This window comes from Microcebus murinus, chromosome 4 (assembly GCF_040939455.1).
Source record: "Microcebus murinus isolate Inina chromosome 4, M.murinus_Inina_mat1.0, whole genome shotgun sequence".
Taxonomy (NCBI): Eukaryota; Metazoa; Chordata; class Mammalia; order Primates; family Cheirogaleidae; genus Microcebus; species Microcebus murinus.
Genome location: NC_134107.1, coordinates 45,201,562 through 45,336,569, shown reverse-complemented (window position 1 = coordinate 45,336,569; position 135,008 = coordinate 45,201,562). Strand labels below are relative to the sequence as shown.

The window sequence follows — 135,008 nt, the reverse complement described above, 5'->3', positions numbered from 1 at the left end:
TAGGAATTCATTGAGTTTCCGAACATATGGAAATGTTCTATATCTTGTTTTGAATGGTAGTAACACAGATATCTATGATTGTCAAAGCTCATCACACTGAGCACTTAATATCCATGCATTTTATTGTATGCAAATTATATCTCAATTTAAAAAAAGACTACCCAGATTTTTTTTTTTTTTTTTGAGACAGAGTCTCACTTGTTGACCAGGCTAGAGTGAGTGCCATGGCATCAGCCTAGCTCACAGCAACCTCAAACTCCTGGGCTCAAGCAATCCTTCTGTCTTCAGCCTCCTGAGTAGCTGGGACTACAGGCATGCACCACCATGCCCGGCTAATTTTCTATATATCTTAGTTGGCCAATTAATTTCTTTCTATTTATAGTAGAGACGGGGTCTTGCTCTTGCTCAGGCTGGTTTCGAACTCCTGACCTCAAGCAATCCGCCCGCCTCAGCCTCCCAGAGTGCTAGGATTACAGGCGTGAGCCACCGCACCTGGCTTTTTTTTTTTTTTTTTGAGACAGAGTCTCGCTTTGTTGCCCAAGCTAGAGTGAGTGCCATGGCGTCAGCCTAGCTCACAGCAACCTCAAACTCCTGGGCTCAAGCAATCCTATTGCCTCAGCCTCCCAAGTAGCTGGGACTACAGGCATGTGCCACCATGCCCGGCTAATTTTATATATATATATTAGTTGGCCAATTAATTTCTTTCTATTTATAGTAGAGACGGGGTCTCGCTCTTGCTCAGGGTGGTTTTGAACTCTGACCTCGAGCAATCCACCCGCCTCGGCCTCCCAGAGTGTTAAGATTACAGGCATGAGCCACTGCACCCAGCCTAAAAAAAGACTACCCAGATTTTGAAAGTTGGTAAACTGTTCTGGATTAAAGAAGACTAAAGAGACAAGACTTACAGTTACTAACTATAATACATAATCATTAGATCCTCAATCAGGAGGGAGGAAAGGCTAAAAAAGATGTTATTGCAACAATTGGGAAAATCCAAATATGGGTTATATATTAATGTATCAATGTTAAATTTTCTCAATGTGAGAATTGTATTGTGAGTCTGTAGGAGAATGTCCTTGTTCTAAAGAGATACACGTGGAAGTATTTACAGCTGAAGTGTCATGATTCATTGCAATTGACTCTCAAATTGTTCAGGAAAAAAATACATAAAGTAAATGTGGCAAAATGTCGACAACTGGTGAATCTAGGTATATGGAGATGCACTATAGTGTTTGCAACTTTTCTGTAGGCTTGAAAATTTTCAAAATAAAAAGTTGGAGGTAAAAAAGGTAAAGAGGCCAGGCACGGTGGCTCACGCCTGTAATCCTAGCACTTTGGGAGGCTGAGGCGGGAGGATTGCTTGAGCTCAGGAGTTCAAGACCAGCCTGAACAAGAAGGAGACCCTGTCTCTACTATAAATAAAAAAGAAATTAGCCAAACAACTATAAATAGAAAAAATTAGCTGGGCATGGTGACGCATGCCTGTAGTCCCAGCTACTCGGGAGGCTGAGGCAGCAGGATCACTTGAGCCCAGGAGTTTGAGGTTGCTGTGAGCTAGGCTGACGCCACGGCACTCTAGCCCAGGCAACCGAATGAGACTGTGTCTCAAAAAAAAAAAGTAAAATTAAATGTTAAAATTTTTAGTAATAAACTAATGAGAAATATGCAAGTTTAATGTAGAGAAACTCCTGGTGATTACTGAGGTCTATAACACATGACTTGAATAAACAGAGGGAATGCACTTTATTTATTGGTGGGAAGGCTCCAAATGAGGGTGGGATGGGAGTAAGAAGTAAAGTTTCTCCCCCAGGGTCAAGGTCACACATGAGGATATGGTGGACCCTTTCCCCATGAATGACTGTGTGAGTTAAGCCAGTGCTTCTCAAACTTTCGCTGGCATCAGAATTCCCTGTGGCAGTTTGTTAAAAGGCAGATTCCCTTCCCTTGAGTTTGCAGGTCTGTGTGAGGCCTGAGATTCTACATTTGTAATAAGTTACATTCCCACCAGGCGATTTTGTTGCAATTATTCCCAGACCACACTCCAAGAAATGCAGCTCTGAGAGAATCTCTCTGGAGTCTGGAGGTTCTGAGAGAAGCAGAAGGGAGCAGGTGACTCCCAAGGTACATGCATATAAAATTCCTAGTAAAATATGCAAATGACATTGTTAGCCTCTGAGAAGGGTGCTGGAGGGTCTGGTGTAAGAAACTTATTTCTACATTTTTAAAAAAAAATGTTTAATATTTTTTCACCTTAAGCATGTATTACTATTTCAATTAAAATCTAATTTTAGGGCCGGGCGCGGTGGCTCAAGCCTGTAATCCTAGCATTCTGGGAGGCCGAGGCGGGCGGATTGCTCGAGGTCAGGAGTTCGAAACCAGCCTGAGCAAGAGCAAGACCCCGTCTCTACTATAAATAGAAATAAATTAATTGGCCAAGTAATATATATATATAAAATTAGCCAGGCATGGTGGTGCATGCCTGTAGTCCCAGCTACTCGGGAGGCTGAGGCAGAAGGATTGCTTGAGCCCAGGAGTTTGAGGTTGCTGTGAGCTAGGCTGATGCCACCGCACTCACTCTAGCCTGAGCAACAAGCGAGACTCTGTCTCAAAAAAAAAAATCTAATTTTAAGAAAAAATAATATTAAAATAAGAAGAAAAAGAGATAATGAATTTAAAGAGCTTACTATTAGCACATTATGGCCTAACAAATGGTAGGTGGTCAATAGGTAAAAATTCCTTTCTTTCTTTTTTGTCCTCCACCCAAACATTTGCCATCCCTTTACCTTCCTCATTTCCTCTCCACCAGCAGTATTCCCATTCATGCATTCAATCAATAAATAGTGATGCACCAGTCTCTAATGGTATGGCTGTGCACATAAAACACAGTCCTGCCTGCATGGGGCTTACATTCTAGCACTCTCCCATCACCGCCTGGCACATTTTGATTTATTAATTCCTGCCTCCTTAGCTTTATACAGGCCATCCCTCCACAGAATCCTAAAGTACCTTCTCCTACTCCCCTCCTTCAGAATTGGACCTAAATTCTCCCTGAAACTTTCCCCATTCCCTTGATGTTCACAGGAGAGAGGCTTGGTGGAGCTTTGGACCAGGTTCCTGCTGCCCTCTGGTGGGACTCCCTGGTGGCTCAAGGGCCAGTGCTGTGGAGACCTTGTCTCTAGCGCCAGGCTCTCTTGCTTGGCATCTGCTCCCCCTTGGGTGGGCCAGGGCCAGGGGATCTGGGCACCCAGAGCATACTGGCTCCCCTGCACCCTGGGACTCAGAGCTACGATTTGTGTGACCTAAGTCTGAGCCAGAATATCCCTAAAGCCCACTGTCTTTGTGGACCAATGCTGTATGGGAGGGTAAGTAGTACTACTACCCTGGGCAGGGGGTGAGACACCAAGTGAAGTACCTGTAATAGAATTCTCTTATTCTTTCCTTTATTCCATGTTTCTATCTTATGCCAAAAGCAATTTGTACTCTTACAGAAACATCAGAAAATAGAGACATGCAAAAGAAAGATTCAAACAACTCCCATAATCCCACCTAGAGATAATTTCTACTCACACCTGGAGCAGGAATGGAGAAAAAAGCCTGGACTCTAGTCTTCACCACCTTCTCACTGTGTGACCCTGAGCAAGTCCCTTCTCGGAGTCTCAACTTACTCATACACAATATGAACACTTCATTAACATAATGTGCTGTCTGGCTTTGCTCCTCTGCGATTCTAAGTCGGCGGCCCCACATCCCTGCTGCACATGTACTGAGTACTACTCAGTACTACATCCCTGCTGCACATGTACTGAGTACTTACGTAGTACTCAGTAGTACTCAGATGCCTGGCATATGTGAGTGCTCTGGAAGTGTTACTATTATTTGTCACCTCTACTTGGACATCTTAAAAACATGTCACACTCAACACACCAAACACTGAACTCAGAATGTCCTGCCCAGCCTGCCCCTCCCTCAGAGTTCCCCGTCTCAGTGAGTGGCTGCCGTCCTTCCTTCTGCCCATGCCTGAGGCCTGGCAGGCATCCTTCATGCCTCTCTCGCACTTCCCATATAACCTAACCCCAACTTTTGGCAAATTTATTCTCTAGATATTTCTCTACTCCAACACCCTCATCCAAGCTTCAGGAACCTCTCCTTTGGAGTCTGGCCATGGCCTCCTTGCTGGTCTCCCATGACCTCTAGGCCCAGTTCCCTGTCCACACACCCTCATCCATTCTTCAACAGCTGACAGGCACCATAAAGCTGGTTTGTACTCCCCCTGATTAAACCCATTCCTGGTTCCTTGTTGCTCTAAAGAAAAGACAGTTTCTTAACAAGGCCTACACTAATAAACTTGCTCCCCCTCTGCTCCTCCTCAGCCAGCCTTGCCCCCCACACTCCCCAGCTCCCTCTGCTGCAGCCCTGCCACCCCTGCTTCCCTCAGATACGCTCCAGGGCCACTTCCTCAGGGAGGCCTTCCCTCCTCGCTTCGATGGGACTCCGCCAGCCAACCATGGCAGGCTGTCATGGCACTATACCTTCATAGCACTCGTTACCTTTCTTTGGTGATTATTTGGTGAATATCTCTCTCCCGCAAAACCCTGTAGGCTCCATGAGGGCAGGGACTATGTCTGGTTTTGCTCACTAATTTTGTATCCCAAAGCCTAAAATAATAGTTCCTGCCACATAATTCAACAAATATTTGTTGATTAGTTGGTTGGATGGATAGATGGATGGATGGGTAGCTGGGGTAGAGAGGACAGGACAAAGGCCAGGGCCACTGTTCAGTGTTTAGAGAATATTGCTGAATGAAGAAGCAGGCAGGGCCAGGCGTGGTGGTTCACGCTCGAGGTCAGGAGTTCGAAACCAGCCTGAGGGAGACCCCGTCTCTACCAAAAATAGAAAGAAATTAATTGACCAACTAAAAACATATATACAAAAAATTAGCTGGGCATGGTGGCACATGCCTGTAGTCCCAGCTACTTGGGAGGCTGAGGCAGTAGGATCGCTGAGCCCAGGAGATTGAGGTTGCTGTGAGCCAGGCTGACACCAGGGCACTCACTCTAGCCTGGGCAACAAAGCGAGACTCTGTCTCAAAAAAAAAAGAAAGAAAGAAACAGGCAAGTTGGGTGGAGCCAACCTGGGAGCCCAGAAGATGATTAAGACACACCTGATTTTCCATCCTCAGGCAGAACAAGGCCAGAGAGGAATCTGTCAGAATGTAGAAAAAGATGACTCAGTTGGGATTGGAAACACTCATCCTCACTGCCCCAGGGCCTCTCTTTTTGAGTGTTTGAGACTTGAATAGTGTCACCTGCTTCCAAACGTAGAGTGGCTTTGGTGTAGCAGGAGGGGCTTGGAGCTTGCCTGGTCCAACCTCCTTTTCCAGATAAGGGTCACCCAGGCAGTGAGAGTTGTGGAAGTATACAGCGTACATGGGTGGGGGCAGTGCAGTGGGATGGAGGCCACAGGGCGTAGGCACAGACACACCTGGGTTGAACAGCCTGGCTCTGCTGTTCACGGGCCCCTGGTCCCAGAGGCCTTCCCCTAGGGGTCCAAGGAGTATAAGTCTCATCTGAATACTATGTCTAGCTGGCTACACCCCCAATCCCCCTTCAGCTTCCTCAGTGATTCTCCTGCCATGCACTCTGGCCCTATCAATATCCCCCAGGCTGACTGTGTCTTCCCTTTCCAGCCCCCACCCAATTCCTCATCTCGCTTTGGAAGTCAGAGAACTGTCCTGGTGCAATCCTTCCACAGGGTTGAAGGTGTCTGCGGAAAATTGGAAGAAATAAGCCCGTTTCTTTTTCTTTTTCTCCTTCCCTCCCTTCCTCTCTCCTTCCCTCCCCTCCCCTCTCTCCTCTCCTCTCCTCTCTGCTTTTCTTTTCTTTTCTTCTCTCTTTCTTTCTTTCTGACAGGGTCTTACTCCGTCACCCTGGCTAGAGTGCCATGGCGTCATCATAGCTCACTGCAACCTCCAACTCCTGGACTTAAGTGATCCTCCTGCCTCAGCCTCCTGAGTAGCTGGGACTACAGGTGGATGCCACCAAGCCCAGCTACATTTTTCTACTTTTTGTGGAGGTGGAGTTTCACTCTTGTTTAGGCTGGTCTAAAACTCCTGACCTGAAGCAATCCTCCCTCCTTGGCTTCCTAAAGTGTGAAGTCCTTCTGTTTCTAATGTCTAGTGTCCAGCCTATGTGACCTCACATTGGCTATGTGACCTTGGGCAAGGGACTTTAACATCCATTTTACAAGGGGAAACTGAGGCAAAGAGAAGTTTAATAATTTCTGTAGTACTGGTTTGCTATGAGGTGCAAATGAGATTTTGCAGATAAGAGTTTGTCATCTGTAACTCCTCAATCATGAGTCAGAAGTGGTTAGTGTGTCTCAGAGGTGCTTTCCATAAATAATAACACTTCAGGTAGTATAGGGCTTTACAGTTTACAATAATCATGCCCTTTGAATCTTTGTGAATCTCATATATTAATAAGTTTATTCGTGTAGGCTCTCAAATAAAGTGCAGACTCTCTAGGAAATGTATGTGCCCCTCCAATGACAGGATTTCAGGCCCTGTGCCAAGTTAGCTGGAGAGAGACAGGGCAAGGGGGAGGCTCTGATAACCCTCAAGGGCATCTGATCAGTGTCCTTGAAGACCAGTCTTGCCCCAGTCCTTGAGCCAAAGCCATGTGGGTGGGGTGTGAGGGCCAATGCCGGTGACCCAGGTGGAGAGGATCCCAGAGCAGTAGAAAGTGTCCTTTCCCTGGACTGTAAGAGTAGATGCTGGCAGACGGGACCCCAGGGTGAGGTGGGACCTTCTCACACCTCTAGCCCACACCATGTGTCTGTCCCAAGTTCTTCCCATTAAGTATGGCATTCCAGGTTCATGGCACCCCCACGTGGGCACCAAAAAGGCAACCCAGGAGCTCCAACCTCCAGCCTGCCAGTCAGGCCTGAGTGGAGAAGGGCACAGCCCCCAAGCAGCCTCTCCCTACTCTGATGCCCCCAACTCTGCTCATCCTCAGGCACACCGACTGCCAGAACCGAAGATGACAGTCCCCTGGCAGAGATATCATGCTCTCTACTTTTCCAAGTTATTTTTTCTCTTCTAGCTCTTTCCCCTCAGAAGTCCTGTGAAGTAGGCTCCCTGTTAGACCCGCTAGACAGATGAGGAACTACTGCCCAGCAGTTAAAACCAAACTCCTCTTGAGTGGTGACTTCCTGTCCCTGGAGGAGCTCAAGCAGAAACTGAGCAGCCTCCTGAGAGTGGCGAGCCCAGCTCAAATGCAGACAGCCCGGTCCTGTGCAGCTACTCCTGTGCTCCACCCCTCATCTGCTCCCTTTCTTCATCCCTTGGCCCAGGTCCTGTTTGTGCCCACCCAGGCTCAAGAAAGCAACCTGCCGTTCCCCACCCCTGCTGGCCCTTCCTAGCAGCAGAAAGCCCTGGTCTGTGGCACCACAGTGCACAAAGCCTTCCTGCGTCTCCTACCACTGACAGCACAGTCTAGCAGCTGGTCTCTCACACTACACACACTCTCCTGCCTCCAAACCTAGCTCACTCTGTTCCCTCCTCAGAATGTGCCCTTTTCCTGAAGCACATCCCCTCCCCACTTGCCCAACTTGTCCTTCAAGATCCAGCTACATAACCATCTCCTCTGTGAAGCCTTCCCAAATTCTCTTGTGATTTTCCCTAACACCTTACTTCACCTTCTTCTGAAGCTAATTTCTTGTGAGGTTTGGATACTTAATGAATAATATGCCACGACCCCCCCCAGGATCGAGTGTGAGCCATTTTATCAGCATATCACCTGGCATATCACCTTGCCCATAGCAGGCACTCCGCGAGTGTGCTGAATGAATTAGCAATGAATCCAGACCCTAAATTGCTGTTCACTGAAGAGTGCTTGTCACAAAAGTGCTCAATAAATACTTGCTGAGTGAATGAACTGCTTTTATAATTCTAGACCTCACAGAGACTTTTTAACCATTCGGTACGAGTGTCAACTATAGTCGACAGCCACAGATGAAGGCGCACAGCGACTTTAGCCGACAGCTGTGATATGAAGGCACACAGCCCAGCATCAACTTTAGCCAACAGCCGTGATATGACTTTTCTAATTTTTCATTTATCAAAATAAAATTGTGAACATTTAAAAATAACGTGATGAAAACATATATGTATATGTTACCTATTCTGATTTACTTTACAAGTAAAGCTGCCTGTAAAGTAAAACAAGCTTTCAGTGCTTTAAAGCTTTCCTCATCACACAAGAGCAAAACGGATTCGTTGTCAATGCACAGCACAAACTGTCGTGCGGACGATGAGTGCCGGCTGTGGGCAAGGGTTCGCGGCCGGTGAGTGCCGTACCGAAGTGGTTAAATGAATTATGTTGGACATACAAAAAGATACAGCAAATATAACAAAAGCCCTGTACCTCCCACCTAGCTTATGAAATAAAACATTACAGACACAGTTGAAACTCCCCGTGTATGTGACCCTGCCCAACCCTGCTCACCTCCTCCAAGAAAGGGACCACAGTGCTGTTTTGGAGGCTTAGCTGTTACATTATACATGCCTTCAGAGCAGCAGGTGATAGTGTTAAGAAGCGGTGTGCCTACAGGTGAGGCTGAGGCATTGGAAAAAGCACTAGCTTGGAACTGAAAGACAACTCTTATCCCCAACTTGAGAGAATTTTAATTTTTACTTATAGGTAACAAAATTAGAGAGAGAAGCAATATAAAAGAGAACAGTGCCTAACAGCAATATAAAAGAGAACAGTGCTTAGACTTCTGGGGATTTTAAATTTTAATTTCTCTAATGAATATATTTTTTACACATTAGGAATTAGCTAAAATGTTAAATTTTAAGTTGATTTGTCTAGAATAATATGGATCTTTTTTATTTGCATTTCTCTCAAAAACAAAAAACAACAAAGCAACCCTGAGGAAAAGGATCATAAGCAGCATTAAGGTATAGTGATAGGAACACTAGACATACTAGTGGCCTTAGTTTGAGTCTCCAAGTTCATTACTCTTTCTGAGCCTCAATTTCCTCATCTTTAAAATGAAGGTAATTTTTTTTTAATTAATGAATTCATGTGCATGTGTTAAAAAAAATATGGAGTCAGCTTTTTGGGAAGTTGTGAAAATAACAGAAATAATAAATGCAAAAGTACTTTTAAATATAAAAAGCTGCAGGGCCAGGCATGGTGGCTCATACCTGTAATCCCAGCACTTTGGGAAGTTGAAGTGTGAGGATTGCTTGAGGCCAGGAGTTCAAGACTAACCTGGGTTACATAGCAAGACTGTCTCTACAATAATTTAAAAAGAAAAATTAGCTGGGCATGGTGGTACACACCTGTAGTATGAGCCACTCAGGAGGCTGAGGCAGGAGGACTGCTTGAGCCCAGGAGTTTGAGGCTGCAGTTAGCTATGATTAGGCCACTGCACTCCATCGTGGGCAACAGAGCAAGAAGAACCTGTCTCAGAAAATAAATAAATAAAAAGCTGCAGGTAACGGTAACGTTAGCATCACCAGCAATACCAGTTAGCATCACCAGCAATGCCAACTGCATCTCAATACGATTCAAATCGTGTAATGTATATATATATATAGCAGGGATCATAATTCAGACCCGTACAAGGATTACTACATTTAAGGAAAACCTGTAACATAAACAAACAAAAAGGAACTCAGAGAAAATGGACAATGTAGAGGCAGAAAAATATTATCATTAACATATCCAGAGATGATTAGATATTATATCCATGAAAAAACAGGTTTCTACACAAAAGAACATCCAGGGAACAAAGATAATCTCTGAGCAGTGGTGTGCTGGTGCTGGCTTGTATGGGCTCATAAAAGCCAACTTAAATTTTCAGGAATTCTGCAAGCCAATTAAACACAGGCATTATTGAAAACTCAATTACATAAACTCACAGGTAAATAAACTATATTCAAAACAAGTGTAATAAATACTCAAAACTCATCACTACCTAATTATTTCATACCATTTAACTATTCTATGTGGTCTTGAAGTCATTTATGTCCATTATATCTGTTTAGAGGGAATACTACTTAATGGTCTGCTACTTAGCATCTCTTCCCAACACCATGTTGAAACATCCCATTAGTAACCCGCAATCAGCCATGATAGGAGTTTTCCGCAGAAATAAATAAATACTACAAATCAGAGTTGTTATTTTTCCCCAGAGAGCCAGCTGTTAAACATTTACCAACAAACTGGCTCTGAGAAATTAAAAATATGAAGGTAAAATGAAAAATTAACAAGATTGGAAGATAAAGTTGAAACTTCCCAGAAAGTAGGAAAAGAGATGGACAGTTGGTGGTAAAAGATGAGAAGATTAGGTCAGTCCAGAAAATCTAATGTGCAAATATCAAGGTGTTCCAGAAAGAGAGCATACAGAATAGTGAGGAAGAAATTTTTTTTTTTTTTTTTTTGAGACAGAGTCTCGCTTTGTTGTCCAGGCTAGAGTGAGTGCCGTGGCGTCAGGCTAGCTCACAGCAACCTCAAACTCCTGGGCTCGAGCGATCCTTCTGCCTCAGCCTCCCAAGTAGCTGGGACTACAGGCATGCGCCACCATGCCCGGCTAATTTTTTATATACATATCAGTTGGCCAATTAATTTCTTTCTATTTTATAGTAGAGACGGGGTCTCGCTCTTGCTCAGGCTGGTTTTGAACTACTGACCTTGAGCAATCCGCCCGCCTCGGCCTCCCAGAGAGCTAGGATTACAGGCGTGAGCCACCACGCCCGGCCTAGGAAGAAATTTTTAATAGAATAATTCAAGAAAATTTCCCAGAATCACAAGATAATTTCGAGACTGAAATAATTTGCTGAGTACTTTGCAGAACAAATGCAAAAAGAAAAAAGCACAATATTATTGCAAATTTCAGGGCATTAAGCAACAATGAGATGATTCTAAAAGCATCAAGTCAAAACAACAAAAATCGAACAAACAAAAAAACAGGTTACAAAGGAGTGGGAATCAGAATGCCTTCTCGGCAACAGCAAGTTTGCTTGTTTTTAAAGCTAGAAACAATAAGCAGTGCTAAAAAACTTTTAGGCATATTATTTTTAACCTAAAATCTATTCCCAGTCAAATTCTCTATCAGTCAACAGTAAGAGTTGAAAAAAGACATTTTCCAAGATCTCAGAAATGTTTTTTATGACTCAAGGGATGATTGACATTTGAAAAACAAAAACAAAAAAAAATGTTTCATCCCTTATGTGTCTTCCTTTAACAGTTCCTTATTGAGTACCTCCCTACTTTGTGCCAGATACTATTCTAAGTAGTAAGGATATAGCAGTGAGCAAACAAGGTCCCTGCTCTAATGGGGTTTATTTATAATCTGAAAAGAAGAGGAAGACAATAATAATCAAAAATATAACATGTCAGGTGGTGTAGTTACTCTGAAGAAAAACAGCAGGATGGGGGGATGGGGCGCTGGTGAGAGGGTGCTTTTTTAGGCAGTGTAGCTTGGGAGGCCATCTCTGTGAGGCTACATTTGAACAGAGACCTAACTGAAGGAGCATGCCCTGCAGAGATCAGGGCCCAGGCCTTCCAGGCAGAGGACCTGACCAAGGCATGTCTAACAAGGCTAATGCGACTAGGAACGTGGTCAGGGATGAAAGCAGAGAGGTAGCTGGAAGAGGCCAGAGTGCAGAAGCCCTTTGTACTGGACATTTTCCATTTGTCTCTTTAGGTTCACTCTCCACCCGGCTCTGCTGCCTGGGAAGCTGATGTTTATGGACCACATCAACAAGCTCCCTTGACCTGAGGCTTCTGGTGAGATTTGGCCAATGGGAGCCATTGAAAGAAATCAGAGCAAGAGGAGAATCTCTACTGAGAGTCACAGCTCTGTCAGGTGGCCCTACCAACTTTTGGGTCCAGCCCCCCACCCCAACCAGGGCTGGGAATGTTTAATGCCTCATGCCTCCCAGTGGTGCTAGCTCCAGGGAACCACAGTGCAGTGTGCCTTGGGGTTTCCCTAAACCCTACTTATACCTTTGTGGAGTCCCTTTAATAAACACTCTTCAGATTCCTCAGCTTGAGTGTGCCACCCATCTGTTTCCTGCCAGGGTGCTCACTGACACTCCTTTGTATGGCAAGATAAGGTTTTTAGATTTTGCTCTGAAAGAGGTAGGAAGCCACTGGAGGCTTTTGAGCCTATAAGACACAATGTGACTTACATTTTTAAAAGATTACCCAGGATGCTAGGTATAGAAAAGACCCTGTGGGAGGAGGGGTGAGAAAAGAGAACAGTTATGTTTTCACAATAGTAAGGGCAAGAGGTGGTGACTTGACTGGGGTGGCTGTAGTAGAGCTGAAAAGTGGCGAAATTGTAGATGTATTGCAGGTAGAGCCAGGAGGACTTGGTGATCAACTGGGTATATGGTATAAAAGAAAAAAGGGAAGGAAGATTCAGGTTTTCAATCTGAGGATGAATTTTAAGTTGCCATTTACTAAAATGGAGATATCTGGGAAACAGCAGGTTTGGGCCACAAAGTGGCTGGGATAAATAAAGTTCAGGTCTTTATTAGAGATCCAAGCAGGGATGTGGAATAGACAAGTTGCACATCTAAGTCTGGAGTTCACAGAAAGTCTGCACTGGAGGTATGTACCGTGTTTCCCCGAAAATAAGACAGGGTCTTATATTTATTTTTCCTCAAGAAGACACTCTAGGGATTTTCAGGGGATGTGTCATTTTTTTAAAGTACAGTACAACAATCTACATTTATTCAAATATAGTTAAGTCGTCTTCTTCTGGAACATCATCATAACTGTCCAAACCCCAAATTCCATCCTGAATTTCTTACGACTCTATTTCCTTTAGAACCACTGGCCCCAATCTCTCATGTCGAGCAATAGAGCTTTCATGGGGCAGATGAGAAGGGCTGCTAGTCTTCTTTACCACTCCACGACGAAATGCATGGGTTGTGCAACTACGCTGCATAGCTACGCCCATCCCTAGGTCTTATTTTCGGAGTAGGGCTTATATTGCGAAAATGCTTAGAAATTCTGCTAGGGCTTATTTTATGGGTAGGTCTTATTTTCGGGGTAGATGAAGTTAGCTACCAGTGGGTATAAACAGAAGTGAGATCCAAGTATTGAGCCCTTCTTAGGGAACTACTAGAGGATGTTTCACCAAAAGGGAGTAAACAAAGGAGAAAGACATGCAATGAGGAAAGAGGAAAAATCTTAAACTGGAGGCAGAAAGAAACCCTGCAGAGATGGTGAATGGAGCCCAGAACTACAGGTCTCAAGAGTAACCTGTTTAAAATGGAGCTGGAGGATGAAGCATCTTGGGAGGGATATCACCAAGAAAAAACAAAAAATGTGAAATCATTTGAACATATTGAGAGTTAAACTGTGGCTCAAAGTTTGGGGATAAATTTGAAATAGGAATACAGAACACCACGCAGATGGAAAAACAAGGTAACTACTAAGATTTTATGTAAATGTTTACACAAATGTAAATATAGAATTATATCAACATATTGTATATAGAAGTCATAGAAATATAAGTATAGAATACTGATTTAACCATAAACTATTACATAATTAAGATGCCAGAGGAAGTGGTATAAAAAACTAAAAACCAAGACATTGTGGTACAACAGTGTTTTGTTTTTTTTGTTGTTGTTGAGACAGTCTCGCTTTGTTGCCCAGGCTAGAGTGAGTGGCATCAGCCTAGCTCACAGCAACCTCAAACTCCTGGACTCAAGCAATCCTGCTGCCTCAGCCTCCCAAGTAGCTGGGACTACAGGCATGCACCACCATGCCTGGCTAATTTTTTCTATATATATTAGTTGGTCAGTTAATTTCTTTCTATTTATAGTAGAGACAGGTCTCGCTCTTGCTCAGGCTGGTTTCGAACTCTGACCTTGAGCAATCCGCCGGCCTCGGCCTCCCAGAGTGCTAGGATTATAGGCATGAGCCACCATGCCTGGCAGGTAGTGTTTTTAGAGCAATTCCACTTTTAGGTATATACCCAAAAGAACTGAAAACAGGTTCTCAAAGAAGTACATGTACACAAAAGTTCATAGCAGCAGTATTCAAGATAGCTAAAAGGTGGAAACCACCCAAATATCAACTAATGAATGCACAAATTGTGGCATGCACACGCATGGAGTATTATTCAACCATAAAAAGGAATGAAGTACTGATACGTGTTAGTGTTAATGAACCACAAAAGCACTATGCTTAAGTGAAAGAAGCCAGACACAAAAGGTCATGTTATATGATACTATGGATATATGAAATATTAGTATCATATTCTGGATATATGTATCAATATAGTATCATATTCTGGATATATGAATATATCCATATTCTGGATATATGAAATATCCAGAATAGGAAAATCCATAAAAACAGAAAGCCAATTAGTGGTTGCTAAGGTCTGAGGGGAGGGAAAAATGGGGTAACTGCTTATTGAGTATGGGGTTTTTACTTTGGGGTGTGGAATTATTTGCAACTAGATAGAGGTGGTGGTTACACAGTATTATGAATGAACTAAATGCCACTGCATCATTCACTTTAAAATGGAGAATTGTTTTTGGGTTTTTTTGAGACACAGTCTTACTCTGTCACCCTGGCTAGAGTGCAGTGGTGTCATCATACCTCACCACAGCCTCAAACTCTTGGGCTTAAGCTATCCTCCTGCCTCAGGCTCCAGAGTAGCTGGAACTATAGATAGGCACCACCATGCCAAGCTAAGTTTTCTATTTTTTTGTAGAGACATGGTTTCACTCTTGCTCAGGCTGGTCTCAAACTCCTGACCTCCAACAATCCTCCTGCCTCAGCCTCTCAGTGCGCTAGGATTACAAGCATAAGCTACCACACCTGGCCCAAATTACTCATTTTCTTAAAAAGATATTAATGCATTGAAACACAAAGTACTCTACCTATTAATTTTTGGTCCAAAGCCTTAGAGCTAATACTTCAAATTTGTCTAGCTGCTTATGGTTTGCATTTTACTTGTTCACTCTTAGATGTCTGCTTTATTATATAGCAAGTTTATTTCTTGGCTTCTGAAATTTAACCACTTTAAAGACATGAACACAAAAACACAAAGGATTAACCATTTACATCTGATGCTAGTAAGAATTGGGTAACATACTGAAATGGACCCTTTCTGTAGCTGTTCCCCTTGTGAGCCTATTAGCTTCATACCCAGCATGGGGCACATATGCTGGGTAGGTGAATATATGAAGCATCCTGGAGAACGCAGCAAGTGACCTGGGTATCTGTACCCTCAGAGCCCAGTATCCTTTGGACTGTGATTTCAAACAATTCTGACTACTGCCTAGGGTAAATATGAAATAAAAAGCTTATTAAATATACTAATTATTCAAGTGATAAACTCATAAAAAAGGTGGTACATACAAATGGCCTGCAACACTGATACAAACCCCCAAATAACCTGTAAATAAGCACCAGCCAGAATATAGCTTAGCATTTACTGCTCTTACAACCATGAACCACTCCCTCCTGTTGTCTGAGACTTGCCATGTTCAAACAGGAACACAGAACACCTACATACCCCACTAAGTTAAGAATTAAATACTCTGACAACACCTGGATGTGTTTTAACCCATACATTTTAACCCATCTACAAGTGTTGTAAGGCTCAGGGAACTGAGCCCATCTTTAACAGTTCTTCCTGAACCTCTGTGCTCCAGATGAAACTCTGCTTGCTTACTGTTCCCTGAATTCCTTCCTCCTCATCTTTAAGTCTCACAAGCAAGACCCAATAAACCTCCATAAGAAAGATCCTCCTCCTACCAGTGACACTTTTATGTATTATTTCTAATGCTACACTGTGGCTAACATGTCACAGATCTCAGTATTAATATCAAACGTATTAAAAATACTTAGAAACATTTTTGCCATGATATAAAAACAAAGTCATTACTTCCTAGTCTTTTCCCGTTCTCCCCGTACATATAGCAATCACCTGTGAGATTATAAACTGCTCAGATAGTTTAAGGAGCTAGTGAAGGGATGCTGTAGATGGACACCATCTTACCGCTCCCTGTGGAATCCCAGAATTACAATAACTGAGCTAAAACACTTCCCCATCATAGAAGACCAACACATATTATTACTGATACCTACTAGTTTTTAACAGGAAAAGAAATACAAGATTTGCTTTTAGTTAAACAATGATTTTATTGCTTGAGTTCAGAGACAAATTTATGCAACCAGGGCAGAGGCTGTGGATGACTCACTGAAAAGGAAAAAGGGGGAGAGAAAATCAGGATTAATACTGGTCCTCCATATCCATTCACAGAATCTCCCCGTTAATAGAGTTATTTGCAAAAAGCCAAAATAAACCCCAACTATAATAAAATACACCCAACTACTGAGTTTCTGAAACAGCTCATTGTGCTCAAGCATAATGAAGATGCTCACTCAGACATCCAAGGAAGAACTGGCCAACACAAGGAAAGACCTTTCTGGTGGAAACTGCGAATGTTTGGAATCAATCATCACAGTGAGCAATTCATGGAAAAATTAAAAGAACACAAACACCTGGAAGCAGAGGTGTGAAATCAAACTACCCACTATCTAAAGAGGGGTCAAAAGGGCTTGTTCATGGTCTAAACCAGGGGTCTGCAAACTACGGCCCAATGCTTGTCTAAAAAAGTTTCAATAGAGCACAGACATATCCATTTGATTATGCAGTCTGTGGCTGCTTGCCCACTAGTATGGCAGAAAGAGAGAGTAGTTAACCATATGTCCCACAAGGCATGAAATGATCAGGCCTTTTATTATATTTGCCACCTGATATTTACTATCTGGCTGACTCCTATTCTTGTTAAGAAAAAAGGTTATACTTACTACTTCCAATTGGGAGGAAGAACTCGCTTGGTCTTGTAATATCGAGCCAATCGATGAATTCGGCTCTCTATCAGAATCAGGCGGAATTTAGCATCCTTATCCTAAAAATAAACCAACACAATTCAAGACCATCACCCAAATGGCCTAATATTTTATCAGACATTAATTTAACAAAGGAATGTAGAGCTACCATGCACTTTTTCTGATGAAAAGTTATCCAACACCCTGTAATAAAATCAAAGACTAGGGTTCATGTGGCCAGATTAAGTCCTTAAGGGAATTCAGGCTTCCGGGGTAAGACTTTACAGGAATGATTTGCAAAACTCTGCAAAAAAAAAAAAAAACAAAAACAAAAACAAAAAACCCCATATCCCGACATTTTCACTCAACTGAATATACTGTATTTAGGGGCACTAAAGATTTAAAAAAAAATCTCTTCTGGTAGAATTTTTATTTCAAAGCAGCTACAGTTGCTAGTTTGTGCCCTAAAACCACCTTAGACAATTCAAATTAGATGCATTATTACATTTCACTGAAATAAGTTAGTAAAAGCAGTTATTTCTGTTTAGTAGTAGGTTTTATTTATTCTCCTACCTTTCTATTCCTCTCAAGATGCTTTCGAACAGCAACCGCTTTCTTAATTAAATGATAGAGATCCTCAGGAAGATCAGGAGCAAGTCCTTTAGACTTAAGGATTCTCAAGATTTTGTTTCCTGTTACAAAACGTACTTGTGCAACGCCATGTGAGTCCCTCAGGATCACACCTGAAAAGGGAATCATATATTGTAACTTCCAACACCAAAACCAAACCAGAGCCTGTGATGTCAAGGCTCAGCACAGGCCACTTTCCAAGTTTCCTATCTGTGACATGAGGTCTCCTTTTATGCATCACAGAAACCAATAGGAGAATGCATGAAAGCTCACTCAGACATCCAAGGAAGGTTTTACCCAACACTAAGGAAAACCCTTCTGGTGGAAACTGCGAATGTTGGAAAACCATCATCACAGTGAGCTTGCCGGAATACAGATGACCAAAGGAAGCAATGAGATTTCTGTATGTCTATTTGTTCTGTAACTAAAACCAGCTGCTACTAATTCTTCAAAAAAAATTAAAAAATCACACCATTTCTTTTAAACCTCAACTTAATTCTGACTACTTGACAGTCTGTTATGCATTTTCTTTTTGAATTATGTCGCACCACCACTAGACTGTAAGACCCAGGAGGGGAGATATTTTGTCCTTTTTTTTAGACTAGCGTATTCTCAGGGCCTAGACTGCGTTCAAAACAAGCAGGCAAACATTTGCTGAATGAAGCCACTTGGACAGTATCAGACACAGCTGAGATTCAAACACATCTAAATGTGAGTAAGCGTGGCAAGCACTCTGAGTAGCCAATTCCAACTCTTCCACTTAGCTGTGTAATTTGGGGCCAGTATTTAACTGCAATGTGCCTCAGTTCCTCAACTGTAAAATGGGGGTAATTACCAGTATTTATTTCCAAGTATTGCTCGCAGAATTCAACGAGGTCAGTACACGTAAAGTGCTTAGAAGCATGCACCTAAGGATGCCTAGCCCATAGTAAATGCTCACTAAGTTTTGGCATTTGCTAAATAACAACTTCAAAGTTCAACAAATAAAACTTAGACCTCAGTCATCAACAGTACAGCCAGAAAATATGGACAAACAATTTTCAAGGCAGGTATAAGACACATTTAATCCCAGGGCTTTTCCTACAAGTCACACGAGGGCCGGCGGAAGAAGCTACGTTAGACACAAACACTCACCGATTTGTGAGGGAGTAAGGCCCTTCTTGGCCAGTTTATAAATCTGCTCCTTCACGTCGTCAGACGTCAACTTCAGCCACTGTTTATGAAACAGAAAGTAGCCATAGGATGAAAAACCAGTGATAGCGCCAAGCACAGCCGCCCCCTCTACCCGCAAAGTCGCGCTCCGCATACACAGGTCCCCCACCCCAGCGCCGCTTCCCCCGAGCGACAAAGGCCACCCTTCTCCCCAGTCCCCGCCACTACTTACAGTTGGGACGCTACGGCGATAGGGCAAAGCCGACTGGGACAGGCCCTTCCTGAGGACAAAAGCAATCTCCGTGTCAGGCGGCGGCTCGTGCTACAGCAGCCCAGAACACCGCCCCGGCCCGCTGCCCACACTCCCTCCCTTCCCCTATCCCGCAGCCCAGCCCCGCAATCCGGCTCGGTGCCCACGCTCACCCGGGAGCATGCATGCGACCCATGATGGCGGCAGTCTGGCAGCAAAAAGAGAGCGAGGTTAGGAGCGCCGCAGGAAGCCACCCAGCACGCAGGAAGTGACCTCACACGTCCCATCGCCTCGAAGGCGGGAGGCGGAGCCACGCTGCGCAGCCACCGGCGTCCACGTGACTATATATCCCGAAATGCACTTCACGGTCGCACTAGACGCCTCTGTGGGCCGGAAGCGCATCCCGGCATGCTCCGGTCTTTGGTCAGTCTCTTGGCCGGAGCGGGAAATTGAGGCTGACGCTGGCTTCCGATCACAGTTCCCTGCTGTGGCCATCTCTAGAAAGAGAAGTGCTGCCAGCGCCGAGATCGTAAAGGTTCGAGTCCTGGGCCCGCAGCCATGGAGTCACTAGAGCTGCAGGGATCAGCCATACGCAGTGTTCGTTCGTTCGCCAGAGCCAGGCTTTGTCTTGGCACTAGATCCCTCAAAGTCTGCCCCTGCCTGTAGCACATTCACAGGTACAATAAGTACCCTGTGATAAATACTACACGGAAGTAGTGGTAGCAGCCACCGCCCAGCCCGCGCTTCCATTTTTTTTTTTTTTTAATCTCTAATCCAAACCTACTCTGCCGGGGAAGAGTTCACCGACGGTAACAAACCGGCTTGAGGATTTGAACCAGACCTTGGCGGACTCAGCCCGGGTACGCTGTTTGCCCTGCGCGGGGTTGTGGCGCGCGCGGCTCGCGTTGGAGGGGTGCTGGCCAAAGCCTTACCGAGCCGCATACCCAAGTAAGAGAGTTGGCCAGCAGAGAAGAGTGTAGGGAACAAGATTGCAAAGGCCAGGAGAGTGAGGGAGAAAATGAGGCACCTCAAATTCCTGAGAAAAGGGAACCACCAAGGAGGAAGGTCTTTTAAGACTGATCCAGTACTGACACAGGGCGCCAAAGGATAGGCGAATGAAGCAAAAGTAAGCATGGCTATGGGAGAGGGGAATGTCAGTGAAATTCACTGCGACAAGTTTAATGTAACTGGTGAGAAGTTGAAAGAACGCTAGATAGTAAAACGTCCAGGCCCACTGTTTTAACCTATCACTATTTGATGAATAACTTTCCAAAACATTAGGAATTTCAATCAAATTGGGTACTCTATTTGGGTAATCTGGTTTTTTCCTAGCAAAGATGCATTCTCATCATTAGCCAAATTTACATTTTTTAGCCTAGCTATGGAACAGGTATCTTAAACTTCACATGACTCCAAATCCCGATCCCTGCCCTGGAGTTACCGCTCTAGACCCTTTTATTTCAGTTAAACATGACCCCATTTGCTAGACCTAGGAGTCTCCATTTTTCTTCTATCTCGTTTCATTTAGAGTCATCTTAGTACTACAAAAGTGTATCATGAATATATTACCCTCCCCCATTTCCACTGTTATCTTCAATCCTAGCCACCATCCTCTCATCTGGGCAGCTCAGTGCTGTCCCCACTGTTTGTGCTTTCACTCATGTTCCCACTCTAAACAACCCATTCCCCACCTAGCAGTTAGAGAGTGATCTTTTAAAAACGTAGATTCATTTATTACTCCCCTGCTTTCTCAATGCATTTAAAATAAAACCCAGGCCCCGGGTGCCATGGCTCACGCCTGTAATCCCAGCACTTTGGGATCCTGAGGTGGGATGATTGCTTGAGACCAGGAGTTTCAGAGCAGCCTGGGCAAGAGCGAGACCCCATCTCTACAAAAAATTTAAAAATTAGCTGGCTATGGTGGCAGGTGCCTGTAGTCCCAGCTACTTGGGAGGCCTAGGCAGGAGAATCGCTTGAGCCTGGGAGTTTGAGGCTGCAGTGAGCTATGATGACACCATTGCAATCGAACCCAGGTGACAAACCAAGACTGTCTCAAAAAAAAAAAAAGCTGGTGTGGTGGCACCCACCTGGGTGACACAGCTAGACCCTGTCTTAAAAAAATAAGTAAAACTCAAACCCCTGGCCTGGCCTCTTGTCTTGCCACTTACCCTCAACCACCGTTTCTAAACATTCTAGTCACACTCCTTTCTGACCCTACAAAGTGTTCCTTTCCTGCTTTGAGCCTTTCCTCTTGTCACTGCCTGATGTGCTCTTTCCCAAGAGGTTTTCTCAGGTCTGGCTTTCAGATCCTGGCTTCCATATCATCTCAGGGTGGTCTTCCCTAAAGAGGGCAGTATAAAGTAGCTCTGTTGCTTCCCAACAAAGTATCTTATTCATGGCATTTAAATGTCTGACATCATCCTTTCTAGTTGCTTATCTGCCTCCAGTAAAATTTGAACTCTGAGGTACATTTATTGCCTTTACTTCCAACACTCAAAACAGTGCCTGGCAGGAAGTTAAGCACTCAAAAATTAGTTGAAAGAATGAACCTAAAAATCATTTTCTCCCTTTGTAGATGTCTAGATTATAGACTTTATTTCAGGAAGCAGGAAATAGTGGGAATAGTTAAGATTTGGCAATTTAGGCCTAGATTACAGTACAAGTCCTTAAGCATTGATTGCTAAGATGATTTGTCCTTAGCCCTCTGACAGCATCAGAGTTATGTCTTGTAGTGGAATGATGGAGAAAAGTCTATATCACCAACACTAGTGCTGGACTGTTTTGGGAATTCCACTCTGTCTTAATAAAAAAGTTGTTAAAAAGACCATACATCTTTTCTAATAAGCATATAGGAATGTTGGCTCCAATACTTACTTATGGAATAGGAATTATAACTATTAGTTATAGCAGTTTTTTTTGGGGGGGCGTGTTTTGTTGTACTCATGTTTAAGCCTTCCACTAGTTTTTAATTTATTATATTTAGCAATGTTTGTATATTCAGTAATATCAATGAGAAAATACAACGTAGGTGTGTGTTGCTTTTTTGAGAGCTTCTTTTGTAAGATGGAAACTTCTGATTTAAAGAAAAAAAGAAAATAATTCTGTCTAGAAAATAGTTACTGTTAACGCAATTAGTAGAGGCAGAGGTTCAGTGATCAAATAATTTTAAAAAATTGGTTTCAGCCTGGCATGATGGCTCACGCCTGTAATCCTAGCACTCTGGGAGGCTGAGGAAGGTGGATTGCTCAAGGTCAGGAGTTTGAAACAAGCCTGAGCAAGAGACCCCCGCCTCTACTATAAATAGAAAGAAATCAATTGGCCAACTTATATATATAGAAAAAATTAGCTGGGCATGGTGGCACATGCCTGTAGTCCCAGCTACTCGGGAGGCTGAGGCAGGATTGCTTGAGCCCAGGAGTTTGAGGTTGCTGTGAGCTAGGCTGACGCTAGGGCACTCAGTCTAGCCTGGGCAACAAAGTGAGACTCCGTCTCAAAAAAAAAAAAAAACAACAAAAAAAACAAATGGACTTTCTGTTCTTGAGTTGTAAAAGTTCTTTATATGGATATTAGACCTTTATCAGGTGCACTGTTTACAAATACTTTTTCTCATTCTGCAGGCTTTTTACTTTCTTGATAGTGTCCTTTGATTCACAAACGTTTTTAGTTTGGAAGTCCAGTTGATCAATTTTTTGTTGTTGCTTGTGTTTTTGGTGTCTAAGAATCCATCACCAAATCCAAGGTCAAAAAGATACATTCCCATGTTTTAAGAGTTTTATAGTTTTAGATATTATGTTTAGATCTTTAATTCATTTTGAGTTAATTTTTGTATATGGTATGAGGTAAGAGTTCTACACCTCATTCTTTTGCATGTGGTTATCCAGTTGTCCCAGCACCATGTATTGAAAAAAAATCTTTCCTCATTGAATGGTTTTGGTTTTGTGTGTCTTTCCTGATTCATTCTTCAAACAAAAATGGCCAAATAGTGGTTCTTGAAATGACAAATCCAACAAACAAAATTAAACAGGGAAATATATTGGAGAGAGGTCAAAAGACATATAAGAGACTGGGAAGGTCTATCATACATTTAACCAGAGTTCCAAAAGGAAATGTGGCAGATATAATGTTTAAAAAGATAATGGCTACCAAATATTCAGAAATGACACAAGTTACTGATCCACAGACTTAAGAATCTTAAACAAGATAAATAAAAATATATCAATATCTGGGACCATCTTAGTTAATATGAGGTTAGCCCTATGCTAATAACTGAAGCTGTGTGATGGATTCATTCATGGAGTTCATTATACTTTTGTCTACTTTTGTATATGCTTAAAATTTGCAGAATAAAGTTTTTCAAAAGATTAAGGATGAAATAAAGACTTTTTTCCCCAACAAACTGTGTTACCTACAAAACTGGCTTAATTGTTTGAGTTACTGTTCTTTCATGGTCTCTGGGCCGTTTTACATGTTATCCTAGGGTTAGAAAAATCACAGCCTCTCTCCAGTGTCATTCCAGGATGAAGGTATTGTATTAGAAGAATCTACATTTCGCAGTTCTATAGATAACGTTTGTAACATGGCTGTTGCTGTACTACTTAATATTTTAAGTAAACTACCAAAGGCCAAGGACCATACTTACAGAAACATTTCACTTCTAAGAAATGGTGATGGGGCTATAGCAAAGTAGTAGCAAACCAAACCTTTGAAGAACTACACTCAGAACCCTGACTCTCTGGACATTTTTAGAGGCAATTAACAAGCTAGTTCTGAAATTCATGATTATTGAACCATAATAAACTCCTAGGTGAGATGCAAAAAATAGCAACAGTGAACTCATATCAAAGTTTAGAACCAAAACTGTTAGTATGTGAAAAAGGAAAAAAAAGATAGCAGAGTTCCTTTATTCCAGAAATATTTTAATACAATCGTAGTACAGTTATAAAGTCACATTCAATCCACTGAATATATTCAAGGTATTAATAAAAATATTATACATCTTTATTCACTACCTTAATATAATTAAAGTATTTTGGTTCTTATAGCTGAGACTAATTCCCATATTCATTCATATTTGCACTGCTAGTCAAACAACATGTAAGTAAATCTATTATCATAGTGGGGCTTCAGTCCTTTTTCAACTTAAGTCTAAGTATCAAAAGTGAATTTTTTTCTTAAATGCCACAATACTTGAATCCTACAAAGAACAATCAACCAATTTAAGGCAAGATATTGAAACTTTTATACAACTATAATTTAAAAAAAGGAATACTTTATCAAAGATCATACATGCCTTAACATTTAGATACCTACAGATTTATATAAAGGCAGTTATAAAAATATCAGTGCAAGTTCTACATTGGGTTCATCAGTAGAGAAAATAATAGGTTCTTGGAGTGAACCATTATCTTCAAATCCCAAAACACTGGCAAGAAGAAAGAATTCTTCTGGTGCAGGACTTAACATGTAGCATAATTAATTTTAGTCAATAAAGACAGGTATAAAATATTGTGATTATACATAAAAATTAGTGTCGTGGCCAGTTTGTTTAAACTTTTGTTTTTCAGATTTACCGTAATGTAAGCTTTAAAAAAAAGCTTGAAAATCCAACTAATTTAAAATTGATTGAAAGTGTAGTAGTGCAAAGAGTCCTCTTTTTTTTTTTTTTTTTTTTGGTATGGGCTGAAGATTAGCGTTTCACAAAGAAACAACTTCTATTAAACTATATGTAAAATATATGTGTGTTTTAATGACCAAAGAAGGCACAAAATGAGTTAAATTAAGAGAAAACATTACCACTTGCTCTGAACTCTTAACTGTACAGTATTAATCATAATATACACTTTTAGATATGAATCCAGATTTCTTATTAAAAAGTGACATCACATATTCTAGCTCTATTATTTGTGCTAAAAGACACTGCTGTAACAGACTGCAAAAAGGCAGTACCTGTTGAGTCCAATTGACAATGACCTTTCTTTTACCAAGACAGTACTTTTTTTTTTTTTTTTACAGTGGCTAAGTGATAACTCATGGAATGGAATTAGGTCTCAAAAGCTTAAGTGAAAATTTCTAGTGCATTTGCAAAGCTACTTACACACTTTAAGGAAATGTTAACTGTATGAGGAAAAAGCAAATGGTGGTGCTTTGATTTGCATTTTAATTAACTTATTAAATAGACAACACATTTTAACATTAAAAAAAGACATATATCATACTCATAGGTTTAACTACAAATGGACCATTAGTGTTAGGCACCAAAAATTTCAAGTTTTTTTTCTCCAATCTGTTCCACTGATATATTCTCATCAACTCTTCTATTTCTGCTCTGCAGGTATCACCATTTACATTAAACATTTGCACCATTCTTAAAAATTCTATTCTAGGCAACTGAATTGAGATTATCCTTTCTCTCTTGGTACTCTTCATTGCCTATTTTGTCAGTTTTCTCACAGCAATCAGTTTGCTACAATCTCTATTACCTTTTAAAAAGTATCTGAATTTCGGCTGGGCGCGGTGGCTCACGCCTGTAATCCTAGCTCTTGGGAGGCCGAGGCGGGCGGATTGCTCAAGGTCAGGAGTTCGAAACCAGCCTGAGCAAGAGCAAGACCCCGTCTCTACTATAAATAGAAAGAAATTAATTGGCCAACTGATATATATATACATAAAAAATTAGCCGGGCATGGTGGTGCATGCCTGTAGTCCCAGCTACTTGGGAGGCTGAGGCAGGAGGATCGCTCGAGCCCAGGAGTTTGAGGTTGCTGTGAGCTAGGCTGACGCCACGGCATTCACTCTAGCCTGGACAAAAAAGCGAGACTCTGTCTCAAAAAAACAAAAAAAAACAAAAACAAAAGTATCTGAATTTCTATTCTAAGCATGAGAGTTCCTATTTCATTCATATATGTATGTTTTTAACCCAAATGAAACAAACATGTCTACAGTTAATAAAAATTACACTCAATGGTTACTGTAGAATAATTCTAATCCTATCTCTTATGATTCTGAATCCCATTATATTAAGGAAAATGATTCTTTCATGGTAATGTAGAATGTTTACAAATAATGTAAGTAAGACAGTTTACAAGGCAAATTTCCATAAAGGTCTACATTAAAATTCAGTCTGAATCCTAAAATTCTTGTCCTGGGCCTCTTGTGAATAGTCTGCCTTACTCAGGAATGGGCACATGGGTGAATAATTTTCATTTGTTAATGAGAGAGTGGAGTATAGACATAGAGAGGTGAAATGACCAAAGTTCACTTCACAACCCTGGGAATAAACATAGGGTTATAATGGAATGATGGAATTTAGTGTATAACTACATTGATGAATCTTGTTTAGGTACTGGGCAACAAGAACTTAAATCAAATGGCTTGATTTTTTTAAATAACTAAGTCACACATCAGAAGTAAAGAAAATGATCCTTTTGTGGGGAAAAATTCTGGTATATGTACATAATTTCTTGTTTAGTAAGTTGAAAGTAAATGAAAACTACTTACTAATCATTTATCAAATCAGGAAAAAAATCAGAAATGAAGTGCCAGGGAAGCATAAAAAGTTAAGGCACCATTATTTACAACTTCAGTGATTGGCACTTATTCTGACAAAGGCTTTAAAGACATGAATAAAAAGCAATATTATTTCTTCCCTACTTCTATAAACTAGTTAGTAGTTCTTAACATAGCTATCTACTATTTGTGCTTTGCTTATCAGCCCTGTGAATAGCAGCTGCATTTTATGGTAACATCCTGCATCTTTCTTTTACTTTGGTGTTTGTGAACATACACAGTGGTAAAGACTGTAAAAGGTACATAAGGAAAACAATTATGCTGTGTTAATATAGGAAATGATGCAAAATAGGTGGCCGAACTGATATAGTACTATCTCTAAGTCTTTTTCAGGACTTAATATATATTAAGTTTAGGGTTTGTAGTATTCAGTATAATGACTTTAACAGCAATGGCTTTCAAAAATTCATAAAGGTTAGTTATGTGACTCTTGGTCCAACAGATGTGTAGAAATGCAGCAAGTACATTAACTTTATAATTTCTGTCCAAGTATAAAAATACTATACAAAGTTCATAAGTGTGTATGAGTGCACAGGCGCACACATGTTTGTAACTGTTCTTGCTTCTGAAGCTCAGAAATTCACTGGTTTACAAGTAAGTTGCAGCAGTCAGCTGATACCACTTAACAGTCTCTTTGCTCAAGTTGAAATCCTTCAAAGGCAGGGTTATTCCACCCAAGAAAAAGTTCTCCCGCAGAGATTCTGCACTGAGTACACTTAGTTGAAGTTCTCTTTGTCTTAGAGTTTCTTTGCTATATCCACTGTACACAAGCTACAGCAAAAAAAAAAAGGAACAATAAATTACAAGTTAAATTTTGTTTAGGGGTGGGAAGCGTGAGGGATAAAAACTTAACCTATGGGTACAATGAACACTCTTCTGGTGATGGGCACGCTAAAAGCCCTGACTTCAGCAGAGTGTTCGTGTAATAAAACAATTTGTACTCCCTTAATATTTTGAAATAAAAAAAATTGTTTGGTTTCTTGGAATATTTTAAGTGAAAACATGCGAAGATCAGCCAAAGAGTGACTACACTGAATGACACTGATTATGACACATCTGGTGGGGTCTGTCTGAATACTTTAGAAGCACATTTTGTATTTCAGGAGTCTTAGGTTGTACTATCATGCCTGTGAATGACTGACATAGAGTTGTACAAAGCAGGACCAATCACTGGCTAAAAAAGAAAAACCAGAAACATGGTTTTTCTGAGATGGAGGTGATGGGGAAGGGAAAAGAAATTTCATGGCAATATACCTTAAGATGATTTAATAGCTAGGAAAGAGAATGGAAGGAAGGAAACTGGTAGATAGTATAACTATAATTACTTTACAAAAAAGGAATTAAAATTTCCCTTTGTTGTCTTTTTTTGTTGGATTTTATATACCATGGAATGATAACTTCTGATTATTCATAATTTAATATGAATTCACCAACAAAAATGCAGTTTGCAACAAATCTGGAATGTTGCAGAGCTATTCTGTTTCAAATTCTCATCACATTTAACACTTAGAATTATTATTTTTCCAGAAAGCCTCACCATAAGTTATGAGAACCACCTCCTTAATCTAGTCCTCCTCACTGTTGGCTAAAATAACTAAAAACAAAACAAAACCAAAAACAAACAAAAACTGATCATATTTCATTTCCTTCACAGCACAATACAACTAGGGGGGAAAAAAGCCAATATACTACTTTTTCAGACTAATAACAAATAGGTCTTTACCAGGAATTGTATATGCTTTTTAAAAGGTGGATGGATCTTCTATAGGTTTTAACAAATTCCTAACATTGATGGAAATTCAGAATTATTTGCTTCCAATCTCTAATCAGACATTTTTATGTGGATATAATATTAACATACACAAATGTGTTTACCCTAAAGAAATAATTGAATAAGGGGAAGGAGGAGACTTTAACAGGTTTTAATAGGTTAGTAAGTTTATGAGTTAATTATGAGTATCTCAGGAAAGTCATAGTTATGTTCCACAATGTTCAGCTGATGCTCTGGTTATTGCTTTCAATTTTGGGCCTCTATTTTAAGAGGGTTACTGACAGAGTAAAACATATTGGAAGGAGAATGATTTTGAAGCTATGTCCTATCAAATGAAGGTAAAGGTACTGAAAATGTTTTAAAAGAATAAACAGGAAGGACATTTGAATTTCAGTTATCTGAGGGGCTGCCACATAGAAGGAAGAAAAGAGTAGTTCTGTGTGGCTCCAAGAGGTACAATTAAGACTCCACAGGTGACTACAGATAGTCAAGATTTCAGCTTCAGTATAATAAAGAATCTAAGAGTTGGAGCTGCCCAGACAAACTGGATGGCCTGAAAGAATTAAGTGCAGACTGGACAACCACTTTTTGAGAATATTATAGAGGGAGGTTCATGCATTGGAGGGGTAGTTGAATTATGGCTTCCAAGTTCTGACTGACAGCTCTGTTCTATACCATTTTGTTAAATACCATTAGACTGTTATTTACTTTTTATAACAAATAGTTCAGCAATTAATACCCAAAAGCTTTAAATTTAAAATGTTTTAAAATTTAAAGTCTCAAAACAACAAACCAAGGAAATTTCTAGAAACGATTCTAACTTACCATTTCATTGAATGTTGGATTCCTAGTTTTTCGTGAAATTTTGGTTTTACGTTTGGATGTTTTGTGGGTATCTGGAAGTAGGTATGTTTTGACATACGGATTTGGGTCAGCTCCATCTTCAGTAACCTATAAAGAAAAGCAGTCCCTTAACAGGAATGCCTTCTACCAAGGTAGGGGTTTCCTCTACAATCATTATTTGTAATCACTCACAAGATCTTTGATGTGCATCACCATGATGAAAAGAGTACCATTTCGGTAAGAAACAGATAATTTCACTGCTCCTCCTATTTGACCTGGAGTAGGACTGAAGGGACCTGCATCTGAAAATACAGATATTTTCATCTTTATTTTATCCTGCTTACAGGTGCTCAAGCTGCAACAAAAGAATCCTGCTTTACTTCCAAGACCATCATATGTGGTAGGAGCAGAGAGTAGGAGAAAGAGGAGTAAAGAACCAGGTAGGCCACTGATTTATACTTCTTTTTTGGTAATCACACTCTATTAGAAAAGTTATTTTTATTCAGAAATAGACTGGCTTAGAAAGAATACCCTCTTCTCATTCTCACCGACTACAGCCAAAATGTCCACTGTCATTCTACCATTCATTGAAAAGCTATGGACATGCAGGTCATAAGTTACCAATAAAGAAAAAAAAAAACTCACCTGCAGTCCTAGCTATTCCTTCAGCTTTCTCATCACGAAGTAAAGGGTGGAAAAAAGTACAAACAAGATCACACTAAACATTGAAAAGAAAAAAGATTCATTAGCTTAAATATGAAGTAGCACAAAAGATATAGTAAGTTAATGCTTCTCATTTAGGAAGGTTACCTCTGCTACATCCGTTGAAGCACTCATCAAACTCTGTAAATAACTGTTTAGCTCAATTTTCCTTTTGGCTGCTACATCTTTTATATGTGTTCTTCCTAGAACCATCCTATTAGGAAAGCTACAAAACAAACACAAAAGCAAGTGGGATTTAAATAATCAAGTACAATATTTACTTAGAAATATACTTTTTTGTTTTATTTTATTTTATATTATTTATTTATTTATTTTTTGAGACAGAGTCTTACTTTGTTGCCCAGGCTAGAGTGAGTGCCATGACATCAGCCTAGCTCACAGCAAGCTCAAACTCCTGGGCTCAAGCAATCCTACTCCCTTAGCCTCCCAAGTAGCTGGGACTACAGGCATGTGCCACCATGCCTGGCTAATTTTTTCTATATATATTAGTTAGCCAATTAATTTCTTTCTATTTATAGTAGAAACGGGGTCTTGCTCTTGCTCAGGCTGGTTTTGAACTCCAGACCTCGAGCAATCCACCTTCCTCAGCCTCTCAGAGTGCTAGGATTACAGGCGTGAGCCACCGCACCTGGCCTTGAAATATACTTTTTTAATATAGAGTCTTAATTCATTATAATTTTTTGTGATTTCTCTTCAAAGTACTGGAGATGAAATAATTCAATTACCTACCCATCATCCTTTTATGAGCCTTGTAGAAAACATGCATGTTTTGCTAACTTGCTTTATTTATTATTTATTTTCTACTATTTCTTCTCAAATTTAACCATTCCCCAAAATTTTATGCAAATCTGATCTCTAAAAGAATCACTACTCGATCAGTCATAGCTATCATAGACACCAGTAAAACCCACAATTAATAATAAAGGGCCTAGCCGGGTGAGGTGGCTCACGCCTGTATCCTAGCACTCTGGGAGGCCGAGGCAGGCAGATTGCTCGAGGTCAGGAATTCAAAACCAGCCTGAGCAAGAGCGAGACCCCGTCTCTACTATAAATAGAAAGAAATTAATTGGCCAACTAATATATATAGAAAAAAAATTAGCCGGGCATGGTGGCGCATGCCTGTAGTCCCAGCTATTTGGGGGGCTGAGGAAGGAGGACTGCTTGAGGCCAGGAGTTTGAGGTTGCTGTGAGCTAGGCTGATGCCACGGCACTCACTCTAATCTGGGCAACAAAGCGAGACTCTGTCTCAAAAAATAAAAAAAAATAAATAAAGGGCCTAAGGCCTAAGTAAGGTACTGAAAAAAGCATAATCTAAATTCCACTTATTTTGGTGGCAGTGGAAAGACAACACTACACATGGAAACAAACTCTAATACCCACTTCACTTCCTTCTTACTTTGAAATCCAGTCTGAAAAGAATATGAATAACTTGTTACAGAAAATCTACTGGTCATTAAGCTACACTGAAACTGAGGGGGTTTTGGTCTGAAGCTGGCTCTTGGTATTGCTTTGCTGCAATTGCCATTTGCCATGTTGATCATTCTCTTCCTTTTGGAAAGTAATAGGGAAAGAACATAGTGTGAGTGGTTCCCATTTATGTAAAAAATAAACAAAAAACTCAAGGGTTCCCAAAGGGTATCAGATATAAAAAACTAAGCACTAAGATTTTAATTAACAGTCTTGATGTTTGCCTCAGTTTATTATCAGAGGAGTTCAGTGAGGCCCATAGAAGATTACTTTTGTATTGATTTAGAATCTGACTTTTTTTTTTTAAGACAGTCTTACTCTGTTGCGTGGGCCAGAGGGCAGTGGTGTCACCAAAGCTCACTGAAACCTCAAATTTCTGGGCTCAGGGGATCCTCCTGCCTCAGTCTCCCAGACAGCTGGAACTACAGGTGCACACCACTACACCTGGCTAATTTTTCTATTAACATTTTTTGTAGAAATGGAGTTCACTATGTTGCTTAGTCTAAAAGAATCTGACTTTTTATTTTATTTATTTATTTTTTTGAGACAGAGTCTCACTTTGTTGCCCAGGCTAGAGTGAGTGCCATGGCGTCAGCCTAGCTCACAGCAACCTCAAACTCCTGGGCTCAAGCAATCCTGCTGCCTCAGCCTCCCAAGTATCCAGGACTACAGGCATGTGCCACCATGCCCGGCTAATTTTTTCTAAATATATTAGTTGGCCAATTGATTTCTTTCTATTTATAGTAGAGACGGGGTCTTGCTCTTGCTCAGGTTGGTTTCGAACTCCGCCCACCTTGGCCCCCCAGAGTGCTAGGATTACAGGCGTGAGCCATCGCGCCTGGCCTGAATCTGACTTTTTAAACCAAGATTCCAAATTATTATCTGGTGTTGCTTACTACGGTAGAGACAGCAAAGTTGAAGCTTCAACTAAAATTAGAATTCTAGAAAGTCTTGTATTTTAAGATAGTAATCATTTATTCATTCAACAAAAACTTACAGCTCCTTGTCTCTATCTAGTTTGGTATTAGACCCTGGTGATACAAAGGAAAATAAGCCAGACATGGTCTGGTATCTTACTAAGCGAAAACACAAAGCTTTTCACCTTCATTTGCTAGCAAATTGTTTCCTACAAAAAAGGATTAACATACAAGGATGGACGTACCCTGGTAACTTCCAAAGTGGAAAAATAATACTGAGCTTATTGTGAAGTTCCTGAAACTCGTCAAATGTCCGGAAGACAAATGATGGTTCGAGCTGTCCTTCCCTCAAAATTCGGACTACATAAATCTGAAAAGAAATCACACCACAAACAATAAAATCTTCTTTCCAGACAGAAAAGAAATTTAAAGTTTGATCATTATATGTAATCCAAGTGCTTTTAACTGGTTAAGAACATATATGTCACCAATAGGAAACAGCAAATATAAAACTCATTGTATTTATAGCACAATTTAACTACATTCTAAAAGGGATCACAACCATTGTAAGATAAACAAACTAGAACTTGAAAGCAAAAGCCATTTTATTTCCAGGATTGAATAAATGTACTTTCCAAATCTAAAAATTTAGTACAATTCCAATGAAAATATAACTTCATTTAAGAAAGTCAATAGGAAAAAAGGCAAAAAAGCTTATGGGGGGGGGAGAGGAAAACTTGTTTTGCTGGATATTTAAACTATTATAAAGTTGTAGCACTTTAAAGAATATAATACTGGTACAAAAAGAGCCAGATATCTCTATAGAAGACCAGAAATATATTCAGGGATATTTATATAAATTTTGTATATTTAAAGGTGGCATTATTAATCATTGAGGAAAGAATGGACTACTCAATAAAATGTTAGGATAAAATAATAAACATACAAAAGATATTAAAATTAATAAAATAGGTGAAAATTAAAATAATAGTGAAATACCTTTCTAAAAATCTATGAATTTGTCAAAAAATTTAAAAACTGACAGCGCTAGAAAGTATTATCCAACAAAAATATTAGCATGAGAGTAAAAAATAACAGCAAGGAAGATGATATTATTATAGTCTGTCTCTACGGGGAAAAAGCACACTGAAGATCCTATTTTTGTTCAAAAACAAACTGCATGTTATAATATATTAAAGAGTAAAATAGGAACTTGTACTTTTTACTTTGTATACTTCTGTATTGGTTGAATTTGTTACAATGAGCAAGCTTTCCTTTGATATTAAGAAAAAATAAGGAGAAGATAAGGAATGAGAAAAGCAGAATAGCATCACCGTTTTAGCCTTGTCTCTGAAAGGAAGAATATTGTTTGGTCCTCATAGCTTTGAGGCAAATTTAGCAAGAAATAAATACCCCCCAAAATTAGAGATGCTTCAAGTACATTTGCTTTTTGTTGGACCATCCAAGGAAGAAACAAACATGAATAGAGCAAATGCTCAGAACTTTAGCAGAGTCAACAAAAGAAGTAGAAAGGGCAATAGTAATGCATGAAGTATTGTCTACAAATATTGAAACCAAACTTACATAATGTTTATCTGGGTTGTATTTCTTATGATATGTGAAAACAGAGACTTCCTTGATTCGACCGTCTTGTCTAAAGGAGTATGTTTTGGGTGAAAATGAAAGGATGGGGTCATCATTAGAAGGAAGACCAGAAAAACGAAGTTGAGCAAGGTTGTGAATGAAGAAGTTAAACTTTGTGGCAATGCTTCCCAAACTTGACTCAATCAGCCTACAAAATAATCAGAAAACTTATTAATAGTAAATGTTCACAAGAACACACAGCAAATTCTTTCAACATAATAAAAGATGAAAAACACTTTCATTCCTTTTAAAACATTAAGCAGATTCTCACTTTGCCAAGAATTCCCTTTGTTCTATAAGCCAAACACTTTAAATACAACTCACCCCAACAAAAAAATTCAGCCTAAAAAAGAAATGATGCTTGGTTTCCTTGAGCCCTGTAGGGTACAAGACTAATTAAAGAGCTATTAAGGATAGGAGATAATTGGCATAATGCTAAAAAGATGACTTCATTATTCTATTATATTCCCCTATAATAAAGGGGGAAAGTGACAACTAAATAGGTGTGAAAGAAAGCATTCAAGGTAATCCAAATTTTAGAACATTCTCTTCTCTCAAATAGTAGAATTTGGTGTCAGACTCCTTCAGGTAATCATAATTTCAATCAGTTGGGAAAAAAAGTTTTGATACGATGGGAAGTTTGGAAGGTAGGCCTAGACAGAATTTTAGGCAAGCAGAGCAAATAAGTCTCAAGAACAGGGTTAAGGAAGCCAAAAAGATGAAGGAGATTCATAAAGAGATGTGAGAGAAGCTCAAACACAGGGTTTTGTCTCGCTATGGACTGAAAGTTTGTGTTCCCTCAAATTCATATGTTGAAGCCCCCATCCCCAGTGTGACTGTGTTTGGAGACAGGGCCTTTAAGGAGGTAATTAATAAGGTTAAATGAGGTCATAAATAGTAGAGCCCTGATCCAACAGAGGTGTCCTATAAGAAGAGATGAGGCAGCCTACTCTTTCTATGTGAGGACACAGCGAGAGGGCAGCCATCTGTAATCTAGTAAGGGAGCCCTTGCCAGGAACCTAATTGGTTGGCACCCTGATGTTGGACTTCCAAGCCTGCAAAACTGCGAGAAAATAAATTTCTGTTGGTTAAGCCACCCAGTCTATACTATTTTGTTGTGGAAGTCCAAGCAAGCAGGAGCCAATGAATCTTTTAAAAAACAAAACGAAAGAAAACCCATCAATACCTAAATTGTCAGGATTAGTTTGGAAGGCTATACAAAAGTCAGCTTCCTTCAATTCATTTCAGCCCAGACTCTTGAGACTAGGGAAGTCCAGTCCAGTGTTTTATACCTCTTCTCCACTGAGAGGAAGAAGGCAAGAGAAAAAGGAGAGAAAAGAAAATGAGCTCATGTGTCCCTCCCTGCTGTGGTATTATGATGATGTGGCAGCAGTAGTTAGTGACCAACTTGATCACCAGACCTTTAGAGCATATTTGCTAGGAAGATGTTTTTAAAACAATAACAAAGTCAAATGCCAGTCATTGGTACATGTGTTTCAAGTACTATGTCATAACAATTTACTGCTGCAGTGACCCAGAGTTTGCTGTTTTAAGCACTTAGGGTGTCCATGAAAACTGTCATGGCAAAATCCTGAAAAACAGATCAGTATATATAGCATTTTAGACAGAAACCTTAAAGAAATACATGGCACTATAGAAAACATGTTTGTCAGAAACAGTTCACAAAGAGTTTTTATCACTGAAATCATATATGAAATAAACCTTGAGAGCATATATCTTCTGGGAAATAAATGTATTTTTTAAAGTATTATTGCAAATCCTCTAAATTTTTTCAGTAAATAAACTTTTGACAACCTACTATTTGCTAATATTGTGAATGATAATTTTTTCCTGTAAATCAGAATTTTGATATATAGAATTTGATATATAGAATAAATGAAGGTAAAACAGATCAAAGCCAAATAGTATGTGGCTTCTCCAATGTACTTAAATTATGCCTTACCTAGTAAAGAAAATGGTAGCTTCTGCATCTGTAGTTTGGGGTTGAAGTGCATCTCTAACATACTTCAAATCTTGAATACTTGTAAGTTCTGGTAACCCTGAAGGAATCATCTGTAGAAGAAAAGAAAAAGCGTTGTGGGTTATATTGTTATATTTTTTAAAAATGTTTTCCCACAGGCTGGTTAAGTAATTAGAAATAAAGCAAACAAAAAACCAATCAAAGTTTTGAGGAGTTTACCTAAGTGATTACCTTACAAATGAGAAAATCAAGGCCAAGGAAGCCGAGTGACTTGTTGGAAGTCACAAAGCCAGTTATGGAATAAAAGTGGTATAATCCAGACCTCCTTTTGTCTAGGCCTCCATTTTCATTACCACATCAATTTCAGTCACAATAATCATACTGAATTTTTCTGTTTTTGTTTTTTTAACTTTATACTTAAATATATAATAATATACATCCAGAAAATGACAGAAACCTTAAGTGTACAGTTTAAATAATATTCGCAATCTGAACACACCCAGATTAAGACATTTGCATTCCAAAGGCCCTTCTTGAGCTTCTCCCCACCCCCAGGGCTACTCCCCACCCCCAGAGTAGCCACTCTACTGGCTTATTTTTTGTATTTTATATAAATAGAGTCAGACAATAAGTACTTCTGCATCTAGTTTATTTCACAGAGCAGTAATTTAAAAATATTACAGTAATAATTTGTTACCTGACATTTGTGACTATAGTAGAAATTTTATTCCAAAATCACAAAAAAATCCTTTTTTAGGTATTAAAATACAAATGCATTAATATAAAATGAATTAAATGCTTATAAAGAACAGTTACCAGTGAAAGGAGGTTAAGAAAGAGGTTTGTTTGCTTTCTTATCAAGTTGTAGGCCTGACAGCAGAGGTCCACAAACAACTGGAAACGAATGGTGGGCTTTTCACCCCCATTAATGACATATGCCATATCGGAGGTCAGCACAAAAGGAGCCCGATCCCTATTTACAATGAAAGTACACACAAAGTATTATTTACAGAAGATATCCAAATAGTGCTATTACTATTACATGGTTATTAAACTAAGCTATCTGAGCTGTAGCAATTTCTGAGGAAACTTGGTATCAGTTTTGAATTTCCATAATTCTTTAAAATTCACATTTTCAAGAAAGCTATCTTATCATAATCTCATTATTTAGATAGACTTTATATATAAAATTTTCTCCAAGGTGATATTTATAAATTCACACACCCAAAGAGAGATCAATAGTAGTTAACAAACATACAAAGAGAAAAACTCATTGCCATTATACAAATTGAACCATTACTGATAGTTACTGCTAACTAGATAGAATAAAATATACCTTAATTTGTTTCAACAAAGTATACACACACACACAGATACATGTGTGTGCGTGCACGTGCACAGGGACACACACACACACTCTCGTCTACTATGTGGTAAAGTCATCTCTTCAGGCCTTTTTTATCTCCAGTTTTGCTTAAAGGGAGCCACAAGACAACGCATAGCAAGAAAAAGGCAAGATTTGGGACATTAACTTCTCAAACAAGAAGTACCCTTTTCCCCTAGCAATAGCAATAATAACATTAGTACCTTTTAAAGCTACCAAACATCTGTGCATGCCCCAAAAACTTTCCAAAGTCAATGTGAAACATGTGTCCTGTGCTTCGAAGCATGATATTGTCATTGTGTCGATCACAGATGCCTAAAACATAGGTGGCTACACAGCATCCAGCACAAGAATAGATAAAATTCTCTGAAGCCTATTAGAAAGATATAAAATAATTTTGGGTAAAAATTACTTTTAAAGGAGTTAGGGTTTACAAAGATTAATGTAATTCATCACTCTTTAAAAACCCTATTGTAATCCACTCTCTCAATAACATACAAATTAGGATATAGTAACAAAAGCCAGCATTTTCATATTTCAAAAACAAAAATGCCTATCTAAAGGTGGTAGTGTCCCTTTTCTAGTTTTTGTCTTATAAAAGGGAGGGATCCCTACCAGTCCCTACTTAGGCTACATGCTGGCTTTGAACAGCATTTAAGAATTATGTTTGTGCGAATAAGATGTGCAAAGTTTGGGGGATGGACACACTTGAAGCTCTTACTCGAGGGGGGAGGAGGGCATGGGCAATATATGTAACCTTAACACTTGTACCCCAATAATATGCTAAAATAAAATAAATAAAAAAAAAAAGAATTATGTTTGTGGAACCCTGCTCCTCACAGACTCTGCTGCTTACCACAAGTGACAACATTGGGGGAAAAAATTCATCTAGAAAGAATATTTTTGGGTTTTTTTTCCTCTGCTTATAGGAAGTACATGTGTAAAAAAACTCAGCTCATATCTTAAAACATCCAATAATATAATTAATGTATTTCATTTCCTATTTGGTGACTCCCTATGTGTCAACTACAAGTTTATCAAGGCTAGAGATCTTCTTTCACTTTCACAAGGTCTCTAGGGCACGCCACAGAAAGTATGCAGTGCCAGGTTATAATTCTAGTAGTCTGGTTCCACATGGCAGAGTGAAGTCATCTGGCTCTTTTATTTTTGGTTGCACCACCTAGTTTATAGTTCACAGCAACATCCTTCCTCAATGAGTACCTCTACCTTGATTCTATGACTATGTCCTGCCTATCCTGGGGATTAACAAAATTACTAACATAATATTATACAGAAGGATACAGCAAGATGTATACAATGAGTATTTTTATGTAAAACATGTATATTTTATTCTCAATATAATACTGTATTTCTGAACGGTAAAGTCATATGGTTCTACTTGTCCATGTGGTTAATTTTATCCCATAATTCCCCCAGAAATCATTACCAATGATATCCAGCAAATGTTTACACAAACCAGGTACTTTCTCTTTCTCTCTCTCTATATATAGTAACTCATTTAAAATCTCATAACAAATCAATGACTTAGGTACTATTATTATCACCATTTTATAGAAGAGAGAAACTGACACATAGAGAAGTTATTTGCCTAAGATCACATAACTGTTAAGTGGCAGAGCCAGGACTGAAACCCAGGCAGTGTGACCCCACTACATTATACTCCCTCTTACTTATTAAATCACATTAAAAACCAAATGCATAAAAGGTACTTAATGTATGCTACTTGACAATTATTTTGTCAAAGGAGTCACTAGGAATCACAAAAAGGCTAACATTATTAAAATAAGTATTGGCTTCTGCTGCACTGCTTTCCCTAAACCACAAAGAAGAAAAGGGAGTGATCTCAGAGTTTAAAAGACCCACAAAGGACAAAATTCCCCTACTTTACCTTTGTAGGTCAACAGATAGCATTTGTATATCTATAAAGGTGATACATTAATAATGCATAAACTAGGAAGCTAAATGACATTAAAACAGGAGTCTAAGTATATACGATTCGAAGTATTCTCTTTTTTTTGGAGACAGAGTCTCGCTCTGTTGCCTGGGCTACAGTGCCGTGGCGTCAGCCTAGTTCACAGCAACCGCAAACTCCTGGGCTTAAGCAGTCCTTCTGTCTCAGCTTCCCGAGTAGCTGGGACTACAGGCATGTGCCACCATGCCCAGCTAATTTTTCCTATATAGTTTTAGTTGCCCAGCGAATTCCTTTCTATTTTTAGTAGAGACGGGGTCTTGCTCTTGTTCAGGCTGGTCTCAAACTCCTGACCTCGAGTAATCCTCCCACCTCGGCCTCCCAGAGTGCTAGGATTACAGGCATGAGCTACCATGCCTGGTCCCATTCAAAGGCTTCTTGGGTCTTCCTTAAACCAAGTGAGGATTGTTGGAGGCCTTATGTCCTAAGAAATTGCCCTTCCCTCATATGTAATTCAAAATAATATGAAAACAAAAAACTGATGTTTCCAATAATAATAAAGAGCTATATCAATGATAGTTTTCTCTATGCAGTGCTTTATATGTATTAACTCATTTAATTCTCACAAAAACTGTATAACTTATTTTTACAACCATCATCTCTACTATAATACTATAATATGTACTGTATTTTATAGCAGAATTCAATAAGGCATAAAGAGGTTAAATAATTTGCCTAAGGCCCTGTCACTGGTCAGTGCCTTGGGCCTGAATTCAAACCCAGAGAGTCTGGCCCAAAATTTACCCTCTTAACTATCACATGATGTAACCACTCTTACTCATTTCCATAACTTTTTCCAAGATCTTTAGGAAATATAATATTCTGGGTTATAAAAATACTTCTGTTTTTCTGGCCTCTAAGTATGTGTTAGGAATGTTTTTTGGATAATTTAACATTGGTTTCACTCAGATGCCTGGCATCAAACACATTCTATTTTACATTTTTTTTCCTACATTTAGAGAAAGATGCTGTTTTCTTGACTTAGACTAAATGGCTATTTAGTCACCAGAGCTAGAAAATGAAAGCACTTAAAACCTTTGTAATACATTTTTGACAAAATACTTAGAATAAGGAGACATGCTAATCACCTTTTCATATTCTTCTTCAGAGGGATTGTACTTCCTCAGCCACTCTGCAAGTGGTTTATCTTTAAAGGATCCTGTTACACCATATTCCACTTGGATTTTCCTGAGGGTATCTGAAGCAGGAACTAACTCCACCATGCCTTTAATGACAAAATATTAAGCTATGTGAAAATGTCTACCAAAAGCAAGCCTTTGAAAAATTTATAGTTTCAATCTTTGACATAAGACACCAGCTGGAAACTGTCACTTTCAAAGAAATCAAGTCTGGCAGGCTATGCTAGAAAATGTGAGCAATCAAAATTATTTTTTATTTTTAAAAGTACTGACAGGTGGCCTTACTAACAACCTATCTAACAGAGGAAAATAAACTATCAAACAGAAAGAGAAATAAACTCACGACACATAATGCTCCACCGAAGAGAAAGCTTACAACCTCCCCTTGGTTTTAATTAAACACCTGTGGCCTAACTCATTACCTCTAAAACTTCATTTTCTCAGCCTTGAAGCGCCCTAAGCAGACAGTAGGGGTGTGAGCTACCCACTCCAACTCTCTGCCTCAGTACCTGCCAAAAACCAGATTCAGAGGACTCAGATAAGCCAGAAAGAGCACCTACAACAGCTTTGCTGCCACTTCTGTTATCAGTCTGCTGAAGCAGAGAAAAAAGGAGCCATTTTTACCCTCTAAAACTCCAAACAACTTTTCCTTAGGGCCCAAGCACTACCCCTCTACCTTTTCTTCAGTGCCATGGACTCACTCTCACTCTCACTCTCTCTTTATCTCTGGAAAATAAACAAACGTTTACTTCTATATATCTTAATCACTGTGTAAGAAACCTTTCTCCAACCTGCCAAGAACACCTAGTAAGTTGCTACCCTAACAAGTACCCAACATGTAAATGTTGATTTTGACTATTTGAGACTCTATAGTCTGTACACCTATGTGCTAATCCCCATAACAATTTTAATTACAAACTAGATGACACTGACCTAGCTGGCAAAGTTATTTAAAAGATACAAACTGTCCCATTTCAGCATAAAAAAACTTTCTCTAATCATGTATTTGGGCAAGATAGGGATGTTTCAGAGTATATTAAGGCTTTTCAAAGGGGAGAACAGATAAAGATTGACCTTGTGATATACTTAAGTCTCAAGTATGTGTTTTGTCTTCCTAACTGGAATGTAAATGACTAGCTGGTCAAATTGTTTTTTGTTTTCTCTATAACTCCTTTAAAAAAAGTAATAAACATATAAATTATATGATAGTTACACAAAAGAAAGCAATGAGATAGGTTTCTATGTGCTTAGATGAAAAGATCTCAAAAATATTGTTATTTAAAGACAAAATCCAGATAAAGAACTGTACCTTTTGTGTTTAAAAAGAAAGACTATTATGCACATTGGAATATATAGAAAATATTCTCAGAAGGCTATGTAATTGGTTATATTGTAGGAGTAGGATGCCTAGGATTGAGGATGGAGGTGTGAGAGAAAACTAAGATTTACCTCTCTATTTATTCTATAATATGCTATCTGGATGTTTTACTATGTGCATATATTATTTATATAATTTAAAATTATATATTTTAAAAATGAAGGAGATGCATTAGTGTCAAAATAAAAGATATGGAAACAGAGATCTGCCTCTCAAAGGACTGGGATGAAATAAAGTTGACTACGGCCTACAGGGCACCCCATAAAAAGTATGCAATACCAGGTTTTAACATATTTGGCTCTTTTATTTTTGCTTGCACCACCTAATTTATAGTTCACGGGGACATCCGTCCACAATGAGTATCTCCATCTTGATTTTGTGACTATGTCTAATCACCATTGTACCAAACAGTGGACCAAAAGTTCATAGGATATACAAAGTACTACGATCTAGATAAGAGACAGTCCGAGCCCTGAGGAAACTTAAGAAGGGAGAGATTACTATAGGCTGAGATGTCTGTGAAAAACTTCACAGAGGATGTGGCAGTGATTTCTTCATGTGAAAAATGGGATATTCATGTGAAAAACATGTGAGATTAACACAATTGAATAGCTTAGCACAGGGCAAAGAACATAGTAAGCACTCAACCATTAGTTAGAAACAACATTAAAACATGGAGAATTTGATTGAGCCTGCAAAGTTACAGAGTTCCAAAAGGAGAAAGAGGAAGTTCAACTCTATGAATGAAGTATAGTAACAAAAAAACTAATCTATTGAGATGACAGGCTCCCATTGAGAAGTCTTCCTTGATAAAACAACTTCCATTTTTCAAGATCTATATGGAAAAACAACCAGCAAGAATTCATAAATTAACCCAATTTCCTTTTTTGACAAGATAAATAAAGTTTACACATCCAAACTTGAGCAATGAAAAGTTATAAGGCTCTCAGGCTGATCTGATGGAGAAAATGGAGAAATGTGGAGTGGCTGATAATACAATGAAGATAAGTAAGTAAAATACTGTACTTGATTTAGCAATTGCCTGAAGGGAGGTCTCTAGTGGCATGCCACAGGGTTGACCTTTGGCCCTTTCTTGGTAAACATGTTTCCCAATGACTTTAGCAGAAGCTACAGAATATACATTTTTCAAATCTGTTTATGACACAAACTAAGACGTTCAATGACAGATAACAAAAGTCAGATTTTAAAAAGAATTCAAGAAGCTGAATAGTAGTAGATTCAATATTAAAAAGTTAATAAAGTCCTTTACCAAGTCTTCTAAGATACAACATGCACAGGTATAGAATGGCCAAGGCATAGAAAGAGCTAGTATGATGATGGTGATTTACTGGTTTTATTTGTGAATAAGCTTCACATGTGTGACACTTTGCCCACCCTTTTGTATTATACAAAATCCAGGTGCCATTCTTAAGGCAATGAATTACTGGAACCATTTACAAGGAGAACAATCAGGTGATAAAGTAATTTAAAGTCACCTTTGATAAATGGCTGGGGAATTTGGAATCGAGAATCTGAGGCCACAATATTCGTCATCTTGAAGAGGGATTTAACTTAGTTATATGATAATCTATAAACAGAACTGGAAGGAATGGGTAACAGACACCAGGAAGCAGGCCCCTTATTCACCTGAATACTAGAAAGAATTCTACCTTTCAGAGGTATCAGAGCTATCCAGCATAGAATGGACTACTTTGAAATGTAGCAAATTCCCTTCACTACAGGCAGTTAAGCATAAATTGAATGGCAAATATTGGAAGGATGATTAAATAAGATAATCTTTTAGGTGACTTCCTAGTGGCTATGATTAGAATCTGGAAAGCATTTCACATTTTCACCAACCATAGATGATCTTTCCCTTTTTAAAAACTCCACAGATCACCTTTGTAATTCTCTTAGAGCTTTTAGCTTATTAACACACTAATTACTTTTATATATCTTTAATTGCTCCTTTCTAAAATATAAGCACTGTATTTTCTTAGCATTTTACAGATGGTAGATAAAATACAACCATTTATTGAATAATATGATGGTTGCCATTTAGAGCACATAATATGTATCAGATACTCGGTTGTTTTACATTCATTATTTCAAAAATATATATAACAAATAATAAGAAATCTTCTCTTAGTTAAAAAGAAAAAAAAACTTTGTAACCACTGTTTTATTATACAGAAATGAAATCAAAGTTATGGCCTTATTTTTAAGTTCAAAAGCTAAAGACCATAAGTTCCTCATTGGGTTAATTAATGGAGACAAAGCATTTATTTGGACTATGCACTGAGTTGTTTTTGTAAAGAGATTTAATCAATGAAGTAACACTAGATTAAAATAAGAAACAACTGAGATCACAGTATATCTATCTGCATGAGAACTCTTAAGGCAGGTACATTCTAAGCTATGTTCACTTAAAACAATAAGACACCAAGACACAACCAACAGACTTACCTCTATCTCTGCCAGTTGAGAGACATTTGAAAATTACCATCCTCAGATCTAGTCCTTCTTTAAGCCAGATCTTATCCATAATCTTTATCATCTGTAAAGCTAACATATCTTGCCTAAGATCTTCACCAACCTTGAAATTGAGAAAATAAAATGAAACTTGTACCTCTCCAAAATACTTAATAGATTATACACTATAAAAGCTGGGGATGGGGCATGGGGAGGAATGTAAAGAGTGACAAATAGGATGAATACAGAACTGCTGCAAATTGCCTTTTTATTCTCTTGCAGCATTCTAGAGAGTTACTTAACCTCTTTATGTCTCAGTTTCCTGAATTGCCTACTTTAAAAGGTTGAGTTTTATATCTTAATTACATTCAATTTTTTAGAAGGGCAATATGGGGGATCTTTGTGATAATCAAATGTTATATAACTTGACTATATCAATGCCAATATCCTGATTGTGATAACAATGCACAATTGGGTAAAAGGGTATACAGGATCTCTCCGTATAGTTTCTTACAACTGCCTATGAGTCTATAAATATCTCAAAATAAAAAGTTTACTTAAATATTCACCTTCCCAAAATAAATTAATTCTAACTGGAACTCCAGCTAGTTTTCATTTTCCTTTTTAAATCAGATAAAATAATTTAAAAATACATAATGATGAATATACTTTTCAGACTAGCCAAGAAAATTATGAAAAAGAATAATGGGAACTTGCCTAAACAAATATAAAAACTCTCTGTAATCAAAACAGATGCTTTCACCCATGGATTTCCAAAAAAAGAAAGAACAGATGGAGCTCTTTTAGGAAAAGGCACCTACATTAATAAAATGAAATAGGGCCCAAAACTAGATCTGAGTATATGGAAAGTTGCCATATTTATTAAACTTACACACACACACACACACACACACACCCCACACACATGAGCCTTCACTTAGCCAATTCACTGAATTTTCTCAAATTCTCCATTCTTTCTTTAAAATATACAAATTATGATCACAACACAAAGAATTATGATAGGTAGGCTGGGCGCGGTGGCTCACGCCTGTAATCCTAGCACTCTGGGAGGCCAAGGAGGGCGGACTGCTCGAGGTCAAGAGTTCAAAACCAGCCTGAGCCAACAGTGAGACCCCGTCTCTACTCTAAATAGAAATTAACTGGCCAACTAATATATGTATAGAAAAAATTAGCCGGGCATGGTGGTGCATGCCTGTAGTCTCAGCTGCTTGGGAAGCTGAGGCAGAAGGATCGCTTGAGCCCAGGAGTTTTAGGTTGCTGTGAGCTAGGCTGATGCCACGGCACTCACTCTAGCCTGGGCAACAAAGCAAGACTCTGTCTCAAAAAAAAAAAAAAAAAGAATTATGATAGATAATAGATTACTCTGTAGTACTCCAGTCCTGCTGCTCCCCACAGGCAAGTTACATGTTTCCAAAGACCAGGGCCACTGCTTATGGTTTTGCAGTTTTGCACTACATAACTCTAGGGGATGCCACTGACATCACAGCCTGCATGAAAGGCACTATTTGGAGTTACTGATATGCTCAGTAAGCATAACCATATGCAGCAGCTCTAGCCCAGAGATGCAATTGTTCCCAAATCTGTGGGGAACAATTTATATCACTGATAATTTTTCAACTTAAAAATTAAACAAAATTACCTTTGTAATTTTAGAAAAGGAATTTGATAGAAGAATTTTTAAATTGCCATTAAAAAAAAAGTAATCTTATTTTGCTCACCTTAAACATAACATTAATTTCTTCTCCCATAGGGTCAGCATTCACCATGGTGACTTTTAGGGGCACAGCATTAGAACTAAAGAAGGAACATGACTGCAAATACAACATGTTAAGCATTAGAAAGATAACACTGAAATAAAAATGGGTTTAGAATTTTTTTTGTTCTAGGCATTTTCTGTTTTGTGTGTTCCTTTGAATTATGGTAAATGAAATAACACAAGAGAACTGCTTTTTAGATTATTTGGCAGATGATAGGTACATAAAAATAATTTTTGAAACTTTAATGTAGCATATATGAATAAAAGTATCATCTCTCTAAGCAGAGAAACAAAAACTTAACTGGAGACAAAAACTTTTGAAGTTTGAGCTTTATAAGTGTCTTAATCCCTCAACAGAATACAAAGACTTGTGATACTCTCTTATCTGTCCTCTAAATCTGCAGTCTCCAACCTCCAGGCCATGGACCAGCTCGGTGGTCTGTTAGGGAGGGCTGCAGAGCTCTGTCCCTGCCATCCCCCATCACAGTGTCTAAAAAATTATCTACTGTGAAACTTAGGAAGGGGGGGGGAGGGGGGGGAGGGTACACAGCAGGAGGTGAGCAGAGGAGGGCTGAGAGTGAGCTCTGCCTCCACCCATGAAACCCATGGAAAAACTGTTTCGTGAAACTGGTTCCTGGTGCCAAAAAGGTTGGGGACTGCTGCTACAAATCACTATGATCTTGAATGAGATCTCTATTTTTTCTATTTAAGTACTATCATAATCAATCAGCCATAAAATCAAATACTGACAAAAACTTTAACAATTTCATCAGCAAAGATCAAATCTTATTTTAAAATGAAACTGACTAAAAGATAATTTAAGACAGTGAGAACAATTTAAGAGAAAAATTAAAAACCCAAGGTAGTAAAAATTTTACATCTTTTCTTTTAGGAATTGTGATTAGGTAAAAATATGCTGAGATAAATATAGATCTTAATCACAAACAGATATCCATACATACGTACTTAAGACCAATCTATGAAGGTTTTATCCTCATTTGCCTTAAACATACCTGCCTATTCTCTGTCCTATGTATTATTTTGAAATGTAATATAACTTATAAGTATTGTATGTGTCACCTTAATATTTAATTCTTTTGCCACTAGACTTGGCTTGAGAGGGAGACGGCATTTATTTCTCAGAAAAAAAGACTGGACTCGTTCCATACTCCTTTGGAGGACAACCTATAGAAAGAGATTGATACTGTAAGTACATAATAAAAATGAAGATCTATTTTAAGATGACAAATTATGCTGTGGACACAATTTATAAAATGCCCAACTGTCACATCCTCAAAAAAAGTTGCTAAAGAGAGTTAATTTTTACTGTAAAATAAAATTAGAATGGGCAAAGGTTATAAAGATGGAGGGGGGAGTAAATACATATGGCCAACTAATGTACATGAAAACATTACGGGCTCACTAATAGCCAAAGAAATAGAAAGTAAACAAAATGAGATATAATTTTAGATCTACCAGATGAAAAATAAAGACAACATCCAGCAGTGGGAAATAATTTTATAATCTGTTGGTGGGGAGAGAGGTATATATAGGCGTAGCTTTTTTCCCCCTTAATGTAAAGAAGTTTATTCTGACCCCAATTTGAGGACCATGTCCTGCATCCTGCAGTCCACTGAGCAAGTGGACTCGCTACAGTTGTAGCATAGCTGCAATCTAACATTAGGTATTATAACTAAAAATGTATGTAGCTCTCAACTGAGCTATTTCATTGTTGGAATACCCTATAAAGAAATACTAACAAAGAAGCAAAAATTTACACACTAAAGTTCACTGAAGTACTGTGTGGGAAAGGGAAAATGTATAGACAACTTAAACAGAGGTAATGGTTTATCACTCATGCTACAGGCCAGGTGTGGTGGCTGACGCCTATAAACCTAGCACTTTGGGAGGCCGAGGTGGAAGGATCGCTTGAGGCCAGGAGTTCAAGACCAGCCTGAGCAACAGAAAGACCCTGTCTCCACGAAAAATAAAAAAAGAAAATTAGCCGGGAGTGGTGGCAGACACCTGTAGTCCCAGCTAATCGGGAGGCTGAGGCAGGAAGATCACCTGAGCCTAGAAGTTTGAGGTTGCAGTGAGCTGTGATTTGCACCACTGCACTTTAACCCAGGCAACAGAATAAGACTCGGTCTCAAAAAAACCCCCCAAAAACCAAAAAAAAAAACCCAAAAAAAACAAAAAACCCACAAAGAGGACCACATAATTTATGCTATATTTTGTAATATTATGTATCTATTAAGAAATGAAGTACAATTATATGTACCAACATGAATTCTCTAAGATGAAGTAAAAAAGCAATGACATTTTAAAATTCTTTGTGTAAAGAAAGTATAATTGCTCAAAAAAAAAAAAAAAAAAACATTCTGTTTCTGGATACTCTCAAAAAAAAAAAAAAAAGAAAGTATAATTGTTAAAGAAATTAAAGACAATCTAAGTAACTGAAGACATTAAGTGTTCATAAACTAGAAGACTTAATATTATTAAAATTATAATATTACCCAAATTAATCTACAGCTTCAACACCATTCTTATCAAAATTCCAACTGCTTTTTTGCAGAAATGAACACACTGCTCCCAAAATTCATATGGACTTACAAGGGACCCCTATTGAATAGCCAAAAAAAACCGTGAAAAAGAACAAAGTTGAAACACTTATGTTTCCTTATTTTAAAACTTACTGCAAAACTATGGTAATCAAAACAGTATGGGCCAGGCAAGGTGGCTCACGCCTGTAATCCTAGCACTCTGGGAGGCTGAGGCGGGTGGATTATTTGAGCTCAGGAGTTCAAGACCAGCCTGAGCAGGAGTGAGATCCCGTCTCTACTAAAATTAGAAAGAAATTAATTGGACAGCTAAAAATATATAGAAAAAATTAGCCGGGGCTGGGCGCGGTGGCTCACACCTGTAATCCTAGCACTCTGGGAGGCCGAGGCGGGCGGATTGCTCAAGGTCAGGAGTTCAAAACCAGCCTGAGTGAGACCCCATCTCTACCATAAAAATAGAAAGAAATTAATTGGCCAACTAATATATATAATATAAAAAAATCAGCTGGGCATGGTGGCTCGTGCCTGTAGTCCCAGCTACTCGGGAGGCTGAGGCAGGAGGATCGCTTGAGCCCAGGAATCTGAGGTTGCTGTGAGCTAGGCTGACGCCACGGCACTCACTCTAGCCTAGGCAAGAAAGCGAGACTCTGTCTCAAAAAAAAAAAAAAAAATTAGCCGGGCATGGTGGCACATGCCCCAGCTACTCGGGCAGGCTGAGGCAGAAGGATTGTTGGAGCCCAGGAGTTGGAGGTTGCTGTGAGCTAGCTGACACCATGGCACTCTAGCCCAGGCAACAGAATGAGACTGTCTCAAAAAATAAAAAAATAAAATAAAATAAAAATAAAAATGGGCAAAGGACTCTGAATAGACATTTCTCCAAAGAAGATATACAAATGGCCAAGAAACACATAAAATTTGTTCAACATCATTAGGGCAATGAAAATCAAAACCACAATAAGATACCACTTCATACCCATTAAAATAGCTATAATCAAAAAACCAGAAAATAAATGCTGGTGAGGATGTGGAGAAACAGGAACCCTTATATATTGCTGGTGGTAATATAAAATGGTATAGTTGCTGCAGACACTAGAGTCTGATGGTTCCTTAAGAAGTTAAGCACAGAATTACCACATGATCCAGCAACTCCGTTCCTAGGTAAAGTAAAAACAAGTATTCAAACAAAAATTTGTATGTGGTAGTCATACCAGCATTATTCATAAATGGAAACAACCCAAATGTCCATCAACTAATGAATGAACAAAATGTGGTATTCAGCCATAAAAAGGTATGAAGTACTTAAACATGCAAGAACATGGATGAACTCTGAAAACGTTATGCTAAGGGAAAGAAACTAGACACAAAAGGCCACATATTATATGATTCCATTTCTATGTAGTGCACAGAATAGGCAAAACTATATTGACAGAAAGCAGATTATTGATTGCCAGGGGCGGGGAGGAGGGAAAAATGGAGAGTGAGTGGTTAAATGGGTACATGCTTTCTTTTTTGGTAAGATAAAAATATTCTAGAATTAGATAGGGGCAGGGATTGTATAACACTGTGAATGTACTAAAAGCCACTGAATTATACACTTTTAAATGTTAAAATGGTGAATTTTATGTAATGTGAATTCTACCTCAACAAGAACAATGTGTGTATTATGTGTGCATAATGCAATTCAGTTTCTGCTAAAAATTTTTTCAAAAGCTCTAAAAATCTGCACATGTTAAGTGTATGTCTAAGGTCATATAGAATGACCAGGAAGGATATATGGCAAACTATGAATAATAATTACCTACAGGGAAAAACTGGAAAAGTAAACTGAAAATGATAAAGACTTCATTCTTATTCTATAAACTACTTTATTATCTGGATTTTTTTTTAAATAGCATTTACTCATACTTTCATTACTTTTTTAATTACAAAAATTTTAAGAAAAATTAGTGAAAAAGAAATTCGAGAAAATTTTGATCAGAAAGGAGTTAATAAGCATGCAAATTAAAAAGCATCAATCTTCTCAGTGAGTTTGTGAAATATTTTCCTATATATTTTAAATAACTTCTGTATTTATGCATCCTAAATAGCATAGTACAGTGTAGTAAGAGTTCTATTGGGAGTATACTGATAGAGTAACAACTTACTGTGTCAGCACCACAAAGATCCCTTAATATCAAAACATTAATGTTTCCTTTTATGGATACATACCTGTCTGGCTGATCCACTAGCCTGCCTTACTTTTTCTGCTACTCCTCCTAAAAGCTGTACGAGTTTCGTCTGCTTTAAAAGTTCTTCTCTGAGTCCTTTTCCTCCTACTGAGAGGAGAGCACCCAAAACATGTTCATACCGGGTACCAAACTGTGCATCATGCAGGGCATCCTTAAGAAGCCTAATACAGCAAAATATTTACGTCAGCCACTTCTGAGAACTTGATGGAACTCCCTCAAAAATTAATTTAACAAGTTCAATTTTTGATATGCAAGAATTTATTTTAAGCTATCTAAAAAATGTATCCATTATTATAGAGCTATATAACATGCCACATATTTTGCAATAGAAGGTTTCGTTATTTTGGTTTTATTTCTGAGGACATAAAACTTTAGCTTCTTTAAAATAATGCCTTCAACAAAACATCTGGTATCCACAGTAAATAGTACTGGCATACCATTTAGACTTACAGAGTATGCCATCTGTAGAAATTCTAGGAATGGAAATAAGAATTGGAAATAAAATTTAAATCTTACCAATATAAATTGTGTGCTATCTGGACATTTCCCAATGCTCTGGACAGAAGGAAGCGCACTAATGAACTATTCAAGTAAATTTCATATTTCAAAGCCTATGTGTAAAAGAAAATAAGAATTACTAGTGGTAACACCTATACTGAATTGTTCAGATAAAAATATCAAAAGAGAAACTATACAAAGTATTACTCTTATTGATGAAGAGGATACTTATAAAAATGAAACAGATGAATTAATTTAGGCCAAATTAATGAAACCAAGCACAAAAGTATAGACTTAGGGATAGCATTCACTAGCTATCAAGGAAAAGATTAAGTCTGGTTTGTTCTGAGACTCTAAAAACGTCTGAGAACTGAAAATCCAGGTACCTGTATACAATATTCAAGTGGGGTAGATGATAACAGTGGGAAAAAATTCACACAAAATCCACATGCAATACCCCTCAATGTTCCCACACTACCAAATTACTTTTAATCAAAACAGAAGAGGGTTCCTCCAGCAAGTTCCCCTCAAAACAGTGGGGAAAGTGAAAAGAAAAGATGACCTAGTGAAAAACTCACCTGCACGAACTGTGGAAGAAGATCTGTTAGCTCATCATCAGTAATGGCCTCGATCCAGGTCACAGCTAGAGATCTCACTTCCTGATCAGCAAATCTAGAAGGAAGTGGATTTCTTTCTAATGAAGCTGTATTTCTTGAAAACACAATCTCAATCTGTTCCTGACAAAGAATACTTAAATAGCTCTTTATTCAAAACAATGTGTTTCTTCATTTTTAGGAAGAAAATCTTACTGTGATATATAGATTCAATTTTGGGATTATTTAGAAATCTTAAGTTTATAAAAATTAATTTTGGTCCATATCATAAAAATACAATAAAATTTTCAAAATATACAACATAACCTTTTCTTTGGATTAGTTTTAAATGGCATGAAATGCTTTTTGGATAACCCCAACACAAAGAATATGTTGGTATAAATATATATTTATATGTTTATATTGGATTGACTTGCTTTCAAGTTAAAGAAAGGGAAATACTCCTGCACCATAATACCTTACTGGAAAAACTGACAATAAAACAGAGCAAATAGATACATTTGACTTACTTTGAATCAAGAAGTTCCAATGCCGTTAGTGGGTACAATGGAGGCCACTGGTGAAGCAATGAGTAAGTTTTGGCAAGATTAACCCATTTCCAGTTTGGGGCACTTGCTAGTATTTTAGGAAGACAATTTGGGTATTTGAAGCAATAATAACGTTTCTCCCACAAAAAAGCTTTATCTTCTTTGGAAAGTCTGCATATGTAATAGAATTAAATTACTTCTCAATGACATCAAAATGACATTTTATCTCAATAATTAAAAAAACAAAGAAGAAATATATTCATTTTAGGTAAGCCACTTCTTGGTAGAATCACTAATACTAATTTGGAACAGAAAAATGCAAAATATAGCAAACATCACTAATTTACCCTAATTTGGGGACAAAAAAACCAATTCTGGTTTGATAAAAGAGCCTTAGTTAGGAAAATGAAGGATAATTCAGTGTAAGAGAAATTTACTGAACTCTAACCAGATGCCAGGCACTAGAAATTAGAGTTGAAAAAGCAGATCTTATCCTAAGAGACAGCAAGGATTTTTATCCACTTCACACAAGTAAAATCAAATGCCATACAAAAAACAAATACAACTATAAAATTTTAGAAGATGATTATATATTTTGATTTAGGAATACTCAAAATGAAAAGGACTCATTTTGAAGATTCTAATTCTATTAGTTTTAAGCTTAATAACAAATGTTTATTTGAATGAAACATTTCATTATTTTACTGTCTATATATGCATTTATATATATAATAAATGCACCAAGGCCAAACTCAATGGCTCACACCTATAACTCCAGCAACTTTGGTAGGCCAAGGCAGATCGCTTGAGACCAGGAGTTCAAGACCAGCCTGGGCAACATAGCAAGACCCTGTCTCTACAAAAAATTTAAAAATTAGCCAGGCATGGTAGTACATACCCATAGTCCCAAGTACTACTCAGGAAGCTCAGGCAGGAGGATCACCTGAGCCCAGGAATTTGAGGTTGCAGTAAGCTATGATAGTGATACTGTACTCTAGCCTGGGCAACAGTACAAGACTCTGTCTCTTTAAAAAAAAAAAAAGGGCAATGAAATGTATTCATGTCATGTGATATACTAAAAAAAAAATTCGAATACTGCAAAAGGTGCACAGTGAAGTCTTTCTCTTTCCAATTCTTCTCCCCAGAAGCAACCGCCTAAGCTTGTGTACTCTTTCCAGAGATGGTCTATTCATACAGGATACATGTGGGTGTATGCAGATCCCTATTTAGTTTAGGATAATAAACTAAATATACTATTCTCCTCATTTTCTTCATTTAACATATCTTACATATTAGTGCATATAGGTATAACTTCATTCTTTCTTTATTTATTTGAGACAGAGTCTCACTCTGTTGCCCAGACTAGAGTGCCCTGGCATCAGCCTAGCTCACAGCAACCTCAAACTCTTGGGCTCAAGCAATCCTTCTGCCTCAGCCTCCCAAGTAGCTGGGACTACAGGCACACACCACCATGCCCAGCTAATTTTTTTAAATATATATATTTTAGTTGGCCAATTAATTTGTTTCTATTTATTGTAGAGATGGGGTCTCGCTCTTGCTCAGGCTGGTTTCAAACTCCTGACCTTGAGTGATCCTCCTGCCTCGGCCTCCCAGAGTGCTAGGATTATAGGCGTGAGCCACCGCACCTGGCCTGGTTGCATAATTCTTCATTGGATGAATGTACCATAAATGTCCTGGTAACAGACATTTCCATTTCATTTTTCAGTAATCCAAATAAATACTTCAACAAATATTCCTGTCAACATAAGAAAATATAAAAGGGTTTTTGCTATTATATATTATTGGAAGGGCCATTGGTGGGTCACAGAATATACTCATTGCATCCTTTATAGGACTGCCTGTTCATACTTTGTCTCCTTTACTCCTGAATAGTTGATCTTAATCTTATTAATATGAAAATGTTCTTTATAGATTAAAAATAATAATTTATTGATATTTATTCCAAATATAGTTCTTAGTCTGTTGTGTGCCTTTTGATCAAGTAAAAAGTTTGACCTATACAATTTTCTAAACTTTTATGCAATCATTTAGTCTTTTATACAATTAAATAAGTTAAATAGAAAACTTTCCACACGAAGAATGCTGATAAATCATGAACCAAATCAGGGCATTTAACATGAATCTTTAACTTGAGCTTCCCATGGTAGGAGATACCCAGGCAAAAGAGAATAAACAGCATACCCAAGTGATGAATCTCTGTGAAGAATATCAAGAAGTTTCCCCTTTATATCATTCTCCAGTGTTTCTAAGTTGTGTTGCTGTATAATGCTTCTGTCAAATTGAGGAGTTGTATAAATAATATCAAATGTAGGAGAAGGAAAATCAACCTTAAAAATTTAATAGAAGTTGATCAAATTATTTGCCACATTAACTTCTTTAAGAAAACTGATTTTTCTAAGCAATTAGGGTGGAATTTAGATTGAATATTAAAGTAGTGCTTTTTGTCTTTTTGTTGAAGTTGATTACCGTTGCTGGTAATTCTAAATAGCACTTAAGTATTTTGGGGGATGGGTACAGTGCATGATTTATTGTTTCTCAGAAATATTAATATTTAAATATAAGATAGATCCTGAGATTAAAACAAGGTCAATGAGGTTTCTTCAAGAATACCACAAATCATGGTATACACACACACTCTTTATAAAGAAATTTAAATTTAAACCTCTCCACATGTCAAGAAATACCATTACCTGCAGCACTATTCTTTCCATGACGTATCCTTTTTTGGGGACTATTCCAGGAATAGAATTTGTAGGTGATGAAGTCCAAAGATACAGAAGTTTAGTTCCACATGTTAAAAACCTTCATGAATGTACAAAGAATACTTTGATTTTCATTTTACAAACTCAAAATTTATAATAGTAATGAATTTGAAATGTTAGTCTTCCATACATTACATAAAAATAATACCTTTAAGAACACATCAGAAGGAGTCACTCCCAAATTGTAATGAGATTTTAGGTAAATGTATCTGAAGTGTGGGATGGAAACAAAGAGGGAGAGTGAAAGAATGTATCTTGAGAGGAATGGTGGTGAGGACAGAACATAAGAAGGGTAAAGATTCAGAAAACAACTTCTATAAATAGGAAGGTGAAGGACAGTCTTTGAAGAGTTTCTACAAAGAAATACATCTCAAGGGGGTGAGAACTGCTTTCTGACTTTTACCATCAGAACCCAAACACATGACAAGAAAACTGCTACTTATTTCATGGCAAAGCACAAGAGATGAGAAGTTATATCTGTGCCCTCAACCAGGAGTTAGCGAGCCTTTTCTGTAAAGGGGCACAGGAAGTATTTTTGGCTTTGTGGGGCAGCGTGTGTTGCAGAGATTAAACTCTGCTATTACAGGGCAAAGCATCCATGAATAATACATAAATGAATATATGTGCTACATTCTAACAAACTATATTTATAAAAACAGGTAGTAGGCTCAAGTATTCTAAACCTTGCCCTAAACTATGAATGAAAACATTTATTCTAGGACAAACTAGGATGGAAAGCAATGGAAAAAAAAAAAAGAAAACATTTATTCTGAGATATTGATATATCTTTACACAGAAGAAATTTCTAAGAAATAAGATATAAAAAAGCAGGAAACTATATACTTTGTCCAATCCTTGTTTATTTTATTCAAACACCAAATATCCTTTCCAAAACTAGACTTCAGCTTTATTTTTATTATTTATTTATTTATCATTTTATTTTGAGCCAAGAGTCCCCCCCCCGACCCCCCCCCAAGAGTGCAGTGGAATCACTGTAGTTCACTGCAACCTCAAACTCCTGAGCGCAAGCAATCCTCTTGCCTCAGTCTCCCAGAGTGCTAGGATTACAGATGTGAGTCATCAAGCCTGGTTTGAATTTTTTCAATCTTAATATTTGTTTTATCTTTTTTTGTTCTTTTTCTGAGACAGAGTCTCGTTCTGTCACCTTGACTAGAGTGCAGTGGCATCATCATAGCTCACGGTAGCCTCAAACTCTTGAGTTTAAGTGATCCTCCTGCCTCAGCCTCCCTAGTAGCTGGGACTACAGGTGTGTGCCACCACACCCGTCTAATTTTTCTATATTTTGTAGAGATGGGGTCTCACTCTTGCTCAGGCTGGTCTCGAACTCCTGACCTCAACTGATCTGCCCGCCTTGGCCTTCCAGAGTGCTAGGATTACAGGTGTGAGCCACCATGCTCAGCCTTAATTGTTTTATCTTAGGTTAAATAGATGCATTATTAAATCATTTCCCAGTCAGGCGCAGTGGCTCATGCTTGTAATCCTAGCACTCTGGGAGGCCAAGGCAGGAGGATCGTTTGAGCTCAGGAGTTCAAGACCAGCCTGAGCAAGAGAGAGACCCCGTCTCTACCAAAAGTAGAAAAAAATTAGCCAGGCATGGTGGCTGTAGTCCCTTGCCTGTAGTCCCAGCTGCTCGGGAGGCTGAGACAAAAGGATCGCTTGACCCCAGGAGTTTGAGGTTGCTGTAAGCTAGGCTGATGCCATGGCATTCTAGCCAGGGCAACACAGTGAGACTCTATCTTAATCAAAAGAAGAAAGAATGGGGCCGGGCGCAGTGGCTCACGCCTGTAATCCTAGCTCTCTGGGAGGCCGAGGCGGGCGGATTGCTCAAGGTCAGGAGTTCAAAACCAGCCTGAGCAAGAGCGAGACCCCGTCTCTACTATAAATAGAAAGAAATTAATTGGCCAACTGATATGTATATAAAAAATTAGCCGGGCATGGTGGCGCATGCCTGTAGTCCCAGCTACTCGGGAGGCTGAGGCAGAAGGATCGCTCAAGCCCAGGAGTGTGAGGTTGCTGTGAGCTAGGCTGATGCCACGGCACTCACTCTAGCCTGGACAACAAAGCGAGACTCTGTCTCAAAAAAAAAAATAAAAAAAAAAAAAAAAAGAAAGAAAGAAATGAAAAAAAAAATCATTTCTCAAACTGTCCCCTGGAACACAGTGTTTCAAAAGATATATTCTAGAACAACAAAAGAGTGTCATATTGTCAAATAAGTTCAAGAATGTCAATATAGGATAACAGTTAAGAACACAGACCCTGTAGCCAGACTACCTGGTTCAAATCCCAATTCTACCACTTATTAGCTAAGTGCCCTGAAGAAAGTCACTTAACCTCTATACTTTAATTTCTTCCTCTATAAAAAGGAATAACACCATCTACTTCACAAGGCAGTTGTGAGGAATACAGGATATGTGTACAGTACTCAGACTAATACCTCCTATATAGTAAGTGCTACCTGTGTTTGTTATTACAGTAAATATGTCATAAATATAGATAGGCTTCTTGACTATAGAACTTTAGAGTTGCTTTAATATGCTAATGTGCATTATCTATCACCAGAATGTTCCCATGTGCTGAATGTAACGTATCCCAAACTTCTTCAATTTTTTTTCCCACTTTAGGAAGAACTTTGATCATCTCATGAAACCTCTTATTACTTAGAACATAACTAAAATACTCAGCTGAAAGGCTAGATAGATCTCACCATCCCATTAGCTATTTTAATTGACAGAGGTCAAAAGGAATTCCTGTATCCTCAAGGATAAGGGAAAGAATCCCTCAATAGGTTACTGAACATATATGGGACCTTTGGAGATTAAAGACCAGGGGCTTGTGGTAGTAAGGGATAGATTAGTAAGGGAAAGAGAATTAAGAAAGGGAATAATGTGCAGCTGTAGATTCTCTGAACTGGAGAAAAGAAAGGGATGAGAAGAGCAAAAATGAAGTTCTTTTATTAATATCAAGGGAATTTACAAGACAATGAATTATGAGAATACTACTGTACTTTATAAAAATGGCAGTTAAAGAGTCATTGGCAGGCTGGGCGTGGTGGCTCATGCCTGTGATCCTAGCACTCTGGGAGGCCGAGGCTGGAGGATCACTCAAGGTTAGGAGTTAGAAACCAGCCTGAGCAAGAGCGAGACTCCGTCTCTACTATAAATAGAAAGAAATTAATTGGTCAACTAAAAATATATAGAAAAAATTAGCCAGGCATGGTGGCACATACCTGTAGTCCCAGCTACTCGGGAGGTTGAGGCAGGAGGATCACTTGAACCCAGGAGTTTGCGGTTGCTGTGAGCTAGGCTAATGCCAGGGCACTCTAGCCCGGGCAACAGAGCAAGACTCAGTCTCAAAAAAATATATTAAAAAATAGAGTCATTGGCAAACATCCTCTGCATACCCATTCAGGTATGTTCAGACTTAAAGCACAATAACTTTGTTTGATTTCTTCTTATCTGTGTCTCTGAACTGGCCTTTTATCACATTGGAAAAACTGAGGCAGCTCATTTGCTCATATGTGCCATTGTCTCTCCCCCGAGCCCCTTGTCTTTCAGCCAATTCTGAAGCGCAGATGTGTCCACAGTAACTCACCATCATAATTCAGTAATACTTACTGTTTAAAGTCAAAAAGAGGTAAAGAAACTTTGCCCAAAGCTTCTGGTCCCTTTCTCTGCTTATTAGAATCAGGGGAACTTCCACTGCTCTGATTTAAAATTCCAAAAAGAGTAAGGTGAAGAAGTGATTCTAATGGTAATTGTGATATCTGGATGGGAAAAATAATTCTATGGAGGGAAAAATGTATTAATAGAAAGAGCAAGTTAGATTGAATATGAAGTTTAACCCTTAAATGAGACTGACAATTTTAGATATTTTATTTGATTTATCAAGTAATCTTTAATCCCAAGTAAACTTCGTAAATTGGGCTAATTTGTACTGTTAAAAATCGTAAATAAACAAATTTTATTAACAATCTAAACTTTCAAAATATAACATTTCTTTCTTTAAAAACCTGTAAGCACCTTTACTTAAGACTTATACCATCAATTTCCAGGCAAAATAATTTTAGTCAATGAATTTTTTTCTTGAAAAAACTAGATTAATGTTTATGAGCATTTCTGTTTGGAGATGTAAGTGTGCACATATATACACAAACAGACATATATGTTTACCAGTGCATTTTTTTTCAATGTCTGAAAGAATTAAAACATGAGGTTGATGGTGGTCACTCTTGAGATACTAAATGTTGAAAACAGGGTGACCTTTTTACCCCATATGCATTTTTGTGCTATTTGATTGCTTTCACACATATTATTTTGCAATTTAAGAAATAAGAAAGAAAAATAGGAAACCATTTAATAAATGTGGAACAAATACCAAAAGTTCAACTGCCTATCTGCCTAAATAATGAGAATTCCCTGAGTTTAAAAATAGTATTTTAAAATTATTAGTATAAAATATCTACCACATAGATTTAAGATAATTTTTTTTTTGTTATCTAGTAATCAAGGGCCAGGATTGTTATATAGTATTACAGAATAAATACTAAAGTAAGCAATTTATAAAACACCATCTTTTTAGAATTTTATGTAAATTTATATTTTAACTTGATAATGTCTAAAAAGAATAGTATGTTTTTGCAATTTAGTGATACAAAGAGTATTTCAGGTTTTTAAAAGAGAATTTCAGTCTGTTCTATAGAACAGACTCTATAGGTAAACTCTATAGATTCTATATCTAGAAGAGGCCTTAAGACATCAGTAAGAAGTTAATGAATTTCAATGAAAACAGTAATAAAAATTAAAGCTTGGATGTATACACTGAAAACAGAACAGGGCACACTGAAAGAATAAAAAGCCAGAAATTGCACTTACAGTTCATCCCATTTAATAAGATAGAAGAAATTCTTGTAAGTGCCAACCTTCTTTGATTGAATAGGTTTAAAAAGATCCTTTCCATTGTGAGATAGGGAGCATAACAAGTAGTATTTTTCATAGCTGAGGAAAAAAATAGTTAAATTTGATTTCTATCTTGATAATACAAATTAGCTAACTAATACAAATACATTAGCAATTCTTCCCTCAAAGTGACTAATCTCTGAAATATGGTAACTATTCATTGAAATTTTTAGAAATCCATCTCAAATTTAACCATTGCAAATTCTATGAAAATAGAGAAGAGGTATAGCAAAGGGTGTACACAGGAGAACATATGTCCCTATGTACCAGTTTCAAGTGATGCCATAATGATACCAGCTAGAGAATTTATTTAAATTTTGTGTTCAGTTAGTTACTGTAAATGACACTGAATAATGTATTTAACCATTTCTAGGTAAATTCTAGGAAGAAAGAGGACAAATAATACATTCTCTCAGTGTCATTTTCCTTTGCTAAGCTACTAAAATAGAACATATTAATAGTGTATGGACTTGACTTGCATTGAGCCAATCTTCCTAGTCTATTGGGCAGCTTCCATCCAAGGGGACACATACTATTGTATTCTCTATTAGACAGCAGTGACTTAGCCAATAATACAGAGGCAGTTAGATACAGTCAGGTAATCTTGTAAGGCAGGAATCTTAGGTTCAATAAAACTGTATTCTACTCATATTCTTACTGCTAGGCTTATATGGTAACCATTTTGTTCATATGTACAATCTATTTATTATTCTAGATATATTTCAATTCAAATTTCATTGGTTCACAAAATACCCCTAAGCTAACTGATTACTTTTCTCAACTTCATCCCACTTGCTCTCATTTACTTCAGCACTTTATTAACTTTCTTTCCATCTTAATTATCACTGTTTTCTGTATTATCTTCCACTGGGTATTTGTTCTTCACATTAGTGTCCCTAAATTTATTTTCGAGTGTGTTGTGTGTATGTATGTATATGGAGGATGTGGAGGGTATTATCCCTGTAAATATTTTTAAAAAGGAAATATCTTCAGACAACAGAACTGCCCATTTAAATGCAAGTTCTAGGAAGGCAGAGGTTGTTGCTCCCTTATAATTCCCAGTACTAAAAACATCGCCCATATATGGTGCTCAGTAAATATTTACTGAAATGAGTTAAAATATCACTTTCAAGTCATTATGTTATTTTTTAACCTTAAAGCTCAATGTAAGTGGAATTTATTTTTGGTACATCTTCCATAGGCTTTACTTCATAGCATTAAGCTATTATGAAATGACTTTCACGAAAAGTATCATTTCAGACTTTTCAGTTCATATTAGTCATTTTCAAATAAATTAAAATTGGCAAAAATTTGCTATAATGTCTTTATGGCATTGACAAAATCAAAAAGTGAAAGCCTGTTTTAAAATTTCAATAGAAGATATATGTAGACCTCAAAGCTTAGTAATCTGTAAATTTAAACTACTAAAGGGAAAAAAATGTCTTGAAATCCAGCCCCACTACACTGTTTCAAATTACTCTGTTTCTACGGAAAGGCAGAAAGACCAGCAGTCTTAAATTGACTTACTAATTAACTTTTGCTCTGGTAAGTTTCAACATATATTTTCCTGTCCTTTTTGCATGTAAGAGTTATATTTTTTACTATAATAGCTTCAAACATCTCTGTAATTTTTATGAAAACCACAAAAGTATCTGCTGATTTTTGTATCATCATTTAAAATGCTAAAATAACAATGGATGCTGACGTTTTACAAGATTAGAATAGCTTCTAGATAAAGCTGTGCATATTTTCTTTTAAACAGTTACTTACTTTGATACCCAGTTACTTGAAATTCCATGTGCAGCAAAAATAGTAAACTGGAGCTGTTCTGTTGTAGTCCATGCTTCTTTGATGTTCCTGTTACTTTGGGCACAGTCTGCAGGACTCCTACCAGAATTTGCATGAAGTCTGAGAAGATCATAAATTGCTGCAGTTAATTGGTCCATGCTTACTTGAACAGGATTTTCAGGATTCAGTGAGCCTAGATTTAAGTAAAATGTTAATATAATTCTCTGAAAAAGTAATGATAATTGCTCTAATTCAAAGAATTTAAACACATACCCTGAGCTGAACTCTTGCTAGTGTCTCCTCCTCCAGACAATGAAGTCACCTGCATACACACATGTATATTAGATAGAAAACTGCCCATGACATAATGTTTACCTTTATCTTCAATACATTTAATTAAATGCTATGTCAAAGAAACCCTTCCCGAGGGAAACCTCCCAAGTGTCTGTAGAACTAACAATACAATAAAGAATGCAAAAAGAAAGAGAAAAACCCAAAATAAATAGATGATTTTTAGTATCAAAAAAATCAGGCTGGGCACAGAGGCTCACGCCTGTGATCCTTGCACTCTGGGAGGCTGAGGCTGAAGGATCACTCAAGGTCAGGAGTTAGAAACTAGCCTGAGCAAGAGCAAGACCCCGTCTCTATTAAAAATAGAAAGAAATTAATAGGTCAAGTAAAAATATATAGAAAAAATTAGCCAGGCATGGTGGCGCATGCCTGTAGTCCCAGCTACTCGGGAGGCTGAGGCAGGAGGATCGCTTGAGCCCAGGAGTTTGAGGTTGCTGTGAGCTAGCCTGATGCCACGGCACTCTAGCCCAGGCAACAGAACGAGACTCTGTCTCAAAAAAAAAGAAGAAAATCATAGTAAGTGAAAATTACAACAAAATATCAGAAACACAACAGTCTGCCTTGTTAAACTGATTAAATAATTAATAGTAATTTGAAGCCTAGAAGTGATAAGTACACTATTATAGTATTTTATTTTCCGTTGGTCGCTGTATAATAGTATAACAATATCCTTAAAGAAAAAAACCTAGAACTCTATTACCATTTGATGACTCAAAAAGATTTTATAATTATTTAAATTAAGCTCTCCTCCCACCTACTCTCTGCTCCTCTATCCAGCAAATGGGTACAATAAATCAAAGCCTCAGACATTATTAGACCATGGTAGTTAATCACCTCCAAGTGATTTCATATTTTTTTAAAGTTGCACAAAATAATAAAGTAGAAATAAAGAAACCCAAATCTCCACATACCATCTGAATAGGATCTCTTTGAGAATGAATGGACTGAGTTATCTCTTAGATATCAAGGGACACAACATCAACATAACTTTTCCATTTTTTAAATTTATGGTGGTTGTTGAGGTACCTTTTCTTTCATCCTTCTAATCAAAGATATAAACACCCCTATGAACAGAATTAATTAAATCCCCGTGGAAATACCAAAAGGGATAGCTTTTATTAAAAGCAACAGTATGACATAAAGAGAAGGCTCCTAACCTTGCTGCTTCTGAGACAGTAAGTCACTACTTCTGAGGCCTCTTGGTCTTTTCAACAGGGAGTGGGTATGATCCAAAGCAGAATTTCTGCCCACTGGCAACCAGACATTTCTATGCAGAGGGCGAAGTGATAGCTACTACTTTCCAGGTGCTCCAAGCTTAGTATCTACCTTTAAACCCCCAACCAACTAATTTATGACAGAGGTCCTCCTCTACACACAAAAGGTTCACCTAATTCAATGTCATCTCTCATAAAACAGCCTATCTCCTTACCAAGGAATCCCCACCTAACCAAATAAGATACTGAATCAACTCAAAAGTAAAAGCCAAAGTTAAAACGATAATATTTTGTCCAGCAGAAGGCAAAAACCTCCCAGTTTAAGTGATGGATGATAACTCAAGTACATATTGTGACGAAATACTACTTACTAAAAATACTCACATCAGCAGTTTTACTCCTTGGAAGATTAACGGCTCTCTTTAGCTTCTTTACTGATTCTGTAATGGCAAGAGTCTCTACACCATCTAAAGCACTACAGATTTTTCTTACAGCTTTAATTACTTGATCTACTGCTCGGTGCTGGTTCTTTAAAAATAAAAAGTAAAATAAGCATAAGTAAGTGAAATTTAAAGGACCAATTTCAGAGATGAAGTAAAAAACTAAATATTTAATAAATAACAGATATTCTCTACTCTTTTGTGATGAAAAAGAAAAAAAGATAGCTTTTCAATTATATAGTTTATTCCGAAGTAGGAAAAAGCAGGGCTTAATTTTCACTTCGTCTGACACAATTATGCAAATGCCATTAATTTCTTATTAGAACCAGAAGTATAAGCAATAAATTAGTAGCAAATTACTAAAACTAGAACTATATTTTAATTCCCATTTGTGAATAATTTCCACATTGAAAATAATCCTTCCCTCCCTCCTGCAAAATTTGGTATCAAAAACCAAGTTCTTCAGAAGTTGGTCACATATTAGTAACACTGGGAAACATTAGCTTTTAAGCATCATTTACATCTATACTACCATTACTTTATAAGTTTTATCTGATCAAAAAACTTCTTTGAGGCCGGGCGCTGTGGCTCACGCCTGTAATCCTAGCTCTTGGGAGGCCGAGGCGGGCGGATTGCTCAAGGTCAGGAGTTCAAAACCAGCCTGAGCAAGAGCAAGACCCCGTCTCTACTATAAATAGAAAGAAATTAATTGGCCAACTGATATATATATATATAAAAAAAATTAGCCGGGCATGGTGGCACATGCCTGTAGTCCCAGCTACCCGGGAGGCTGAGGCAGAAGGATCACTCGAGCCCAGGAGTTTGAGGTTGCTGTGAGCTAGGCTGACGCCACGGCACTCACTCTAGCCTGGGCAACAAAGCGAGACTCTGTCTCAAAACAAAAACAAACAAAAAAAAAAACAAAAAAAAACTTCTTTGAGGACAATTCTTCTGTATCATGCTATCACACTTGATTTCATCATGATCCAAAAGTGTACAAGTACTAATATATTGTAAAATCACTTACATGATGAGAAGAATTTAAAAATCCTTCTCTACTCTTAATGAGAAGTACATATCTCATTATGAAATATTCATTAATTCATAAAACATTTATGCCAAACTTTTATGCCAAGTACTGTTAGAATGGACTGAAACTCAGTACTATACCATCCCTTAAAAATTTAAATTTTTTCCACCCTTGAGGCTTGGCTAGCATATACTGAATATTCCCTTCACCTTCAAGCTTAAATGAAACCACCTAATTTTCTAAAACACCCAATTACTCTAAAGTCCTCAGGGTGTGAAGGTCTGTTTTCTGGCACCCCATTTTTGCTTACTCAACCTATATTCTGCTTCCTTTTACTCCACTTTCATGCAAGAACCTTTCCAGTTTTGATGCTCAGGCCATTCTCCTATACCATTCTATATCATTCTTTATGTGCCAATTATCAATTCATTATCAGTTTCAAAATCTACTCTTCTTTTACTTTACTTTGTAATACTAGTGCTAGACCCTATAAACAATTCTCTTTGCCAGCTGGCACAATGTTAAGTTTTGTCAATAGAATACACAGAAGAGACATTCGCATGCAAGAACATTAGGAAGATACTTCCCATCTGGATTCCAGTCCTCTATTTTTTAAAATTCAGGGTTAAAGCTCAATGTTCATAGACCAGTTCTACTTGCACCCTCAGGCTATGCTCTTTGTATCTGACAGCTCTAAATAAAGTCCTCTATCAAGTTTCTTTGCGATAGGCAACATGTGTGTTCCTGTGGGAGAGGCTAAATTTTGGTCTGGGGTTGGGGTAGAGGTCTTAGCATAAGTTCTTAGAGTTTCTTCACTGTCCATTTTTCCTCAGCCTAGAGGTGACAACTGCTTTTCTACATTTGCGATTTCTAGAACCCTTAAAGTGGGGTTGGCAAATTTTTTCTTTAAAAGGCCAGTTAGTAAATATTTTAGGCTTTGTGGGCCATACAGCCTTTGTTACAATTCAACTCTGCCATTAAGATGTGAAAACACAGAAAATACATAAGCAAATGACCATGGCTGTGATCCGATAAAACTTTATTTGCAAAAACAGGGAGCAGATGAGATTCAGTGTTTGAGCCAGAGTATACAGACTCCTGTCTTATGAGTCCTCTTTCACTCCTTTGAAAAGTTAACCATCTTTTACTAATTAACAATTCTTTAAATTTCCCTGTTCAAATATCTAGTATAGTTTCTGTCTCTTGACTGGCCCACACTGATATGCCTTCCTACTCACATGTGGTCATTTCCCTCATTTTTGCTCTGGATATTTATCTGAGTTTCTACCCTATGTCCTGTAATAAAAAGCTTCACTTCCATAAATGTTCATGTGGAAAATTCACAATATCTTCAACCCCAAAACTGTACCCTATCAGTACCTTAACGACAGCATCATACCCTGATCACAAGCTCCTTTGCTTCTAGCCCTCATACCCTCATTCTGATCAAACTCTCTCCTCTGCTTCTTCTACCAGACAGCCAAGTATTTCTAAGAAAATCTCACAACCACACAGATTGAACGGTACCCAATTTTAGCAGGAACCTCCATGCTACTCAGCATTTCTTTCATCTGTCCTTGGTCAGCTCTCCTTCCCCTTTCCCATAGAATATTAAACCAAACCATCATTCCTTGCCTCAAATCCCCTACTGCTACCCTAACTTCATTTTAGCAAGATGAATTAACATCTCATCTCCAGAAATTAAAGGCCAAAAGCAATCAAAACTTCTCCAACTTCCTAACTGGGTATAGTGGCTCACGCCGATAGTCCCAACTACTTAGGAGGCTAAGGAGAATGAATTGAGCCCAGGAATTTGAGGCCAGCCTGGGCAACATAAGCAGACCCTATCTCTTAAAGATAAAAATAAACAAAAATACTTTTGCAACTTCCTGACCTCCCCCTAAAATCTATCCAAGAGAAATTAAAACATATATCCACACACAGACTTATATGTTAATGTGTTTATAGTGGCATTATTAATGACAACCAAAAACTACAAATTTAAGCCCAAATGTTCATCATTTGGTAACTGGAGAAACAAAATGTGGTATAACCATACAATGGAATGGTACTCAGCATAAGAAGCTACAGATTTAACATTCATACTACAACATGGATGGACCTCTAAAATGGTATGGTGTGAGAAAGAAACCAGGTGTAAAAAACTATATAGTGTATGATTCTGCTTACATGAAATGACCAGAGAGGCAAATCTATAAGACAGGAACCAGATCAGAAGTTATTTGGGGATTAGAGTGGGAATTGACTGCAAATTAGTATAAGTAAACTTTTGGGACTGATGAAAATGTTCTAAAACTGGATTGTAGTGAAAATTGTATAACTATGCATTTACTAAAAAATCACTGAATTGTATATGTACAATGGGCAAATTTTATGATGCATAAATTATACCTCAATAAAACTATAAAAAGTAAAGGAGGGGTACATATGATACAGAGTTAGTATTTTACATATGATGGTTAGTGAAGAGCCCTCTGATGACATTTGTGTGCAAGACCTTAATAAAGTGAAATGGTGAGCCATGTAAATACCTGGGGGAAGAGCATTAGAGGGAACAAGCATAAGGGTCCCCAATGAGAAGTATATCTGGCAGAAAACCAACCAGAAAAAAAGAAACAGAAATGATAAGAAGCCAGATCAGAAAGGTAGTGGGTCAGACTGTGAAGCTACAATCAGGGCTTTGAATTTTACTAAGGCAGTAAACTGGATTTTCAGCAAGAGTGGAATGATCTAACTTTTAAAAAAGAGTTTATAAAGTTTATTTAACTTTTCAAAGAACCATCTTTTGGTTTAGATTTTCTCTTATGTCACATTTGCTGTCTGCTCTTATTTTCATTTTTAAATAAAACCTTTTCTTTAGAAATTATTTTAGATTTACAGAAAGTTGCAAAAATCATAGAGTTCCCATAACACATTAAAGAAAACTAAGTTAAGTAACATCTTACATAACCATTTGTCAAAATTAAGACATTAATACTCGTACATTGCTATTAAGTAAACTTTAGAATTTATTCAGATTTCGCCAGTTTTTCCACTAACAACTTTTTTCTCTTCCAGGATATAATCCAGGATACCACACTGTACTTAGTAATTTACCCTTTTTTTTTTTTTTTTTTTTTTTTTTGAGACAGAGTCTCGCTTTGTTGCCCAGGCTAGAGTGAGTGTCGTGGCGTCAGCCTAGCTCACAGCAACCTCAAACTCCTGGGCTCAAGCAATCCTCCTGCCTCAGCCTCCCGAGTAACTGGGACTACAGGCATACACCACCATGCCCGGCTAATTTTATATATATATTAGTTGGCCAATTAATTTCTTTCTATTTAGAGTAGAGACAGGGTCTCGCTCTTGCTCAGGCTGGTTTCGAACTCCTGACCTCAAGCAATCCGCCCGTCTCGGCCTCCCAGAGTGCTAGGATTACAGGCGTTAGCCACCGCGCCCCGGCCAGTAATTTATCTTTAAAAGATCATTTTGGTTGACTGTGGAAGATAGACTGTAGAAGGACAAGGGTAGAAGCTGGGAGACTAGTAAGGAACTACTGCAACCAACCAGGGTGTAGCTTTGGTAGCAATGAAAAGTGGTCACATTCTGAATGTATTCTCAAGGTAGAGCTGACAGGAATTAGACTGAATGTGGGATGTGAAAGATATTTTTCTTGAGAAGGATGACTCTACGGTTTCAGCCTGAGCAAATGAAGAAGGGAATGGCCATTTATTAAGAAGGAGGAATAACAGAGGCAGCTGTGCATGTGTGAAGGCAGAGGGCATATGGGATATATCTGTGTACCTTCCTCTCACTTTTGCTCTGAGCCTAAAACTGTTCTTGAAAAATAAAGTCTTTACACTTCTTTGCCTTTTTGTTCTATCCAGGCCTCCAGCTGATTGGATGGTGCCTGCTCACATGAACAGATCTTTCCCGCTCAGTCCACCCATTCACATGCCAATGTCCTCTCAAAACACTCTCCCAGACATACCCCAAAATAATGCTTTACCAGCTCTCTAGGTACAGTAGTCCCCACACCCCCATCCTCAGTTTCCCTTTTGGCAGTTTCAGTTACTCCAGGTCAACTTTGTCTGAAAATATTACATGGAAAATTCCAGAAATAAACAATTCATGGCTTCTAAATGAAGAAAAAAAAAAGAAAAGAAAAAGAAAGTCTTTAAAAAGGGGGGGGGGGAACTGATGAATTGAATAGATATGAACAGTAACATAAAAAATTCAGTTTTGTACATCTTAAATTTTAGATATTAATTAGGCATTCACATAAAGATGTCAAGTAGTAGATATATGAGTCTGGAGTTGAGAGAAAAGGTCAAGGATAGGCATATCAATTTTAGAGTCATCAGCATAGGGGTGTAGCAAGATCACCTATGATGTAAATACAGAGAGAAGAGGTCCTAGAATTGAGCCCTGGGGGTGTTCTAATGTTTAGCAGTGAGGAAGATAAGGAGATCATAAGGAAGAAGCCACAGGTGAGAGTGAGATATTGTAGCCAGTAGAAGTAGGGAAACCAAGAAGGTGATATCCCAGAGGCCAGACAAGTATTTCAAGAAGGACGAAATGATCAACTATATCAAAGAAAAGTAAAGACTAAAAACTGATGACTGGATTCAGGATCACAGAAGTCCTTGATGACCTTAGTAAGTGAAGCTTCAGGAACGCACTAAGAATAAGACTGACTGGAGTTGGTTCATAAAAGAATGTGAAGAGAGGAAATGGAAGCAGCAAAAGCTTAACTTTCAAGAGTTTTGCTGCAAGGAGAACAGAGAAGTGGGGTGGTGCTACAGATGGATGTGAATTTTTTATTTTATTTTAAGATGGGTAACTCTTTTCTTCTCTACCACAATAATTTTCCTGGTGATCTCATCTAGTCTTATAGCTGCAAAATACTGTTTATATTCTGATGATTCCCAAGTTTATTATCTCTAGCCTGGATATCCAACACAAAATTCCAGATTTATATCAACTGCCTACTACTCAGTATCTCTATTGAGATGAATAATAGCCATCTCAAACAAAACATCCAAAGTGAGTTCCTAATCTTTCCTCCAAACCTATTATTCTTCTCACAGTTTTCCATATGTCACTAGAAGGTAACTCCAAACTTTCAGTTGCTCAGGTAGAAAATCTTAGGAGTTACCCTAAATTCTCTCTTCTCATGTTCCAAATCTAATCTATGGGTAAATCTTCCTGGCATTAATTTCAAAATATATCACAGCATTCAAACCCTTCTCACTACTTCTACTATAGTCACCCTGGTCCAGAACATCATCCTCTCTTCATGGCTAGCAAAACATCTTCCTAATGGATTTGTTTCCACTCTTGCCCATACCCCCTTTATTACAGCTCCAAAGGCCTAGCACACCTTGTATGTTCCAGGCACACTCCCCCTCCTTAGGCCACTGTACTTAGTGTTCTGTCTCCCTGGAACACTCATGCCTCAGATGGCCAGACAGCTTCACCCTTTCCTTCCTCTTCCAGGTCTTTGTTCAAGTTCATTTCTTCTCAGTGAGGCCTTCTCTGACTACCCTATTTGAAGTTACAATAATATTCTCCTTCTATATTTTTCTCTACAGCCCTTACCATCTGATATAACACACATTTTGCTAGTTTATTTTATTGTCTGTGTCCTCCAACTAGAATGTAAATTATAAGGGAAGGGAGTATAGTTTCTTTTGTTCACTGCCATATTCTCAGCACCTACAACACTGCTTGACAATGAGGAGATACTCAGTAAATATTTTTTGAATGAATGAATACATTAATATGCTGGTGAGAATGTACTAGCTAGAAATCTGGAAATCATCCTACACTCACACTATTCCTTCTTTATTACTCATATCCAATCAGCTACCAAAATCTTATCAATTTTATCTCCTAAATATTGTCAGTTCCCTCCTTTGTACCTTCACCATGCTGATCATCTTTCAGCTGTACTACTGTGGAAAACCTTTCTAAGTAGTCTCCACGAAACCAATCCCAGCCTTAAATCTAACTTCCAAAGTATGGCCAGAGTGACTTCAGAGTGCAGGACTAAACAGGTCACTCACCCTACTCTAATAAAAACACTGTAAGTGGCTAAAGCAAGGGTCAGCCAACTTTTTCTGTACAGAGCCAAACAGTAAATAGTTTAGGCTTTGTAGGATGTACTATCTCTGTTCCAACTACTCAACTCTAGTGTTAGAACACAAATGAAAATAACAATAGACTATAAACAAATGGGTGTGGTTGTATTAAAAAATTTTTTTAGCACTCTGGGAGGCTAAGGCCAGAGGATCGCTCAAGGTCAGGAGTTTGAGGCCAGCCTGAGCAAGAGCAAGGCCCTGTTGTTACTAAAAATAGAAGGAAATTAATCAGACAACAAAAAATATGTAGAAAAAATTAACCGGGCCTGGTGGCGCATGCCTGTAATCCCACCTACTCAGGAGGCTGAGGTAGGAGGATCGCTTGAGCCCAGGAGTTTGAGGTTGCCGTGAGCTAGGCTGATGCCACAGCACTCTAGCTGGGGCAACAGAGTGAGACTCTGTCTCAAAAACAAAATTATTTACAAAAACAGAAAGTGGTCCCTGACCTAGAAGATAAAGTAAAATTCCTTAACTTGGATTATAAAGTGGCAACTTATGTCTGGCTATCTTCAATGTTATCTCCCAATCCTAATTTCACATTTTATACTGTATTACAGAACTGCTTATACTTCCACATAAGTAGCGTACCTATTTATGCCCTTCCCAACTTTCTTCTGGCTAATTCAAACTGTTTAAGACTTTGCTCAGGTAATATTCCTTTTAAGAGGCCTTCCTCACACCCTCAAATTAGGTAAGGTGCCCTTCCTTGATCTGCCTAAGAATTCAACACATACAATTATACTATACATTTACTTTACTATATTGAAATTTTGTTTAAATATCCTACCACTAGTTTATGAGTTCCTGATGGGTGGGGACTAGATCATTCATTTTCATTTAGCCTTTAGTAAGCATTTCATTTAAGCCTCCAGCATTTAGCCTTTAGTAAGCATCCAATAAATGCTCTTTGAATTGAACTGAAGGTTCCTCTTAGTAATAAAGTTGAAGTGAAAGTAAACATGTTGAATCAAGCATTATCGAGAATTTTTGTTAATAAGTTGGGTCAGAAAATAAGACATCAAACATCAAAATCAAGAAAATAGCTTTTCCTAATTTTTTTAAGAGATAGGGTCATGCTATGTCACCCAGGCTGGAATGCAGTGGTGTGATCATAGCTCACTGCAACTTCAAACTCCTGGGCTCAAGTGATCCTCCTATCTCGGCCTCCCAAGTGGCTAGGACTACAGGCATGTGCCACCACACCCAGTTAAGTTTTTAATTTTTTTTGTAGAGACAGGGTCTTGCTATGTTGCCAGGCTAGCCTCGAAACTCCTGACCTCAAGTGATCCTCCCACTTCAGCCTCCCAAAGTGCTGGGATTATAGGCATACCACCTTGCCTGGCCTAAAAACTACAGTTTTAAAAGTCCTAAAATATTTAGCCCAATGCTAACACTAGCATTGGAAACAAGAATCTTTAAATCGTGTCAAAATGTGAATTAAGACTTACTTCAGAATTTTATAGATTTGCACTTTACTCTTTAGATCCTTTTATTACTTTTCATTCATTTCCTAAAATGCCTAAAGTCTTAAAAAAAAAAAGACTTACTTCAATTTGAAGAGCCAGCTCCACTTGGTTATGATAAGAATCTAAGAGCTCTTCAACAGGGTGTCTGAAAGAAAGAAAAGTTACTGTGGCTGAAGGGCACTATATACAAAAATGATTGTTTTAACCACCAAAAGAAATGTATTCACATCCAAAAACAAAGTTTGAAAACCTGTAATTAGTGCTTTAGATGCTATACCTTGTTATGACTTCTTTATAAGGTTTTTCTATTTGATGCAGGTGTTTGTTCAAATCCACAGGTGTTGAATCATCTTCTGCCTAAACAAACACATGTACACAAATGTTTACCAAAAAAAAAAAAAATCAAATCCACTCCTTGGTCTTTCTATTGTCAAATTAAATATGGTTAAGTGTATGAACTGAAGAAAAAATACTATCAGAATTAAATATTTATAATTGACTCAATTATAAAAGAGACTCAATACTCTGAAAAAACTTGTTTTTTAAATGGAAAATATAAATGCTTTTAAGTCTAGTTTCTGATATATATATAACTCTTAAAGCAAAAACTACTTCTGTCTATACAGAGAGAATGAGAGATAAAAATACTTTTAAAGATGGCTGACAGCCAAATGAAGGTGGGATGGAGATTAGATGGGGAAGACATCACTTCAATTTCTGTATTATTTTTTCTAATGATAATCAAATTTCCTCCCACTCCCCTCCAACTCCAAATAAACAAAGTCTCTTCTATCATAAGTCCACATTATGTAAATGTAGTTAAAAACATCACTTGTCAAGAAACTGAAAAGTTACTAATGACTGCCAAAATGTATTGAATTTTGTGAAACAGTTTCCATCCAAATGAAATAAATTCTACTTAACATAGAAGGAAAATCTAAGAAAACAAAACAAAGAAAAAAGAAAGTAGAAATGACTGGTATTTTTCCATCTAAAATTCTACCAAATGAAGAGTAATTCTCTTTAGAGATTAAAACTTCACTTATAAACTCACCAAGGGTTTATACAGTAATACGATGGCTAAATTTCCTGCATTGTATTTTCTTTAATCTCAAAAAAAAGTACTGAACTTTTTGTTTTTTAAAAGCATCCAACTGCTGAAGTACTGGACTTTTAAAATAAGGAATTAGTTTTCATTTTATGAGAAATTATTTATTTTTCTCAGTTTGGTACAAAGGTCAGTATGTACCTTTTTTTTCCCCAACCCATATTTAGGTTTCAAAATCTTTCCTTAATCCTCATTTTCCTTGACTGACCCTGATGTTTTCACTTGTATGTAAAACTATTATAAATCAAACTTTTAATTCCTCCACTTTAATTTTCAAATATGCCTCTGCCTCTGAGGAGTATGCTATCTAAACCTCCATGAATGAAAATCTCCGGAATCTGCTTGAAAAGAACTTCTGTTGACAATGATTTCATCACCCCATTCCAACCCAGAATTCTTGAAAAACGTACAAATTGAAAAGTGGTTAATTAGCAAAATTATGGAGATTCAACCAAAAGCAAATCAATTATAAAATACACACTTACTGTTCGGGCCAGATTTTGGCACATAGCACTGAAGGTCAAGAGTTGCAGTCTAATCTCTGTGTCCCATTTTCTACAGTTTTGAATATGTTCATGACTTCCAAGGCAATGGTTACTGTTAAAATATATTAATTATTCACTATACTACTCAAATTAGAAATTATAGAGGTGAGAGTAAAATATAAATTACATATCAATCAGAAAATATAAATTACATATCAATCAAAAACAGATGAAATTACATATCAATATGAAATTACATATCAATCAGTAAAATATAGAGATCACTTTTTATCCAACTGTGAGCATTTAAACAGAGGAATTATTCTTTATGAGAAGAGTCAAAGTGAAGAAGATGAAGACAAAGATGAAGCAGGGAAATAAGAAAAATAGGGACAGGGCATTTCTAATAGTCTAGAAGAATAAAATCTATAAAACAATTAGCCTAAATGCTAGTTATAACAAATTACCTGGTTAAGAAAAAGATTCACATAATTATTATTTTAGGCAACTAAAAATAAATTATAGCTGACTACTGTCCATAAAGTAACAGTGCATGATACAAAAGGAAAATGGAGTCTACACTAATGTGACTATTGACTCTTTACAAAAAGCAAAAAACATTATATTCACTTATTAATCAATTGCCTGCAATTCCTCCTGATTAAGACTATAAACTTCATAAGAGAATGCCAGGTCTTACTTTTTATCTCTGAAATCTCACCACTGTCTTATTTTATTTATTTATTTTTTTTGAGACAGAGTCTCGCTTTGTTGCCCAGGCTAGAGTGCCGTGGCGTCAGCCTAGCCCACAGCAACCTCAAACTCCTGGGCTCAAGCAATCCGCCTGCCTCAGTCTCCTGAGTAGCTGGGACTACAGGCATGCGCCACCATGCCTGGCTAATTTTTTCTATATATATTAGTTGGCAAATTAATTTCTTTCTATTTATAGTAGAGATGGGGTCTCGCTCTTGCTCAGGCTGGTTTCAAATTCCTGACCTCGAGCAATCTGCCCGCCTCGGCCTCCCAGAGTGTTAGGATTACAGCGTGAGCCACCTCGCCCAGCTTTATTTTATTTTATTTTAATATCTTTGAGACAGAGTCTCACTCTGTTGCCCCGGCTAGAGTGCCGTGGCATCAACCTAGCTCACAGCAACCTCAAACTCCTGGGCTCAAGCAAGCCTCCTGCCTAAGCCTCCTGAGTAGCTGGGAATATAGGCATGCGCCACCATGCCCGGCTATTTTTTTTATACATTTTTTTTTAGTTGACCAACTAATTTCTTTCTATTTTTTTTTATTAGCAACGGGGTCTCGCTCTTGCTCAGGCTGTTCTCGAACTCCTGAGCTCAAACGATCCGCCCACCCTCAGCCTCCCAGAATGCTAGGATTACAGGCATGAGCCACCATGTCCCACCCTCACCACTCTCTTAGATATGACATCTTAGACATAGTATATCTCAATACAAGTTTACTGATCCAACGAATCAACTCAAATAGGACCCAGTGTATTTTTTATGGTAAATTTAACTTGAAAATTTTCTAATTAAAATGAAATTTCCAAAGATACTGTTCAGTAGTTAAATGAACTTACTTCTGTAGCACTTCCTCTTGACCACAAACTTTCAGAACATAGCTGCCAACATCTACTTGATTCAAGTCATCATGTACCCAGCAAAGGGCTTGCATTATAATGATTTCTACAGTAGAACTCACTGTAAAAGAGTTAGTCGTCATTCTCATTTTGTTTATGTACCTCTAAGTATATACTTATACAAGACTGTACTACATATAATCTAAGATAGCACTGTACAATAGAAATATAATATAAGTCACATATGTAGGCCAAATATATAATTAAAACTATTCTAATAGCCACACTGAAAAAAGTAAAAGGAAAGAGGTCAACTAATTTTAATAATATGTTTTATTTAAGCTAATACAGTTGTTACCCCCATCTGTGAGTTCTGCATCCGTGGATTCAATCAACCTCAGATGGAAAATATTTGAAAAGAAAAAAATTGTATCTGTACTGAACATGTAGACTTTTTTCCTTGTCATCAGCCCCTAAAGAATATGGTACAGCAACTATTTACATAGCATTTACACTGTATTAGATATTATAAGTAATCTAGAGATGATTTAAAGTATACGGGATTTATTTGCAAATACTATGCCTGTTATATCAGGGATTTGAGCATCCTGGATTTTTGGTATCCAAGGGAGGTCCTGGAACTAGTCCCCCACAGATGACATTTAGCAGTATCTAGCAACCAATGATTTAAAATAAATTATAAGAAAAAGAATCACTATTTTAAATGCTTGACATTTGCCCAGCAATTTTCAAATGAAGACTAAAAATAAAGCAAGTAGCAGTATTGTTCTATTAGCATTCTTGGCAAAAGATGGATACTAAGATTACAACACGTTAAAAACTAAAGCTTTTAAAGTAACCTATTTCTAACTTACAGCTTCTATGTTTAATATTTAAAAGAGAGTGATTACATTAAAACCACACAAAAATTGGTGTCTTGACAGAAAAATGTTAGCCAACTAATATAATAACCTCTAATATAACAGCTACATTTCTGAATAGTCAAATCTAAGTTGACATTTATACTTTGAACACCCAAACCACTGCTACCATAATTTGGTTACATTTCCTAATAGAGGTATACATTATAAATGTGCACATTTATGATAACCAAACATTTGAAATATTTCAAGATTAATCAAATTAAATGTAGTAAGTAAAAGTTTGATACAAATTAAGACATTTGCTATCAATGCTTATTCATGGTTATTTTAATCAAAGTGCCTATTAAACTTTTGAACCTTAGTATTAATTCTTACTGCATACCTAGATTTAAATGATTCCCAAAGCCAAAATTTAAGGTATGTTTAAAAAGAATAACTTTTCCTTTAGAAACTAAAAGAATGATTGTTACAGTTGGCTAACATTTTTCTGTTTCAGATTTATATTTTTTCATATGGCCTTCAAAAGTACAAAGCTAGAAAGAATGTATCCAAATATTGGACATATTCCTAGTCATAACCTTATTAAGAAAAAAATGGCATAATTCTTAGGCCAAAGTACTGTGGAAATATAGGATCTTATTCCACCATTGGCATCCGGTTAAAATAATACACATTATGAAGTGTGATAAACTCTGAAAAAAAATAAAAGTAGTTTTAAAAACTATAACAGGCTGGGCATGGTGAATTACACCTGTAATCCCAGCACTTTGGGAGATGGAGGCAGGAGGATTTCTTGATGCAAGGAGTTTGAGACCAGTCCAGGCAACATAGCAAGACCCTGTGTCTCTACAAAAAATTTTAAAAATTAGCCAGGCATGGCAGCCAATGCCTGTAGTTCGAGTTATTCGGGAGACTGAGCCAGAAGGATCACTTGAGCCCAGAAGTTTGAGGTTGCAGTGAGCTATGATGGTACCATTGCACTCCAGCCTGGGTGACAGTGTGAGACCCTGACTATTAATCAATCAATAAATAAAACTATTTACAAAAAATTTCCTACATCCTTTGGGGATGTGTCTCTAGAGAAGATATCCACACTAAGTTTGGAAGGGAAAATAAAATCCAAAGGAGAATTTTTTTTTTTGAGACAGAGTTTTACTTCGTGCTCCAGCTACAGTGCAGTGGTGTCATCATGGCTCACTACAACTTCAAACTCCTGGGCTAAAGCAATCCTCCTGCCTCAGCCTCCCGAATAGCTAGGAATAGAGGTGTGTACCACTACACCTAGCTAATTTCTTAATTTTTTTGTAGAAAGACGGTCTCACTCAGGCTGATCTGGAATTCCTGACCTCAAGTAGTCCTCCCACCTTGGCATCCCTAAGTGCTAGGATTACAGGCACGAGCCACCATGCCCAGTCAGAGAATTATCTTCTTAGAAGAACTTAATATGATATTTGGAATTTCAATTTTACCCAAACCATTTATAAACAAACATTCTTCTTTCCATAAAAGGGAAAAAAATTAAAAAGATTATAATTAGCTCTTCTATCTAATGCTTGTGGGTTGTACCCAAAGCCACTGATTAACAAGTTACCCAGCACTTCTCAGAGAAATATGTAATTATAAAGATAACCTGTTCCCCACTAGTCCTAACCAGAAAACTATCCATATGAATGCCCAAAGGACACCTAATGATAACAAAGTTGGTTTATTAAAAGAATGATAATATTGACATTTTAAACATTTTCCCAACCAACAGGCCTACAAACTTACCATCACATGTAAAAGTAACTGGTAGTTGAAATCCTTCAATTTCAATGGAGACTTTCACACTAGCATTTTCTCCACATATGTTTCTTTGCACTGTAACTGGACTTAACAAATAGCCTCGATTTGTGCAGTGATTGGTATATGGAAATTTGGTCTTTAATCTGTTCACAAGAAAGAAGAAATTAAATTCTTTTTTAAAAAGCTGCATTTAAGAGCTCTGGACAAGACTTTACATGTTTACAGCCACTCAATTCTGTGTCTTTGTCCAACTCTAAAGCAGCTTGTGAGAACTGCAATGAATGAACCCCTGTCAAAATTCCAAATACCAGTATTAGCCTTTTAAATAAAAGGAATTCAAAGAAAAGGAAGAGATTACTACTGCCAGGATATCTTTGGTAACACTATCAACATTATTCGAGCACACATTGGATAAATGGTATTAAATGAGGTTCTCTGCTTCATTCTTTTGCCACACAGTACAGTTAAACAAAATGGTACATTTTAAATGAATTACTGACAATGTAAGCAATGTAGCCCTAAAACTGTAATGTCCAGAGAGATAAAAAGTTTGTCGTCTTTAAAAAAAAAATCTTTTTTCCCTAAGGACCTTTGTCCTACAAAGGTTTTTGGTTGCTAGACAATGAAAAAAGAACACAGACAAGGAGTTTTTACGTGCTTTACAGTGCCTTTATTCCCTCAGAATGATTTCTAAATTCTAAAACTTAGGGAATTAGAAGGCTTGCAGGCAAAGGTATTCATTGGAACAATATAGTTTAAATTTAAATACATGAACATGGTGTATGGCTTATCTCCAGACAGCACTGCTGTTATTAGAAGACAAAGGGAAATTTGATGACTTCTTTATACTTGTGGGCTTCCTTTAACTTACTTTTTTCTGGAGGTTGGAAGACTGGTGACAGTCTTTCTATCTGCTTTTTTTTTTTTTTTTTTTTGAGACAGAGTCTCGCTTTGTTGCCCAGGCTAGAGTGAGTGCCGTGGCGTCAGCCTAGCTCACAGCAACCTCAAACTCCTGGGCTCAAGGGATCCTCCTGCCTCAGCCTCCCAAGTAGCTGGGACTACAGGCATGTGCCACCATGCCCGGCTAATTTTTTGTATATATTAGTTGGCCAATTAATTTCTTTCTATTTATAGTAGAGACGGGGTCTCGCTCTTGCTCAGGCTGGTTTCGAACTCCTGACCTCGAGCAATCCGCCCACCTCGGCCTCCCAGAGAGCTAGGATTACAGGCGTGAGCCACCGCGCCCGGCCTCTATCTGCTTTTCACAGGGCTATGAATGGAATGAGTGTTGGAAGTATTATCTGTTTCCTTTGATGGAGATTAAAATAGTCAAGTCATAGAAATAGAATAAAATAGTTTGAGTTGACAGGAAGAAAGTTCTGGAGAGGCAGTACATGTAATGGTTATTGTACTGCCACTAGTGCCAGATTACCTTAGTTTGAATCCTGATTTTACCACTTATTAGCTGTGTGACCTTAGGTAAGTTATTGAGTCTCCTTGTTTCAGTTTCTTCTTCTATAAAATACTACTACTTACCTCATAGAGTTGTGAGAATTATGTAAGTTTATAAAGTGCTTAAGAACCATGCCTAGTACATGATTAAGCACCACAAACTTCTTGTCAAATGAATGAATAAATCTGGTTTCAGCACTTTCATCTTATGTGACACAATGAATCCAATATTAAAAAGAAGAATTGTAATAAAAGAAAGTAATATAATAATCTTAAATGGATACTGGAACTGTACCTTTAAATGTATACACCTTATCTTTAGACATTTAATTGCTGCCAAGCTTACCACTCTGCAACACAATGGCAAGACCTTCAGGGAACCTAGCCTAAGATTCTCATTATTTCTCATATGCTTGGCATTCTCTAGTTTTCTACAGCTTATAAAATAGATGCTGCTATGATTTGGATGTATGTTCCCCTGCAAACTGCATACTGAAATTTGATCCCCAACGTTAGAGGTGGAGCCTATTGGGAGGTGTTTGGGTCATGGGAGCAGATCCCTGATGAATGGCTTGGTGCCATCCTACTGGTAATGAGGGAATTCTCTATTAGTTCTCATAAAAGCTGGTGGTTATAATCCTAGCACTCTGGGAGGCCGAGGCGGGCGGATCGCTCAAGGTCAGGAGTTCGAAACCAGCCTGAGCAAGACCCCGTCTCTACCAAAAATAGAAAGAAATTAATTGACCAACTAAAAATATATATACAAAAAATTAGCCGGGCATGGTGGCGCATGCCTGTAGTCCCAGCTACTTGGGAGGCTGAGGCAGTAGGATCGCTGAGCCCAGGAGATTGAGGTTGCTGTGAGCCAGGCTGACGCCACGGCACTCACTCTAGCCTGGGCAACAAAGCGAGACTCTGTCTCAAAAAAAAAAAAAAAGATGGTGGTTAAAAAGAACCATGACACCTCCCCAACCTCATTCTCTTGCTTCCTCTCTCACCATGTGATTTCTGTACATGTCCTTTTCCTTCCACCATGCATGCAAGCAGCCTGAGGCTTTCACTAGATGCCTGATCTTTTAGCCAGCAATATCATGAACCAAATGGATCTTCCTTTTTTATAAATTACCCAGTCTCAGGTATTCCTTTATAGAAATATAAGCAGAATAAGACAGATGCTCATATTAAATAATGAAATTAACTAATATATGACATGGCAGAGAATTTTGTCTATACCTAAGCAAGCTGTCAATTGTCAGAAATCCTTAAGGATAATAAAAGTCAGAAGTTCCTGATGATGGCTCAGAAAACAAGAATTTATTAGACAAAAATTCCAGTGATAAGTTTCATTTAATGAATTAACTTTGGGGTGAAAGGAGGGCTTCTTCATTTCCCTTTCTTAGAATCAGTCGTTTCTTTTACACAACAATGTGAATCCAGTTAATGAAACTGAACTTATACCCTTAAAAACAGTTAACCACATACAATGCTTTTAAAATGAGTCCTTTCTGTATTTGCTTGATACCATGGAAGATACCAGGTTCAGAAACTACACCAATGCCTTTGTTTTTCTGTAAAGCTGATGATTGCTCCTGTTCTCATGGTTCATTTACTTTATAAAAATCACAAAAACATACCAAAACACCTAAAATGTAATAGATTCCTTACAGCTGGGTGGTTTTTTTGTTTTAAATTATTTGTAACTAAACATTCAAACATACAAAACCAAATTATTAAAATAACTGCTGAGTAAATTATTCATTTTAAATATAATAGACCAGATAAAGTGTTATTATGGACACTCTAAGCCATATATTGTAGCTTGATGTTCTTAAGTAACTATGTATAAAGAGTATTTTTTTAACTCCAATTTTTATTTTCTCTAAAATTTCCATTTCCCTATCACCCAAAGAAAAGGCTTTGTTTGTTTAATGGTGCTCTACAGTTCAGGAAATTTAGTATCTCTATGCATAAACTAAAATCCTTTATAGTTTATTTTCCTACTGTGTGCTCAATCAAGCTAAAACTCGGTACAGCTAGCAAAATCATGCAAAATCAGAAGGACAGGAAAAAGGATAAAAATGAGGGTTTACAAAGCTTTTAACTAGGCCGGGCACAGAAGGTCATGCCTGTAATCCTAGCACTCTGAGAGGCTGAGGCAGGAGGATCGCCTGAGCCTTTGAGGTTGCTGTGAGCTAGGCTGACGCCACGGCACTCTAGCCCGGGCAAGAGAGTGAGACTCTGTCTCACACACACACACACACACACACACACACACACACACACACACACACAAAGGTTTTAACTTAATTAACAATTTAACACTACTTTATAAGAAAGTATAGTCAGCATTGTTTAGAATAAAATTAACTAAATGTAGAGATGAAGTCCTTGACAACATACAGGAAGTCCTTGGAGTCAAGATACTATTATAGGATATGAGTATTAGATCTAAGCTATATATAAAGAAACAAGACTAGAAAGCTATTCAGAAAGACAGGTATGGAGTGTGGTTTCTCATCTTATCCTAAAGGACCACAAATGAAGTGGCAATAACTTCTACTAGTATTTAACTGGTATTACATAAGAAATTTCTCTGGACCTATAACTAGTAGAGATAGTGAGATCTGTCAATTATGATAAGTGTGAAAAAAAAGAAAACAAGAGGCCGGGTGCAGTGGCCCACAGCTGTAATCCTAGCACTCTGGGAGGCTGAGGTGGGCGGATTGCTCAAGGTCAGGAGTTTGAAACAAGCCTGAGCAAGAGTGAGACCCCGTCTCTACTATAAATAGAAATTAATTGGCCAAATAACATTTATAGAAAAAATTAGCCAAGCATGGTGGTGCATGCCTGTAGTCCCAGCTACTCGGGAGGCTGAGGCAGAAGGACTGCTTGAGCCTAGGAGTTTGAGGTTGCTGTGAGCTAGGCTGCCGCTAGGGTACTCACTCTAGCCTGGGCAACAAAGCGAGACTCTGTCTCAAAAAAAAAAAAAAGAGAAAACAACAAATAAAAACCAAAAAATGAAGTAATAATGAAAAATATCCCGAATCAATGTATTACAGAACCTTAAAGTGAAAGAGATTCTTGAGATCACTGGTCTAACTCTTTAATTTCACAGATAAACGATACTAAAAACCAAGGCCTAGCTAGAATCGGCACTAAGTTCTAAGTCTATTATACAGTAATCTTAACTCTAAACAAATATCATTCTGACAGCATGACATTAATTTCACAGCTGAATTTAAATGATTAAATAAATAATTTTAGGAGATTTCAAAAAGTAAGGAAATGCCTAATTTTTTGTTCCATATGTCTTTTTGTTTAAATTTTATAATTTTATTTCAGAGTATTATAGGGGTACAAACATTTTGGTTACATAAATTGCTTTTGTACAGCTTGAGTCAAAGTGTGTGTAACCACTGTACCCATTAGGTGTGAATTTACTCATCCCCTCCTCTACTCTCCCATCTGCTTGATCTCCGATGGGTGTTATTTCCATATGTACACATAAGTGTTGTTCAATTAATTCCAATTTAATGGTGAATACATGTGGTATTTGTTTTCCATTCTTCTGAAAGAACTGGCTAAGTAACAGTATAAATACTTGTTTTAAAAATCCACTGCTGGCCAGGCACGGTGGCTCATGCCTGTAATCCTAGCACTCTGGGAGGCTGAGGTGGGCAGATAGTTGGAGGTCAAAAGTTCGAAACCAGCCTGAGCAAGAGTGAGACCCCATCTCTACTAAAAATAGAAAGAAATTAATTGGCCAACTAATATATATAGAAAATATTAGCTGGGCATGGTGCCGTGTGCCGGTAGCCCCAGCTACTCGGCAGGCTAAGGCAGCAGGATTGCTTGAGCCCAGGAGTTTAAGGTTGCTATGAGCTAGGCTGACGCCATGGCACTCACTTTTAGCCTGGGCAACAAAGTGAGACTCTGTCTCAAAAAACAAAACCAAAAATCCACTGCAAAAATGAGCATCCTGGAAAAAACAAAGCCACTAATTTTTCCAAAAGATATCTCCTGACCCCAATCTCCATGTCCACAAGGGAATAAGAGAAGTTCCCAGAACATGGCTCCAAAAATACCTCCACTTCTTACTGCTCTGATACATATTTGTTGCAATGACAGTCTACTAATGAAAATAAAATTACAAAAAGAACTCGTTCTCTCTTTAGTCCATTGGGATTTCATATTACATAAGCCTGTGTGTGTGTGTGTGTGTGTGTGTGTGTGTGTGTGTGTGTGTGTGTGTGTGTAAATAACCATTTTCATTTAGTGGCAGGGTTTGTGTAAATAATGTTAGATTCAAATGGGGAAAAAAAAGGCAGACCACGGCAAACCTAATTTTTCAACCTGCAGCAGTTAGTCAACACAGCCTAACAGAAAATATACAAGGCTTCTTTGGGAAAAAAGTAAAATAACTAAACAAATACATAACAGATTATTTCCAAACCATTAAGGTAATATTATTTCCAAATCATTAACCCCCCCTCAACACACATACACAATGGTATAATGGCCTAAAGGCATAGATAATTTGCAATACATTTAATTTGCATATTAAGTCACCTAATGTCCCTTCTATTTTAAATGTCTCCTGAAAAACATATGCTACAAAATTCAGTTAAGGAAAAACTTTGGCCAAAAACAAAATGGCTCTCCTGATATTTTTCCCCTTAAGGTATTCTGAAGAAAAGAAATGCTGGTTAAAAAGTAACATAAAGGAAGACAGAGTTTTAATATAACATTACCAATGATCCAGAAAATCTAGTTAAATATTAGTAAGTACCATAACATTACAGTGGTGCATATAATCAAAAATGATCTGGGAACGCCAAATCCTATTATGCTCAAAGCGTACTACACTGAAGAAAATGCTAGATTTGGAATAAATCTCCCAGTGGTGATCTACTTTCCCTTCTTTAGATAACAGATCTCATCCTCTTGGCCACAATGTTTGTTGTTCCACTCTGCTTCTGTGAGAGTTTTCTATCTGGCTGGCTAAGAGGACTCCTTTTCCTTTCTGCTAATGAGACCATTAGAATATGAAGTCAAAGTTACAGTGGCTTAATTTTCTGTCTTCTAAAGCCCCATCTACAACATAAGACAATGAAGCTAACATGCATGAAGGGAAAGCAGGGGAAGAAAAGTGAGGAAGGAGGAGGAAAAGAAAAGGAATGAGAAAGGAGTGTAGAAGGGAGGAGTGTGAATTCCTGGATCTTGCTGTTACTGAACTCTTCTGATTCATCCTTCCTCTTTCTGCTATATAGGTTTCTGAACCAGTAAATGACCCTTCTTGATTTAATTTCAATATGGGTTTCTAGCATTTATAACAGAAGTCCTGACGTATACAGTGACACAATGGAAAGAAAACACTTTTAACCAGAGGCAAAGGAAACCTGGCTCTGTTGCTGACTAGTCAAGCAAACTTTGTTATTTCTCTGAGTCTCAGTTTCTTCATCTATAATGAATATTAGACACATTTAAAATTGAGAAAATATTTAAGAAATGCATTTTTCTAATCTTCAGAAAATATATTTACTCTTCTAATCTTATCTGTTATATCACCTTTTAAATAACTAGGACAGTAATTTGAATGCTTGAAAATTTATGTCAAAATTAAGTCTCTCTAAAACAAAAGTAGGCACTTTCTGAGTGTACCAAAACTTACATGTAAGCCATAATTTCAACGGTTAATATAGTGTCAGAAGTCTGCAGTCTGACCTCAATTATTTCCTGTAAATATTCAGAACCCTAGCAGGTAAGGATTGTTCAATTGTAGTTTGTGTTAATGTACCCATTAACTATTTGACTTAAAATTTTAGCCACAAGAAAATAATTAAAATTTTTAAAATTTTAGAACTATTAGCACAAAACTCATTTTCCAAGTAAATTTTTTAAATGAGCATTTAACTTAAAGAATCTGTAATTTATAAAGAAAAATGCCTTACTTTGTAATGGACTGACAAAAAGCTGCCACCTCCTCGTTCTGTACATCGATTTCTTGTAGAAGAGAACTTACAGTTGGCAAACTACTGGTCCCATTTGGGTCTTTCTGTAATTAAAAAAGTGTTTTTATTTTACAAGTGAATATTTTATACAATATTTTTAAAGAATCTTTCACTTTTAAAAGCACAACACAGACACATTTTAATGAAAATATGTACATAGCTATGGAGGTAAATAAATCATATCAATAACAAAGTTTTAAATTATGGATTTCTATCTTTGTAAAAGTAATACCAACTAAACCTTATTTTAAGTTCACTGGTTTTACTTGCTCAAAAGTAGAAACAAGCTATATTAGTCAGTAAGAATGTAATGCTAACGACCTTTCCATTCAAAATATTTCTGAAATGAACGCTTCAGAAAGTTAGCAGCTAAATGAAATTAAAGGACTATCTTCTGTGTTAAGAAAATGAAGAGATAAGCACATTTGGGACTCCTCTAATAAACCAGGAATTCTACCTATTCAACTTAAGGCCCCAAATTCCAAGAAAGTAGCTGGTAAGAGAATGAGTTTTAGGAGTGAGTGGGCATTTTCTATGATGATAAACTCACACAAACATACTGACAGTCCCTCAAAAGCTAAATTTATGTCTGGTCAAAATTTGTTTGCAACATTTAAGGAGGTCAATTCCCTCCAAGCACAGTCAGCCAAACAGCAGAGTCCATTTAGAGGTGTTTTGACATACTGTGTAAAAATACCTGATTTGGCACAAATTTCAAATGTAAATTTCCTTTAAAATTAAAATTGGGGCTGGGCTCAGTGGTTCACACCTGTAATCCCAGCACTTGGGAGGCCAAGGCAAGAAGATTGGTTGAGGCCAGGAATTCAAGGTTGCAGTGAGCCATGATTGTGCCATCACACTCCAACCTGGTCAACATAGTGAGACCCTGTCTCTGCAAAAACTTAAAAAATTAGCCAGGCGTGGTGACGTGGGCCTGTAGTCCCTGTTACTTGGGAGGATGACACAGGAAGATTGCTTGAGCCCAGGAATTCAAGGTTACAATGAGCTATAATTGTGCCATTGTACTCCAGCCTGGGCAAAAGAACAAGACCCTGTCTATAAAATAAGAAATAAAAAAAAATTCAGGGCCAGGCAAAGTAGTACATGCCTGTGATTCCAGCACTTTAGGAAGCTAAGGCAGGAGGATCTCTTGAGCTCAGATGTTAGAGGCTAGACTGGCAACACAGCGAGACCCCTTTTATTAAAAAAAAAAAAAAAAAAGGAGAGAGAGAGAGATTTAAAAAAAAATTTTAAAAGGTCAATCAACTCTGTAACCAAATCCCTAACTAAAACAAATAACAAGTCCTTGTACAAAGTACATGCACAGTTAAATGTCCACTTGCATTTGCACCTAGCATTATGTCTTCAATCCTTTGAAACCTAAAACTCTGGGGATCTTGCTTCCTCATTTGATACATGAGTTCTTCAGGGAACTTGCTTCCAGTCAAGACCAATCACTAGGACATTAAAAGTACAACACAGAATACAGATTTCTTCACCAAACAAACAGAAAAAGTTCTTAATTCAAAGGGAAATGTCTTCATAGTTACTGTCTGCACTTGCTGTTTCACCACACAACTTAATACTGAGGTATGTGGAACTGTTCTTGAAACCACTCATTTTCACTAAAAAAGGACACTTCTATGGGATTTTTCAGAGATTTTCTTAACATCTTCTTGTATTGCTAAAAGCCTTCTCTTAAATTGTAATAAAGTTTGCTCCTGTTTCCTTCAAAACGTTAATAAGCAGGCAAAGATTGTTTGCCTGCATATGCTACTTCCCCATTATACTGACATCAATCCCATAGTTACCAATCACATATCAATTAATTTGTGTTACAGAACAAGCACTGTAGCAAATAGACTATAATACTCTAAAGAATGGGATTTGATATTTCCTAGCAAATCCTCTAATTTTACACTCCAAGTCTGCCACAATATAATCCAACTTTATTTCCCAGAACTTCTGAAAAGATTTCTATGTTCCAATGTGTTTGAATCATATCCTGTTCCTGTAAAACACAAATCAAGCTATCCTGCCTCTGAAGCTTTCTCTTTGCCTGAAATGTCTTCCTCTTAACTTGCCCTCACAACACATGCCAAAAATCTATTTTAAGGCCCAACTGAATGCCACTTCACCTGCCCTTTATGATTACTCAGTATGAAACAATTCTGCCCCCCTAGCACTTCTAAGTGTTTAGTCTGAACCAAAAATGATATCATTAGATACTGCTTTATATTTGTCCTAATGTGTAAGCTCTTTGAGTACAAGAACAGAATTTTGTTGAATTCTGTACTTTTGTAGAACTTTGCTTCCAGTTTAGACGGTACTCAATCATTAGTTCCATTTGTTGAATCTTTTGCTCCTTCTAAAAACAAGTTAAAATTCACATACATATAATCAATGAATGTGCCACAGAAATCTCATAAAATTTAAAGAATATAAGACACTATGAAGTTCCTTCAACAACTTTCTAAAATGAGTAGCAGTAATTTTCATTAGTATTTGATTCTGTAAAATAAACTTTTCTATTTATTATTATTTAAAAAATATCTAGCAATTACTCAGCATTTACTATCTATCAGGGTCTACTAGAAGAAATTTACAGGCATTCATTCATTTATATATTTATTTATCAAAAAGCTCTATTAGAGTGTGGTGGCTTACGCCTGTAATCCTAGCACTCTGGGAGGCTGAGGAGGGAGGATCACTCAAGGTCAGGAGTCAGAAATCAGCCTGAGCAAGAGCAAGACCCCATCTCTACTAAAAATAGAAAGAAATTAATTGGCCAACTAAAAAATATGTATAGAAAAAATCAGCTGGGCATGGTGGCACATGCCTGTAGTCCCAGCTACTTGGGAGGCTGAGGCGGAAGGATTGCTTGAGCCCAGGAGTTTGAGGTTGCTGTGAGCTAGGCTGATGCCACTCTAGCCCTGGCAATAGAGTAAGACTGTTTCAAAAAATAAAAAAAAAAAGCTCTACTAGGTAGGTATTATTATTATTCCCATCTTACAAATGAAAAAATATGAGGCACAAAGAAGTTAATTAACACACATAAAGTCATATAGCTAATAAAGGCAGATTTGAATTTCAACCCAGGCAGCCCAGCTTTCTTGTCTCATGATTAATCACTATGCCAATCTCTCTTTCAAAAAAGTCTCTTTAAAAAACCTTAAAAACAACACTGTGATCTTTGTGAGAGTAATGTTGTAGAAAACCTGAAGTACTGCTTGATCCAACAATTGTCTTTCCATGATGAACTCTATTCTTGTTTTACTGATTTTAAAAACAGATTCTGAATCTTCTCAGTGGCATTTTTTTTTTTTTTTTTTAAATAAAGTCTCACTCTGTTGCCTGGGCTAGAGTGCCATCCGCATCAGCCTAGCTCACTGCAACCTCAAACTCCTGGGATCAAGCAATCCTTTTGCCTTAGCCTCCCAAGTAGCTGGGACTCTAGGCATGCGCCGCCATGCCCAGCTAATTTTTTTCTCTCTATATTTTTAGCTAGTCAATCAATTTCTTTCTATTTTTAGCAGAGACTGGGTCTCCTCTTGCTCAGGCTGGTTTCTAACTCCTGACCTTGAGCAATCCTCTCTCCTCTGCCTCCTAGAGTGCTAGGATTACAGGCAGGCATGAGCCATCGCACCAGCCCTCAGTGGCATTTTTAGATTTTTTTTAAATAAAAAAAAAGTTGTATTTTTTGCAGTACCCCTCATGAACTTGGTCTTTCTTTTCAAGCAGGTTATGAGTTTGAATTAACAGTGACAGAAACAGATTATGATAACTAATTCTCTCATCATACATTAAGGTAAAAATAGAAGTTGAAAAGTTATCTCAAAGGGTAAATAACAGCTAGGCTGCTACAGTATTTCACCTCTTACATGAACATTTCTGCATTTTTTCCATCTACTCTTTCTGGAACAAACAAACAATATATACATATATATTTTTTACATCTATTCCCTTAACTCATAGTCCCATCCCACCAGCAAACTCCACACAAACAATCTAAGCATCAAATCATCTCTTTTCTCTTTTCATCTTTTTTCCATTGATCTTGCATATTTTTCTTATGTAGCCCTCAAGGCTTTCTAATTTGTACTATATTTATATATATTCACATCTTGTCTCCTCCTTCTAGCCCAAAAGTTCTTTAACGGTGATGTCTGCAAATAATGTTTGCAATACTCATATTGTATATCCTCACACATTTTTTAATGAATGAAAGAGACATGATAATCGGTAAGAAAAAATTGCTAATGGCATTAGCTAACATATGGAACAAAGAAAGAAGAAATTTGTAGGGGAAGATACAAAGTTCTTTAATAAATATGTTGTGTTTGGAAATCCATGTAGATGTTCAGGTCAACATCTAGAAATGTTCTCTTCCAGAAACATTCTATTCCAAAGCTAGGTACATGGATTTAGGGACCATTCATTAATTTCTGTAATTTTTTACGGGGAAATCTTTCTCTCGGCTAATTGCTGTCAGCACCCATTAGGATCACTAAAAGAGCAACATCTCAGCCAAGGGAATCTCAGGCCAAGCTCCATCAATAGGAGATAGTCTCTTTGGGAGGCTGAGAGATACATAAGGGACTGTCCCTGTGGGGCACAGAACATCTCTCTATACCTATCTAACTATATCTATATTTATATACAAAATTGCTCTATCCAATTATGAAGCTGATAAGCTCTAAGATTTGCAGTTGACAAGTAACAGACACAGGAGAGCCAATGATATAGTTCCAGTCCAAGTTGGCAGGCTGAAAACCCAGAAGACCTGATGCTTCAGTTTAAGTCCAAAGGCAGAGGGGGGGAAAAATCAAGGCCAGGCGCGGTGGCTCACACCTGTAATCCTAGCACTCTGGGGGGCCCGAGGCCGGCAGATGGCTCAAGGTCAGGAGTTCGAAACCAGCCTGAGTAAGAGCGAGACCCCGTCTCTACTATAAATAGAAAGAAATTAATTGGCCAACTAATATATATAGAAAAAATTAGCTGGGCATGGTGGTGCATGCCTGTAGTCCCAGCTACTTGGGAGGCTGAGGCAGGAGGATCGCTTGAGCCCAGGAGTTTGAGGTTGCTGTGAGCTAGGCTGACGCCATGGCACTCTCTCTAGCCTGGGCAACAAAGCGAGACTGTCTCAAAAAAAAAAAAAAAAAAAAAAAAAATCAATCTTCCATCTTGAAGGCAGTCAGGCAGGAGGAGTTGCCCCTTACTCTTAAGAGAGTCGGTCAGTCTTCAGACCTTCAATTAACTAGATGAGGCCCACCCACATTAGGCAGACAACCTGCTTTAGCCAGTCTACCAATTCAAATATTTATTTTACCCAGAAACACCCTCATAGACATACCCAGAATAATGGTTGACCAACTGTTTGGGCACCCCATAGCGTAGTCAAGTTGACACCTAATTAACTATCACAGCATCTCAACCATAGAGAGCCAAGGAGTCACATCACTGCAAGAGTCTAGATCAGTAGCTTTCAATCTGAGTACCTTGGAGCCTCGAAAATAAAGCACTGACCAAGGGAGAACAGTAAAAGTTATTACAGACAACCAAGAAGAAAACCTTTGGGAAAATGCTTATGTCTAAAGGCTACACAAAGGAAAAGGAGTCAAGGATCACAGGAGGAAAAGTAGGTAGTAGATTTACACAAGGCAATAGAAGTTTCAAGAAAAGAACATAGTCAATTTTTGAAAACTAAGCAAAAGGACTGGACAGTGAATATGGTCACTGGGATGGCAATTAGTAGTAGTATTACCAGAAAAAGAAGTTTTTGCAATATGATGGGAACAAGAGGAGGATGGCAAGAGACTGGAAAGGCAGTGAGTACAAATTCTTTTTTAAGGACTAATAACTTTGGGGAAGATAGGAACAAACAGGAACAAGAGAAGATGTAAAAGAATCAACGTTTTGGAAAAGGGAAAAAATATCTCTTCCCTCCAAACCAGAAAGAAGAGGGAAATGTGAGGGGGACAAGTTTACACAACAGTTGGCCTTAACCTCAATTAAAAAAAATGGTAAGAGAGGTCACAAAAATATATCAGTACATACTGTAAAGGAAAATAAAAATCTCAGGTCCACCCCCTCAACTCTTCATACAGAAGGTAAGGTCAACCCTAGAGTCAAGTCATGCAATACTTTCTTCCAAATGAAGTTACTGCCATTATGCTTTAGCCAGATATCCAAGGGAAGATAAAAAGGCTCAGGCTTCCTCAAGGACTGTCCCCATGTATCATTCATAAGGAAATTCTTTGCTGGCCTCCTGTAAACAAGGACATTCAATTGTAACTTTAGGTATGCAAGCCAAGTCTAGCTCCTAAAACTAAAGTCTGTTCAATTCCACACTAATAATGCTGATTACAGGTTTATCTTCCCAGGTGAGGAACAGAGACAAGCACAACCATTCTTCCACCTACCCAGGGATACCTACACAATTGATTCTTCCTTTACTCCCTTTTTCTCTTCAGACATTCACCTTATCTTATATAAAATGTAGATTTCCTGAGCGTACCAAAGTCTCAGAAGAATGCAACCATTTGCCTCAACACCAACCCCTCTCCCCCTTTCTTTCTGTATGCCCTCTCCCCTTAAGTACTGAATTCCCAAATCCCTCTTTGCAGAGCACAGGTCACAGATGCTCTATGGTTTGTGCTTTTCCCAGATGAGTCCTCAAACTTTCGCTTAATAAACCTCCACTGATTGAGATCTTCGCCTCACTTATTTTGGGTTGTCTACAGAAGTTTAAGGTGCATGCCATATTACCAAGAAATTAGATGGAACACAGCACTAAGTTTCCAATAAAGATACTTTAAGCATAAAATATATCAGTTACTATTCAGAACAAAGTTGGTTACACCTTTATTTGAATTTTTTTTATTACAAATAGACTTAAATGAGCTATTCAAATACTCAGCCAATGAAAATGTTTTAATTTTTCCTCTTCTTTAAAATTAATGAAAGACATTTTGCCAGTGGGAATATAAATGTTTACTGCTAATACAATTAACTTTTAGAAAGAGTTAATATCCACGGAACTTTGCAAAACCACTTATATGAAAATAATTTGATCCATTACTAAAATATTTGAAATCTGCTAAAAGTAGCTAAAATCACAGCTATTAACTAAAAGTTTGAGTTAAACTTAAATTGCCAGAAGACACAGTTTTAAGTACTGTGCCTCTTCCTGGTTTTGGTCACAAAAAATTTGAACTAAAGTATTTAGGTTATTATTAACAAAACAAAAGACACTAGAAGGAAACAGGAAGTAAGTTTGCTGAGTGAGAAGAAAAATACTATAGTTGAGTTTTTACCACAAAGCACAAAATTCTTACAGGAAATGAACACTTAAGTACGTGAAGTAATTATAAAGGGCATTGCAATTATTCCCTTCCCAACAGAAATACAAGCTTCAGGGAAAAAACTATGTAAATACACAGGGATGAATGGTGTATGAAAAATTAAAAATTAAAAGCTCCGTGCCAATGAATTGTGCCACAGACTTCCAAAGTTAGCCTATTACTAACATTCTGTTTCCCCCTCTAGTTTTTTCTATACCAAAACAAACTTTACCTTTGTGCTCACAAACAAAATGATGAAATCTTAACATTATTAAAGGGCTTAGAATTTTAGAATACAAAAATCCTTTCTGTAGTATTTTTAACAGGTGCACTGTAAACTTTATAAGTTACTTTGTAGATATTTAACCATAACACCTGCCTCCTTGAATTTTCTTCCCCATTGGTTCTTGTTCTACTTTTTGGGACACTAGATTTTAAAATTAAGCTACTAAATTGAATTTGTCAATTCATAGAAAAAAATATAAACAAATAGGATTTGCTTGAATTTAAGCTTTTTTTTTTTGAGACAGAGTCTCCCTCTGTTGCCCAGCTACAGTGCCATGGCGTCAACCTAGCTCACCGCAACCTCAAACTCCTGGGCTCAAGCAACCCTTCTCCCTCAGCCTCCCGAGTAGCTGGTACTACAGGCATGTGCCACCACGCCTGGCTAATTTTTTCTATATATTTTTAGTTGGCCAATTAATTTCTTTCTATTTTTAGTAGAGACGGGGTCTTGCTCTTGCTCAGGCTGGTTTCGAACTCCTGACGTTGAGCAATCCGATCCTCCCGCCTCGGCCTCCCAGAGTGCTAGGATTATAGGCGTGAGCCACTGTGCCGGCCAATTTTAAGCTTTTTTAATACAATCTATTTTAATTTTAGCACTTGCTGCCACTTGTTTCTATTAAAATCTAGCACAAACTGCTACCTAAGGTAGCACAGATACACTTAATACGTTTAGTATATTAAAAAAAAAAAGGTCAAGAATGGAAAAACAAGCACCACATGTACTCACCAGCAAATTGGTATTAACGGATCAACACCTAAGTGGACATATAGGAGTAACATTTATCAGGTGTCAGGAGGATGGGAGGGGGAAGGAGAGGATGAGTATATACAACCACAACGAGTAAGATGTGCAACGTTTGGGGGATGGACAAGCCTGAAGCTCTTACTCGAGGGGGGAGGGGGAATGGGTAATATATGTAACCTTAACACTTGTACCCCCATAAATACGCAAAAAAAAAAAAAAGCATCCCATTCTTCTGAAAAAAAATTAGATCATTATCTTTTAGGTATTCTCCCTAAATTGATTTAAAAACCTACGTCCAAAACACAAAACCTGAAAAAGCCCACCAAAGTCCATTTCCTCTTTTACATGGCAACTTGCCGTATTAAAAATATTATTTCTGAAAGGGATCTCAGATGTCATCTAGTCTAACCAAATTTATTTCATGGATGAAGAAACTCAGATTCAGAGAGGGACTTTATCTTCCTTCTGCAGGCAAAATACTTCCAATTTTTTCAAGATTTCCTTAAATGGCATAACTTCTAGATCCAGAATACCATAATCTCTTTTCAAGTCACATGCTGGTTTACTCAAGGCCCTCTTAAAATGTGAGGCTCGAACATAATTATTAGTTGGGGTTTTAATAGAGCAGATTATTATCATGGAATGATAATCAATACCTCCTCAGTCATGCTGCAATTAAACTCCTTTAAGATGGCAGGTAGTCTGAGCTACATCAATTCAGATAGTGTGATGTTAGTAAAGTCGATGTATTAATAGCTATGATCTCTAACTGATCAGCTGAACAAGTCATGTGATCTTTGCTTACCTGGTTTTGACTAAAATCCCTCATAACCCATTTGCTTATATCTCTCATAACCCATTTTAAATCTAGGAATATGTTCCTACTAAAACTAATCCTGCCCAGCAGCCTAGTTAATTAATTCCTACAGTCTGAGCAACAATCATGTGACCTGATTACCTAGATCTCCCAAGGTGACTTTCTTCCTATCTCTAGGAAATTATCCTCCTTAATCCTGCAAGGCACTTTTTGAAAGCACCCCAATAAGGAAATTATCAAGATGGTACTGTGACAAATATTACAAAGGAGCAGGAAAAGATGTATACTATCAAGATATAAACTTCCAAGATGGTACTATGACCAATATGAAAAAGGAGGAGAAAAAGACGTATACAGGGAGACATTCATGGGTGTCACAGCCCTGCCCCCAAAGGAGAGCGTGAAGAACACATGTTGAACTATAAGTGACCAGTCTACACTAAAGAGGGCCAGCAGGAAAAGGAAGGTGAGTTTTGCAATAAAAACATTAGCAACCTATGCTATGGGTTTTGAGCTGAAAAGAAACTGTTCCCAGGGTACTCTATTTTTACACTTTGCTATTTTGTCCTGTCATTCTCCCAATTTCATAGGTTCCAGAGAATTGAAGAAACTTTTTTAAGTTTGTGAAGCTACTACTTGACCCATGTTTGACTATCTCCTATCACAGGAAATTTATTACATCCAAAACAGCACATTCTATCACTGGAGTTTATAAAAATGGCAGTGGGGGAACTATTAGAGTCAAATGCATTTGAATATCAGAGCTTTGCTTCTTATAAATAGTTCTGTAGCCCTCTCCTTGACCTCTAATTTGTTATTATGGAAATTTTCAAACATACACAAAAGTAGAATAACATAATGAACACCCGTGTATCCATCACCAGCTTCAACGATTAGCAATACGTGGCTAATCTTGTTTCATCTATAAACCCCCCAAAACTTTACCATCGCACTCAATTTTATTAAAGCTATTACTAATTTATTACATTTCATTTGTAAATTCTTCAGTATACATCTCTAAATATAAGAGCTCATTTAACTAACTGCAATACTGTTGCAATACCAAAATAGTAACAGTAAGTCCTTCACTTCTTTACATCTTAGTTTCCTCAACTGTAAAATAGAGTTGGGTCACTCTGGCTTCATAGGATTTTTGTGAACTCTCTATTGTCTCAAAAAGAGTTCAGTTTTAATATGTATAACAGATAAAAACATGGAAGCTCTTAGGCTGTGTCCCAGTCTTGGTTTTTGGATAGCAAATAATTCGTCTACCCAGAAACCTCAAGCTACAGTTGGGGAGAGATTTCTCTAGCAGAATATTTACCCAAATGTGACTCTAGCAGTTACATGGACCCTACAGGATGGGAAGATCAGGGGGATTAGTGCTCTCTTGGGTTTTGTTTTTTTGATTATAAATTGAGGTAAAAGTCTCAGAACATAAAATTCACTGCTTCAACTATTTTAAAAATGTGCAATTCATGGCCGGGCGTGGTGGCTCACACCTGTAATCCCAGCACTCTGGGAGGCTGAGACAGGCAGATTGCTCAAGGTCAGGAGTTTGAAACTAGCCTGAGCAAGAGCGAGACCCCGTCTCTACTATAAATAGAAATAAATTAATTGGCCGACTAATATATATAGAAAAAATTAGCCGGGCATGGTGGCGCATGCCTGTAGTTCCAGCTACTCAGGAGGCCGAGGCAGCAGGATTGGTTGAGCCCAGGAGTTTGAGGTTGCTGTGAGCTAGGCTGATGCCATGGCACTCACTCTAGCCTGGGCAACAAAGTGAGACTCTGTCTCAAAAAAAAAAAAGTGCAATTCAGTGGCTTTCAGTACATGCACAGCGTTGTACAACCATGACCACTATCTAATTTCAAAACATTTCATCACTCCAAAAAGAAACCCTGTATCCATTAAGCACTCATTCCCCACTCCACTCCAGCCCCTTACAAAAACTAATCTGCTTTCTTTTTCTATGGATTTGCCTCTTCTGGACATTTCATATAAATGGAATCATATAATTCACAGTCTTTTGTGTCTGGTTTCTTTCACTTTGCATAATGTTTTTAAGATTCATCCATGTTCTCAAAAAAAAAATAAAGATTCATCCATGCTGTAGCAGTATCAGGACTTTATTCCATTTTGTGGGTAAACAGTATTCCATTGTATGGATGTACCATATTTTGTTTATCCATTCCTCAGTTGATGGACATTTAAGTTGTTTCCCCTTTTGGCTATTATGAATAAATCCAACAATCCAATTTTAACACATTGACTGACACACTAGAAAAAAAATTTTTTTCACCGGGGCCACAGAGTTTTATTATGAAAATAAAATAAAAACTTCAAAGACAAAATGATCCTTCCTAATTTAATGAAAAATTTGTTGATTTTTATTGTTTTCTGTGCATGAGTTATATGCAACTTGAAAAATAGTTCTCACGGCTCCTAAGGTGAAGAGATGTCTAAGTTACATATGCTTCACTAGGCCCTGGACTCAAAACTAGCATGAGTTAAATACAACTCACATGGCAGTTATGTGTTAAAAAATGCGCACAGGATTTAAGCAGACATTTCTCAAAAAATGATAAATGGCCAAAAAGCATATGAAAAAATACTCAATATCATTTAGTTATCAGGGAAATCTAAATCAAAACCATAATAAGATACTACTTCACATCCATTAGGATGTCTATAATTTTTTAAAAAGTGAAAAATAACAAGTGTTGAAGAGGGTTTGGAGAAACTAGAACTTTTCATACATCACTGGTAGGAATGTAAAATGGTGCAACCATTATGAACAACAGTTTGTTGGTTCCTCAAAATGCTAAATCATAGAATTACCACATGACCCAACAATTCTACTCCTAAGTATACTTTCTTTTGGGGAAAGAGGGGTGATTCTTGGCTTAAAGTTCTCCCTTTTCCTTTCAAATACTTTAGAGAATGATTATTGTAGTTTTGTTTTAAAAAAAAACAACACCATTTAGCACATGGAATATTAAAAGAAAATCTTAGATTATATTTATGATTCCAATTTAAAATGTATACTTGTGATTTTAAATTGAAAGTTATTGAGATCATTTCAGTAAGTTTGTAAATAATGCCAGAAAGTTTAAGAGAATTTAATAAAATATGTGTATATATATATATTTTTTGTTGTTGTTGCCCAGGTTAGAGTGAGTGCCGTGGCATCAGCCTAGATCACAGCAACCTCAATCTCCTGGGCTCGAGCGATCCTACTGCCTCAGCCTCCCAAGTAGCTGGGACTACAGGCATGCACCACCATACCCGGTTAATTTTTTCTATATATATTAGTTGGCCAATTAATTTATTTCTATTTATAGTAGAGACGGGGTCTTGCTCTTGCTCAGGCTGGTTTCGAACTCCTGACCTCGAGCAATCCACCCGCCTCGGCTTCCCAGAGTGCTAGGATTACAGGCATGAGCCACCACGCCTGGCCTAAAATATATTTCTTAGTGTGAGTTGCAGTCAAAATACATTTAGGAAGCACTGCACTAGTTAAGATTTTTGTGGATTCTAATTATGTCATCCAAAACATCCTCATCTTTTTTTTTTAACAAACCTTAACATCTGCTTCTTTCTCCCTAGACATCCAAAATGGCTTTTTAAAGTCAACAATTCAACATAAATCCAGCCAAATCATGCAAAATTCACTTCTCCTTCCTTAAATGCTAATTAGATCCCAATGCCACAATAGCAGTTAGGTACTGATTTAATTAGCTGAACAATATAATTCACAATAAGGTGAGAATGAGGCTTAAATATTCCCCAAATCCACAGATATTATAAGAGCAAAACACAAATCTGCAGTGATAGACTATGTTTGGAAAAGTGTAAAACCCTGCTGCCTCTCTTCTGAGGGAAGACATCCTGCTCCACCTACTCTACCCCTTAACTAATTTTTCCAGATAGACAGTAACACTACATGATCTCAGTAATTACACCATATCAGCTATTGTTTCATTCTTCACCTTTATCAATATGGGTGTTTAAGAAGAATCCTTTAAATGGCTTTTCTCTCTCTCTGGGTTATGTTATTTTTTCATTTGTTCATTCATCCATTATTTTAAAAACAACAAAACAAAATGCATGAGAATTTCTATAATGGAGTTAAAAACCAAATTCCTTGTTTGCCTTGAAAAAAATAAAAGATAAGGAAGAGAAAGGGATCATATATAATGAAGAGACAAATAAAAAATATCTTAAATGCTTCTCAGTGACAGCTAGATCCTTGATTAAGGCATTTTGTTTATAATCCTAGAAAAATATTAACAGCAAGCAATTTTTCAATTGGCCTAATCACATTTAATCCTTTGCCATACAATCTAAGAATCAAAGCACACAAGAGCAAAGAAAAAAAGATTCAAATTAAAAATATTTCTTTTCCTAACAAATTATACATACAAATATGAACTCTGTGTTATACTACTAAGTTTGAGAAGTTAAAAAGAAAAGACTATACCTGAGATATTTGGCCCTGGACTTTTGTAAGCTGAGTTGTTGGAATATTTAAAGACTGGCTTCTTGTTACAGTTGCCCCAGAAAGGGATTTTCCATTCACCTTTCTTTCAAGGTGAAAACTTGCTAGTGATCTCTCTTCAAGAAGAACAGCATCCCAAGGATCTTCTACTAGCAAACTTGGAACATTTTTTTCTTCTTCGTGGTCTAATACTTCCACATTGTCCACCTTAGGCTTACTTAGTGGATCCAAGTCTAACCAGTCAAATTTACTGATATCCTCAGAGTTTGAAGATACTTGTAGATTGCTGGCTGTAGCTTTTGAATTTGTTATCTCCAAATCAGTCCTTGCTCTCCCATTTTTTAAAAATTCTGATGTACTAGCTATTTTGTCAAATAGTTTTGCCATGTCAGGACTGACTATTGGCCGATAGATAGGTAAGCTTCCTTGTGGATGAAAGGGTGTGGTGGGTGTCAAGGGATATGAAAAATATGAAGACTGTCCTGGAAGACTTAAATATATAGGTTCTGTAGATGGAAAAGTAGGCATTCTTGGATTGAAGCCATTCTGGAATGCAGCCTGTTTAGTGTAAGTTGAAGGATAAACGGAAGGCAAAGTATAAGTGGAAGGCCCAGATAATCCAGGTGGCCACTGTCCTCTCTGAATAGTAGGTCTCAGATAGAGCTGTGCTGAAAAGGAAGGGCTCAGAACAGGAGTAACTGGCAATACAGGTGTTCTTTTAGTCTCAAAATTGTCATCCAGTAATAGTTTCTCAAGTTCAGCTTGGGTAAGCTTTTCTACATCAATATCTACTGCCCTTTTTTGGGAATCTGATTCAGGAAACACCATGAGATCATAATCCTGTTTGTTATAAACTTGTGCTTTTTGTCTGGTGCTGCTTGACAACTCAAAGCCTCTCTGATTGTCAGTCACTTGTCTACCCTTTTGCAGTTTTGCTAATGCCTCTGCTTCCATCTGTAATGCTTCTTCTTTGTCCACATCTTTTGTTCTTGTTGGTTCCAGATGTGAAGATGAACATTGCTTAAATCCGTTGTTGCTGGATATCTGAGCCATGTCCACTAAAAAGACCAAACCTTTCCCTAATCTATTTTTCTTGTAGTTTCCAAAATAGCAAGACCTATACATAAAAATAAACATAACACCCAATTAGATTTTCTAAACACAAATATATTTGTTTGCAACCTATCCCATATGATTTTGAAATTGAAGCAACTTACAAAAATACACTATCAAATACATAAAACAGTTGGGTGACATCTGGGCAAAAGAACACTTAATACCTTATACACTGCTAGGTTAAGCAAGATGTTTAGACATATATGACTTTACCCCACTTCCTGACCTAACAGAAAAACTGGCACAGTAAATAAGAAGCTTTCATTCCAGCTGTCATAATGACTGTCATTAACCAGTGGCACTTCTTGGCATGAAATTGACTTAAGTGCTAGTCACTTATATGCAAGAGTTCATATACAGTTTACTGTTACACAAAAAGCTAGTTAAAATGGCTTTGGATCTTTTGATGTTGGTTAAATTGCTCAAAAACACTCAATATCTACTCAAAATAAGGAACTATTTTATCAAAATAATGTGATCAACTAATTAAAGGTTTACACTCTTCTAGAAATGTTGAAAATGTATAATACAACATAGATTCAAAAAATAAGACAAAGTGTTAAGGCTTAAGAAGCTGTAATATTTTGCTCAAAGGTTAAAGTTGGCTGAATTTCTCACAGGTTTTTTTTTTTTTTTTTTTTGAGACAGAGTCTTGCTTTGTTGTCCCGGCTAGAGTGAGTGCCGTGGCATCAGCCTAGCTCACAGCAACCTCAAACTCCTGGGCTCAAGCAATCCTCCTGCCTCAGCCTCCCGAGTAGCTGGGACTACAGGCATGCACCACCATGCCCAGCTAATTTTTTCTATATATATTAGTTGGTCAATTAATTTCTTTCTATTTATAGTAGAGACGGGGTCTCACTTTTGCTCAGGCTGGTTTCGAACTCCTGACCTTGAGCAATCCGCCTGCCTCAGCCTCCCAGAGTGCTAGGATTACAGGCGTGAGCTACCGCGCCTGACCTCTCACGTAGTTTTGATTACATTATTCTTTTCAGATCAGAATTCTAAAAGTTTAAGGGAGGCACATCTCACATATGAGCAGGAAAACCAATCATCATGTTTATGAACTATAAAAGGATTTAATTATCTACTCTGTTTATCTGCAGTTAAATCAACAATTATAATATGAAAACTTCTTTTCAAAATCTTTAAATAAAAAAATAAAAATGTATTTATGAAAAAACTAGAAGGTAGTTTATTTTTAAACCTTCTCATAGATCAGTTTGTAAAAATTTATACTCCTCTATTTAAGAAAAATGTTTAATTCAGACCAAGATTAACCTGTGAAGCTGGTCACATTTCCAGCAGGCACATTTCCTGCTTCTAATCAATATGACAGAAAAGTTAAGTAGTACATTCTGGAGGCACACCACCTTGGTTTAACAAGCTGTATGACCTTAGACAAATGAAAACTTTTCTATGAACCTTACTTTCCTAACTTTTAAAATGAGAAAATATCAACCTCCTAAATTTCTAAATTACTATACAAATTAAACGAATTAGTGCTTATCAGCTGGGTGGGGTGGCTCACACCTGTAATCCTACCACTCTAGGAGGCCAAGGAAGGAGGATCACTTGAGGTCAGGAGTTCAAGACCCGCCTGAGCAATAGTGAGACCCCAGTCTCTACCAAAAACAGAAAAAATTAGCCAGGAGTGGTGGCACATGCCTGTAGTCCCTCTCTTAAGCCCAGGAGTTTAAGGATGCAGTGAGCTATTATGATGCCACACACTCTACCCACGGTAAAAAAAAACTAAAAAAAAAAAGAGCCTTCAGCATAAGCATTAAATAAAAAGTATTGATTACTTATCTAATCTGGTTTGTGATACACCTCAATACCTACAAAGCAAGAAAGCCCATGGTCTTTTTTTGTGGCAAATACAGTGTTTGTCTACAGTATATGCTTAATAAATGCTTGATGAAAGGAGGCAGGGAAAAATCCAAAGTAAATTAAAATTAATATAACACAAATGAAGATCCTAAGTGTTGAGGTAATACTAAAGGAAAAAATGATTAGTGAGGAGAATATGAAGAAAGAGGTATTCAAGGAATGTCCTTGGAATATTCTTGGAGTATTATGTTGTAATTTTTTCATACAACTATAGTTTAATTTCTGAGGCATTTCACTGAAAAGCTATTCCAAATTTTTCTCTTCTATGGTAGACTGCAAAACATAGGCACAATGTACACTTAAAATATGTACACTTGGGAAGGGGTAGGAGAGGATGGGCAAAAACCTACCTAATGAGTACAATCTGAGTGGCAGACACACTTTTAACCCTGACTCAAGCATTACAAAAACGATCCTTATAACCAAAAACATGGATACTCCCATAATACTTTGAAATAAAAAATAAAATAAATTTTAAAGAAGCAAAAAATATATACACTTCATTGTATGTAAACTTTATATCAAAAGAAAAAAATATTGAACTCCTACTAAATACGCACAAAGTACTTACAGAAAAGTACTAACATCTATAATTTACTTTGAAACGCATCCAAAAAATAAGATGAATTGATAAATGGCAGGATGATGGATGGATAAATATGTGATTAGGCAAGTATAGAAAAATGTTAAGGCCAGATGCATTGCCTCACATCTGTAATCCCAACACTTTGAGAGGCCAAGGTGGGAGAATCGCTTGAGGCCAGGAGTTTGAGACCAGCCTGGGCAACACAGGGAGACCCCATCTCTACAAAAAAATTGAAAAATGAGCCAGGTATAGTGGCACATGCCTGTAGTCCCAGCTACTCAGAAGGCAGAGGATGGAGGTTTGCTTGAGCCTAGGAGTTTGAGGTTGTAGTGAACTATGACTGGGCCACTGTACTCCAGCCTGGTTGACAAAGTGAGACACTCTCTCTAAAAAAAAAAAAAAAAAGTTAGTAATAGAATCTAGGTGGTAGGTATATGGGTAGTCACTCTGAAATCCTTTCAACCTGGTTGTCATGACTGAAAATTTTCACAAAAAAAATGTTGGACAGTGGAGAATGCACACAAATTCCTCCCATTCCAGTATACACTTCCCCACTTTGCAATGTGATTTTTTTGCTTCTCCCATAAAGAGGTGGGGTCTATTTCTCTACTCTCTTGATCTGAGCAGGTCTTGTGACTTGCTTTGATCAATAGAATGGAAAGAAGTGACAATGTGGGAGTGGAGTTCCAACAGTAGTTCACATGAGGCCTTTATTGCCTCAGCTCTTCTCTTGAAACCTGGCCGCTGCCACATTACTGTTCACTGAGGTAAGAGAGAACCAGAGAGAGACGCACTGCCAACAGCCAGCACCAGCCACCAGACATTTGAGTGAAGCTACCATGTTTGACCATCTATCCACACTTCAGGTGACCACAGCTACATGAGTGACCCAAGACCACAGATGAGCTTAAGCCAAATAGCTAACCCATAGAGAATCATTTTGGAATGGTTTGTAAGATAGCAATAGATAACTGACAAACCTTTTCTTCTTACTTTTAAAAGACAAAAGGAAAGCCATTTAACTATTTAAAGACAAACTTCTCTGTTTAATTTCTACCACCATACCTTCCTTTCATGTCCTCAGAGAATGAGCAGTTCTTTCCCTTCTAAGACTACATCCTCCATATATATCCTTAACCCCCTTGAATTTCCCTCAGCTTTTTTATTAAGGTTTACCTCCTTTGAATTGTTAATTTCTGCTTTACTAGCTTAGTCTCCTCTGCCATAAAAATACTTATATTCAGGGGGGGAAAAATCTTAACATTCCCCTTTAGACTCCAGTAGCTACCATTTTAACTTTCTTCTTTCATTGCCAAACTCCTCAAATGAGTGACCAGTAAAGTCCTTTCTTTTACAAGTTCTGCCTTGGAAAAGCTCTACTTGCTCTTCAGGGCCCAATTCAAATACTATCTCCACTCAGAAGCTTTTCCTAAGCAGCTTTTATCAGAATTCATCTTTTTAAATCAATCAAAGATTTTTATGACAGCTTTTTCTTTTTGTCGACTTTTTGCTATTTGCCCACTCAACATCTTTGCTTCTGACAGTAGAACCTATAGCTTCCTTTTTGGATACTGCTTCTCTCCTTCTTATCTCCTATAGTTAAAACAGAACTTGACCATCTCTCTGCCCTACACCTCACCTCCAACCACTCCAAAGGGTCCAAACCTGGCCCTTCAGAGTTAACCCCAGGACTTCTGCTGAAACTGTTTGAAAAGGAAGCTTTTTGTTGAAGTTGCCAAGCTGATGCAAAGTGGGAGATGCTGCCTAAAAATGAATCCAAGCCAGAAGAAAGCAGAGCTAAAATAAAATGTAGCTAGATTCTCAATAATATTACATTAAGCATCTGGATACAACCATGCCCAAGGCAAATATTTTCATTTACATAAGCCAATAGATTCCCCTTTTTGCTTAAGCCAGTTTAAAATGAGTTTCTGTCACAACCAAACACATCCTGATTAACACAGAATCTGTGAACCTGTGTTTCTACCCAAAAGAATAAAATCAGCTTCTTAAGTGCAAAGACCTACTTATTCATTTCTTTTGTTCCTCACAACATTTAAAAGCATCTATTGTCCAAACTGCAAGGGGTTTCGGTCTAAGTCCAGTTTCTCATCACATAAAAATCCAATTATTGAGATGAGGATTGCCTCATCTCATGGAAGAAAGGAATTTTTAATACAGATATCAGGGGAAAGGTAGAAACTGCCTCAACTCCCTCTCTCTAAGGGATATCACGTGCTTTGGTGTAGGCCGTTGCTGTATCTCACAAGGGGCTATATGAATTGGGGTCAGTTGTAGGGGACAGTGAATCTTGGCATTAGGCAATCTGCCCTGGTGCCTTCAGAATCTCAATTCCTTTGTCTTGTAGAAAATTCCAACATTTCCGGCCAGGTATGGTGATTCATGTCTATAATCCCAGCACTTTGGGAGGCCAGAGAATCGCTTGAGGCCAGGAGTCCATGATTTCCAGGAACCAACTCAAAGGGCCAAACAGTTAAGGGAAAGGATTATAAAAAACACATGGGGGTTCACGGAGGTGGTTACACACCCTGCTTAACAAAAATGGAACTTAATTTACTGAACATGGGTTTCAACAAGAAAGAATAAGGGCTATCGGACAGTCTTAAAGAAAGCAGGTCAGTGGCACAATATACAGCATACAGCAGGAGAAATAAATGTAATCCCCTTTCACTGAATACCATAATACACTATTTTTTCACAAAATCAGATGGATTAAAACAAAATGCATTTTACAAAGAGATAAAGGCACTTAACCATAATTCATCTTCCAATGCCAATTTGTTATCTAAGAGTTCTCCTGGTTACCATATTTGGTAACGAACAATACAACATTTGCCCTGAAAGGGTGATATGGATTTTTAAAAGAAGTTTTTGATACTTTATTCATTGGAGAACACACTTTGTCTAAATATTTCAAATGAATGTTAACTCTCATTTACTAACAGAGATAAAATTAATAGTTTGAAATACATTTTAATAGTGTGGGTTTTTTTGTCACATCACTGATTTATTTGCTTGCTCTGTTTCTAATACCAACATCCAAAGTAGTATAATGCAAAAGTAAATTCAACTCTAAGTAGTAATAAATGAGTTGTCTGCTAGCAACTAAGTTATCATATTTTCATTTTCTAAGAGGTTATCATGCATGTATACTCAATGGTAATAACAGGATTTAACAGATTGCCCAAAAGTAACCCTGTGCTTCAGCTATTTTTCTGAGGCTGCTGCACTGACATGCTCCATTAATTTTTTTAAAATAAAACTTCATTTCATGACAAACATTTGGCAGGAAATCACTTCCTACATGCTAATTCGAAATGAAAACTTCAACGCTAATGTTCCCCTAATGCAAGCAGGAAAAAAAAATATAACTAGTATTTGAATGAGAACTGTATACTATCTGCCAAAATTTTCCCAACATAAAGTAACTCAGTGAAGATCACATGGCAACAGCTACTTTAAAATTCTTCAAAAGAGGGCAATTAAACTATTCAGTTAAACTTTTGGATACTATTTGCATACTCAAAAACAGAAGAATTATTTTAAAAGCTCTTGGCTTCTTCTATAGTAGACATTCATTTACAATTTACATTTAAATCTCAGAAAAAAAAAAATAAGTCAGTCCTGCTACCCATCTAAATGCTTTCTAATCTTGAAAATTCAAGACACCTAAGAAAATGGAGAAACAATTATTTGAATTCATCAATACAGATATGCCTCCTCTAAAATGAAAATGAACCTCAAAGAAAAATAATGGTACCTCCATGGAACTGAGTACTATATCACCATTAAAAATAAAATTCTGAAGACTATAGTAGCCATGGAACATGTTTGCCAAAACTGTAGCAAATACAGATACTATATGCTAAACATTGCTTCAGGTAATGTATTAACTAATTTAATCCACACAAATTTTATAAAGTAGCTACCATTATTATTCCTAGTTTACAAATGAAGAAATTTAAGCACACAAGTTATGTAATCTGCCCATCCACATAGCAGCTAGCAAGTGGTAGAATCACGATTCAAATCTAGAGAGTGCTAATTCACCACAATATATTTTTATGTTATTTAGAATCAATGTCTAAATTAATTGATCCATTATAAATAACTTTCTTCCTCAATAGTAAAGTTATTTCTTTCTACATTAATAAATGTTACTGTCTCTTTTAATTCTTTTTTTTTTTTTTTTTTTTTTTTTGAGACATTGAGTCTCACACTGTTGCCCAGGCTAGAGTGAGTACCATAGCGTCAGCCTAGCTCACAGCAACCTCAAACTCCTGGGCTCAAGCAATCCTGCTGCCTCAGCCTTGAGTAGCTGGGACTACAGGCATGCGCCACCATGCCCAGCTAATTTTTTCTATATATATTAGTTGGCCAATTAATTTCTTTCTATTTATAGTAGAGACAGGGTCTCACTCTTGCTCAGGCTGGTTTCGAACTCTTGACCTTGAGCAATCCTCCCGCTTCGGCCTCCCAGAGTGCTAGGATTACAGGCGTGAGACATTGAGTCTCACTTTGTTGCCCAGGCTAGAGTGAGTGCCATAGCATCAGCCTAGCTCACAGCAACCTCAAACTCCTGGGCTCAAGCAATCCTGCTGCCTCAGCCTTGAGTAGCTGGGCCTTAGCCTTGCCTGGCCTCTTTTAATTCTATCATGAGGTAGTTAATACTGCTATTTAGTTATAACATGTACCAAATCAGTTAATTTATCACCACCAGATGACTAGCAAATTTGTAATTTCACTGAGGGCAAGAATTCTTCACTTTATACATCTACTTGAAATTGCTTGACAAAAAAAAAAAAAAAAGAATTCTTCACTTTATTCATCCTCTACTCTCAAACTTCTAATGCAGTTGTTGAATGAATGCATCAATGACTAGAGAACATTAGACACCATTTCCTTTTATCAACGAGAAGCTCAAATTCTGAAACAAAAAAAGCCAGCTAAAAGAGCTCACTGATTAATAATTCAACCTTTACTGAAAAATCACATGGTTGAGTTTAAAATAAACAAGTGAGGGGGGGGAGGAGGTTGAAAACTAGGAGGGAGATAACAATGGAAAACTAAAAATAGGAGGTGCTTCATCTGTGTTAAAAGGAAAAACCTCAATAGATGAGAACATAATATTCTCCTATCTTTACTGATTCATGTAGGGGAAAAAAAACTCATGAAACAAAAGAAACCTAGTATTGTGGTATCAGTAACTATACAAATTTGTCACAGAGATGAAATGGAAGAATGTCTAAGTATTGGGTAGGATTCGGTTAGAACAATACATCTAATAGAAATAGAATGCACATCCCATGTAATTTAAAATTTCCTACAGCTGCATTAATGAAAAGAAACAGATAAAAATTAACAACATATTTAATTTAATTTAATATATCCATTCCCCATCTTCAGACTATCCTCAACACAGGAGCCAGAGTGATCTTGAAAAAAACCTTTATTTTATTACTCCTTTGCTCACAACTTTGAATAGCTCCTATCTCATTCAGAGAAAAGGTAAAATTGTTACAATAGTCCACCAAGCACTCTAAAATTTGCCCTCATTACTCCTCTCCTATAATTTCCCTCTGTTCCTATCACAATGGCCTCCTTGTTCCTGAAGGACATTATGCTCCCAACTCAAGGCCTTTGCTCTTCTATTCCCTCTGACTGGACTGCTCTTCCCCTGAATAGCTTACTCTCTTGCCTCCTTCAAATCTTCATTGAAAAGGTGATATTTGAGAAAAGTCCTCTCTGGTGATCTAATTAAAAATGCAACTTTCTCCAACTCCACTACCAATTACTTATTTTTCTCCTTAGCATTTTGGTATGCCAGCCAGTATACTATATATTTACATATTTATTGTATTGTCTGTATTTCTCCTCTAGACTAAATTTCATGAAGCGAAGATTTATCTGTTTGATTCATTGCTGTATCCCAGCACTCTAATCCTGGAACAAGAAAGCTTTCATTCAAATATTTGTTAAACAAATATATGAAATTAAATTTAATATGGACCAGATTAGGAAGCAATTCTTCACTGTAAGGTTCTTTCAATATTCTATTAGATATTTAAGAGTACACAAAAATATCACATTCAAAATGAATATTTTAACGTAGGAGATATAATAAATAGATTTTTAATCCACTTTTGTTGTATTTATTTTCATTTAAAGTATTTGGAAGCCATCTTAAACATGCCAAATAATAAGCTAACAATTTATTTATCTGAGGGAAGAAAATCATGTGTATGCATTCTCAGAAGTGTTCTTCAGAGCCCCATAGTTCTTTACAGTCAGACCAAAACACATTACTATTTTGAAGTACTTGTAAGAAATATAGTACAGTCTAGGTGGGGGATTAGAAATACTGGCCTTGGGCTCAAAGAGCAATCTAACTAAAGATAAATCTTTAGGGATTATCTATGTACACAGCTGAACACCTAAAGTCATGGAAGTAGTTGAGATTGCCCTGGGAGAATGGGTAAAGATAAAAAAGAGACAAGAAGGAAATCAAGAGAGTCACTAATATTTAAGCAGGAAACAGAAGGTCTGAGGGAAATATAACAGGTATAAGGGCTATAATCAGAGAAATACAGGGAATAGAGTGCCTAAGAAGGAAATCGTCAAACATTGTCAGAAACTACAGAGAGATGACATAGGATGAGGACTGCAAAAACATGTTAGATCTAAGAGCTCATAAGTGATTTTTTTTTTTTTTTTGAGACAGAGTCTCGCTTTGTTGCCCAGGCTAGAGTGAGTGCCGTGGCGTCAGCCTAGCTCACAGCAACCTCAAACTCCTGGGCTTGAGTGATCCTTCTGCCTCAGCCTCCCGGGTAGCTGGGACTACAGGCATGCGCCACCATGCCCGGCTAATTTTTTATATATATATCAGTTGGCCAATTAATTTCTTTCTATTTATAGTAGAGACGGGGTCTCGCTCTTGCTCAGGCTGGTTTTGAACTCCTGACCTTGAGCAATCCGCCCGCCTCGGCCTCCCAAGAGCTAGGATTACAGGCGTGAGCCACAGCGCCCGGCCTCATAAGTGATTTTTAAATAGTTTTATTGTGATATAATGCAATTACAAAATTCACCTTTTTAAAAGTACACAATTCAGTTGATTTTAGTATATTCAAAATTCGAAATTTCAGAGTACTTTCGCCACCCCCAAAAGAAACCTGTACCCATTAGCAGTCACTCCTTATTTCCCCTCCCCTTCATTAGTGATTTTTAAAGAAGTGTGGAAAACTAAAGAAAAATAAGGAACAAAAAGTAACAAGGGCATATTATTCTTTCAATTCTTTAATAGTAAAGGGAACTAGGAGAGAGAGGTAAATAGGAGGAGGCAATATCAGAAATAGCTGTTTAAAATCGGAAAGGCCTTCCATGAGGGGCAGACTGAAGGGAAGGATTCAGGGGAAAAGATTGAGAGGCACAGATAGAAGACACATACAAGCTCAGATACTAGATATAGTCCAATAGGATACAATCAGAAGTACAGATACAATCAGAAGCACTTGGAAAGAAAGAGACACCTTAGGAGATTGAGGAAAGTAAGGAACTACAAAGTCAATAACTATTAATAAAACTGGAGGACTAGGGAAAGTCAATGGAAGGAAGCAGACTTATTTTTCACTATCTAAATTTTGGTACAGTTTTAAAGTTTTCATCATTTGCATGCTTTACTATTTCAAAATAAAGATGATAAAGATGTAATAGAGGGATTTTTGCTTATTAGGATATACAATGTGGCAAGAGACTGTCACATACACCCCAACAACAAAAAACAAGCTAGATAAGCTAAAAAAAAAAATAGTTTTAAGACATATCAAGAGCAAAGGACACTAAAAACCCTAATGAATTAAATTCCAGAAACCAATAAGCCCTTCATAGGAGAGAGAAGCCCACCACTACTCTAACTCTAGGTACAGCAGCAGCAGGAGGAAATGTATTCCAGAGAGAAGAAACAAGCCAGACATTTAACAAAAAAAATATTTTTTTTTTTTTGGAGACAGAATCTTACTCTGTTGCTAGGGCTAGAGTGCCGTGGCATCAGCCTAGCTCACAGCAACCTCAAACTCCTGGGCTCAAGCAATCCTTCTGCCGCAGCCTCCCAAATACTGGGACTACAGGCATGTGCCACCATGCCCAGCTAATTTCTTTCTATTTTTAGTAGAGGCGGGATCTCGTTCTTGCTGAGGCTGGTCTCAAACTCCTGACCTTGAGCAATCCTCCTGCCTCGGCCTCCCACAGTGCTAGGATTACAGGTGCGAGCCACCACGCCTGGCCCTAACAAAAATGTTAATGCCACATGTATACTAGCATGATGGATTAAAATTCTCAAGAGTGGTGGAGCTGAGTGTTCTTAAGTGCTGAAATAAGAATTATAAGGAAGCCGGGCGCGGTGGCTCACGCCTGTAATCCTAGCTCTCTGGGAGGCTGAGGCGGGCGGATTGCTCAAGGTCAGGAGTTCGAAACCAGCCTGACCAAGAGGGAGACCCTGTCTCTACTATAAACAGAAAGAAATTAATTGGCCAACTAATATATATAGAAAAAATTAGCCGGGCATGGTGGTGCATGCCTGTAGTCCCAGCTACTTGGGAGGCTGAGGCAGCAGAATCGCTTGAGCCCAGGAGTTTGAGGTTGCTGTGAGCTAGGCTGACGCCACGGCACTCACTCTAGCCTGGGTAACAAAGTGAGACTCTGTTTCAAAAAAAAAAAAAAAAAAAAAAAAAAAGAATTATAAGGAGACCCAGGCTTGGGACAAGTCTGTACCTATCCACCAACTCTCCCAGAAGTAGATGGAGACAGGTCAGAAGAACTGAAAGTATATGGGCCTCCCCGAAGTACAAGGCTATCATCCTCCAAAGGAGGGCTGGCAGGTGAGCAAAGAAGAAATTCATCTGAGGCACTCCAAGCTTTCAGCTACCAAAGGCTGTGGATGAGGCAGGAGAACTGAGAAAAAGCTCTCCAAGGCATTCCAGACATTCATAGAATGTAAAACAGCTGGCCTCTAGCAGCAAGGGTAAGGGCAGCAAGGCAGAGATCTCCTGAGACACAGAAAGGCAGGAAGCGGGCTTAAAGAACAAAGATAACCTTCCAGCAACCTAAAAAACTGGCAGCCAGGCTGGCAAAACGGATCTCTGGCATCATGTCAGTGCTCAGGTCCCAAATCTTTCTGAAGACGAAGTCATAATTCTATACCGAAGTATTTGAACCCAGTGGTAAAAATAAACTAAAACTACAACGTTCTTCCCAGACACAAGTATAAAAAAAAATAAATAAATAAAAAAATAAAACTATAACGAAGTACAGACTCATCTCACTTAGAAATCAGATTTACTCAATTTAGTAGTCTGACAGAATAAAGGAAATTTTGGAGGTAAATATGAAGTAAATAAATAAACTTAGAGTTTTACTGTTGTTTTATACAAGTTGTCTGGCATACAATCAAATATTATGAGACACACAAAGAAGAAATGTCATCAATGGTCAAGGAAATGGTCAAACAGATTCAGAGATGGCCTAAATGTTGAAATTATTAAACAGTAATTTTAAAATAATTACGATAAAAATACTAAATGATCTAGAAATGGTGGACAACATATAAGAAGAGGTAGAGAATTTCAGCAGAGTGATGAAAACTGTAAAAAAGAATCAAAAAGAAATACTATAAAAGATATACCACAACTGAAGAATTAATTAGATGGACTTAACAGGAGAAGAGATGACTTGCAAGCCTGAAGGCAGATCAATAGAAAAGACAGAATGCGACAGAAGACATATTTGAAGAGGAAATGGCAAGAACTTTCCACAAGTGAAGAAAGATACCAACCAAACAAATCTAAGAAGCTCAGTGAAGCTCAAGCAGGACAAAAATATAGCAGAAAAAGAACCTAATAAGGTTAAGAGTAATGTGAATTAAATGACTACCTGAAATAAATGGCTTTGGTTCTTATTAATATTTGTGGAGTTAGGGTCCAATCAATCAGTGATCTAGAGCAGTTGTCCCCAACCCTCAGGCCATGGACCAGTACTGCCCCAGGGCCGGTTAGGAACCAGGCCACACAGCAGGAGAGGAGCCAGAAAGCTTTCATCTGTATTTATAGCTGCTCCACATCACCAACATTCCCCTCCCCCACCTGTCACCCCCAGGTCCCTGGAAAAACTGTCTTCCACGAAACTGGTCCTTGCTGCCAAAAAGGCTGGGGACCATTGATCTACAGAGTCTATTCCTAAAGAAACCAGAGACATTAAGTTTGGATTTTACAGTCTGTGTAGTAAAGAATTTTGCCTTGCCCAAAGAGAGGTCTTGCCTTTGTTTTCCACTTCTAGGGGATAATCTACATCACAACTGATAGAAGTGTCTTTAAGTTGGGGCCGACCAGCCAGAAAGACCAACCATATGATTTAGGGGAGACTTTGAGTCACCCAGTATCAGTCTGAATCCAACCTAGAGGCTGAGTTCAACTATGTGGGGAATCCGTCAATCATGCCTATGTCATGAAGCCCCAGTTAAAAAATCAGGACACTGAAACTCAGGTGAACTTCCCTGGCTGGCAATACTCCATGCATGTTGTCATACACTGATACTAGAAGAGTAATATATCCTGACTCCATGGGGAAAGAACACCAGAAGCTCCATGTTTGAAACTCTCCCAGACTTGCTTCATTCTATGCACTCCTTTCCTTGATTTTAATCTGTATCTTTTCCCTGTAACAAACTGTAACCCTGAATATAATAGCTCTCAGTGAGTTCTATGCATACTTTTAGCAAGTTATCAAACCTCTGGGAGTCCCTTGCCTCCAAACTTGCAGCTGGTGTCAGAGTTGACACCAGCTGTCAACGGTGGTCTTATGGAAGACTGTGCCCTCAAACTGAGCAGATCTCCACAAAAGTTTTAGGTTTAGTTAATGATGAAAGCTAACCAAAAATTCAGGCTTAACAGAAACGTATGGGTCCATCTATTTGGTTAACCACATATTTACAGATGATACTCTTGCTCTTCAGGGAATACTGCTGTATAGTAAAGCTATATTCTCTAGGCTAGATCCAACCTCATGGATCACTCTATATCAGAACAATCAAACTTTATTTAAAAAGCTGGATAAGCTACACTACTATACTCATCTCCATCTCATATTTTATACAACCCTCTTAGCATATAACAAAATAATTGCTTCTAGTCTGTCCACTACAAAGAACCCCCACAAACAACTGCCATTGAAAGAAAAAGTTATTAAACTATTTACAGCAAATATACTGTTTGACTGAACATTCAGCCAACTATTATCTAATAACAGTTTTAACAGTTCTTTGCTATGGTTTGAATGTCTCCTCTAAAATCATGTTGAAATTTAATTACCACTGTGATGATATTAAGAGGTGGAACCTGGCCAGGCCCAATGGCTCACACCTGTAATCCTAGCACTTTGGGAGGCTGACATGGGAGGATGGCTTAAGGCCAGGAGTTTGAAATTAGCCTAAGCAACACAGCAAGACCTGTCTCCACAAAAAACAGAAAAATTAGCCAGGCAAGGTGGTGTGTACCTGTAGTCCCAGCTACTGGGGAGGCTGGGGCAGGAGGATTGTTTGAGCCCAAAAGTTTGAGGTTGCAGTGAGCTATGATGATGCCACTGCCTCAAAAAAAGAGGTGGAATCTTTAAGAGGTGATTAGGTCATGAAGGCTTTGCCCTCATGAACAGATTAAGGCCAGTATCAGTGAGAGTGGGTTATTGCCAGAATGCGCTCCTGATAAAACGATGAGTTTGGTCTTCTCCTGTGCTTGCTTGTGCCACATTACGACACAGCAAGAAGGCCCTAACCAGATGCCAAGCAGATGTCAGTATGACACTCTCGGACTTCCCAATCTCCAGAACTGTAAGGGAAATAAATATCTTTTCTCTATAAATCACTCAGTCTGTGGTATTCATTATAGCAGCAGAAAATGAATTAAGACATTCTTCCAAAAAAAAAAACTAATCCTGAAATAAGTTTTTTCCCCTGGAGTTAGAAACTGACATTCCCTAAAGATTATTCCCTTACAAATCAGCTTTGTTATTCAATCAAGTTCTATATTTGAAAAACATTCTTAAATCTAAGATGTTAATAGAAATTCAATTTTTAAATTCCTAAATATAGGTATCATGGACTAACAAATGACAAGGACTTCAAGTTAGAAGAAAAGGAGAACTGAGTTCTTGCCCTAGCTCTATTATTAATTAGCTATTCAACTTGGATTAAGCACTTTACCTTTGTGGACATCAATTTCTCAAGTAAATAAGGTGGTTAGACAGTGGATAATAAGATTCATTCCAACTCCTAGATTTTTATAATATTAAATTTGAGTTATTTAATCCTCTTTTCCCAACTCAGATATATTAAATATACAGTTATATTTTTAGGTTAAGGGTGTGATACAATGAAACTTCATTTGAACCTAACATAATTTTACTCTGTGGATCTTTAGTGAAATGTTTTTTGATAAAATTTAAAAACAAGTTAAATCACTAAGCTCGACTATCAAAAATTTTAAATCTCTCAAAAAAATCTTAAAATCTCCATCTATTAAACTTAATATACCTGTGAGGGGTGCTATACTCAATTATTAAGTATAATAGGAAGCCAAACATGGAATTCAAGCAGACTCATTCATGTGATTTGATTTACATTGCTCAAAGACCCCTACTGCTCTGTGGAAAATAGATACAGGAACATAAAAATGGAAACTGAGAAACTAATTAACACATAAATAGTCTAGAAGAGAACCAATAATGATTTGGACTAGGGTGATAATAGTTTAAGAAGTGGTTTGATTCAAGCAAGTAAACAGGCTGGTTTCCGTAATGTAGTGGTTATGTTCGCCTCACACAAGCAAGTAAACAAAATGATAAGCTGAAACAGGAAATGAAATGGGGGGGGACCCCCAGTAATGTGAGAATGATTTAGTTGAGAGGATACTATTTTTAATGGGGCCATGAGGGAAAAGAAGAAATTGGAGCCACAACCTGGACATAAGAATGAGCCACAGGAAAAGCTTAAGAGGAGAGTCTTCCAAAGCTTCTTCACAAGTTTAAAGATGGGTGAGCCTAGCCTGGCTCCCACTCCATTCTTTAACCTCCATATCACTCTATTCTTATGATTATGCATTGCACAAATATCACAAGCATATTCATAAAGGGCTTAATTCTCCTATTTTATAAAAAAGCAATGGCTACACTTTAGTCTAATAAGCACCAGCAGTCATTACCCCACCTTCAGCCTTTAAGAGGCACATGTATGTGTTGAGAGGACAAGGATAGGGGGCAGATACAGTCAAAGCAAGAGGTTCCTATTGAAAGACATTTGCTGACCAAGCAGTTTTCAATCTAATTCAGAATCTGAACAGTACTACAGCTTTATGGAGATAATTACTGAACTTTGGACTACATTTATTACTCATTCATTTGACATGAATCATTAAATAAACTTTGACATTATCCCAATTCCAACATGACAAATAATAGTAAAGCTTTTGTGCTAAATGTTATGGGATATGCTTGCATTTCCAACACAGCTTAAGGTAGAGAAAAAATAAAACTGAGCTGCAACGGAGAAACTCCAAATAGGGAATAATAATAAACGATGAAAAAATGACATGAATACTTTTGGAATTGTCCCCCAAACTCTATCAATTTCTATAGCTAAAAAAATCTTGTTTTCACATGACATCAACATGTGCAATTTTTAGTTTTGTAATACAAAAACAGTGATAACAGGAGAAAAGAATCATGTAGTAGGCTGGGCACAGAGGCTCATGCCTGTAATCCTAGCACTCTGGGAGGCTGAGGTGGGAGGATTCTTGAGGCCAGGAGTTCAAGACTACCCTGAGCAAGAGCAAGACCCCCATCTCTACAAAATATAGAAAAATTAGCCAGGCACAGTGGCACACACCTGTAGTCCCAGGTACTCTCAAGGCTGAGCCCAGGAGTTTGAGGCTGCAGTGAGCTATGATGATGGCACTGCACTCTAGCCTGGGCAACAGAGCAAGACTTTGTCTCAAAAAAAAAAAAAAAAAAAAATCATGAAGTAACAAGACCACAGGTCAAATAGACCTCCCTGTTATTAACTGTGTGATTTTACGCAAGTTACTTAATCTCCCTTTATCTATTAAGCAAGTTACTTAATCTCCCTCTATCTATCTATCTATTTATTTATTTATTTTTGAGACAGTCTCACTTTGTTGCCCAGGCTAGAGTGAGTGCCATGGTATCAGCCTAGCTCACAGCAACCTCAATCTCCTGGGCTCAAGCAATCCTCCTGCCTCAGCCTCCCGAATAGCTGGGACTACAGGCATGCGCCACCATGCCCAGCTAATTTTTTTCTACATATATTAGTTGGCCAATTGATTTCTTTCTATTTATAGTAGAGACTGGTTCTCACTCTTGCTCAGGCTGGTTTCGAATTCCTGACCTCTAGCAATCCGCCCGCCTCGGCTTCCCAGAGTGTTAGGATTACAGGTGTGAGGCACCACGCCTGGCCTCCCTTTACCTTTAGTTTTTAGTTTTCTCATTTGTAAAACACAGATAATATACTGATTTCAGGTTTAAAAAATTATATTATGTATATAAAATGCTTAGTATATAATAGGCATTAAAATACATTAAATACATTAAAAAAATACACATATCTGTCCAATTATTAAAATAAGCATTCCTACCATTAGGTGGGTACAGTGGCTCATGCCTGTAGTCACAGCTACTCAAGAAGCTGAGGCAGGAGGTTTACTTCAAACTTGGAGTTTGAGGCTGTAGTGTGCTATGCTTGGAAGGGCAAGCTGGTGAATAACCCCTGCACTCCAGCCTGGACAACACAGTAAGAACCCATTTAAAAAAAAAAAAAGCATCTTATTGCCAATAAGCACATGAAAAGATGCTCAACATCATTAGTTAACCTAATAGAATGACTATAACTAGAAAAAAGAAAATAACAAGTGGTGCCAAAAATGTAGAAAAATTGGAGCCCTCATACTTTACTGATAGAAGAATATAAAATTGAATAGCCACTTTGAAAAACACTTGGTGTTTTCTCAAAAAATTTTAAACACAGTGCTCGCTTCGGCAGCACATATACTAAAATTGGAACGATACAGAGAAGATTAGCATGGCCCCTGCGCAAGGATGACACGCAAATTCGTGAAGCGTTCCATATTTTTACAAAAAATAAAAAAAATAAAAAATAAAAAATTTTAAACACAGAATTACCATGACCCAGCAATTTCACTCCTAGACATATACCCAAAAGAACTAAAAACAGGGAATCAAATACTTATACATTAATGCTCATAGCATTATTTACAATAGCCAAAAGGTGGAAACATGCCAAGTGTCCATCAATGAATGAGTATACAAAATGTGTTGTGTCTGTGTGTGTGTGTATATATATAATGGAATATTATTCAGTCATAAACAGTAATGATACATGCTACAACATGGATTAACCTTGAAAACATTATGCTAAGTGAAATAAGCCAGTCACAAAAGGACAAATAATATATGATTCCACCTACAGGAAATACCTAAACAGGTAAATTCACAAAGATGGAAAATAGATTAATAGTTAACAGGGGCTGGGAGGAAAGGGCAATCAATAGTTACTGCTTAACAGGTAGAGAGTTTCTATTTGGGGTGGCACAAAATTGTGAAAATAGGCCAGGTGTGGTGGCTCACACCTGTAATCCTAGCACTCAGGGAGGCTAAGGCAGGAGGATCTCTTGAGGTCAAAAGTTTGAGACCAGCCTCAGCAAGAAAGATCCTATCTCTACTAAAAGTAGAAAGAAATTAGCTGGGCAAATAAAATAGAAAAAAAAAAAACAAAAAACAAAGAGCTGAGCATGGTGGCACATGCCTGTAGTTCCAGCTACAGGGGAGACTGAGGCAGGAGGATCGCTTGAGCCCAGGAGTTCAAGGTTGCTGTGAGCTAGGCTGATTCCACAGCACTCTAGCCCGGGCAACAGAGCGAGACTCTGTCTCAAAAAATAAACAAACAAACAAATACATAAATATGTAAACTATTTTAAAAAATTGTTAAAATAGACAGTGGTGATGGTTACACAAAGTGACTGTAATTAATGCCACTGAATTGTACACTTAAAAATGGATAAAATGGACAAATTTTGTTATATATAATTTACCACAATAATAGTCATTAGAAAGTAATTACCTTGACAGAAACCTTCATCTAGTTTCCCATCTTCAAAAAACTTAATTCTAGAATTCTTGCATGTTTGACAATTAATAAAAAATAGTTTACATACTTAAAAAAATAGGGGAAACCAGATCCAGGGTTTATGATAATTCTTTGTACTATATTCACAATTTTTCTGTAAATCTAAAACTTCACAAATTTTCTGTGTATTTTCTAAAAAAATAGTTTATTAAAAAAGAGACATCTTTCTGAATCTCAAAACATTATGCTAAGTGAAAGCCAGGCTCAAAAGGTTATAAACTATTTGATGCCAATTTATATGATATTCTGGGAAAGGCAAAACTATAGGGACAAAAAACACATCAGTTATTGCCAGGGACTAGAGGGTGGGCAGAAAGGATTTACTACAAAACGGACTTAAGGAAAACTTTTTGGAGTAATGAAAATATTCTATATCTTAACTGTGGTGGTGGCAATTACACAACTGTCACTGTTTTTAATAATTCACAGAACTGTACACCTAAAACATATGAATTTTATTACATGTAAATTATACCTCAACAAGTATGACTTTTTTTTAATTTTAGTGTATTATGGGGGTACACGTGTTAAGGTTACATATATTCCCATGCCCCCTCCCCCGAGTAAGAGCTTCAAGCGTGTCCATCCCCCAAACGATGCACATCTTACTCGTTGTGGTTGTATATACCCGTCCCTTCCTCCCCCCTCCAACCCTCCTGACACCCAATAAATGTTACTCCTATATGCCCACTTAGGTGTTGATCCGTAAGTATGACTTAAAAAAAAAAAGAATCCTTAACGATTATAGTATCATGTCATGCATTTCAATACACACAGAATTGTACTCTGATAAATGTCATTATGAGATCTAGGCTATTCCATATTCCCTGGAGCCATAAAGTACCTTTTCTCATCAAAACAGTTATAAATTATATTATGAAAACATAAAAAGTGACTTAGGATAATCTGTGTAGTTAGTTATGGCTACTCACAGCATAATGATTTTAGTTATGGAAATAATTAGGTCTCCTTCAGAAGTTATCTTGGGGGGAAAATACATGTTCACATAATTCCCAAAACTATAAATATGTTTGGGGGCAATATATATAAAATATGTATGAAGTCACGTTAAAATGTAAATAAAACATTTGAAAAAAGTGTTTTTCTGTTTCTTTGACATTCTCAAAACTGTCTCTCTCTCTCCCATCAATATCCATGTTCTTTTTCCACCTCACCAAAAAGTAAGTACCTTCACTGATTTTCCTCTCCTCCCACCCCTTTTATCTTGAAAGAGGATTTTGTCTTTGCTTTTTCCTCTCATTCCACAGTAGATCTTTAATATTTAATTTCTTCCTGCTTCTACTGGTATGTTCTGAAGGTAAACTGTAAATTTCTATTTTAAAAAATACTTTTTTAAATGGCCTCTTACAATTAGGATTTCCCATACTGTATATTTTTAAAATTTATTTCCTTTTTTTAACACTGCCCATTCCTTTCTCTTCTCATAGTCAAATTCTTTATCAAGTCCCTGTTCATTTCACAACAGGAACAAGAATTACACTGCTGCTCATTTATGGTCACCAACCTCTCCTTCAGCTCTCTTAATCTTCCGTGTCTACATTACTCAAGCTACAGTGAATTCATATCACTAACATAAGACTTCCTGAATCATCCAAATAATATAAAAGTTCTTACCACTAGCCTATAAATTCTTTACTGGCAGATGTCTATTTATTCTAATCTTTTACTTTTCTATCCTGTCCCCATCATTTCAAGTAAGCCTTGTAAATTCTTACTGAAGCCTATACTTTATGTTCCCTTAGCTAAGTTTTCCCCCAAGTTTTTCCCTGTGTATTGAAATATTATTGTCCTTGACACCTCATCACCTTCTTCTTCCTTTAGTAAGTTTAAGGTCTAAACTGTTTAATCAAAAATAAAAATCTTGCCTAATTAACTTTATCTATTTTCAGTGTAACTATATTATCCCTTACATCTTTTCTTTCCCATTAACAATTTTTAAAAATAACTAAAGTACTTTTTGCTATATGGATTGTAGCTGGTCTCTCCTAGTTGGACTATAATATTCTTAAAGGCAGGAAGTATCTATTCTTTAATACATACTCCAAAAATCTGGTATTTAGTACATATCTAAGCACTCAAATACCATATGAAGAGATGCAATGAAAAGAACACTGGGCCTACCATTATAAGACTTGGGTTCAAGCAATGCTTCTACCTCATGGTAAACAAGTCACAGCTGGGTGTGGTGGCTCACACCTATAATCCCAGTACTTTGGGGGGCTAAAGCAGGAGGATCACTTGAGGCCTGGAGTTCGAGACCAGCCTGGGCAACACAGTAAGACTTCTCCCCCCATTTCTAAAAAAAAAAAAAAAAAAAAAAAAAAAATGTTTTTTTCATTAGCTGGACATGTTGGTACACACATATAGTCCTAGCTACTCAGGAGGCTGAGGCAGGACCATCATTTAAGCCCATGAGTTCAAAGTTACAGTGAGCTAAGATCATGCCACAGCATTCCAGCCTGGACATCTTTAGGCCTCATGAAAATGAGAATACTTGCTATATTTGCTTCATAGGCAATAAGGTCTTGGAAGAAAAAAAAGCACTAGCTAAGCTATAATAATCAATACAAATATAAGGATATTTACTTTATTATTGTTAGTCATAGTGATTAAAACAGAATCTTGTCTAAAATAAGCCCCTAGTTTTAACTAAACTCAATACACAGCAAATTAATCAACACTGTAATAATTTAACTGTTGCACTCTAAGACTAACAGAAAGCTTTATGTTTAACAGTAAGGATGTTAATTATATGGTGTCTTAATGTATTCTCAAGGTTAAAAGATAAATACTTGCTGCTAAGCCAATAATAACTGCCTTCAAATCTATTAAAAGTGTTTAAAAATCCTATTTGTGTTTGTACCCAAATAGCTAAATCTAAAATTTTAATAAATCCAAAAAGTAATTTAAAATTGTATAAATTTCCTTTTAACCACTTCATATGTCTATGTGTACTCTCTCACTGTTTTGAATACATCATGTTAGAAATAGATGGCAAAGAAAAGGAAGAATACAAAGTGTACCATCAATGTACAAAATAAAGATATCAAAAATGTGACTCAACCACAGAGGCAGGGAAAATAAACAAGTTTCTTCTATTCTCAGCCATAATCCTATGAACAACCTGTAGGGTACCTACTGTAATATTTACAAGCATGAACATAGTTCTCATGAAAAAAACACCATAGGAGTACCATCAAAATGATTAAAAATTGTAAATTACCATTAATACACTTCTCACAGGAGTTGCTTTTCCTTTTTAAGCAGGTACCCAAGATAGAATAGCAGAATTTTCATACTCTAGATCTACACTGTTAAATATGGTAATTACTAGCTACATGGAGCTACTGAGCGCTTGAAATATGGCTGTTCTGAATTGAGATGTGTTGCGTGTATACACCAGATTTCAAAGACTTAGGGGAAAAAAATAACGTAAAATTTTACATATGTGACTCCCATTTGTGACTCACATATTTCTACAAGACAGCACTGCTTTAGATGTAGTCAAATCCCAAATAAGAAAATGAATATGAGAGGTATTAAGCAGCTTGTTATTTCAATGCTTGTAGAAGCAGAGCAGGGCCTAGAATCTGATCACTTTTATCCATCCCGCCCTCATTAATAGAAGGAATTCACCCTTCAAAACTCAATTTGGGCATCATCTTCCTTATTTGACTCACTCGTTCCCTCTTCATCTTCCAGCCCACATCCTTTTTGACACTTTGGATCTACTACTGTTATAATTTGTACGTTTGTCTTCCAGATGAACTATAGCAGAGATCCCCAATCTTTTTGGCACCCAGCGCTAGCATCACCACCTCAGTTCCAGCTCAGATCATCAGGCATTAGATTCTCATAAGAAGTGAACAACCTAGATCCCTCACATAGGCAGTTTACAGTTAGGTTCAGGGGCTCCTATGAGAATCTAATGCAACTGCTCATCTGACAAGAGGCAGAGCTTATGCGGTATGCCAGTAATGGAGAGCAGGTGTAAATACAGATGAAGCTTCAGTCTGCTGCTCACCTCCTGCTGTGCAGCAGGGTTCCAACAGGCCACAAGGCCACAGACCAGTACTGGCCCAGGGGACCAGAGGACTATAGAACTCCTTGGAGTCAAGCACTGTCTAATTCATTTTTCTATCCCTGGAACCTTTGCAGTGCTAGGCACCCTTGCAGGCCCTCTGGAACTCTAATATCTTTCAGATGGTTAATTTTTAGCCCTACTCAGGTATTCATATCAAATCACCTACAATGTGAATGCACTGCACTAAAACATTCACCTTTAACATTTACCTACCTTAAGGTCTTTTTGGAATATGGTACATTAATAAAATGGATAATTTATATTGTCAAAGCAAGACAAGTTACAAAGCATTTTTAAGAAGTGTTCTTTCAGCAGCATGCTTTCAAAAGAAGAAAAAAAGAAAAAAAAAGAAAAAGAAAAAGTGTTCTACACTACTGCTGCTCTGAAAGTCTGGTATGATGCTCTGATAAGAGTTCTGAGCTCTTGGGAAATTCAACGCTCTTTAGGCATAAATTCACTTACTGAATGTGCTTACTAAGTGCAAAACTTTGTGCTGGATTAAAGAAAGATTCCTGGACATGGGAATTGATGCATCAATCTTCAATTAATTGAAAATTTTAGAACTATTAATAGTAGGAGAAACAAAAAGAATCATATAATTAGTATACAGCTACTTACAGAAAGTTATAGTTTCTAAAATTCCTCAATGTAAGCACGCCAATTCCCATCAAAAGAACATCATATGAGTACAATCAAAATGATTAGAGATTGTAAATTACCATGAACACATTTCACATAGCAGTTGCTTTTCCTTTTTAAGCAGAACCCAAGATAAAATAGTGGAATTTTCATATTCTAGATCTTATATTCCATTAATATAAAACAGAAAAAATTGTAAAACCAGTGGATGAAAACATGAAAAGATATTGTATGCAAGGAAAACTACGAGCAACACACATATAAAACACAGACACTCTGCTTTATAATCTATTAATATAACCAGAATTTAAGGAATTTGTGGAAGAAGCTCTACATATACTTTGTATCTACACAAAATCACTTTTGAACTAAATTTAACAAATAAAAAAACTCTCCTCATTCAGTTTTAATGCTTTTCAACACTCAAACACTGTCTGAATATTAAACAAGCAGTTATTTCAAAAGTTTGTATAACTCAACTAAGGTCCTTCAGTCTAATTTGTTGGTGAATAACAGCACCAACCCCCATTATGGCAGAGCTGCTGCTAAAGGAGTATTTTGTGAGGACCTGACCCATAAGCCAAGGAGGCAAAGGTACAGTGTCTCTTCTGGAATCAGTATTTCTGGATCTCTGTGCAACCCTCCCCCTTTATACTATGTCTTCAACACATCTCTAAAACTAGCTTTCCTTTTCTTGCATCTCTTCTGCTCTGTGGCTGTTGATGCTACAATATATTAAACAGTTTTCCCAGCCAGAGCTTTTCTGTCTGACACGCACCTGGAAACATATTAGGATACTCTTTAATAAGCATCATGTTCAAAAAGGAAGGCCTCTTTCGTTTCACTCAATTCAAACATCCACTGTTTAAAATAAAAATATAATTATAACCTCAATTTCTATCAGGCCAATATAGGGAAAAGAACCACGTCAGGTGCTCTCTTTCACGTTATCTCCAGACTTTCCTCCTTCCTCGTTTTCCTCCTCAATTCCTGCTCCTCTCCCCCACCCTCGAAAACAATTCCACAGCCGGAGAATCTCGTTTTTAAAGCCAATTTAGTGAGGAAAATAAGTATGGGCTTTTTTTCTTCAATTATTTATTGTTCCTCCATCACTGAGTCAGAGTTAAGCAAATATTTTTAACCTGATCACCCTCCCAGAAAGATGATACGCTAAATACAAACTCAAATAATACTGTCTCCCCAAAGCAAGTGGATTCGCGGCAAAAAGGCAACCGGGTGGGGGTGGGGTTGGCAAGGAGAAGAAAAAAGATCTTTAGCCCCTAAAGCCAGAGATGGGCCAGGAGGCGAAAGGGGCCGTAACTGAAAAATGCAACACACACACTAGGCAGAACAATTTGACAAGAGAATAGGACCGGCCATTGAGGCTCCAGCCCTGTCCCGAGGGACAAGGGGGTGGCCTATCCTTCCCTTTGGGACAAAACTTACTCCCAGGAGCACCCCTGCCCCGGACAAAAAGGGCCTGGTGGGAGCGCGGGCTGCGCTCACCTTCCGCAGGGCAGCTGGCAATGGCCTGGGTGGAAGCAAGGCCCGCAGGGAGGTGAGTCCGGCTGGGCAACGCCAAGAGTACGGGGTGGAGGGTCAGAGGCAGGCACCCGGGGGGCTGGGGGCCGCGGCAAAGGACCCTTCCATCTTGGGATCCCTGAGGCCCCTCTCCGCCCTCGCAGAGCGGGGTCCCGATACCGTCCCCAGTCACACCGACCACTCCTCACCTCACGCTGCCTGAGCCTCCGCCTCCACCACAACCTGAGACGCTGCAGCCGCCACAGTCCGAGCCATTTTCCCCTCAGCTGGCTCAGCCGCCGCGGATAGCTTCGGCCGACTCCACAGCCAGCCAAGCACGCACGTCACTTCCGGCCGGGGAAGCACCGCCTTCCGCGCCCAGGCTTCTTGTGGATTGGCTACTGCGTCGGCCTACCTGAGCTGGTGGGCGGGGCAGGGGCGCGTCCAGTGGGACTAGAGCTGGAGCGCTGTGGAACAGGGTCTGGCTCCCACCCCCGAAGTGCCGGACGTCCTTTTATGCAGCCCCAGACCTCAGACCTGGGGAGGAAGCCCTCCGGACACCCTAGCCGGCCACCTCTCCGGCCCGGCGTCTGAAGCCCCGCCAACTGGCAAGAGCACCGAATACTCCATTGTTCCCGTACCCTCTCCCGGGACTCCGCTCCCGCGTCCATCTGAGCTGTGGTTCCCAGATTTGTAGTCTTGGCCCCAAGCGTCAGTGAGATTAATTTGTGACTGGAACACTGAAAGAAACAGACAAGACAAAATCGTTCACTCTAGCATTTGCCGAGTCGTCACGGTGGATCAGGTGCTGTAGAGTGTGTAATTAGTAGCCTGTCACGTGGGTTGTGTAAAATGCTTGGTAGAGTGCATGGAAAGCGCTCTCAGGTCAGTGTCTCATTTAATCCTCACCACAACAGCCAGGTAAGGAAGTTAGCTCCATAATAACTCACAGCCAGACGGCTCTTTCTACATTACAAAATATCTTAACATAGAATCTCCATAATTATAACACCGTCTTCAGGAGAATTGAATGAGATTATGCTTGTAAAGCGTTTAGCCCTCAAGTGTTAGATTTAAAAATTACATAACCGCGTGAAGCAGTTAGGAAAATTATCTCCATATACAAATGGTAACGCTGGGGCACAAAGATGTCATGGGCAGAGGCATGATTCCTGGCGTTTTACAACAAATTGTGCCTTAAACAATAAGAGAAAGGTGTCCACACCTTCCACAGGCTCATAGTCTAATGTCTGTAGCCTGATTTAGGCTGCAATTCTCAGTTTAAGAAATATATATATAATATAGATGTATACATACACACATAAAATGAAAAGGCTCTAAGAAGTAGAAACTTAACCTCCAGCAAATAACGGGAAAGATATCAGTCTGATTTGTTTTCCTTTTTTGAGGTGGGGGGCCTAGGGGCAGAGGAAGAATGTGGAGTGGATGAAGCCCTCTAATCACTGTAATAAACATGCCTATGGTTCCCCGGAGAGGGGAAGATTAGACGGAGTTTCTTTTCTTTGGGAAGTCTAGAAGCAAATATGTGATTATTCCTTATGGCTGTGGCTACCAGCTTTCCACCATTCCCCACCCCCTCCAGGCACATGCACTTCCAGGCAAGCTTTACACACCCTAGAAGAATGTCCCTTAGAAATCCACTTAGTTCCACAGCATTGTTCTGCTTTATCTTCTGATCAAAGGAGGAATTTCTAGAATTGGCAGTCCTTTCCCAAGATTAAAAGGGGTGGGGAAAGCGATTTATCTCAGGGTTGTTTCCTAGCTTCTGCTCCAGAACTGAGTGTGCCTTCAGGAAAGAAGGAAGAGGCCTTGAGAGAGAACACTGAGTCTTTAGGGAAGATGAACTGTTTGACTTTTTTGTATCTTTCTTATTTTTTTTAAATGAGAAATATTTTCCCTGGGTTCTGGGAGCAGAGGGCCCAGGTCCTTGATTCCTTGTTGTAGTTCTGACTTCATTATTTTATCATGGCTTTTGAATGTCTGATTCTTGATAGGTTCTAATCAACCAGAAGGGTCCCAATAAGGTAAAGAGGAAGAAAAAAGAGTTTCATGGTTTTCCAGATTCCAAAAAAAAGCAGCATTCACAAATTGCCAAGTATCAAGAACCTGAAGAGGTAGGCCTCCCTTAGTATATCTTACCTGCTTGTGAAGATGCATGTGTAAAAGCCATAGGAACACAGACTTCTGGGAGACAGTTCAAACTGCTGCTGCTGTCATTGGGGAACCAACTAGAACATAGCTAGCAGCCATTTCTACTCTTTCCTTTCTTCCACTGGCTTCAATTTTAAGACTTAAAGGTAGAGAAAAGGATTGAGGAAGAGGCATTACATCTTTAAGTGTTCTAGTCCTAACTTACCACAGAGAACTTCACAGGACCACATGAGAAATGGGAAACCTTTTTTTTTTTTTTTACCGCCAGTAATAGTGGCTGACATTTATTGAGCATCTGCTAAAGCCAGGCCCTGTTCTTAGTGTTTTATGAGCATTATCTCATGAATTTCTCCAACAACCTTATAAAAAGATACTACTATTATATCCTCATTTTATAGCTGAGGAATTTGAGGAATAGAGAGGAGAGTAACATACCCAAAGTCACACAGCTACTAAATAGTAGAGCTGGGATCCAAATCTGGATCTGACTGCACAGTCCATGCTCTTTTAACCTCACACTGCCTCCAATAGACCAAGGAGATTTTAACAGCTACAAAACACTATTACTAAGTTGCTATATTCCTCTTTCCCAATGCTGTTTTCCCACCCCAATAGGACTCTGCTCAGTACTATACCACACAATTTAAAAGTTGTGGTCTCTAACCCTAAAGCAGATAACGCTATCATAATGAAATGACACTCAGAGCATTAAATGTGTAAATGATGAAAGGCTGTAAAGGTTGTAGGAGAAATAAGAAATGTTTGCCTTCTAATTTATTTGGGGAAAAAACTATATTGAGCCCCTACTTTCTATATATGTCAGGCACTGTGCTCTGTGCTAAGGATACAGTGATGAACAAGACAAGGCATCTCTGCCCTCATAGAGCTTAGAGTCCAGTAGGGGAGACAAACATTAAATACCTCATTGAACAATCATTTAATCTCAATTGTGATAAGCAGTATGAAGGAAAACTACAGTGTTCTTTGATGTAGAACGGAGGGCAAGAAGGCCTTCCTTGAAAAAGTGAGATCTAAAGGATGAATATAAATTGAGTAAGGATGGGGGAAAAGCATACCAGTCAGAGGGAACAGGGTGTGCAAAGACACTGGGGGAGGAAGGAGCATGATTCAGCTGAGGAACTGAAAGACCAGCATTGTCATCATACCAGGAACAAGGGGGAAGTAACTTCAGAGGCCACGGTGAGGAGAACAGATCATGCTAGGCCTGGGAGGCTGCATTAAGAATTTAGGTCTTTATTCTGAGAATGAGGAGAAGCATTTTCAGCTCTCAAATGATCAGAGTTGAATTTTAAAAAGATTTCACAGGTCTGGTGGGAGAATGGATTAGAGAGGGGCTAGAGAGGATTTGGACATTCCAGTTTGGAGGTTATTGCTACTGTGTAGGGAAACAATGATGGTGGCTTGAACTTTGGGTAAGACATAATAAATATAAAGCTGCCTGAACCGTGGTTCCTGTCCTTGGAGATAGTCAAGTCTGGAAGAGAGATTTAGAAACAAGAATACTGTAGTGTGCTACAAGCATTACTAGAGATATGTCCAGATAACTTTGGGGGCTTGGGGAAAGACAGAGGGAAGGTGGCAGGTGAATCAGTTATCTATTGCTGTATATCAAATTACTCCAAAATTTAGCAGCTTAAAGTAACAAACATTTACTACCTCACAGTTTCTGTGGGTCAGGAATGCAGGCATGGCTTAGGTGAGTGTTCCTGCTTCAAGGTATCTCATGAGATTACAGTCAAGCTGTCAGCTGCCAATCTCCTTTGAAATCTTGAATGAGGGAGATCCACTTCCAAGTTCACTTATGTAGTTATTAGAATGCCTTGATCGCTCCCAAGCCCTCTTCGCAGGGCTGCTTCACAATATGGCAGCTGGCTTCCCCCAACATGAATGACCAAGAAAGAGAGCAAGAAACAAGAATGTGTAAGAGAAAGCACCCCTGGTCAGAAGCCACAGTCTTTTTGTAACCTAATCTCAGAAATGATATCCTATCACTCTGTTCTTTAGAAGTGAGTAAATCGAATCCACATTCAAGGGAAGGGGAGTACAAAGTTGAGGAATACATAACGGTATGAACACCAGGGGATCACTGGAGCTCATGCTAGTGGCTGCCTACCACAGAAGGTTCCACAGAGGAGGTAGCACTTGAAGTAGTTGTATCAGAGTGTTCCAGAAGCTTCTTAAGAGGAAAGGCATTCCAGGCAAAGCAAAGGGCATGTGGAAAGACATAGAGGCATAAAAGAACTTAATGTGTTTGGGGGTCTGCTGTTGGCCATTCCATGACCGGGTGAGAGGGGCTTACAGAATATCATTGATTCAGTTGAGGACACTTTGAAAGTTTTGTCATTGGTTGAAAGATGATAAATTTACTTCTTTGAATTCTACCAATATACTTGTACCTTTGTGGAAAATATATACGTATAACATACATACGAGAATATCCATTGAATGGCTGGGTGTGGTGGCTCACACCTGTAATCCTAACACTCTGGGAGGCTGAGGCAGGAGGATCACTTGAGCTCAGGAGTTCACAACATGCCCGAACAAGAGCAAGACCCCTCTCTATTCAAAAATATAAGAAAAGAAAAAGAAAAAAAAAGAATATTCGTTGAAGCATCATTATAGTAGTTTGCCAGGACTGCCATAACAAAGTACCACAAGCTGGGTGGCTTAAACAACAAATTTATTGTCTCAAAGTTCTCGAGGCTAGAAGTTTGAGATCGAGGTGCCAGCAGGGATGGATCCTCTTGAAGAGCCAACTTCTGACAGCTGAGAGGGAAATGTTGGTTCCAGGCTTCCTTCCTTGGCATGTAGATGGCCATATTCTCCTTGTGTCTTGATATCATTTTCCCTCCTTAAGTGTCCCTGTCCACATTTCCTCGTTTTATAAGGAAACCAGTTATATTGAGTTAGGCCCCGTGCTAATGATGTCATTTTATCTGCATTACTGCTGTAAAGACCTTGGGGGGCACACTTTAATCCATAAGCATCATATGGTAGAAAAAATGTGAAAACAACCTAAATGTTCATCAATAGAGAATGGATTAAGTAGGTTTTAATATGTCATAAAATGGAATACTATGCAGCTGTTAAGATGTACTAATGAAGAAAAATTCCTAATATAGAATAATCTCCAATATATTTTGTTAAAGGAGAAAGCTTAGTTGACAAATAACCTGTGGCATGCCAGTATTTATGTTTTAAAAAATGGAATATTCAGAATCCATAAGAACATGTTTAAAAAAAAATGGAATGGGCCGGGCGCGGTGGCTCACGCCTGTAATCCTAGCACTCTGGGAGGCCGAGGCGGGCGGATTGCTCGAGTGTTGGGAGTTCGAAACCATCCTGAGCGAGACCCAGTCTCTACTAAAAATAGAAAGAAATTAATTGACCAACTAAAAATATATATACAAAAAACTAGCCGGGCATGGTGGCACATGCCTGTAGTCCTAGCTACTTGGGAGGCTGAGGCAGGAGGATCGTTTGAGCCCAGGAGTTTGAGGTTGCTGTGAGCTAGGCTGACGCCACGGCACTCACTCTAGCCTGGGCAACAAAAGTGAGACTCTGTCTCAAAAAAAAAAAAAAAAAAAAAAAATGGAATGTGCTATAACAGCATTGGAAACCTCTAAAAATAAATAAATAAATAAATAAAAATAAAACATATAATTAAGTTAGAAAAATTTCAAGGAAGAATTATCAACTATTTTTTTCCTGTACTTTCAAAAGAATATCTATTTTATGCATTATGAAAGTAATATGTGTAGGCTGTGATTCACAAGAGAAATAACCAACCTACTGTTTTCTCTCTCTACCCCAGAAATATCATAAAGAAACAGCTGTGACAGGTACTTGGAAGAGCAGTTAACATCTGCTGACAGCTTGCTATGTGCTAGACACTAACAGATTTAAAGGATTGACTCATTTCATCCTTATGACAACCTTATGAGGAACAATTATAATTCCCATTTTACAGATATGATGCACAGAGAGGTTAAGTAACTTGCTGTAGAACAGCACAAGCTGACTCCTGAGCTTTTAATTATCTTACCATGCTGTCCTAGGGAATCCATTTCAATGGGTCTGAATGTTTGTTACCACTTTAGTCCTTTGAGATTACAGAGGAGGGTGAATAAGGAAAAATACACAGTGGTGTGAAGGCAAGTATCATATCCAACAACCCAGGGGTTTTCCTTTTTGTGCCATGGACCCTTTTGGCAGTCAGGTGGTCTATAGATTGCCTACTCAGAATAAGTAGGCAATCAGAATAATAATACTCAGAATAATAATTTACATACAAAGGTAAAATACAATTGGAAACCAATTATGTTGAAATATAGTTCTCAAAATATTAAATCAGCATGTGGGATGTAATATACATGCTTCTTTATTAATGTATTAAAAATAAAAAGATCTAATCACAGGTCTAATGACTACCATAATTTCATGGTAGTATAACTATAACTGTTATTTCAAGATTTTTTTTTTTTAAGACAGAGTCTCTGTCACGTAGGCTAGAGTGCAATGGTGCTTGTGGGCTCAAGTGATCTTCCTGTCTTAGCCTCCTGAGTAACGCCCCTATGCCCAGTTAATTTTTAACTTTTTTTGTAGAGGCAGGGCGTGGTGGCTCACGTCTGTAATCCTAGCAATTTGGGAGGCTGAGGCGGGCAGATTGTTTGAGCTCTGGAGTTGGAGACCAGCCTGAGCAAGAGTGAGACCCTGTCTCTACCCAAAAAACAGAAAGAAATTAGCTGGACAACTAAAAATATGTATAGAAAAAATTAACCAGGCATGGTGATGCATGGTTATAGTCCTAGCTACTCAGGAGGCTGAGGCAGAAGGATTGCTTAAGCCCAGCAGTTTGAAGTTGCTGTGAGCTAGGCTGATGCCACGGCACTCTAGCCCAGGCAAGAGAGTGAGACTCTGTATCAAAAAAAAAAACAATTTTTTTTTTGTAGAGATGGGGTCTCACTATCTTGCCCAGGCTGGTCTTGAACTCCTGGCCTCAAGTGATCCTTCCACCTTGGCCTCCCAAGTGCTGGGATTATAGGCATGTATTTCAAGATATTGTGAACTGCTATAATGTGACATAGAAATATCTGGGATAGGCCAGGTGCAGTGGCTTACACCTCTAATCCCAGTGTTTCGAGAGGCTGAGGAAGGAGAATCACTTGAGCTCAAGAGTTCCAGGTTGCAGTCAGCTTACACTATTCTACCAGGTTGCAGTAAGCTATAATGATGCCACTGCACTCTAGCTTGGGCAACAGAGCAAGAGCCTGTCTCTAAAAAAAGTAACTAAATAAAAAAAGAGAAATATCTGAGACAAAGTTGCAGATACTGTTAATAATATTATGACTTATTTCCTACATTCGTAATGAAAGGAATTGCTAAATTTCTGTTAGGGGTTAGTAAAAATAAAGATGTGATTTTTTTTTCTTCCCATCCAAGTTCATAGGCCTCCTGAATTCTATCCATGGATTTGTTTGGGGTAGAAGGGGTGGGAGAACAGAGATCTGTAGACCCCAGGTTATGAATCCCTGCCAGCCAAACCTAGAAGCAATTTATGGGTATACTGCAGTGATGCAATGCAAAGACAAAAAGTAGGTAAAGAGGAGACCAAGGCAACTGACCAGGAATTCCTGGGAAGAGAGATTCAACAGTGTGAACTGATCAAGCCTTCCTATAGCCTGATGATTGATAAAGGACAATGGAGAAATAAATGAAGTAAAATTATTCCTGTGACATCTGAGATAATTCTTTAAATGTATTTCTAACATTTCCCCAAATGCTATGTATTATTACATAAATTTTAGAAGTTAAAGCAAATTCGGAAAAACCCAGTTTCAAGTGGATAGGAGTCTATTTTGATATGTTCAGGATCTGTAGCTTTGAGACCAAGGAGATGCAGAGACCCTGGGCAGGATCAATACACTCAAGGTGGCAAGCCGTCCTCATTCTGCCACTGCCTCTTCTAGTAGCATCAAAAATGTTTGCCACGCAACAACATGGAGATCAGGGAAAAACAATATCACAGCACATGTGAGACAACCCAAGGTGCCCAGGAATGTACTGAAGCCCCACAGTGATGAGGGCATGATGGATCAGCACAGTGCAGATAGTCACATAAATGTGACATCATTTGTAACTAGACTCTGGTGGTCAGAAGACATTTGAGCTATTCTTATATGGAACCTGCAACATAATCCCACTAGGAAGGTTTGTAGTAATAACAATGATAGCTAACATGAATGTTTACTATTTGTCAGGTATTGTTTGAAGTACAGTACTTTATGTGTATTAACATTTAATTCTTAGAGCAAACTTAGGTAAGTGCTATTAATATGTCCATTTTACAGGCAAGGAAATGGAGGTACAAAGAGGCAGAAGTATCTTCTTGACTGTATTAAATGCTATATTGACTATATGCTAGATGCTGTAACAGTAAACTTTGAAACCTCAGTGGCTTAACACAGCAGACATTTCTTTCTCTCTCACATAAGCCCAATAAGAAGTTGGGTGTTGGCCAGGTGCGGTGGCTCACGCCTATAATCCTAGCTCTCTGGGAGGCTGAGGCAGGCAGATAGCTCGAGGTCAGGAGTTTGAAACCAGCCTGAGCAAGAGGGAGACCCCGTCTCTACTATAAATAGAAAGAAATTAATTGACCAACTAATAGATATAGAAAAAAAATTAGCCAGGCATGGTGGCGCATGCCTATAGTCCCAGACACTCGGGAGGCTGAGGCAGGAGGATTGCTTGAGCCCAGGAGTTTGAGGTTGCTGTGAGCTAGGCTGACACCATGGCACTCACTCTAGCCTGGGCAACAAAGTGAGACTCTGTCTCAAAAAAAAAAAAAAAAAAAAAAAGAAGTTGGGTGTTGAGAAACCCAGACTGATGAAACAGTTCCGCTGTCTTCAGCACATCCAAGGTCACTCTGAGGTTTCTTGCACCAGGACTGAAGGTGAAATATATCCAGTTCCACCGGCTAGAACTCACTTGCCCATGTCTAACTACAAGGGAAGCTGTGAAATGTAGTTGAACTATGGTCCCACAGGGAAAGGAAAATGGTTTGGTAACCAGCTAGCCAGTCTCTGTCATACCAACAGATTG

At 37.9% G+C, this 135,008-nt stretch overlaps 2 protein-coding genes, 3 non-coding genes and 2 pseudogenes across 6 annotated transcripts; 2 read left to right on the top strand and 5 right to left on the bottom strand.

Annotated features, from left to right (window-relative positions):
- Positions 1 to 16,177: 16,177 nt before the first annotated feature.
- RPS13 (ribosomal protein S13) lies at positions 16,178 to 19,204 on the bottom strand. The gene is made up of 6 exons (XM_012780674.2): positions 19,086 to 19,204; positions 18,895 to 18,943; positions 18,645 to 18,723; positions 17,454 to 17,623; positions 16,860 to 16,960; positions 16,178 to 16,245 (listed from the first exon to the last, which is right to left on the bottom strand). The coding sequence occupies exons 1-6, from the start codon at positions 19,106 to 19,108 to the stop codon at positions 16,212 to 16,214; spliced, it is 456 nt and encodes a 151-aa protein (XP_012636128.1). The 5' UTR covers positions 19,109 to 19,204; the 3' UTR covers positions 16,178 to 16,211.
- Positions 16,427 to 16,516, bottom strand: LOC142870711 (small nucleolar RNA SNORD14). The gene has a single exon (XR_012919057.1). It is a non-coding gene; the product is annotated as a small nucleolar RNA SNORD14 (small nucleolar RNA).
- LOC142870712 (small nucleolar RNA SNORD14) lies at positions 17,780 to 17,870 on the bottom strand. Its single transcript, XR_012919058.1, has one exon. It is a non-coding gene; the product is annotated as a small nucleolar RNA SNORD14 (small nucleolar RNA).
- A 452-nt stretch (positions 19,205 to 19,656) lies between the features above and the next one.
- Positions 19,657 to 126,282, bottom strand: PIK3C2A (phosphatidylinositol-4-phosphate 3-kinase catalytic subunit type 2 alpha). Of its 2 annotated transcripts, XM_012780671.2 has the most exons (33): positions 125,924 to 126,282; positions 99,564 to 100,698; positions 85,831 to 85,934; positions 78,413 to 78,570; positions 75,759 to 75,879; positions 74,171 to 74,282; positions 72,855 to 72,934; positions 72,659 to 72,722; positions 63,886 to 64,029; positions 62,210 to 62,258; positions 61,919 to 62,129; positions 60,065 to 60,187; positions 58,808 to 58,975; positions 55,101 to 55,212; positions 54,592 to 54,737; positions 52,372 to 52,560; positions 51,827 to 51,920; positions 51,267 to 51,361; positions 50,731 to 50,911; positions 47,042 to 47,146; positions 45,924 to 46,016; positions 44,179 to 44,308; positions 40,284 to 40,420; positions 37,409 to 37,578; positions 36,638 to 36,794; positions 35,804 to 35,913; positions 33,781 to 33,988; positions 32,442 to 32,566; positions 29,900 to 30,017; positions 29,735 to 29,807; positions 29,282 to 29,391; positions 29,072 to 29,197; positions 19,657 to 27,246 (listed from the first exon to the last, which is right to left on the bottom strand). In XM_012780671.2, exons 2-33 carry the CDS (start codon positions 100,632 to 100,634, stop codon positions 27,064 to 27,066), a joined length of 5,067 nt encoding a protein of 1,688 aa, XP_012636125.2. In that variant the 5' UTR covers positions 100,635 to 100,698; positions 125,924 to 126,282; the 3' UTR covers positions 19,657 to 27,063. The 2 variants fall into 2 exon arrangements, with proteins under 2 accessions (XP_012636125.2, XP_012636126.2); XM_012780672.2 differs by lacking the exon at positions 63,886 to 64,029.
- Positions 31,199 to 31,400, top strand: LOC142870694 (uncharacterized; annotated as a pseudogene).
- LOC142870865 (uncharacterized) lies at positions 101,684 to 101,773 on the bottom strand (annotated as a pseudogene).
- LOC142870718 (U6 spliceosomal RNA) lies at positions 118,270 to 118,376 on the top strand. Its single transcript, XR_012919063.1, has one exon. It is a non-coding gene; the product is annotated as a U6 spliceosomal RNA (small nuclear RNA).
- Positions 126,283 to 135,008: the final 8,726 nt, after the last annotated feature.

Coding starts and splice junctions, on each gene's coding strand:
- PIK3C2A (XM_012780671.2), bottom strand. CDS start 100,634: ATGGCTCAGATATCCAGCAACAACGGATTTAAGCAATGTTCATCTTCA. Junction 78,571..85,830: donor TTTTGTCAGTCCATTACAAA/GTAAGGCATTTT, acceptor TCTTGTGAACAG/ATTAAAGACCAAATTTCCAT. Junction 32,567..33,780: donor ACAACCCAGATAAACATTAT/GTAAGTTTGGTT, acceptor ATTTCTTTTCAG/ATTTATGTAGTCCGAATTTT.
- RPS13 (XM_012780674.2), bottom strand. CDS start 19,108: ATGGGTCGCATGCATGCTCCCGG. Junction 18,944..19,085: donor GGTCGCATGCATGCTCCCGG/GTGAGCGTGGGC, acceptor TTTTGTCCTCAG/GAAGGGCCTGTCCCAGTCGG. Junction 18,724..18,894: donor ATCGCCGTAGCGTCCCAACT/GTAAGTAGTGGC, acceptor TTTCATAAACAG/TGGCTGAAGTTGACGTCTGA.